The sequence below is a fragment of the Mus caroli genome, unplaced genomic scaffold, assembly GCF_978045245.1.
Source record: "Mus caroli unplaced genomic scaffold, Mus_caroli_1 scaffold_20, whole genome shotgun sequence".
In the NCBI taxonomy this organism is placed as follows: Eukaryota; Metazoa; Chordata; class Mammalia; order Rodentia; family Muridae; genus Mus; species Mus caroli.
Window position 1 is genome coordinate 8,037,708 of NW_028227275.1, and position 144,179 is coordinate 8,181,886.

General features: G+C 42.9%; 1 protein-coding gene, 1 non-coding gene and 1 pseudogene across 10 annotated transcripts; 2 read left to right on the forward strand and 1 right to left on the reverse strand.

The window, feature by feature from the left end:
• Positions 1-1,424: 1,424 nt before the first annotated feature.
• On the reverse strand, positions 1,425-104,996 carry Add3 (adducin 3). 9 transcript variants are annotated; one of them, XM_021151224.3, is made up of 17 exons: positions 102,356-102,665; positions 84,676-84,959; positions 83,092-83,242; positions 31,458-31,672; positions 22,005-22,143; positions 17,381-17,532; positions 16,313-16,393; positions 15,360-15,509; positions 14,805-14,948; positions 14,604-14,702; positions 13,544-13,726; positions 11,671-11,928; positions 9,994-10,113; positions 8,996-9,082; positions 5,833-5,956; positions 4,139-4,234; positions 1,425-3,532 (listed from the first exon to the last, which is right to left on the reverse strand). In XM_021151224.3, the coding sequence occupies exons 4-17, from the start codon at positions 31,650-31,652 to the stop codon at positions 3,240-3,242; spliced, it is 2,121 nt and encodes a 706-aa protein (XP_021006883.1). In that variant the 5' UTR covers positions 31,653-31,672; positions 83,092-83,242; positions 84,676-84,959; positions 102,356-102,665; the 3' UTR covers positions 1,425-3,239. The 9 variants fall into 9 exon arrangements, with proteins under 9 accessions (XP_021006883.1, XP_021006881.1, XP_021006882.1 ...); XM_021151222.3 differs by lacking the exons at positions 83,092-83,242; positions 84,676-84,959; positions 102,356-102,665 and adding an exon at positions 104,777-104,996; XM_021151223.3 differs by lacking the exons at positions 83,092-83,242; positions 84,676-84,959.
• Positions 84,450-84,556, forward strand: LOC115030035 (U6 spliceosomal RNA). The gene has a single exon (XR_003835627.1). It is a non-coding gene; the product is annotated as a U6 spliceosomal RNA (small nuclear RNA).
• Positions 104,997-110,170: 5,174 nt separating the features above from the next.
• LOC110285334 (large ribosomal subunit protein uL10 pseudogene) lies at positions 110,171-110,678 on the forward strand (annotated as a pseudogene).
• Positions 110,679-144,179: the final 33,501 nt, after the last annotated feature.

Consider the following 144,179-nt stretch of genomic DNA (forward strand, 5'->3'; position numbering starts at 1 on the left):
TGATACTGTCCTGGTGAGCTAACTGCTAAAACCACACCGCCGAGGAACACGCTCGTGAGAATACGTAACAAAAGAAACGTCCTCCCAAGTTCCTCACAACAAACATGGTCTCTACAGTCTAAGGAAAAGTACAAGAACTGGACACTGGATTGTTAGGTTAGTCACACCCCCTAGTGGCCACAAAGAAAACTGCTTTGTAAAATGTCAGTCTGGCCAAGATCATTTGCATACAAGTGTAGTATCTGAGTTTAAAAAATAGTTAAGCTAAGCTACACGCAGATGAGAACACCGGTAATGGTCTGGGCTGCTTTCTCAAAGCAGGCTTTTGGTCTGAAATACTGTTTTTCACCACTGAACTATTTACAAGCTGAGGAAACAAGACTCTCAACCTCATCTTCTCTCAAGTCCTTTGTTTTTGTAACAGGTAATCATAGCAAAAGCTCTGATTAACTACATGCTCCAGTTATTCTTACGTCTTCCTCTTGCACTCATTTTCTAGGACAAAGTAGAAAAAAATCAAAATAAATTATTCATGTGAGGGACCTGGTTGAAAACCTCTGAGGGTGTGGTTCTCTCAGAGCTGGGGTCTCACAGAGCTGGGGCCTGAGCTCCTAAGCCTCCATGCCTCCACCTCCGAGTGCTGAGACTAGCAGCCTTTGGATGAAGACATAGAACTCTCAGCTCCTCCTGTGCCATGCCTGCCTGGATACTGCCATGCTCCCACCTTGATGATAATGGACTGAACCTCTGAACCTGTAAGCCAGCCCCAATTAAATGTTGGTTTTTTTTTTTTATAAGACTTGCCTTGGTCATAGTGTCTGTTCACAGCAGTAAAACCCTAACTAAGACAGAAGTTGGTGTCTCTAGGGTGGGTAGGAAAAACCAGGACACAAATGATATTCATGTTATGGTGGCTGATATATAGGGAATACAAATGTCAGGAACTAGAGGGGAATGAAAAAAAAATCAAACCTTAATGGAAACGTGTGAGCTCTCTCTCTTCTGCTCTTTCCCTACACTGCTGTCTGTGGGATTTACTGTCTGAGCTTAGTACTCAGCTTATATCTTCCATCCTATCAGCATCCTTAGGCCACCATACCTAACCAAGACAAGAGAGTTATACACACAATGCATGCAAATACATGTAACTCATGATGCATATAGGAATATAAAAATATTTTAAGACACAGTTTACTATTGTAGCCTTGGCTGTTCTGGAACTCACAGAGTTCCATCTGCCTCTGCTTCCAGGGTACTGGGATTAAAGACATGTGTCACCAAGCCCATATAAATTGAAAAGAAAGCTTATCAAGACTCCTTAACTCAGAGGACAATTTTATCACTTCACTGTTTCACATTAAAGTTTGGCAGATCACAAAGTCTAACCTAGGAAACCACTCCTGAATGGAAACCTCATTATACCAAATGTATATATTTAAAATACCGTTTATTGTGATTTAACATTAATTAGCATAACATCTAAGAGCAATATCAGATAACTTTTATACATTTTCCACAGGACACTGAGTTCACTGGCTCATTCATTATGTCAAAGCAAATAAAGAGAAGCATTAGCGAAAAGGTGCAATCGTTTACTGTTGTGTTTAAAAAATATTTATGCACATTGCATTCATTTAGATATATATATTCTTTAAAAGTTATGGAAAAGAATAGTTCACAGGTAACTGTGTCTCCACACGTTGTAGTACAACACAGATGATGTAGGACATAAAAGAATCCTCAGATGCACACTTCAGCAACTCAAAGTTTCCACTACGAGATTAACAGGCTCCAGGAGTTAGTGAGATCTAAGAGGACCAGCATCAGTCACAGCGTCAGACAGAGCCAGCCCAGAGAGCACAGTGGCCAATGTCACGTCTGCGTGCCCAGTCACCCGCAGGGCGCGTTACTTCCACTCATGGAGTACTGGGGTCATCCATTTACATTGACCTGCGACATTACTTGGGGAAATGGAGAAAACTATATTAAATCTAGGTTTAAATTTGTATTTACAGTAGAAAGGAAGTTAAAACAAAATTTAAGTTTATAAAAATCAAGATTAAGTTTGCAAAAATCAAGATGTGGTAGTTTTCTCGCTGGTGGGATTAGACCTGCGGATTTATTCTAGTGCCGTCTTCTAAAAGGATGTACACTTTAACTCTTTTAAAATTCAAATGTCAACCAAGACATTGATTTTGGCAGGAAACAGGATTTTAGAAACTTGGGCCTTATTTTCAGTAAGTCAATCTCCATGTTCTTTCTCCTGTCGACACAGGACTCAGTCCTGTCCTGTCTCCTACTCTTCCCTTCCCCTCAGCCTCTTCATCCATCAGCAATACTAAGAGAAAAATACATTATATGGTTCAAATACGACTCCAGGCCTTGATCTGCCCTTCGGGTGCCATGCCCCTGGACTCCTGGATGGCACTCGGGCAGGCTTTACCCCTAACTGATTGGCTAACATGCACATGACACCTTATACTGAAGGTATACAAACGTTTTAACATACAAAAATTGTTTTTTTGCAAGAGTTAAACTAAATAACTCATATTATGTGTACAAAATCCCCTCTATGAAAAATAAGGGGTTTTTTAAACTAATAAAAAAGGAAGTTCTTCAAAAATTATAGTTTATTAAAATGACTTTTTGGCAAACAGTTACTTCAGGTAGGGGAATTTCATACTATGAGTAAAAACCCAAACAAATCTTTTCTTAAAACATTTTTAAAAAATGATGTGCCAATGTATACTAATGCTCTAGAGTCTTGTAGAAGCTTTTAAAACATTCCATTAATGCCCATGGAAACAGTGGGGACCCAAAGATACAGTCAATAACCACGATGATAAACTCATAGTCTGATTAGTGAGTGAAGCGGCTGGTGACAAGTAAACATTGTCTCCTGATCACTGGCAGCTCCTTCCCAGCAGATGTGCTGCAGAGGCCTAGGCACCAGGCAGCAGCTGCTAACGAGCAACAGTAACAACCCTCTGCCAGGGAGGGCAGAGTCAGACAATCCAGCCACTGCTGAAAAGCTCGGCTGTTTTTGGACATATAAAAAGAGATGAATTTGAAAGTTTTCAATAATATTTTTCTTTTAGTAAAACCTCTTTCCAGTTTTTTAAAGTCCAGTTTGCTACATACTCCCAATCTGATCTACCACCGTATATTAACGATTAACTAAAATATGGTATTTAAGTGTGCAATGCCACAATGTAATATACAAATTACAAAAGGACTACTTAGGCCTCAACTTTCTCCTTTTTTTTGTTCTTTTTGAGAAAAGAAGGCGTGCGGAATTTCTTCTTTTTCTTGGAGGGCGACTTTGAAGGTGAGCCATCAGGCGACAGGACCTCTTCAGTTCTTTCTGGGGACTTGATGGTGATCTCGATGTTCTCTATGGTCGTGCTTGTGGTTAGCCTGCTCACTCGCTGGGCAAGCTCATCTTCGACATCATGCATCTCGTCCTTGCCGTTCATGATCATGACAGGCGCGTCCATGGAGGTGAAGCTCTTGGAAAACAGCTCGTGGTTTTCTACAAAAGGAGAGGTTGGGAGGGGTACGGGGGGGGGGGTGTAGATTATTTACTCAGTCAACGTTTCTGTTTCATTTGCAAAACTGAGAAGTTTTAGCAATGTCTTGAGCCATGCATTGCTTTAATTTTAATGAGGATGGATTATTATTTTAATAACATGTATCTATTAGCATGAAGCTAATTTTCTTCAATGATACAAAGGGGAAGAGAAGACAAGTGTTAAACAGGGTCACAAACTGTAGACTGGTGGCCCGCCTTTCCATGGTAAATCAAGTCAGCATAAGCGAGGGTGACGGCAGATAGGTTTTCTTTAATCTGAGGGTCATTTGACATTTAAAACTGTACAGAACTTCATGCTACTTATTAGAAGGTACACGAGGGCAAGTCATTTTTAATTCCACAAATTCATAAAAACTATGGGTTGGCCCAAGCCAGGAGAGTGAGTTCCCAGCGAGTGAATGTAAACTGCAGTGAGTCAGAGCTGCCCCCATCCCTATGTGTGGGACCCTGACAGAGGGACTGTGAGCAAGTGTCCGATCCCGTCCACGGGACAAACGACAGGACTTACGAGGGGGCAGCTGTGGGGAGTTACATTACATTGAGTACCTTCTAATCTCTCAGGGATACTTTGCGGTGACTGAGTTTGAGACTGAATTTGTGAAACAGATGCAGCGTCGTCTGAGAGTGACCCCTGCTCAGCGTCTGTTGAATAAGATGCTCAGTTAAAAGCCATGCAAACAAAACAAGGAAGCTTACAGTTTCAGAGAGGTTAGTGCGTACATCCAATGCCCGCTCGCAAGCTCGTCAGCTGAGAACTGAGCATGCTTACCGCCACTCCACATGTCAGTCACTAGGATTCTGAGGGGCTGACGTGTTAAACTTCGGGCCATGAACAGTAACTTGTACACTGAGTTAAAAAAAGCATGGATATTGGCAGCCCAGACAGAGACCGAATGCGTTTAGCTTTTGCTAGTATAGGAAACCAAAATACAGCCAGATGAAAAAAGTGACTGACGAAGCCTCAGCAGGCTACAGGCTACAGGATCGAGGCAGAGGCTCCACCGAGACCTAGCGATTCCCGGTTAGTGATTCCGCTAGAGCAGTATTAGTGAGCTTATGCAGAGATGTAACAGGAAATATTTACAAAGTGTATTCGGAAGGCGACATCCAGACTATGGTATTTGTTACCTGGCATTGTCAGGCTTTCAAAAATAAGAGATTGAATAAGGACATTTTATAAAGTATGAAAGATGTTTTCTTCCATCTTATGTTAGAACAAACAAGGTAAATACGCCCCTTAGAACTATTTTCTGTAAGTGCATTAATGAGTAGGGCAACTTGATTTTGTGCTAAAGACACAAAAGCTGTCATTAGCCTTTAGCTACCAGGTAATACCATGGTATCTAACACAGACGACAATTCTTTCATTACTGACTGTTTTCCTTGGGTAGAAATGCTAGCTGTAGCTAAATGCGGATGCGCCAACGCAGAGGCTCCTACTGGATCAGAGCCTTCTAATCGTCTTCCTTGAATCCTTCTTGCCCAGACAGTTTTATACACAGTTCACTGTGTTTCAGCCCCAACGCCCTGCTAAGGTCAATGTTTAATTCTGGAGCAAAGTAGAGCTAGGACTCAAGTAGTAATGCTTCTTCCTAACAATCTATTATTATTATTATTGACAAGATCTCCTACTTAGCCTAGGCTACTCTTCAAAACTCTTCCTGGCTCAGCCTCGGGTGCGGGGATCCCAGGCAAACGCCTCCACAGTTGGTTCTTCATCATCAGTCCTTAATTGTCCTACTTATAAACTTACAAAGACTTGCAAAGTCAGAAACACTCCACTGCGTTAGAGCACCCATGTGTCCAGGAAAGTCACTTCAAATTCCCAGCAGTTTACATTAAATGTTGATTTAAAATGTTGTTTTGAAATGACTATACTGGCAACTTGAGACACCAGAACAAAGATTTCACAAAGCATTAATTAAAACCATGTATTGGAGAATCCATGACTACAAATCCACATACTATGCATGTTCAAAGCAAGACCTCTATTTCTTGTGTCTGGAAATTCTCTATTCTTATGGCCTTGGTGTTATACACTGTATGATAACACAGCCCATGTTCTGATTACATTCCGAGAAGAACAGATGCCTTCTGTCTGAACTGCAGAGTGGTTCTCTATGGAAAGGTCTAGAGCAGAGGAGCTAAGAGAGCGCAGAAGCCCTGCCTTCTGTCCTGCAGCTCCGGTGCTCTCTGCAGTCAGTACGCTGAGCCCAGACCCAGCCTCAGCATGAACTTACCGTCCAGGCCTTGCTGCTTTCTCTCGATTGTCTTCGTATACTCTTCAAGTTCTCCTTCCAGGAGGTGGCTGAATGGGTTAGGAGGAGCTGGTGGGCCCTGATCGTCATCGTCAAACTGCATGGTCTTACAGAGGAAAACCCAACACGGTAGACTTATTACCACGGACTCTACAGATCTTTACTTACTTGTTGCCTACACACACACACACACACACACACACACACGCACACACGCACACAATACACACATACGTGCACACATGCAGGCACATGCATACACACAAAGTACATACTCATATAAGTGTTTGTGATTACCCAACTTCAAGCAACTGTAAGAAATGACAACGCAACATGCTTTTTAACTTACAGATTATAAACAGAGCTACCATATGACCCAAGTATACAGCGCCTGGCTATATCTACCTGAAGCAGTCCAAGTCAGTATATAACTGAGTTCCATGGAGAAAGATGAGTGGTGAAAAAAATGTACAAATACACAAGTGAGCATTACTCAGCCACAAAGAAGAGAAAACAGCCTATAGCGGGAAGACGGTCCAGCTGGAGCCCACTGGGCAGTGAAAATGGTGGCTCAGCAAGGATACCTGTCAGCAGCTTTCTGTCCTCTGGGACGTCTAGAGAGTGAGAGCATCACGGAAACAGGAAGGGGCCGGGGAGGGGATAAGCAAGAGTAATGGCGGGGGCTGGGGAGGGGTGTAAATATGACCGCATGTGTGGAAAAGTTCCAGAGGAGCATTGGGATTGTACTCATGGTGTGAAATTTCCTCACCTGAAATAAGTTTTGCCAAAAAAGTTACCTTAATCAGCTATAATTTTTGAAAAGTACTATGGGTTTCAGAATTTCGTATTTTGAAGTACTCGCTCCGCCGAGGCCTGCGGTGGCTTGTGAAGCAAGGAGGTCTGGTCTAGTGACTCAGGATGACTTGGGGTCCTTTGTACTTCCAAGTGAATTTAGATTTTTTTCATTTTATTTATTTATTTTTTTAAAGATTTATTTTATGTATGTGACACTGTCGCTGTCTTCAGACACCTCAGAAGAGGGCGTCAGATCCCATTACAGATGGTTGTGAGCCATCATGTGGTTGCTGGGATTTGAACTCAGGACCATTAGAAGGGCAGTCAGTGCTCCTAATAGCTGGGCCATCTCTCCAGCCCACTTCCCAGTATGTTTTTCACAGCAGTGTCAGGCAGAACTCCAAGTCCTAGTTAAGGTCTTTGATACATTTTGCATTGATTTCTGTGCAGGGTGAGCAGTAGGGGCCTAGTTTTATCCCTCTACAAGTGGCTAAGCGGGTTCCCAGCCTTTTCTTGATGGATATCTTTGGTACTTTGTCATAAGTCCCATGGACATTGGTGTGTGGCTTATACTGGGCTCTCTACTGCACGGACTGATTTACAGGGAGGGCTTTGGCCAGCTTTTGTTACGATGGCTCTGCAGTGTAATTTGGAGTAAGGTACTGTAATACTTCTAACCCTTCCTTCCCCCTTCCCTCCCTCCCTCCCTTCCTCTTCTCCTCCCTTGCTCCCCTCCCCATCCTTCCCCCCCGCCCCCCGTCGTGTGTGTGTGTGTGTGTGTGTGTGAGACTACACTGAGTCTGTAGTTTGCTTTCAGTAATATAGCTACCTTCTGAAGCTGGATACTACGATCTCTTCTTCTCCTATAGCCTTTACTTCTTCCTTTGCTCACTGCTCACGGATGTCTTACCCCTGTCTTCAGTTTTTGTAACTAACACAGTACAGTGTTACTTACAGGTCTCCTATGCACTGTCTTTACTAGATTGCGGTAAGGAATGTCTATTCCCAGGGTTTTCAGAATTTGTGTTTGTTGGTTGGTTTTAGAGACAGGACTCTCAGTGCTGACCTGGCTGTGGCTTTGCTGGGAGACTGCTTCCTTCCGCTTTGGCCTTGACTCTTGTTAGTGAGCTGTTGAGTTACTTCTTAGCCCAATTTCATAGCCATGCATATATAGAAATTTACTAATTTATTCTAGATTATTCTTTCTTTTTTTTTCCCCGAGACAGGGTTTCTCTGTGTAGCCCTGGCTGTCCTGGAACTCACTCTGTAGACCAGGCTGGCCTCGAACTCAGAAATCCGCCTGCCTCTGCCTCCCGAGTGCTGGGATTAAAGGCGTGCGCCACCAGCGCCCGGCTAGATTTTCTAACTTACTAGAATATAAAGTTTCAGAGCACTCCCCAGTGATTTTCTGAGTTTCAGTGCCATACCTTTCAGCCCTACCGCATTACTTAGGTCTCCTTTCTTGTCTGTTTAGAATGGCCCACGTGTTGTCAGTCTCTGTGGATCTAGCTGTCTGTGCGTACATACAGTCTCCACTCTGACCTTTACTCTCTTCTCTTACTAAAGCTGGAGTTGGCGTATTATTCTCAGGTAAATCACTAAGGTTATTCATTTGCAGTCTCTTCTGTGCGTGGGTCTGAGGATCAAACAAAAGGTCTGGGGAGAACTATGGTAATGCATGCCTAAACACTATGCTAAGGCAAAAGAAAAGCCATTGCCAACTCAAGCCTGGGAGTTTGTGTAAAAAAGGAAAGAGATGTAATCACGGGACACTCACCTGGCTTAATAGTGAACACATAATAGCATAAACCCTGAAAGCTGATTTAGTAACAAGCAAACAAAACCCAGGTCTGCCCCACGTCCCAGGAGGCAGCGGGGAGCACTGCAAGTACTCTGTGACAGGCTGAACCCAGTGTCCACCCCTCAAAGGGCCACTGCTCTTCTGAGTTTTAAGATAAGCTTTACTCCATATTTAACAATCTCTGCGATCAGGAATTATAATTTATAGCTTCTTACAACAGAAATGGCAGTGCCTTTCCTCTGTAAGTGAGAAACAAATAATACCTGAGAGCTGACAAGTGAATCAAGGCTTAAAACTAATAAAGCAAGAGGCGGCAGGCACATTCCTTTAGGTGGGTGCCACGCTCTGCTGTCTGGTGTCCTCCATCCTGTAAGCTCGCCTGTGCCTCTGAAGACTGAGGATGAAATGTGACATCTAAGTTTTATGGTTCTTTTCAGTTTTTAAAAAACAGTTACTTACAGCAACTTCAGTAAGAATAAAAAGAAGGAAATGGAAAAGTCAAGTCTTTCTGTGGAGGGTGGAGCCCGAGATGCAGCGCTTCAGACTTACCGAAGGCGGCTTGTCCACAACGATCCCAGCCAGCAGCTGAGACTGCGGCCCTGCTGTCTTCAGATCATAGCGATTCTGTTCTCGGATCTGAAGGGAAAGAACAAGTTCTTGGGGTGACCATGAAGACGGTCGCTGCGCTCTTTTCCTAAAAGCTGCTGTCTTACATTCTCGAGTAAGAGTCTCTTTAATTTTCATCTCCATGAAGCCCTTTCCACCATCTGAACGCTAGCTGGCCCTAATCTCCACCCCTTGGCGTTCAGTGTCCTACTGTCCTACCTGTGCGAGAATTGTACTTCCCAGGAACAGGGACTTTAAAGCACAAACGTGCTGAGGATTTTCTCCTCACAGAGCCTGCTCACTAATGACAGCGCAGAGCTGAGGTTAAGCTGACATCAATGCACTTAACTCTTAGGTAGGCAAACTTCTAAGCTTGTGCCTAGAAGCCACCCCTGGTGATTTAACCACGGAACAGAGTAAAACTGTAGTGAGAATTTCTTAAAGCACTCAGTTACGTTATGTAATGTGAGTTTGTTTTCATACCAGGGGTGGGATATGGAACCACTGACTGTGACTGTCCTGTGCTCCTGAGGGGTGTGATTTTTGCCAGCTGCAGGTAGTTTAGAGTTCTGGGGACTCTTGAGAGGGTATAAATGCGAGAGCCCGAGATGGCCTGGGGCGGCTGCTGTAGCACCGTCCACCCTCCCCTGCTGCTGTCTCTGCTGCTGAGTTTGCTATTGATGGCTTGCTGGTTGGAGATATCCTGATGATGGAGACTGGACTTGCCCCAAGGACCTCAATGCCCCTAAGCAGCAGGAAGAAGTCTAAAGAGGTCTAGGCCCCCTCTCCCCTCTATCCTTTCTCTCCTCCCTAGTATTGGGGGTTTGGAAGGGATTGGGGTGAATAACGGTTGGAAGGGTGCTAGCTAACAGAACCCAATAAAGTAGCCCAAAAAGTCCCCTTCAAGAAGCATCTCCTAGGACCACAGAGCTGTGGCTTACCTTATTTCTCTTTTCTAGCACCTCAGTCGGGTTTGTGTTTAAAGGAACAAACTGATTGGGATCTTCAATTTTGATAGGTGTTCCACTACTAACTTTAGAGGGGTCTTCTGCTTTCATCCACTAAAGAATAAAGAATAAAATCATTTCTAGAGTGAAGCTTTGCATTAAAGAAGTATTAGACATTGGGTAGCTAGGCTGAATCTCATGGGGGCATCACTACTGCCCACTGTAGTTTACTAAGCAGTTTCTTGGTGGTTAACTCATATCTCATGCCAGTTAGAGCAGCTTCACAAAAACATTCACTTAAGATGAAGCAAAGGCCATCACAGTGCACATGAGTAATTAATTACACTTCTAATTAAAGCTCTCTCCTCCTGACAGATGCAAGCAGGATGTGGAGACTGCTTTAGACAGACAGACACATGGCTGTGATTGGCTGGCATCTGGAGTCTGTCTCCTGCAGTGAATCTCACAGGGCAACAACAGCCAGCAAGTCATGGAAACACTCACTCGAGAAACGTCTTCAAGGTGCACACCTTTTGGGTTTGGTTGACATTAGGACAAGGCTCGAAGCATGCGGTCCTAATGGAACTACGGGGTTTGAAGGACCTCTCATTCTACACTCTCCCCCTTAGAGGAGGCTCATGTAAGACCATGGTTGCTGAATGGCAAGCTCTGATTATTGAATAAATTCTAGGAAACTTATCAATTTAATTACGTATTTTTTCCTGAAGAACCTTATAGACAGGTAAAATAAATGTCTAAACATTTCCATGTTGAATTGATTGATTTATATGATAGTGTGAACTCATTTTAAGTAGCTAAGGAATGCTTGGTGGTGCTGGGCATTAGAGAACCAGCCTTTTATACAAGCACTCAGAGGCAAAGATGGGTAGGTTTCTGCAAGTTCCAGGACAGCCAGGGCTACACAGTGAGACCTTCTCACTTCTCCCAACCCTAAGTAACTTTGGTGGTATGTACTTCAAAACCAAACCAAATCTGAACTAAAAAATTCAAAACAGATAAAGTAACCCAATCTCTAGCTACAGGGTGATCACTAAAAATACCTCTATAACTATACTAACTTATGCAACTAAGGCACAACTTGGTGTTGGAAGGGTTCACGTTTGAATGTACAGAGCTACATCAGCCACACAGCAGTGCAACGCACTGGTTACCAAGAGGGTTCAAGAGAGCGCTGCCACTCAGACTATGCTCTTACCCTAAAACCCAGTCAGCCTCTTTTGATTTTCTATCTAAAAAGGGAGAAAAAAAAGTATCCACTCTGTATTAGAAGAAAGTGAGGGGCTGGAGAGATGGCTCAGCGGGTAAGAGCACTGACTGCTCTTCTGAAGGTCCTGAGTTCAAATCCCAGCAACCACATGGTGGCTCACAACCATCTGTAGTGAGATCTGATGCCCTCTTCTGGTGAATCTGAAGACAGCTACAGTGTACTTACATATAATAATAAATAAATCTTAAAAAAAAAAAAAAAAGTGAGATTATCCATGAGCAGGGTCTAGAACAGAGCCTTAAAGTGAATACCTGATAAACGACAGTGGCACTGAGTTTGCAGTGTCTCCTACTTTTCTAATAGCTCAGGCGTGGGACATTCAACTCGAGAGTAATTAGGTAAGTCATTTTGAGAAGGCAATGCTCTGCAGAATGGAGGCGTACCGTGATTTTCGTCCTGGGACTAGTTTCCCCGTTCCGAGACTCCTCTGGCACATTCACTTTCATGTAAGTGTTTGGTGAATTCAGCCATCTTGTTTTTTCACGCTGCTGTCTCTGTGCCATGAACTTGAGGGGAGAGAGTGGAGCACTATCATCTTCAAAGGAGAATGCAGTCACGGTTGCAGGGATCTCCACGTCACTCTTGTGCCTAGGCTTCTCTCGAACCAGAGGATGCCTGTATGCATAGCCTGTTCTGTAGCCCTGTGGGAGGCAAAGGCCACATTGAAGCAAGCAAGCCTGTACCAACAAAGCACTCGGTGCTATAGCATTAAGCAAATGATTCCAAAAGAGTCTCCAGATTGGAAAAAAAAAAGGGAAAATAAACTGCACATAGCCTCCATTTAACACTGGAGTTGAAATTAAGCCAATTTCAAGATATGACTGAAAGTGGCTGCAGCTGGCACTCCATCTTCTACCCAACTGTCTTGACTTCTACACAGGAGACTGGGGTTGAGAAAACAGAGCTGGAGTCTTTCTTCCTAGGATGGTAATCAATCTCAGATGACATCTTCCATGCCATGTGGCTAAGTGGTCAATACCCTATATCTAAGAAGCTAAATAAAAGCTACAAGCAAAAACTACCTATTAAGGAAACACAAGCAAAGGACCACACTCAAATGCACAGATCCATGAAAAACGCAAATGAAACCACATCTGTCAGGGTGTCTAGTGCCAGGCAGACCAGAGATGAGTCTAAGGGAAACAGGGGAAGAGACAAATGTTCCTGTGCACTGTTCTGGTGGGATTATAAATTAATACACCCATAATCAAAAGCAGTGCGGAGGATCCTCATCCTATTAAAATAATTAAATATAACTACGACATAATCTGGTAACCTCACGACTTCCTGGATATTGATGTGAAGGAGGTAAAATCAGTGGGCTGAGAGCTACTCGCACCTCCGTGTTTACTGCAGAATTAGTCACAATAAGATAGGGAATCAGCCTATGTGTCTATCAATGAAGGAATGCATAAAGACACTGTGGTTAGCTTTGGAAAAATATATATTTTTCGGTTGTGCAGATTTTAAAACTTTTGAGCTTTGTGCATGATGTCTCAATAAAACCTGCAAAACTATAGAAGGAAATGTAAGGAAAACATGGCATGTCCACAATGGAATACTATACAGCTTCCAAAAGAAGGAAATTCTGGCATTAGTGGCAATCCAGATGAACTTGGAGGACATTATGGTAACTGAGGTAAGTCAGGCATCAAACACCATATGGACATACATACATGTGTAATCTAAAACACTTGAATTCACAGATATGATTAAAGTGGTGGTTATCAGAGGACAGAGATAGGAAGAAATTGGTCCAAGAATACAACCTTCAAGTATGTAGGAGGATCCAATTCAAGAACACACTGTAGGGGCTGGAGAGATGGCTCAGTATTTTAGAGCGCTGGCTGCTCTTCCAGAGGACATGGGTTCAGTTCCAGCACCCACATGGCAGCTTGCAACTGTAGCTCCAGTGCCAAGGAATCCAATGGTCTCTTTTGGCTTCCACAGGCACCAAGCACACACACCACACATAATCATGCACGCAGGCAAAATACCCACACACATAAGGGCTTTGCATAAAGGAATACACTACATAATGTAGTGACAATAATTAACCCCAGAGTGTTCATGGGAGAAGGAAAACTATTGAGTATCTCATTTCTAACACTGATATCATCATACCACAGAGCCTTTGAGGGCTCCAACATGGGTCCTGGAAGTTAAAAGTAAGCCTTAAAACCAAAGGGAGATGAGATTTACTGTTCATGAATCCATAGATATGGAACTCAAAGTCTAGGTTCAAATTTCACCTACCAAGTTGTCCAGGGTCCTCATCAGCCCTTCAAACTCAATCTCGCCAACCTTCCACTTCTGATGGGAAGCCATATTTACACCGCCTCCTCCAGACATGGCGACACCGTGGGTGAATGCTTTATATTTCTGAAGATCCAGTATGAGCAGATTGTCTACTCCACCTGCCCCTGCCACTGCCTGCACCTGGAACCAGCAGGAAGGACAAACACACAGGTGTAAGGACAGCGACAGAGACCTTACTTTCCAAAAGTCACAGTTTGGCCAGGCTGCTGACAGATGGCTATCTTGTTAACGCTTTTTGTTGAAGGTGCTCTTTAGAAGGACTATGGAGATCCGCTCATATCTAAGGACATTTAAGGAGGACATGCTCTTTGTCTTTGCTAAGCTCCTTACAGCCCCTGTAGAAAAGGACCCTAACTGCAAAAGAGAAGTTGGTCAAGACAAGTCAGCAGACCGATAGCCTGGAAGCACACTCCTGAGGCTCTAACTACGGCCACGGCAGGAGGATGTCAAGTCTGAGGCCAGCACTGGCTACACAGAGACACCATCTCAAGTCAGAAACAGGTTTTCTCTTCCTTTGTTTCAGGCCTTGAAATAAAATTATTGTTATTTACTTCATGAGAATCGGCTTGATCTTAAGATGGATATTAGAGCCTTTGCATATACTCAGCATCTCTGAGGAAAAGTGTCGAATGTGTGATAACACAGAGTGCGAATGCTAACTGCATGAACTCATAAAACTTCCAGCTTTGGTCTTAGCTCTTTCTACAACATACCCAGCTCTTGATCTGTAGGGCCCCTGTCTCAGTCAGTCAGTGCCATAGCTAGAGAGGAAATGAAATGAGACTGTGGGTAAAAGCATGTTCCTCAGCTCTAAGACTGTGGGCCTGTGGACTTTATTTTCTTTTCCTTTTTTTACTTCAGGGATAACTGAGCTCACAAGCTTCGTCTATTAAAAGATAAAACAACAAGCCATTGGTCATCAGGACTTTGAAAATAAGCAAAACCCAACTAGTGGCAAATGTAGAGCAATAGGAAAGAGGGTCTGCCTGGCTCCTACCTGGATCTCACAGGCCATCTGTACATTAAAGATGTAATGGAAAGCCTCCTCAAGGGTCTCGCCAAGAGCCACCATGCCATGGTTCCTGAGGACCAGCACCTAGAAGAGAGGCCCAGGCAAGGCTTTAAATAACCACACGGCTCAGTGCTTTGCAAAGGCAGCAGCAACAAAGAAAGCCCCATGATACAGAGCAGTGCGTACCTTACAGCTCGGACCCAGCACTTTCTGAAGTTCAATTCTTTCTTCCTCCTCATCAAGCGACCCCTGGTAGTCATAGTAGGCGACATCTCCCAGGATGAGAGACTCTTGGGAAATTGGAAGGATCCCACACTTCATGGAGGACACCTATTGATTGGGCCCAAGATCCCACACTTAGTTTTTGTACACCACCATTGGTACCTGACTCTTCAGGCAGTCCAGGGAGCACTGCTGATACTGAGTGTGCGCCACTGTGGCCCACCTCCCACTCCATTTCCTTTGTCTGGAAAGAAGCGTGGTGGGGGTGGGGGGGGTAAGTTAAAGGGACACAACACAACTCAAATACTCAAACCTCAATGATCCAGTTATTAAAGTGCTTGGTTTTCTAATACACACTTAATTCTGCAGGTGCTCCCTAGAGTGGGAGTGCAAGTGAGTGCAAGAACCTCTCGCTTTCTGTTTATGCAGAGGCTCAGCAGGGTGTGGTGGGATGCACACCATGAAGCACGGGGTTGGGAAGATCAACAGGACTTTGTGTTTGGGACATGGCCGACTTACCGCTGCTGTGGCAAGGGTGTGGATGTGGATCACACACTTCACATCGGGGCGTGTTGAATAGATGGCAGCATGTGGGCTGAAGCCCGTGTGGTCGATTTTCAGATCAGTGCTCCCCTGGTCCACCACTTCTCCGATTATGTTGACTTTCACCTGGAAAAATCATAAAGATACATTTCACTGGTACATACGTATCAAATTTCATCTACACCCTACACCCGGGACTGGCAAATCTGCCCAGAGAGTGTTTTGGATGTTATGGTCCTCGGTTGCAACAACTGAACTCATCACAGAACCATGGCAGCCAGAAACACTTTGTAAAAGAAAAGGTGCAGTTTTGTTCCCAGATTGTATTTCTAAAACAAGTACTATGATAAAAAAAAAAAAAAAGAGTTGGCACTTAGTAGGCAACCCAGGTCCCAGGGCACTGAGACTGACTCAAGCTCTTCACCAGAGGCTTGGACCGGGCTAGCATCTGCTGCGACTGTTGGAGGTGCGCCACTTGCTGACACTGCAGCACCAGGACTCCTGGGGTGCTCCATGCCACTGCAGCCACTGGGCATGTAACCACGGAGAAAAGAAGACACAGGGCAGGGCCAGCCTCACACCAACTAGACTGTTTACATTCAACTGCAGACTCTATTTTGACCTTGTTTGGAAAAAATTTTTGTAAGTTGGACAATAGTCAAAAGTTTTTCTTTAAAATATAAGCAGAGCCAGGTGTGGTGGCACACACCTTTAATCCACACACACACTTGGCAGGCAGAAGCAGGTAGGATTCTGGGTTTGAGGTAGTAGGACTACCCAGTTGAGGCCTCGTCTCAAAAAAAAGAAAACAATATCAGGTAATTCCAAGTCAATTTATCAATGTCGTCGTCAGTCACCCTATTTTTTTTTGAACTCTAAAATTTTCCTTAAATACAAGAGTGCGCATAACACGGGGATGAGAACCATACCAAAGTGGAGGCTGTTGCTTCAGAAAAAGAGAGGCCTCTGGGAATTATTATAATGTGGTCTTGCTCCTTACTTATTCGTACCTGGAAGAGAGAAAAACCAAGGCTTAGAACACGGCACTTGCGTTTATAACCTAACTATGGCTAGGATTATGCTTCCAATGAACAGGGCTCTGGAAGGAAAACCCTCTGTGAGGGAATCAAGGTATGGATGAAATGGGGAACTGAGGAGCGGTGACACTGCGCACACCATTCCCATCCAGTATCTCAATGGCTTTTATTCCAAACAGTGCCATCCTGCCAAGTGTGGCCACATGAAAACACATGACAGAGAACTCAAGTGTATTTATTATTTATGGCTTTATTAGTTTACACAGCATTGTGGTATTTTTTTTAACACAAAGTTGGTTCTGTTCTTTCTCTCACTCTTCCTTCCCCAGCCTCTCTCTCCCTCAGGCCCCATCACCTTCAGTAGCCTCTCTTCTACTTGACAGACAAGACCCTGATGCTCTCTCATCTGCACTTCCTCCCTTCCAATGCTTGTCTGCATACAAATGAGGAACTGGGGCTGGCGAGATGGCTCAGTGGTTAAGAGTGCCGACTGCTCTTCCGAAGGTCCTGAGTTCAAATCCCAGCAACCACATGGTGGCTCACAACCATCTGTAACAAAATCTGATGCCCTCTCCTGGAGTATCTGAGGACAACTACAGTGTACTTACATATAATAAATAAATAAATCTTAAAAAAAAAAAGATTACAAGCACAGGGAGGGAGCCTGTGCCCTCTGCTCTCCCTGCCCAGTGCTTTCCAGTGCCACTGAGGCTGCTCAGCTATGCATCATGGGAAGGGGTGAGCACTCATGATCTCTTTCTGGGAAGTCCTACACTGGTCTTCGAAGGAGCATCACAGACAAGAGAGAGGGAAAGGGAAGCTGGGGAATTAGTCTTCTCCGTGGGGATGACGTTTCATTTATCATTACCTCTGAAAACTGGACTTTCCAGTAATGATGAGAGATCACTGTTGGCATCTAGTTAGAATTTCAGAAAAAGGAACCAAAAGTGAAGCGCTCACCGAGATGTACGTATTTGCCAGGTGTGCCCACCCAAACAAATCTGCAAGCCTGTAGAGGCTGGCAAGTTTGCAGCGAGTAAGCTTTTCTCCCTTCACATACGAGGATGTATCTGCACCAGGAAGGTCATTAATAGGTGTGACCATGCCAAGACCTAGATGGAAAAAAGAAATGCAAGAGATTTGACTCAAGTAATCCTTTAACCTAGCAATTAGATGCTTGCAGATAGCCCTATCCCGATGAATTCCAGATTTGTGACAACCATCGAAACTCATCAGCACACACTATGGTTTGTTAGTTCACTCTCCCTTCAGAGAAATGCAGTGAGGGTAAGAATAAGGGCTGCTGCCGTCACTAATGGCTTAGTGAGAGGCGCTTCCCCTCGGACCTGCGAGCGAGCGAGTGACTGCAAGTTACATCACTTGGAAAAGAAGGTGGGATGACCCCAGAGGTAAAATGCCACTAAGAAACACAGCTGTTTCTTAGAGTAATAATAAAAAAAATTGAAAGATAACTTCTTAATATCTATTTTGACATAGTCAAATGTAAAAGCATCTGAAATGGAAAAAATGCAAGCAAATAATTGTCTGGCTTCTGCCTTCCAGCTACCAAGTGCACCTGTTACTGAGTGAGCGAGCAGCTTCTGCTCTCCCTCCCTGCTGACCTTGGAGTGCTCCCTCCCTTATCATCTACTTCCCAGGTCCTCCCTCCTTTCTCCTTTTCCTTTCCTGAGCTTAGGCTTCTGTTTTACCCCTCCCTCCTTTACTTCTCTTCATGAACACTGGTGCTATTTTGTGCTAGAGAACATCTTCCCTGACCAGGTCCTCCTCCCCCATCCTGCTAGCTATTCATTTACAAAGATTTATTTATTACTATAGCTAAGTACACTGTAGCTGTCTTCAGATGCACCAGAAGAGGGCGTCAGATCTCATTACAGATGGTTGTGAGCCACCATGTGGTTGCCGGGATTTGAACTCAGGACCTACGGAAGAGCACTCAGTGCTCTTAACCACTGAGCCATCTCTCCAGCACCATCCTACTATTTATGAAGGCCCATGACAAAGTAACATACACAACTCAAGTCCACAGTGATTCTACTCTCACTTTTCTTGCTTTCTTCTCTTTATTCCTGTAATGTTGACATTACAATGTCTATAAGCTCAATTAGCAATCTTTACTCAGTATTATTTTTTTAATTTTATTTTTAAAAATCTATCTATCTATCTATCTATCTATCTATCTATCTATCTATCTATCTATCTATCTATCTATCTATCTATGTCTTACTATGTAGCCCTGGCTGGCCTGAACTTGTTATCTAGACCAGGCAAGCCTAGAACTCCTAGAGATCTGCCTAACTCTGCCTCCTGATTGCTGAGATTAAAAGTGTGCTCCAGTCTTTACTTTTGAACATCTCCTGGTCACCAGTGGTAACTTACCACGGTTCACCGTTTCCACATGGTCCTTACTTTCCAAACTTGGGTCTATGTCTTAACTCACTTGTAGATACTGCAGCAAATCTCTTCCACTTCTTGCTCCTGCCTGTGGCACTGCTTAAATTGTAAGAACTTTTAAAGAGAAACCCAATTGGTGGTGTGTGGTAGTACATTCCCATAGCCTGTGCACTTGGGAGGTGGAGAAAGCAAGATCACAAGTTCAAGGTCATCTTTGACTATCTAATGAGTTCAAGGCCAGCTTGAACATGAGATCAACATGAGATCCTGTCTCAAAAATAAAATAAATGGTAGGTTCAAAGTAAGAGATCATCAAAATTTGCAATATTGCAAACTACTCCAAAGAAACAGTTTCAATCATGTATAGGCCAAACAAAATACTTAAAAACAATTTTTCAGAGAAAGGGTTTCTCTGTGTAGCCCTAGCCATCCTGGAACTCACTCTGTAGACCAGGGTGGCCTTGAACTCAAAGATTTGCCTGCCTCTGCCTCCCAAGTACTGAGATTAAAGGCATGAGCCATTATGCCCAGCTAAAATACTTTAATTTTTAATAAATTTTTGTAGTCACCATTATTTTATTCTTCACTCTCTTTCTACTTCTTACATAACTTCTCTGTTTTCACATTGACACAAAAATCTTCCAAATGGATCCATTTGCACTTCCTGACTTCTAGTCACTCCTGGGACATGGGATATGGCTTTCCTGCTACCATGTTTTGTCACCTATAACCACAAACATGTTCCTGATGTGGAACTAGGATGCTCAGAGGGGAGAGTCTGCATTAATCCCTTCCCCATGTGGTGCAGTGGCCTGGGTAGCACTTCTCTGGGTCTGCCTGCCAAGACACTCTCCTAAGCACTTAATTGCATTTTCAATGGCTGTGGCATCTCAGCAACTCAAAGCAAACATGCCACAAGTTTCTTTCATTTCCCAAACCAAACTAGATCCTACACCCTGGTTCTTCCTAGTTTTCTTGTTAATTCTATGAAATCTTCAAGTTCATTCTTGCACAGAAAATCTAGTGCGCCTTTAAAAATCACTCCAGTTTAAAAATGTCTTCCCACTAAGGTAGCAACAAGATGCCAGCTTCCAAAGCAGGCTATGCTGACATCACATCACATTTAAATATCATGTGCCCTGCCTATGCTCTTATCTAATTCTTTTCTATTTGTCCCCTCAGAGAGCAAGCAGGCCATTATCTTTATTTCTGTTCCTTGAAGAGCCCAATCAAATCTCCACTTTTTTCCGACTTGGTTCCTTTACCAGGTTCCTGGACTTAGATATTTCCTCTCCATCTTAAGACACACACACCGTGCTTTTCAAGCATGAGCTGACACGGGATCTCCTTGGAGAGGTCATCAAAGATGACCTCATGTATGTACTACCCAGACACTCCAAGCACATCACCATACTGTAATTCTTGGCATGGCAATGCCCTATTGTCTGGTCACCTGCTTTATTTAGTGTAATTTCCTAACTCCAAGGGAAAGAGAATCTTGCCTGTGTACAAATGCCCACTGTAACAGAGTGCTTAAAATAGCTCTAGCTTTGAATTTTTGTTTCTGCTGGTAGACTGCTTCTCTGGAAGCTAGGTGACTCACGTGCCTGCACCCAGCATGTCTGGTCTGCCACTAAGCTCTCTAGGGTTCTCCTCCCTCATAGACCCACAACCACACAGCTGATGCAGGCACAGGCCTCTCTCTTTCAATGATCTGACTCAGTTTCCCTTCCTTTCCTGGCACTCATGCAGACCAGCAGCCACTAATCCTCTACACTCGGGTTTTCACTTTCTCTGCTGGCAGCTGCTTGGGTCTAACAGTGACGAGTCCTTTCAGTCGGATCTACTTCCTTTCCCTGGATTGCTACCTCAGGACCCTCAGGCCCAAGGCCATGGTGCCCTTGGGAGTTCTACAAACGCCCCACCTGGCACTCTCCTACTGTTGGGTCTCAAGTGTTTAGAAAAGACTTACGTTCAATAAAATATGACTTAGAAATGTCTATCAACAAAAGAAAGAGACAGCGGGGATACATAAAACAAAGAAAAGCCCCTTATCTCTTGAGTCTTCCGTGAGGCTGTCTGCTGGCCCTATGTGGCCTCTGCACCTGCCCGTCACTGCAAAGGCTCTGAATATGGTTACAGCTGAAACACTAGAACGTCCAGCCCATGGTCTTAGCACTTATAGGGAGTTCAGAGACACAAACTGCTGCTGTAGCAATGAGCTACACAATGAGTAAAACGCCTGGTCCTTTGTACGATGCTCTCAGTAGCAACTCCTTCCCAGTCTGACTACCTGGTCCTCTCCCTCCCTTCCTCAGTCTTCTTCACACAGCAAGCAACTCCAGCTCTCAGCATGAGGCCGTAGGAAAAGGGAACGGACAGTTTCTTGTGAATGGCTTTTAAACGTTTTCTTCTACAGTTCCTGTTATGGCTTGATTCTGAAATGTTCACTAAAGGATTATATGTTGAATGCGTGGTCTCCAGTTTGCGCCCTATCGTGAAGGCTGTACAACCTTTGGAAGTGGGGCTGCTGCTGAGAAGTAGGCCACCAGGGGCAGGCCCGCTCTCTGTCTGGTCCCTGTGCTCTCTCTCTCTCTCTCTCTCTCTCTCTCTCTCTCTCTCTCTCTCTCTGTGTGTGTGTGTGTGTGTGTTGTGTGAGGAACTGCCGTCTGCGACTTTCATCTCACAGGCAGAGCTGGGTTGCCTTTGCTGCTGTGGTGGACTGAATCCACTTGGAAACTGTGAGTCAAAAAAAAAAATCATAGATTACTACACTGGTCCTCCAGGGTTAATTAAACACATCCATCTGGGATAGTGACCATGCCTTACAGTATTTTAATAAGGCTTGAAAAGTCTCCTCAGTGGCTGGCTCATAGGCTCCTCTAAGTATCAGACGTCAGTAGCCTTTAAAAGGCACTGGGGATTGAGCCTATGGCCTTGTGAGTAGTACCAGCCACTGAACAACATCGCTAGACCTCTTGTGGCCTTCACTACTTTTCTCAGGCTGGCCTTGGCTTCATGACCCTTTGCCGTCACTGCTGAGTGCTGGTCCTGCAGGCGGTAGCACCAGACCTACTTATACGTTCTATAGCTGAACAGGAACAAGTCGCTAAGGAGCACAGTGCTCTGCAGCAGAGGAAATCAAGCATCCCAACAGGGAGAGCAAGCGTACTCAGGGAGGGTGAGGCAAAGCCCGAGAAGGAGCTGGTCACGATGTAATCTGCAATCTGCTGTAACGCTAACAAGCCGCTTGGGTTGTGGCCTTTCTTCATCTGTTCTTGGATGAGGCATTCCAGGTCTTCCCGAAAGGCCTGCAATACACAAAACAACCTCCTGAGCACAGCCATCTCACGTGGGTCAGGAGGCTACAACCTCGCCCTGTAGAAGGTACATTCTTTCTCCTAAGCCTCTTCTGAGGGTTTTACTGTGCTGCTTACAGTAAGATATAAAACATAAGATAATAGGGAGCAAGAAGCTCTTAAGGGAGAAAAGACATCAGTTGTTCTTAATCTCAAAGAAACTAAGATCTACAGTAGACAGGCACATCATCTTATTTATTTACCACACTAAAGGCTGGAAAGAAAATCTCCAGGCCTCCTCACTGAACTTTCTGTAATTATAGACCAAACGTGGACACACGGTAACCGGCCAGTCTCTTCAAAACCATTTTAAATGCTCAGTTTAAAGCAGCTATAATTCTTTGATTCAGTTAAAAAAAAGCACACTACCTATGATATATGTCACTTATAGATCAGCTCTGAGAGGGGGACATGGTCTGTTATTCAGTGCCATTCAAGAATATTTGAAGATAGTTTCCAACAAAAATAAACATAGGCAAGGAAGTCAAGCTAATGTGAAAAATAAACCCAGGTCAGAACCGGAATGAGGTGAAGCTATTAAGTGTACACTGTAAAGTTGTACAGATTTGCTAGAAATGGGTTAACGTTTATCTAATCTCCCAGGGAACACACATGATTCAGGAAAACCTGCTCAGCAGACTGACTAAAGAACAACTTGTTGCTTAACAGAGTTCTAAGCATTTGTTAAAGTGATCAGAAATTTCTGCTAACTGAGCCAATATTATCTTCACAAGGTTCTTCAAACTCACACAGGTAATAAATCTCAGGGGTAAGGACACAGACATAAGCTCTTTTTGTTGGTAAAAATGTTCTCACTTCTATATAACCCACAATATACCAAGCACCACCCTAAAGCTCTGGTTTATCTATGATGTCATGGGAGGGTGTAACAGTTTCTCTGACATCAAAGATGATGTCCCTTTTATGTCTAAATGGCTTCTATAGGTTACAAAGCAAGCAATTTTTTCATTGGATATTTTATTTATTTACATTCCAAATGTTATCCCCTTTCCCATTTTCCCCTCCACAACCCCCCTATCCCATCCCTGCTCCACCTGCTTCTATGAGGGTGCTCCCCCACCTACCCTCCCACTCCTGCCTCACTGCCCTAGCACTCCCCCCTACATTGGGGCATAGAGCCTTCACAGGACCAAGGGCCTCTCCTCCCATTGATGCCTGACAAGGCCATCCTCTGCTACATATGCAGCTGGAGCCATGGGTCCCTCCATGGGTACTCTTTGGTTGGTGGTTTAGTCCCTGGGAGCTCTGGGGTTCTGGTTGGTTGATATTGTTATTCATCCCATGGGGTTGCAAACCCCTTCAGCTCCTTCAGTCCTTCCCTAACTCCTCTCTTGGGGACCCCATGCTCAGTCTGATGGCTGCCTGTGAGCATCCACATCTGTATCTGTCAGGCTCTGGCAGAGCCTCTCAGGAGGCAGCTATATCAGGCTCCTGTCAGCAAGCACTTCTTGGCATCAGCAATAGTGTCTGGGTTTGGTGGCTGCATGTGGGATGGATCCCCGAGTGGGGCAGTATCTGGATGGAAGAAAGCTATTTTTAATGTAAATAACCATACTGGTAGCCTTTTCATACAGTTGACAAAACATCAAAAGATGATAATTCTTTTAAACCTAAGGATTTAATTTTTAATATATTTATATGTCAATTTTGTTTCATATGTTATTGGAAGGTTATTCAGATAATTACTTATGTCATAAAACAAGTATAGCAATTACTAGGATACAAACTGTTCCAGTTCGTTTTTAAAAAATTGTCAGTAAATGTTCTCAACTTTCAAATATTACAAGGGCCAGGCATGGTGATAAACACTTATAATTCCAGTACTTAAAAGGCTGAGGCAGGGGGATGTTGAGCTTGAGAACAGCCTGGGCTATGTATTAAATTCCAGGGAAGTCATCCAGGGTAACATAGCAAGACTCTAATAGATAATAAATAATATAATTATTGCATATTTATATTATCATATAATATATGATATATTAATTACATATAATATATAACATTATAGTTATAACCAGTAATAAATTGGTTTCTAATATGGAAACCAATAAACCAATCAACAAAATATTAAAAGCACTTTGTTTAAGATGAGTCATTAATTACATTCTTAAAACAATCAAATGTCAATAAAGTAATTCTTTGTAGTTGATTGACATGAACACATGAAAGATTCCTAAAATATGCAGTGACTTGCTCAAGCTTGCACAGCTAATAAGTAAAGGGAATAAAAATCTAGAGGTAGAATTTCCACTTGGGCAGAGGATCTTCTCCTAACTTTATCAGAGCGGGGATGTACTTCTGAAACCAAGTATAAGGCAGCAGGCCTGCTGGGACCAGCAACAGTGAGTGAGCCCTGGCACCGGAGCCCTTGGTTGGATGGGGATAAAGCAAACAAGGTTATTAGTGGGGTATGGTGATCCTAGCAGCCAGGTACATCAAAACCCAACGAGACACCAGCTTGTAAACAGGCAGCAAGCTTACACCACACCCTGGCGTCTAGAGCGGGAGAGCAAGCTAAGTCTCCAGTAACAACATAAACTGTGTCTTCCTCCTTACACACGAGCATAACAAAGAGGGACTGGAGAGTGTGGAGACTGTGACAGTCCAGAAACAGTACAATCAAGCCAGAATGCTATCAGGGTGACAGAGTCTTCCTTAAGGCCTTCAAAGAGCAGAGTATAGTCCAAGAAATTATGACTCTAATCTTCAAGGTATTGACACAAAAACATCCTGTGCCTCAATTTACCGACTTGTGTGCTGGCGTGTGTCCCACGCCTCCGCTGCATCTGTGTCTTTTCGCAGCACACGTGTAAAGCGGTTCCCTTGCTTACCAATGAGGAAACTGAATGCAAGCTAGGTGAGTTTCCTACTAAATGATGGATGGGGTAATTCTTGAACACTGATAGAAAACAACACTGCACACTGACGCATTATGTCGTACTTTAAAGATTTAAATAGCAGTAATGAAGGAAGTGCACAAAGGGCTGCCCTGTAACTCTCCTGGTTTTACTGCCTGCTCACACCCCCTAACACCCAGGTCTAACCTTCACCATCTGCTCATTACATTGTGCATGTCTGTCTGCCTGCTCACTCAGCTTTGTCAGATGGAAGCGCTGGCCCACCACTCCTCTTTCTGAGGATTCCTCCCTTTATCTGATACTTGTCTTTGTAACCTTCTTGGAGTCCCCTCCTAAACAGCCTAGTTGGGGGATCTCAGCATTTGCTCTCTTCTGTGTCCAGTCTGAACTCTAGCTTTCCTTCCATCTGTTCAGGGTGCCTGTCCTACAGCTGTACTGCTAAGCTGAACTCCTGAGGCTAACACACCAGGAGCGCTCATGGCTAGGCCGTGTGCCTTTCATTTTCTTGATGATCTCCATCTAGTCTATGTCAGTTACCATAAAACTAACTTTCCATTTTCTCAGGTAGAAAGACTCGACTTGAGCAAAGTATGGCAACATTCATTAACTGGGTTATTATTTAGAAAACGGTCTTGTCAGTTTGTTACTTAAATGGAGGCTTGATTTCTCCAGTGTAATAATTGCATAAAAATCTGTCTATCCTCCACTAGGATACAAATATTTCTCTTTAAAAATAAATTTCAACTTCATTGCATGTTATACATTTTAAAGAATTGAATGTTGCAACTTAAAATCCTACTTGAAAACTTAGTTTGGCTCCAAAGCTGACAGTTAAAACAGCTCCCTTAGCAAACACAAGTCTAAAGTAATATAGTATACAATGCTCAGATCAGAAATGCTGACAGAGCTGAGCTTATCTGAATCTTGCATCCTTTTATTTTCCTTTATTGTTGAGTAAAACTATAAAACTGAGTTTCATAAAATATGCATATAAAGAGGTAAGAGAGAAAGCTTGGTTTGTAAAGTGTCTGCCACGTAAATATTAAGACCTGAGTTCAATCCCATAACTTATGTAGAAGCTTAGTCCATGCCAGGGATGCTATAATAACATGAATTGTATGTAAGGCCTGCTCCACAGAAGGAAACACATGCCTAGAACTGTCAATCTGACCATGATTCCATGACCATGGAAGTCATAGGTCCCAGGGATGAACCTACTTCTATTATTTGCTAAATGAATATAATATCAAACTGTGCTATAAATATGTATCTCTCTACCTACAGATCAATAGAGTTTTCAGTCCTTATCAGAGAAATGTCTATGTGCAGTAGATGGCTGTTAATACAGAAACTCACACCTGGTCAAGGTACAGAAAATAAATGTCTGCCCAGTGCTCAGCCATAAGGGGACATCTTTATCACATCTCTTTCCCTAAGACTTAGGGAACATCAAGGGAGAGGACGGAGGGAGACTGAAGAGTCAGAGGCTGGAAAGAACTGGGTAGGGTACAGTGGTGTCTCTGGATGCACAGCAGTTGTGGGCACCTGCACAAGATCAGCCCTGTAAATATTCTAGCATGGGGGACAGCGGCCTAAAGGCCACTGTCCCTAGCTAAGGAGCAGCTGACAGCGCCGAGGGGAGGATGGGGTTCTTTTCTTTGGTGTGTGGCTCTTGGCAGATTGATTGTACTCCAGTGGGGAGATATATATATATATGTGTGTGTGTGTATGTGTGTATGGAGAGGGTATAAAATCAAGAAGAGGTAGAAGGAGGTATGTGGGATAATTATGATAAAGTTATTTTGTGGGTATGTGTAAAATTCTCAGAGAATTAGTAGAATATTAAAACAACAACAAAAACAGGTGGTGGCACATGCTTGTAATCCTACTGCAAGGAAATGGAGACAGGAGGAGCTCTGGGGTAGCTGGCTAGCCAGATTAGCCTACTTGGCCAGTTCTACGTCACCTCCTCCCCCCTCACACACATTCTACCTGCCAAAACCAGGTGGGGAGTGAGCACTGTCTGCAGCTGTCTTTGGCTTCTGTGTTCGTGTGCACATGAGCTCACACACACACACACACACACACACACACACACACACACACACACACGGGGACCTGCACACACACAAATACTTATAGACTCACTGACTGCACCTTTCTTTAGCTTCTGTGTACATGTGCACATGAACTCACACACACAGGGGCACGTGACACACACAAATGCATATATACTAAAAGAACAATTTGAAAAGAATCTGACCTGATGGAATTATTTTAGTTAATGCTATAAACAAACAATGAAACAAACACACAGGCAGATTTACCAGTACTGCCTACCTTAAGAGACTTAGGTAACATAATACTGATTCATGCTAAAGACATTAGATAAACTGACTCTAAGTATCCATTTCTGGATAATATACTTTATAAGAATTACTAGAGAGGAAAAGTGTGTGTGTGGCACAGACTTGCTTCCAAGGCACCCTACAATTATGTGATTAGATTTCTCCTAAAGGAAGATAGGAACATACAAACTTCCTTAGAATGTCTCCATTAAGAAATGTATTAACTTGGAAATAGATCACCACTGGTCTTGTTGAGGAAAAAAAAACCCCAAATCAAACTTTTTTCTGAATGGTCTTCCTCCTGCACTGACTTTACATGAAGGTGAGGTTAGAATAATAACTTTTCTTCAAGTTGGCATACGAATAAAGTTTATAAAGAATATTTGTGTGGTAATCTTCCTAAGGGACCAGAGGGCTGTGGTGACGCTGACCAATTACTCTCCTAAAGGCACACCATTAAGTTTCTTCTATGTTAGAAATAAGCTTCTGACACAAGGAATTTCCATGTTATTTGAAATTACTATTTACGTTGGGTGTTTGAGGTACACTACCTATACTTCAAATAAGAAAAACACCCCTGGAATTCCTAGAAAGAAATAATATTTTTCTTGAAAGTCAAAACAAGACAAATTCTATTTTTTTCCCTATACCCACAACATTTAGACCAAGTCTTTGTTTTTTTACTTCAGGTGAAAGAATAAAGACTATGTTTTGCATATTTCCATATTTGCATATGCAAAAATCAAATATTTACATTTGCATATTCCCACAGTGCCTCATCTCCCTGGGTTGGGCAGCATTAGCTTAAGCAGCAAATGTGAAGATGTAAAACAAGAAGAGGCCTGGGAGTGGAACCTGTCCCTGCTTGGAAGGCTGCAGTAACTACAGTGCAATGGAAGGACACCTGGGTTAAAATTCCAAGCCCACCATTTAACCAAGCTGAAAACATTCAGCCAATTATTTAATGTCTCCTATTTTCAATTTATTCATGTGTACAGTAGGGATGTCAACGTTTCTTTGAGTTGTTTGGAGGATCCGAGACTGCTCTACATTTGTATCGGGTACCTGACGCACAGTACAAGTTTAATTAACAGTGTATTTTGTTTTTATTAGTTTCCCTGATTTGCTTTCTCCTCAAATGACATGATTTTAAATTTTAATAATCTGTTACTTATAAACATAGATTAGTAATGACTTTGCTTTACGGTTTTACTGATTATAAATTTGTCTAATAAAGTAGATTTCAATATTTGTAGGTGACCAATGAAAAATTAAAAAAAAATTATAGAGACAGAAACACTGCAAAATTGTACAAAAAGGAACAAGGTTAGTACCAGCACTTGGGAGGTGGAGACAGGAGGGAAGAACACACACACACACACACACACACACACCCTCTCAAGCAGCCTTACAGAAAGGAATGTGTGACAGGGCACTACGGTCTTTTGCAGAGCTACAGAAGTGACTCATTTTGGCCCAGGTCAAAACCCCAGATGACAGCAGCCTGGGTAGGAGTCTGAGCTGCCAGTTTATACGAAAGTAGAAGCTTTGCCCCGAGCATTCAGCTAAACTGCTTCTCAATCCCTGCCTTTCAGAAACAGTGAGGTAATAAGAGCGGTGTGAGCTGTGGGAGCTGTTGCGCTGGTTTGCTCTCTGGCAAGAGGGAGCTATTAGAGGCCGATGTGTCACTTCCTTTAGTGGAAAGTCTCTGCCCCTTTAAAAGCAGTGGCTGTCAGCCTCCCCTGCTGTCTCCCCACAGCACAGTTCCTTTCCTCAAGGTGACTCCCAGTCATAAAACTATTTTTGCTGCTTCGTAACAGTAATTTTGGTACTGTTATGAATCATAATGTTAATATTATATACAGGATATCTGATATATGATACCCAAAGAGGTCGCAACCATAGGTTGAAAACTGCTACTTTAAAGGAGAGGTGAAAACTGCTGTCACAAGTCATGGTGGAATACAAACTTTATAAATGTTCTTCCAAATTTTCATGAACAAAATTTACAATTTATTAGGTAAAGCTCTAAGAGGGAAACATTCTAATTTTATTTATTTATTTTTAAATTTTAGCCTTTTCATTCTTTTCTGAACAAAAACTGATTATTCTTTTGAGCAGATAAATGCCTGTTCTTTGCCATTATTTAGGTTCTCTAGGACATAAATAAAATTAATTCTTTTAATTTGTTAAAAATGGAAATATGCCTGGCAGAGGTAGTGCATACCTTTAATCCTGGCACTTAAGAGGCAGGGGTAGGTGAATCTCTGATTTCAAGGTCACTTGGTCTACAGTGAGTTCCAAGATAGCCAGGGCTACACAGAGAAAGCTTGTCACCAAAACAAAACAAAAAAAAACCCCAAAACCAAAAAATAGATGAAAAGGAAATATATATATGTATATATATATATGAGTGTGTGTGTGTGTTTTATTATATATATATATAATAAAAATAAAATATTCTCAAAGCTATGATGTCTTTAATGGAAGAATACTAGAAACTGAAGAACCTGGCATATAAATTTAGCCAGCACTTTTTCCATTTTCCCTGACTGGTCCTCTGGGGCATTTACCCTTATTCTACAATTCTGAGCAGAGTGTGCTCTGCGTTTCACTCTTTTCAGTGTAGCTCACAGCCATGGGGAATCGTTTGGGTGGTAAGTTAGCTCACAGCCATGGGGAATCGTTTGGGTGGTAAGTTAGCTCACAGCCATGGGGAATCGTTTGGGTGGTAAGTTAGCTCATAGCCATGGGTTCTTTAGGCTTGAGTATGGTGGCAAGGCCCGGCGCATGTGCTCCGTCGTCATCATCACTCTGGTTTGTGTCTGCTCTATTTGAAAGGCGTCTTTTAAACTGGCACTGCACTTAGGAAATCCTTTAAAACTCGCACTGTTTTGTAACGTGTCTTTCAATGCTTTCATCAAGGCCACTGGTAAGGGAAAATTACTCGGAATGGAATTCCCCTTTGGCATTGGACTCAACTCCTGTGATTAAATTCACAAGGGCACATAACAAAATGATTTACCAGGCCACATTGGGCAGCCTGGATGGCCTGTGCTTATTTTAGCAGCTAAACTGGAAACCTAATATAATCCTAATCTAGATACCATGTGCCTAAGAGTGCTAACTCTCTGCCTTAGGAGTCAGCCCTGAGATCTTCATCATGTGTGCGTGAACTTATAAATCCATTTTGCTTCTCAGATCCAGTGATTCTCTCACTTCCCATCACTTTATGTGACTGTGAAATCCCACTAAAGCACTGGCTCTCAATCTGTAGGTTGACTCTTTGGGTTCACAGGGGCTGTCTAAGATTACTGGAAAACATAGGTACTTACATTATGATTCATAACAGTAGCAAAATCACAGTTATGAAGAAGCAACAAAATTAATTTTATGGTTGGGGGTCACCACAACATAAAGAACTGCATGAAAGCGTCACAGCATTCGGTAAGGTGAGAACCCCTGCACTAAAGCATTGGAAGAAATGTAACAAGTTACCTCACTATGATTTAAGTCAACTACTGTGCTGACAGAATCTTCTGCTACTGTTAGCCTAGCTGATGTGCAGTGTGTTCATATGTATGTGCCTGCATGAGTTAAGAAAAGGCTACCAAAGCACAGACTTCTCAGCATCCTGAAGTCTTTCTATTCTCTTATGGATGACGAAGGTAAAGTGCCCAAAGGGACACAGAACTACGGACATCAACACACCTAGCTTGTTGGCTGACTTGAGTGTGCTTGCCTCTCTACTCAGATAATGTCTTATCAAACTGTCTTCCCAAACTCTCAGTAGAACCATCAGTCCTGCTTTAGATAAAATTATACCCAGAAAACATACAAAGAGAATGTACACTGCTGAAATGGCCATGTGCTGCTGTTAGAGTTCCGGACATGCATGCGTTTGAGCGAGAGTCTGCTCCTCCTGTAAGCACAAGCGCACTGTGTCCCCAGCCCTTCCTTACTGCAGGCTTCCAACTGCTCCCTTACGTCACAGCAAGGGCCCCAAGGAGGAAGAAGGGCTGATAGCTCTGCAACTCACAGGACTCTGCAGGATCTGAGTGACTCGCTTCCTCTGCTCCATCATATTGAAGTCCTGTCGTAGATCAGGAGACATGTTCCTCTCTCGAAGGTATTCCGGATCACTTTCATTGATTCGGTCAAAATACCTCTCTTTGTGAGGCATGCTGGGAGGAGGAGGAGTGGTAACCACAGTTGGGCTGGCGTCGGAACTCATGTCTCAAGTTGTCTTCCTCTCTACAAAGTGAGCACAGACAGGCGGACACTTACTACAACACCTTGGTGAATTCACTCTACAGGAGCCAAGTAGAACTTTTAAACTCTAGGAAACAAACTTTCTTTTAAAAGCAGCTTCGGGACTGGAGATATGGCCCAGTGGTTGAGAACACTGGCTGCTCTTGTACAGAAGCTGGGTTCAGTTCTTAGAACCCACACGGAGGCTCACAACTGTCTGTTACTTCGGTGCCAGAGGAGCCAACACCCTCTTTGGTCTCTGCACCAGGCACAGATGTGGTGCATACATGCAGGCAAAACACCCATATACATAAAATTAAAGTGAAATCTAAAAGAAGAAGAAGAAATGAAAAGGCAGCATCATGGAGAAAGGTCGCTTGCTGGAGCCCAAGGGTTGGCGAGAACTGCCCTAGTGCACTCATGGCCCTGGGCGTGACTCCCAGCACTTAAAAAATTTAAGAAGGCAGCTTCTCCAAACATACTAGAAAAGTTTTTTATGTAGAAAAACATTTCTTAACAACTACAAAAGAAAATAAAACTTATCTTAGATTATAATGCTGTTAGAAATTACTATTTTCAGAGCTAATGAAAATTCATGTCTAAATACTGAATTTTTTAAACAAAATATATAATGTTACTTATTTTAAATTAACTTAAGGGACTGGAGAAATAGCGCGGTGATTAAGAACAGGTATTGCTCTTGCAGAGGACTCAGGTGTGGCTCCCAGGACCCAGCTCAAATAGCTCATAACTATCTCTAACAAGAGCTCCAGGGGTCCAAAGACCCACAGAACACAAGCCCTGTCCAATACATGCCCATACATGCGCTCGCGCGCACACGCACACACAAATACACAGTTAAAAACAAAATTAAATATTTAAAAATAAAACTAATTTAACTTAAAATGTAGTCTAAGGTCAACTCATTTGGATTTGAGGAGGAAAACAAATTTTTATAATTTGACCAAGACCCTGGTAAAATTCAGGAAAAAAAAAAAGACATCGTCACGTAGTTGAGACATCTTCTTTGTCCTATTTTGATTTTAAGCCTATAGATGTGCATCTTCATTTGCTCTACTGTCTCCCCAGGGAAACTGTCTTATGCTACACCTGGAGGCCAGGAGCAGGGGAGTTGACAGGTCTTCATATGAGGAAGAGGAAACAACTAAGCATCCGACTCCAGGCAGGGTAGAGAGCAGGGATATCACCCACACCTGTGTGTGGTACAGGCCCAACCATGGGGAAAGATGCCATCTGTCCCGTGTCATCTGTGGGCCCTTCCAAGCTGACCAATATTTAGCAACTTAGGGGATAACAGATTGGCCTAGGCCTCCTCCTCTTCCTCGTGTTATTGGTGTGCTTGTTTTCTTGGTCAAACTGAGTTTTTAAAGGAAGCAGTGATCAAAGCACCCGGGGTAAATAAAGCACTGAGCACTGGCGGTGAGGTGCATGGCGGGCCTCCCCTGAGGCAGGCTGTATGTCAGACCAAACTTTGACCCCATCCAAGGATCTTCCCATTCCTTAGCAGGCATAACTTCCTGGTGTATGAAAGACACAGGACTAGGTTTTTCAAATGATCCAATAATTTCCCAAGAGAGTGTCAAAACTGACAGTTGCGAGACTAACTACATCACTCAGACAGCCGCACTTCATCTCCACAGAAGTCGAGGAGAGCGCCTGCCTCAGAAGTCACATGAACAGCGGACATTGTCCCTGATAGTGAGGATAGCACTGAGCTAGGCACAGGACGCTGTTTAAACACTAGGGACAATCTCTCTCCGTCTCAGTGAGAAGCCTCGCTGGGTCTCATGAACAGCGGACATTGTCCCTGATAGTGAGGATAGCACTGAGCTGGGCCCAGGACGCTGTTTAAACACTAGGGACAATCTCTCTCCGTCTCAGACGAGAAGCCTCGCTGGGTCTCAGCTGTGCTCTCTGGCCTCTTACAGACAGTGGCTACCACCAGGAAGCAACTGTCTATTCTGACAGTGCTGACTGAATTACAATTCCCAAAGTCAACAACGCTGCTGCCTTTCACCACAGAAAGGCACTTAGCACTGTGGTTTGCGTAGAATATCAAAACAAACAAACAAACAAAAAAACCAAAAAACCAGCTGGTTGCAGTGCTTACCTGGTGCATGATTCAGTTTACATAAAATCCCTCAAATGGCAACATGGCTGAAGTGGAGAACAGAGCAGAGTTGATGTGTGAGAGAGGGCAGTAAGCTCAGGACAGAGTTAGGATACAATATATGCTTTAAGTGAACACGAGCAAAACCAAGAAAACCCTGAAGAGCGTGAGTGTCAACTGAGCGGGTGCTGTGACTCAGCTTTAGGTAAGCATCTTAACTGAGAACATCATACATGCATAAGATGTTCTCCCACCAAGTCCATGCCTTTCTCTCCTTTCCAGTGGTCCCCTCTCACGGGCCACAACCCTGTAGAAAACGGACTCTCCCTTTCAGTAGCTAGGGCTGAGACTTAGTGACAACCTCCTTCACTCATGCTGGGAGTGTAAGTGGCTTCATCTTACCCATGTGAGCTATATGTGCCCAGAAAGCACTGCTTCTCTATAGTCATCCTCTGCTTCTGGCGCTTAAATTCTTCCTGACCCCTCTTGTGCAATGATCCCTAAGCCCTGGGAGGGGTATATGTTATAGATGCACCACTGAGGGCTGAGCACTCTACAGTGTCTTACTCCTCCCACTGGCTGTGGGTTTCAGTGCCAACTGCCATCATCTACTACAAAACTTAGCTTCTCTGATGAGGGCTCTGAGATATATTATCCCATGGGAATAAAGACACAAATGTAGAGGATTCTGTTAGGAGGATATATTTCTACATCCATTTGACAGGAAAATGGCAATAGGTTCTTCCTTTAGCATACATGACCAACCCAGCCACGGTTTCTTCACCCTGCCTATGATACCAGGCATGAGTTTATAAGCTGAGGGCGTTAAATGCATTCAGAAAGTGGCCAATGTTCCCATAATAGATGTGTTGACAGGTAAGACAGCACTGTAGCTCTCAGGGCTCACATCTTGGTGTGAGTGATGCCTTTTCTTCTCTGGTAGCATGCATAGCATCTTCTAGCACTAAGAAAGCTAGCCAGTCGGGATAACACTTCTAAGTTGGTACCAGTCTGATTTCTCCAAGTTCTATGAATCAAATAAGTTATGTTTTCAGTAATAGGGTCTTAAAAAAAAAGATATATTTATTTTGTATATGTAAGTACACTGTAGCTGTCTTCAGACACCCCAGAAGAGGGCATCAGATCTCATTATGGATGGTTGTGAGCCACCATGTGGTTGCTGGGATTTGAACTCAGGATCATTCGCAAGAGCAGTTGGTGCTCTTAACCGCTGAGCCATCTCTCCAGCCCAGTAATAGGGTCTTATCATCAAGTTTTATGGGGTTACCAAGACGATGGCAACAGCCCCTAATGTTTTTAGAATCTACTGAACCAACAACTCAAAGAGATGTAACCCATTCCTAGTACAGGGCTAAAACTTAGCCTACAGTGCCTGAGAGAGGCACTTCCTTCCCCCCACTGTTATAGGGTACTTACTATTATAAGTGAATTACAGAGGCAGATGTCTATGTTTTTAGGAAGCTTCTACAATAGTAGATATGCCTTGTTCCATGGGCTGTTTTCAAAGATCTCTAGTGTTCTCTCTGTAGACTCCCTCCTTATCTTGTCTTCCCATCCCCCATCCCATTTAAGTTTTGTAAGATGACATTAATGGGGAAACTAGATGAAGGGTACACAGCATCCCTGCTGTTCTTATAACTGCACGTGCAGCTCTAATTGCCTGAATTTTTAATTTTAAAGTTTAATCCTAATAAAATTAATATTCTGTAAGAGTAGAAAAAAATACTTCCCATTTCCAGTGATGCAAGTTTATGATCAACCCTGCAGAGGGTAAAGCTTATACTATCCCTATCTTCAGACATTTTCAGTACCAGAAAGCATTCTGAAACAGTGTAACCAATGTAACTAAATTGCACCTGAATAAAAATGCATGGATTATAATACCTGGAATACGGTACCACAAATCCTTCTCGTGGTGATTCAAGGAGTTGTGGGATGTACAATGTGGTGATAAGAGCAGCTTTCCTAAGCTAACCAAAGTTAAGACGAAGCCCTCTGGGACACGAAATGAAATGTAGTATTTGGGAAAATAGGCATTTATTTAGTAGCTAGTGTTTAGATCTTAGTACCAGTCAAGAGACACGCCAAAAGCCGCACAGGGGAGATCCTAACCTCAGCGTGAGCTTGAGAGGAGCCTGCTCGGCAGGCAGGCAGAGCAGTTTAAGTAGGACTGCTCTCCGTGAGACCTTTCACAGAGCTAAATGCCATGGAAGAAATGGGCTAGGAATTTCAGCCAACTCTTAGCCTAAAACACTTTGAAATGAATTCTGAAAGTTTCTATGTGTTCTTTCCAATCAAGAAGCAGCCTACCTACTACAGAGCACTGGACTACAGACAAAGAGACTCTCCTGTTTGTGCCAGCCACGGGGCTGAGGAACGCAAATAGATAATTTTTAGCTCCACGGTACCTTCTTTTTAAAACTGACCACACCTTTTAAAAATACCATACACATCTATCCAGGCATGCTTTTAGTACCTACCAGTAACGCACACCTGAACTTAAAAACAGTATAAAAACTAGTGTAAACCGTGCAAACTAGTATCATATCTTTGAACAGAGCTCTGTCAGCTGAAAAAGTATAACTCTTAAGATAAAATGCAAAGCCTTCTGGTTAACACTATAAACTTGTCAGCCCTGTGGGTTTTCCTCTGGTACAGTCTTTGACTGTTCAGATTAGAAATAAAGACACTAGGAATGTGGTCAGTGAAATGACTCCATGGCAAAGACACCTTATCTTGACAAAGAACTCCTGAGATTTGACCTCTGACCTCCATGCACACAAACACGAGTCTAATGAAAGATTTAAAAAGGGATTATTAAGGGGATGGGGATTTAGCTCAGTGGTGGAGCACCTGCCTAGCAGCACAGGGCTCTGGGGTTGACCCATAGCTCTGGGGCTGGTGCTGGGGTGAGGACATTGAGAGCAAATAAAACTCTACTTTAAAAAGACTCATGCCAAGTATCCACATAGAACCAATGCAGCATGAATGTTAACAGAATAGGATATGACACAGAAGTGATATTCTAAAATGGTGGCTTTCAGATCCTTTGAAAAATAGTAATCTATAATAAAAAAACCCATTTTCTGCTGTATTCACATAAAAATATTAGGGTATATAATGAAATAAGTTAACGACCTGATATTTTGATGGTCATTCTGATATTTTCTATGTCAATGTCTTTCTCCCTGCTTCTTAAAGAGATACTAACGACACTGATTACTGGTTTAGTAGTGCGTTGTGCCATAGGTTTCAATGTGCTGCTCTAGAAATGCTAAGTTACAGTCAGTTAAGAAACGGAAAAGAAAGATCTATGTAATGTGTGTGCAGTTAAGTTGCACAGAAGACTGAGGAGTGTGGGCGAGATAGAAAAGAAAGATGCAACTTCACCTTTCCCTGTGTGTGTGTGGTCAGGTTCATGAGTGCATGGGTGTGTGCTGCTGCATACACATGTGTGCATGTGGAGGTTAGAGGTTAACATGAGCTGGATTCTATGACTGAATCACTGGGCTTGCTGGCCACCAGCCTAGCTCCAGATTCATTAAAGGTCCCTGCCTCCAGAGAGTAAGAGAGTGAAAGAACAGGCCATTCAATAGCCTTCTCTGGCTTCTGCATAAACACATATATACATACACATAGGTCCGTAGATGGCACACACACCATCCCCAGCCACAAAACAAACATGAAAATGGAGTATGGCCATTCTACAACAGGCTAAATCTTGAAACACTATGAAAGGTAAAAGAAGCCAGTTGTTATCACAGACCACACACTTACACGAAATATTTAGAGCAGGCAGGCCTGCAGAGGCAGAATCCGGATTATTGGTTGTTTAAGATTGGGAGAAAACAAGGGGTAGCTTCTAGTAAGATTCTTTTATATAAAAAAAATGATGAAATGTTAAAATAACTATAATGATAACCATACAATTCTGTGACTACATGAAAAACCATGCTGGGGTACAGCTTAGCTGGCAGTGTTTGCCTAGGATGCATAAAACCCTGGGCTGATAGCCAGCATCATATAAACCAAGAGTGGTGGTACAAGCCTATAATCCTAGGACTTGGGAGGTGAAGGCAGGAGGGTCAAAAGTTCAAGGTCATCCTTGGCTACCTAGCAAGTTCCAGGTTAGGCTGGGCTACCTAAGAGCCTGCTTCAAAACAACAAAGAATCCACCAATCATACACATCGAATAGGAAAAGTATATGATGTATAATTTATATCCCTATAAAATTATTACCTTAAAAATCTCATTAGAGAAGTTCCTGACCATCTTGCAGAGCTGGAGTGGGGCCTGTGGGTACAGTCACCACAACAGTAGGCACTGGCTGCAGCTAGAACTCCTGATTAACCTGCTCATTGGACACCTACACTATAAACAATTTAAACAAAACAACTGCTCAGAAAACACCTTTCCAAACTTCAAACTCTTGGTAGTTTTAACTGTTTTCCAGTAAGGACAAATGCTGTGCTTTCAAGCTTTCAAGTCTCAGCCTGCTGTCCCACACTTGGAATAATAACCAAACACATCAAGACTTCAAAGCAGCCCTTGGTTAAGAAACAAGTGCTGTTTATTATGTTAGCTCTTCTGACGGTTCCTATGGAACATGAGGATATTTGAAGTTGTAGAAAACAGCTTAGACCCCACACAAACTGTGACAAGCCATATCCTTAGCTGACTTTAGGTCTGAGTTGCTTTCATCTGCTAGACACAATTTTATATACAATTGACACAGCAGTCAGTAGATTGGAGAAAACGATCAGAACATGTGGTTAAGGAAAATGGAGACAAATAAACCTGGCATCAAATAGTACATAGGGTGCTCACTTTCTCCATCCCCCAGAGAGGAAAAATTAATTATCTGACAACACACTACACCTTATTGCTATAGTGGCTGTTGTTATGACGCCAGGTCTCTTGGACTGTGTTGGATTTAAAGATCACATTTTGCAGATGATACCAAAATCAAGGTGGTGATTTTTTTAAAGTACAATGCTCAAGGTTATCATACATTGGTACAAAATCATAGCAATGCTATTTATGGGCACCACGTGTCACTTTCATGTTACTCCATCCTCTAAATTTACTTCTTCAATGAAATGTAAGTGAAAAGGGCTATCACACCGTGCTTGTTTATACTAATAAATGCTATTGGCACATGAATAATGTTAAAAGGAAGGGCTACAGTGCAGTAGTTCATGAATGGCCTTATCATTCTATCAATTTAGTATGTACAAACAGATGTAGAAATGAGGTAATTATGTAATGGTTTGATCTAAATACTGAAAGTGCTGAGTATTAAAGATATGGAAGTACCCATTAACATTTTATTATGCCGTTTCACTTAAAGTCTTTAAAAAATTAGAAGCAAAAAATCAACTAGAGAATTAGCCCAAATTTGTTTTTTCCAGATTGCATGACAAGTGAAGAGGTATTAACATGAGATGTGCTTACACATCATACACAGCCAGCAAGAGCGTGCTCAGTCCTCCTGGAGCAGGCTCTCCCGCCACACCCTGCACTTCCTCATAGCCACACACCTTATATATGTTAATATATTACTTGCTAATCTGTTACTGTTCAATAAAGCATGTGAACAAGCTTTCCACGGACAGACACTATTAGGAGATGGGGGATTAAGGAGTGCAATGCAGCAACTATAAACGGTGTCATAAAGGACGGAAGTATATGCCGTATAATTCTGAATTCTAAGCAAAAAGAAAAAAGTATTTGGGGTGAGGAGCCTTTAGAGGAGAGGTGCAGAGCACCACACAAACGCTGCTGAGTGCTCTGGAAGTTGTAGGTGTCAACTGCATACATGGCTGCTATGTATCATTTATAGGCTATCAGCAAAATGTGAGATTTTCATTTTACCTCTAAAACTCAGTAAGCATTAGTTTGAAAGCTTGAAGCTTTACCATCAAACAAGCTGGGAAAAGACTACGTTAGGATCTAAAGCGTTAAGTACAGCACAGCAAATACACAAGGCCGGGACACTGAGAAAGCCGGGCGGGCAGGCAGGCGACAGACATTCCTAGTGCTCAGGAGACAGACAGAGGAAGGTGGGGAGCGTAAAGCCAGCCTGGTTTACAAGAGGAACAATAACAACCAACCCACCAAACAAACACTCAAAAATAAAGAAAAAGGAAAAGAAATAGAGGAAAAATTGGCTTATAATGGATCTGGTGTGGTGGCTCATGCCTGTATTTCCAGCACTTGAGTTCAAGGGCAGCTTAGGTCACAAGTTCCAGACACGCCTGACCTATAGTGCCCGACTGTGTCAAATGAGGAAAGTCAGGGAAGAGATTACATGGCTCAAAGACCAGATGAGCAAGGTGGAACAGAGAGAGAACTGGTGACATGAGTGTGGCCTCACAGGTTAGTTCTGTCTCTGCGTCTCCTAGATCCAGGAAACAATCCAGAACATGACCTCCACGAGAAGTGAGGGTTTATGAAGTAAGCACTCGTTGCAGATCCAGGGTTCAGGAAAGACTCAGCGCTCACAGGATAGTCTCTAGCAATCCCTCAGATAGTTGGCTCATTCCCACTCGGTCCTCCTGGGGACAAGGACCGGCTCCCCCATCCATCGTGAGCTTAAGTCTACCTCATTCTTTGTACAGGACTGAGCTTCAAAAGAATCAAAACTACTTGCTTTTGACACTTTCTTCAGTTACGTTTGAGGTCAAGTTCATTTCTAAGTATTACGGCACATCACCCATACTCAGAAAAAAATTTAAGTGAATATTAAAAATACAAGTGATACAGAAAACCTCCCCAAATTCCCATTTTCTATTTATTAAGCTAAAAATATTTTGGTTATTTGTTTTGTGTGTGTTTTTGTTTTGTTTGTTTGTTGTTTTGTTTTGGCCATGAACGTTCAGGCTTCCTGCCTTCATCTCCCAAATTCTTGTATTATAGGTATACTGAAAAAAATTTCCAATTCTCTTCAATCTGAAGAAATACATCCTACAAGGCACATTATTAAAAATGAGTTGCGTTTGTAAAGGAAACTTTTACCCCAAAGTCTACAGAACTGAGCTGTTGCCATATACCACACTTCTGAGTCTCTTCCTAGGGGGGAATCACTGTGACCAGTGGGGATAGGAGAGGCCTGCAGATGGGGAAATGAAACAAAGTGCCTTACTTCAAATACAGGCAGCCAACCATTGCACTGAGCACAGGGTCCCCAATGAAGGAGTTAGAGAAAGGGCTGAAGGAGCTGAAGGGGTTTGCAACTCCATAGGAAGAACAACAATATCAACCAACCAGACCCCCAGAGCTCCCAGGGTCTAAACCATCAACCAAAGAGTACACATGGAGCGACCCATGACTCCAGACTTATATGTAGAGAGGATGCCCTTGTTGGGCATCAATGGGAGGAGAGGTCCTTGGTCCTGTGATTGCTCGATAGATGCCCCAGCGTAGGGGAATTCCAGGGCAGGGAGGCAGGAGTTGGGTAGGTGGGTGGGCTAACACCCTCATAGAAGCAGGAGAACAGAGGATGGGATAAGGGGTTTCAGGGGTGGGGGACCGGGAAAGGGGATAACATTTGAAATGTAAATAAAGAAAATATCCAATTTTTAAAAAAAGGCGGGGGGGGGGGGGAGGAAGGGGCTGGAGCGATGGTTCAGCAGTCTGGCACATAATACACCTGCAGAGGACCTGAGTTCTAGCTCCAGCACCCACTGGGAGGCTCACAACTTCCTCTTCATTCCAGCATCAGGGAACCTCTGGCCTCTGCAGGCACTTACGCTCACATATGCACAAGCACACATGTACACAGACAATGAAAATATTAGAAATAACTCAAAACAAAAGTGAAGTAAAATACACACAAACATTTAACAAAGACTTTGCTCTATTTTAGGGATTTCAGCTGGAGATTTGGCTTTCTTTACCACAGCTGTAAAATCCTGCTGGGTAAAAAAAAAGTCAACAGATTTTTACTACAAAGGGGTCTGATTTGAACGAGATCTTCCAGCCTTTGTAACTGGGCTGGTAAGAAGGCCCACAGAATCACAACCTGATCTGCTTTCTTCTTGGAAATTTCGTGCTGAGCCAGAGATGTGTGACACATTAAATCCAGAAAACAGTGCCTAGAAATTACTTTGCAGTATTCTCTGGTCATAACCAGCCAGATAGAAGCCTGACGATGGCTTTAAGGGAGGTCCATAAAAGAGATTCTTAATTGGCCCCAGAAATTTGTTTCACAAAAGTACTTTTTCAAAATCTTTATTTGCCAAAATTCAATACTTTAGATGTCAACTCTCCACCTTATGACTTATTTGTGTGTGTGTATGTGTGCATGTGTGCATGTGTGTGCCTAGGTGCGCCTGTAGAAGTCAGACGACAAGGAGGCCTCTCCTCTATGATAGGCTCTATGATCTCACTCAGGTTGACAGCTTTGTTTAACAAACCTTTTATTTGCTGAGTCATCTTGCCAGGCCTAAAGCTGAAGTTTGATATCCTTAGGAAATAGGCAATTCCCAGCTTAGAATGGTTTGGACTCACATTTTAGAAACCACATGACATGGTGAGAACAATATATATGCACCATAAACTCTACTTTAAATTTTGATCTTTTGTATGGGCCTAACACAGTAGGATGGTCTCTGCTTTTCTCAAATTAACTAAAATCTTTACTAAGGAACTTCTGATATCAGAAAGTAAACCAGTGTCCGCTAAGCACAGAGGAGTGGCACTGTGGCCACCATAGAGAATATTTCTCTCTTCTTAAAGCATCTCTTCCTCCTCTCACTCTTGCCCCCCCACCCCTCTCTCGTGCCCCACCTCTCTCCTCACTCTCCACCTCTCTCCGCGTGGTTATGGCTGGCCTCTACTCTACTTCTCTCCTCTCTCCCTCTCTCTGGCTCTACTACCCTCTTAACTCCCCTCCCCATGCCCTGAATAAACTCCATTCTATACTAAAAAAAAAAACAAAAAAAAAACTTCCTCTATGTATGTTCATGTGTATGGACGCTTATATGTACGTCTGTGCACCTCATGCATGCAGCAAGGCCTGAGGCCATCCTAAGGGCATCAGGTCCCCTGAGGCCAAAATTATAGATAGTTGTGAGTTGCCAGGTAGGTCCTGGAACCAAGAGCAGTAAGTGCTCTAAGCACAGAGCCATCACTCTATCCTGGGGTTATTTTCTCTTGCCAGTCAACCACAAACACAGTCAGTACTCTACACTGTAACAAGCTGCTATAAAGCTATTGTGTGTGTGTATGTACATACACACACATACGATATACTATAAATGCTGCAGTATACTATGTAGTGTTTGCTAGGTTAGGCTTATGAAATAAATTCTCGGCTTAGGAAGGATGTACAGGAAGCAACCCCATCACAAGTTAAGGAGCATCTATACTGAGTTGGATTATCAACTGCTCCAAGCTCTGTTGTGTCTTGGGAACCTCTGAACATGATCTTATTTCTAGTGAGAGGAAGATGAAAGATTTGGACAGAGGAGATACACTCCAACAAAATACAGGTGATGAGAGAGACAATGGGCTGCAAGCCTAGGAACACCAACTACACATGGGTGGTATCCTCTAGAAGCCAGAAAGGAGGCATGGCCCCATTTTCCCCAGAACCTCTAGAAGGAACCAGTTGGAGACATCTTTAGATTGTAGCCTCCAGAACTCTCAGAGTATAATAAAATGTGGTTGCTTCCCGCTATCTAGTTGTGTACTGTGTTATGGTAGCACTAGCAAAGTATGCCATTCCAATGGAATTTCCATGCTAATACCTATTTAGGGAACATTTTGCTATCCTAACAGTGTGGAGAACACAATTCTGAAGAATCAAAACTTGGCGAAACTAATGAAGAACATGAAAGCAGTAATTCAAACAAACATCTGATACAAAGACAATGCATTTAGCACCGTGCTGTGACCTCTGCTATGTATGGTAGACTGGAGAGTTTGAGGAAAATGAAGCAGAACAAAAATGTCTTTATAAAACCCCATGAAGATGATTCAACAAGAATTCCAATCATAAATACAAGCTGCAGCAGGTGTTTCTTCTACCAGAGCTGAGATGTTAAAGCAGGTACCAAATCATAAAACCATAGTGTGATGAAATGCCCTTCTGACTTAAGCAAGGGTGGGTTTCAAATGCCACGTGTTCAGTAGACATTCTTGCTTTGTATGCATGCATGCATCTCTGCCCTTCTCTTACAGAAGAAACTACTTAAACCAAATCTATAGCTTCAGCAGCATCCTGACATTGGTTCCTTGCAGTTATGAGAACCTGTGAGAAGCTGGCTCAGTGCTGCTGAGTGTCAAGTCCATGTTGCTATTGGAATCCACACTGATATCTGACTTTGATTATTAAGAAATAGACAAAAACCTTGCCGAGTTACCAATTTTGAAGACCTCTAATCATTCCTGGGTGATCTAAATCCCTTTATTTTTCTATTGGGTAATTTCAAATACTCAAATGCAGAACCCTCCCATTGCTTCTCTCTGTGAACTTCTACCAATTACCACCCTTTGCCAAAATTACCTTGTCCCTGTGTTCTGCCTATATGGCAGGGCGTGACAAATCCCTCATTCTCACTGGGCACAGAACTGGGCTCTTTCTAATTGCCTTTTGTTGAGAACCTGCCTTCTTCTTAAGGGTTTGTTTACCTGGATTCTTTCTTTTCCAGCCACTTTGCTCTATTTTAGTCTTCTGTTTTCACCAAACCACACTGGAATAAAAATATAGTGAGAGGGGAATGTTTTCAAACTACCCAACTTTTCTTGAGCGCCTATGCTATGACTATTTAATTGCTTTAAGGAAGGAGTTTGCTTTCATCACTGACTCTCATAATAGCCCTGAGATGTAAGTACTGTTACCTCAACTTGTTGATAAGGAGGAGTCTTAGCTACCTCTCTATTGCCATGTGAAGAAACACTGGGGCCGACCTGGGGCAGGGGAGCAGGTGAGCAAGCATGGTGCTGGAGCAGTAGCCGAGAGCTTACATCGGATCCATTAAGCATTAGGCAGAGAGTTGGCCAACTGGAATAGTAATGGCTTATTAACCTCAAAGCCCACTCAGGTGAAACACCTCCTCCAACAAGGCTACATCTCTTAATCCTTCTCAAACAGTTCTACCAAAGGTCTTGGGACAGAGAAACATGGACAGACAGGGACTATGAGGACTAACCATTCAGATTTATGAGCCTCCAGGAGCCATTCTTATTCAAACTACCACAGGAAGAACAAAGGCATCAGAGACAAAACACTACTTATCCATAGCCACACTCTTTTGTTTGGCTCTAGAACCAGAATTCTCTTCACCTCCACTCTCATTTCCAATTTTGAGTTATTTTAGACTTAAAGTTGTTAAGATTTTTTGGCAAAACTTTTCAACTTCTTTCTTATTCCAGACTCAAATCAAAGTTCCCACTCTTAAATGTGAACTCTTGTGCAAAATATATATTTTCATGGACCAGTTATCTTCAAAATGAAGTTTATCTGAACACCCAAAGAATGAAGGTTTGGCACTTGGAAATTTTCATCCGATCAGGAATAAACAAACATCCCTGGTTATCTGCAAAATTCAATGATCCACAAAACGGAATCTAGACAATAATTAAAGTATTTAACTTCAAAAAGGAAAGGGCTTTTCCAGATCTTGGCACCTGAATTACACATGCCCCATCATTTTACAGAACGGTGTCCGACCTGCACTGCGGTATACATCTGCTGATTCTTCTAAAGAGATCTAGGTTCTGTCTGATACAGAAATAGGATTTAGCTTGGAAAGCAGACCAGCTGACAAGAGTGGGAAATGTGAGCAGTGTGTCTTGCTTTCTGACCTGTGCCATTCACCTTCCAGATGACTGTTTGTCCTGGCACACACAGATAGTGACGGAGGCAGCCCAAATTGCCAAGCTGTCTGAGAACTTACTTTTTAATAGAAATAGGAAAATCAAAGAGGATTTTAGAAGTCCAATATCAAACTCATGGCGAAGAGATATTATCAAACCAACTCATCATTTAATTCATGGAAGTTTATTTAACAAGCAACAATAGAGATGACGACTTTAGAAAATGAAGAATCTATAAAGACACTGAGAAACAAACACTAATTTATGAGGACTAGTAATTCTCACAAGAAATACTGTCTTTCCTGCCCCTCCCGCATTAGAGTGAGTGATAAGGCTAAAAGAATATGAGGTGTTACTGTTCTGTTTTCGTCCATCATTTCTCTATTAATAAACAAGTCTCGAGAGATAGAGCCTACCTTGCCCAAATCCCTCTACTTAATCTTACTCTTTTTATTGTGAAGACACACAGAATGTAGACTACAGATCACTTGCATGCATATATATATATATATATATATCTTTATATATATAAAGATTTGGCTTGCTATACTAGTTTTGGAAACTAGTGGGCAATAAATAGCCTTTGAAAAGGTCATGTATACCTTACGTTCCAGTTCAAAGGAATTACTAAGTATGCAGTCAGCGTTAAAAACAGGAAAAATTGGAGGCTTTGTTTTCATAACAATTTGAAGCAACTTACAATATTTTAGAACTGGGGCTACTTTCATGTTAACTCACTAGAGAGTAAACTTTAAGGCCCAGTTTTGTGCCACTCATGTCTGAAGGATCCACTTCGATTGCTAGCTATCTTTACATTCTGCTTGAAGCAGCACTCTTGCCTTTCTGTGGCTCACAAAGACTGGCCTCACAGTGTAGTTCTATAGTGTCTATTTAGCTGGACTTACAGTCCACATCAAGTACGTTACTGTCAAAGAAAAAGCCATCTTCATGGCTTAGTGATTTAAGTAGTTTTCCAGAGTTTGGTGACCATGTTGTGTCTACTTTAGATGTCAAGGAATAGTGCTATACTCTTGTGAAAAGGCTGCCGAGTTTAATCTAAATATCTAAACGGCGATGTGAACACTAACGCTGCAGGGTTCTTGGCCGCTACTGAGAAGCACGAGCCAGTTGTTACAATTTTTTCCCCAGAATACTATTTCCCTAGATCCTCCCACTAAGGTAGAAAAACATCTTGGAGTCCCATCTGTAAAACAAAACAAAACAAAACAACAAACTTAGAAGGCAAGGGATGTAGCTCAGTCACAGAACCCAAGCCTGGTGCACCCCCGCCCCCACCCCAGGGCACAGTCCTCAGCATAAGAAACAGGTAGGGTGGCACACATGCTTGGAAGCCCAGCACTTGGGAGGCAGAGCTAGAATCACAAGTCTGAGGCCATTCTTGGCACTGTGTGTTCCAGGCCAACCCGGGCTGCATGAAACTGTCTCAAACAAAACCAAGCACACACACAAAATATTAGGAGTCATGGTAGCAGTGTTGGTATGATCTAAAATAACATGCAGGCTCTGAAAAATGGCTTTAAGAGACTTCGAAGGCCTATCACTCTTAGGTTTGGTGGGAAGTGGCTTTTCTCCCAACATTTAGACTTTTAGATTGTTCTCCCCTCTTATCTGTATTACTTGGGTGTCAGTCTCTGTCTTGAGATCATATCCAAAGCCAACTCATTTCTCCCCATCAAAAATTAGCCTTCCTCTACTCCACTGTTCCTAAAGTACTTTGTCTCGTCTGTAGAGAAACTGGACCAGCAACTTCTTTATTATGCACTGAAAAGTTACTCAATAGGGCCACTGACCCATAATATTGCACGCTCTCTACCTAAGAATAAACTAAGACAGATTTACAGCAAACTTTAAGATTGATCAAATTGACCATGTGCCCGTGGTGGTTGAGGTAATAAATACTGTGACTCACATTTGAAATTAATTAATTTGACTACAAAGTAATTAAAGTGAAGCATGTAGTTGTGAAAAGAGCAATTTTTAATTTTAAAAAGCTATACTTATTACATATGCTGAGGCCAGAAACAAACAATACTATAAAAATATCACCTTTTGGACTGGTGAGATGGCTCAGCAGTTAAGAGCACTGACTGCTCTTCTGAAGGTCCTGAGTTCAAATCCCAGCAACCACATGGTGGCTCACAACCATCCATAATGAGATCTGACACTCTCTTCTGGAGTGTCTGAAGACAGCTACAATACTTACATATAATAAATAATTTTTTTAAAAAAATCATTTTTTAAAGAGGAAGATGGCTGAGTGTGTGAAGTGCCCCAGTACAAGCACAAGGACCTGAGTTTGGGCCGCCAGCCTACAAAGAGGCCATGAGACACACAGCTGTGACCAAACCACTGCAGTGGGGGAGGTGTATGGACAGGCAGGCGACTGTGTTAGTGGTCAGCCAGCCTCCTCCATCAGTGAGCTCCAAGTTCACTGAGAGACCCTGCCTCAAAGAGTAAGGTGGACAGTGATATGGGAAGATACCTAATGCTGAACTCTAGCCTACATTTACGCACATGCACACGCATACACACACACACACACACACACACGTTTAATTGTAAATTTGTGAAACTGGAAGCAATAGCACTTATGAGGGTATGCCATTTCAAAACAGAACTGAATCTGAGGCTTTCCCCTGCTTTCATGATGTGTGTGGAAATTCGAACCAGGCTTTGAGCGATAGTCTTCACACCACAAAGACGGATTTGAAGTGATGCACTCTTGAGGTTCCACAGAGGCAGGAGCAGACTGAGCCCGCTCAGGTCCCTCCTGATGCTTCCAGCCTTCTCTGCTTCGTTCTTGGTACCTGTCAGACTCTTCTTATGTTCAGCAGTTATTGATGGTCCGATGTACTCTGAAGCTCAGCCAAAGCTTTTTTTAGAAAAATACTCAAAACAAAGCAAATATTGGCTTAGTCATGACACTTGTTGTTCTAAAATGTTAATAGCCTATTGTTCACTGTGGTTGTCTCAACAAGATAATACATTGAAAATCAGCATTTCCTGATAGGAAGTGAATTCCCACTGTCACAGGACTGCAGGCAAACACTGGGCTTCCAGGGAGACCTGCGTCAGACCCGAGCAGCGATGCGAGCAGCGATGATGCGTCCGTTTCTGTTCCCCTACCCTCTCTCCTTTCCTTCCTCCTCTTCTTTATCCCTCTCCTTTAAAATGGATTTCTGCTTCAGCTCAAACCGTTATCTATTTGTCCATTTTGCTGTCTGTGAATTGTTTTCCTGAAACAGCTTCAAATGTTTAAGCAAAGTTTGTTCAACATCCTGTAGACAGCAGCATCCTGTATATTCACAACCATGGGGAACTTCCTCCATTGAAAATGTCACAATAGATGAACTGACGAAGAAGCTATCAGAGAGTCCTCAAAACACAGCGCCAGCATTTCCAAGCCTTGATTTCATAGAAGCATTGCTTAAAGGAATCATGTCTGAAGCACAAGAATGGCAGCAAGCCTTCCTATCTGACAGATATTTTAATTGGGAAAACAGCTTTAACTGATTAGTTCAAGGACCACAACACTGTTTAATTCATCGAGAGGTTGATTAATAAAGACAGCAGATCCACGGACACAACAGTGCTGACAGTAACTGACACTGCTCCAATGGCCTTCTTTTAAAACACTGAAAACGAACTGTTCTCATGTATTTTCACAAATTCAAAGTTTAACTAAAGCTCTTTGCTAATGTCCACAAGCCAGCTGATAATAGACAACAGAGAAATAAGAGTCAGGTGTGGTACCACACACCTATGATACGCATCTGTGAGACTGAAATAGGAGGGTTATGAGGTGTCAGGCAGGCAGACCTGGTCTACGCAGTGAGGACCCATCTCAAAACAAAAACGAAGAAAGAGGACTAGTCAGGAGATTGCAGGGTACTCATACGTAGGACAGTAATACAGCTGTACTTATATGCTGCTCAGTAAAAATAGTAGTTACTTACCATTACTTGGATAAACAGCAGACTCACTTATTTAAGGCAGACCAGGCTTTCTGCAGAGAAGCCAGTGTAACAAGCACACAATAGAGAGCCCCCAACTTCCAGGCCTTCAGAGATGTCTGACCATGCAGCAGTGACTGCAGATGCAGTTCTCGCTGCTGTTTGCTTCTCTGTCCAACTCAAGCATGAGATGACAACTGAAGCAGGCACCACTGACTGTCTTATGTGTGACACAGCAGAACTCCCAGACCTTGTTACCTTTTAACTCTTGTGTTGTGGCAGGATGACCTTGTACAGGTCACTTCCCAGCCTGCTTTCTCAGCACTAAAGCAGAAAACTGATGGTGTCAAGTAGTGCCGATTTCAGCATTCAAGAGGCAAGGGGAGAGTGAGAGGGCTAAAGTGTGAACGGATTTTCAACAAAATGCCTGAAGCCAACTCGTAAAGTTACAAGTCCCACTGTTCATTTGCCAGCGCACACAGAGCATGCTGTGCGTTGTGCAGTGGAGGCCAGCGGATAACCTGTAGGAGGGTGTGGCCTCCCTTCCCCCAGCCTGGAACCTGCTTGCTCAAGGGTGGAGCTACCTGCTCATTCGTCCTGCCACGCCTACTGCTGGAACCTACCTTTGCTGCCTGGAGGCACACACGTGTTCGTCCTGCTACTGGACCCTGAGTTACTTGGCGGGAAGCTGGGTTCCCTCCCCCTTCCTTTATAACTGAGTGTCTGAAAATAGTAAAATTGAGCCTTGATCAGAACGTTTGTTGTCTTGGCTCCATTCTTTCTTTCGCCCCGTCTAGATTCCTCTCTTTTCAGTTCGAATTTCTCTTCCCATTACGTGGGTCCTGGAAACTGAACTCAGGCTATCATTGGGCTTTGCTGCAAATGCCTTCTAAGACACCATACTGGCCCTTGGAGACCTCCCCCCCCCAAAAAAAAGAAGTCCTAGGATTATCTCCTAAAGGTTGGACTCACTGAAATTATCAAGACCCACTTAAAGCAAATATCATTCACAATTTTCTCTCAATGTTTGACCAAAAGATGTGGCATTACTTCTGGGATGGGCTTTACATTGTTGAAAAAGAACCATCAGAAAAGAATGCTTCTGTAACATATGGAAAAATAGCCACTGCTCCCTCTACAGTCTTGCACTTTTAGGTAGCTTAGGCCATATTCAGGTAAAGTACAGACCATATGATTGATATACATATATATAAATGATGTTAAATTTCAATAACAGAAATCATATAATTTGGGTCCTTTAAGTTAAATCATCAGTACAACAGAAGACTACATACATACTGATGTCAGAGGAGGATTAAAATTCATCTATCCAGCCTCTCAACTTACAAGTGATAAAAAAGGATAAAAAGAAGCGACTTGGGACCCTAATTCCATAATCTCACAGTCAACCAGTTACCAGGCTTCAAATCGAGCATTCTTCCACTATTGTGCTGAGAACTCTCTCCTGCGGAGCAGTTCGTATCCTCTCATGCGTGGCTGGGTACGAGGCCTACTCATCGATGTCGAATCAGGTGAGGAAGGTAGGTGAGGGATCTGCTTCATGAAGCACTGTCATTCTTCACTACAGCGCACAGGCTCTGTCTCAAAACAAAAAGCACTTCCAACAGAGGGAATCTATGGAAGCAATCTAGAATGGTCCAGATACCATCAAAACAAGAACGACTGGTCAAGAGCCCATCTGAGCATACACTGAAGTACAACACAGCATTCATTAGACAGCCTCTCACCAAGTAGGAGCTAAACACATAATATGTATGTATGGCTCATTTGACACGGAATTTAAAAAGTCATCTAACTCCTTGGGAATGAGGTTGGTTCAGGGGACTAGTAATAAAGAAACTGTCAAATATGCTTTTATATTTCTTCATATTTTTACAAATTTGAGCAATATAAACAAATCCAAGGTGCTCTTTGACAATAATAGAACAGCAGTAGCAACAACAACAACAAGGTGTACCGGACCAGAGCAGAGGGGAACTGAAAGCCCAGGCAGCAACTTCTTGGTGAGGAAGATGAAGGAACTCCCCCAGCGCAGGCCTAGCCACACTTGCCCATCATAGCTACTTCTCTAGAGAAGACCTTCCAACCTTCCCATGTCGGAGTGTGTGTGTGTGTGTGTCAGTTCTCCTGAACAAGGTATGGCACGAATGAGGAGAAATATGTCCAGTATTCCTACAGCAAACAGGAAAGGTCTGGGGATAGGTATATATAGGGCCTGGTAAAAATAGCTACGCTATTCTCTTTTTAAATTATATAATTTTAAGAAAAATAAGAGTGTTAGTAGATATTAACTATTGATTTTTAAATAAAAGTCCCAAATAAAAACACATTTTAAAATAATCTAATTTCACAGTTAACAATAAACTGGCTATCAGGCTCGGCTTTGGCACAGCTGTGGAAGCTGAAGTCCAATGCTCTTCCCCACAGGTAAAACACAGCATAGTGGGTCAGCAGACTCAACACTTTTCACAATGAGACAGAAAATACTAGATTGTTTTCTATATTACAGGAAAAGTTTATTACCAAGATAAAGTGATACATATGTGGGTTGGGTCTCAATACAAAATATATTGGAGGAAAGTTTAAAAGATACTTAGTCAAGTCTATACAAACAGCAACTGCAGGCTGAGTCCAGAAGGTATTCAAGGAAGGCGCACAGTTACACCAGACAAGCCGGCTGCATTTCTACTTGGAATCCATTTCCTGGGTGAGCTGATATATAGCATCCCAGATACTAGAACACAAATGTCTTTAAGTTCCTGAAAGCTACATCTAATGCAGGGCTTTAGTAATCTTGTCATTTTTAAGAATGAACCTAAATTGTGAGCTAAATAATCTTTGCTCAGTTCTAATACATTCTCTATTGATGTTTCTGGTTTTTCATTACAAAGAGATTTAGAGCCCTCTAACCTGGGAAGTATCTAGGACTGCTAACCCGGACTCCTAATTTCACAGGTGAAGAACATAATGTCCAACATAAGCTCATCTCTTGACTGCCTTCTCAGTGACAGCAGGCTTACTTTATTCTTCCCTTCTGGCCAAGTTAGAAGACAGTTAACTTACAAACAAGTGACAGAGGAAGCTGAAGCAAGGTGTTGGCAGGAAGTTTAAGAACAAAAAAGATGACACAATGTCACACCAAAAGCTCTACAGAAATCTGCCGGTTTCAACATCTGAATATGATTTTGACTGGGGCAGGCTGTTAAACTTGCTTGCACTGAATGGGTGTGTCTACCCCTGAAAGGACATAGTGAACAATAACACAGAGACACATCACAAACCCCAGCCTCTCTCGACATGCCCACTTCGGTCAGTACATAATTGAACACTTTATAGGCATTGAAAATCCAGCTACAAACAAAACCCAGACTTCTGAGAAGAGAGGGTGAAAAAAAATTGCTCAACACAGACCTCACTGAACAATAATTCTCCTACAGTTCAACTCACCATTCACATCACAAATTCTAGAGAGAACACAGAGGCACGGAACCGACAGAACTGCCCAGGCATGGAACAGAACTCTGGGCTGCAGCCTGCCCCTCAACTCTTCCAACAAATACCCAACAGCACCAGGACAAAGCATCATTATGACAGAAAGAAAGGCCCTTTAGAGGCTGCCTTTTTTTAATTCAATGAACCCACTCTTACACACAAAGTTCATGTCACGATGTCTCGAAATGCAGTACTGCCCAATTATGCTGTAAAAGTGACTAATAAATTCAGTACAAAACCCTTCTGTTAACACTTTAATGTTAGACACTTGCACACTTGGTATAGAGTACTAGTATTTTCCTTCCTTTAAATAGTCAATGATAACCACAAAGAGTTGAAAGCCAGACCAAGTAGATCGATAGCATGAGAAAAAGCAGACAAATGACCTAAAATGATGAGCTGAGTGAGAAGCCACAGCTTACTTCCCAAGACAAGTACAGCGTGCTGCTGGTGACTGGCACAGGGTTAGCCAACCTCCTCAGCTTTGCCACCTAGCTAGGAGCTCTTGGTAATAGAATACACAAGCCACTACTTACAAAACCCCCGATGCCGCTGCACATTTCTGAAACTTGTTTCTGTGTGGCAATTCTGATGCAACGCTGCCCTAAAAATGATCTTTGTTTTAAGCAGCAAGATATGCACACAATGTGGTTAGTGCAAGGGTGGAGCCCACTCTAGGGGAAACAACACACCCAGACAGATTTCAGTCAGAGCAAACTGCACATTAATATTGCCACAGCATTTTCCAGGGCCCCAGAGTCAAAATTCATTGGTTAATTCTTCTCAAAGAGACAGGAAAAGTCCATGTCTGCAGATCAGCTTTCCTGCCCCGTGGCATCAGCGACAGGCCCATTTCTTGCTGAGAAGAGATAGACTCATTAGGCAGCCCTTGCCGCTCAACCCACACACGGCTGGGTGGAAGTCAACTACTGTCAAGGAAGTCCAACCATGCCAGCTTCTAAGTTTAGCAACAGCAGTTTTTAACATATCTCAAGGTGTCAGAAACATCGCTGGCTCTAGAATATTACTTTAGGGGGCTTGAACATAACACAAACTATTTTTTCCTCCTTACCAATCCTCTACTTTTAGCAACATCAAAACAATAAAAGCATTACATTTCCAATTAACAAGAGTTGTCTTCAAAACAAGGATGTCAGACTGAGTAGATGGCTCCCTAGGTAGGGTCACTTGCTGCTAAAACTCTGATGACTTTAGTATAATTCCCAGAACACACACAGTGGACTTCTACAAGTTGTCATCAGACCTCCATACATGAGCCCATGTATGCAAACACACACACACACACACACACACACATGAAAAAAGAAAAAAAGAAAAATTAGAAAGGCTTCACAACTCTCCTGAAATAAACTCAATGTGATCCCTAATCTGGTGTGTTTTTGACCTACCAGATACTGATATTTCATCCCTACAGAGGTGCCATGTTCTAGAGTTCTCTTCCAAATGGATGTTGTCAGAAATGTCTGTCTGCTATGGCTCTGAAGACCTCAGGCAAACCCAGATCCACTAAATGCCACACACAAAATGACATGGAAGGATAATTTAGTGTCTGCTTCCTGCCACACGATCTACAGTACAACATGTAGCATCAGCCTTATCGACCCACTCCACCCCTGCACACCTGAGAAACCTCTGCAGCTCACAAATGTCTTTTGTCCCCAGAATTAAATACCCTGAATCATGGAAAGTTAAAAAGATTCTTGGTTTAATTTTTATCTTAATATTTATTTGGTTGGTTGGTTTTTGAAACAAGGTGTCTACGAGTAACCTGGACTACCCTGGAACTCATTCTCTAGACAGGATGGTCTTGAACTCAGAGATGCACCTGACACTGCCTCCTGGGTTCTGGGCTTAAAGGTGTGGGTTACCAGAAAGCTTATAAATTTTGTTTTTTAAAAATATATAAAGGAAAAAGGATGTGATTTATGGACTTTCTTTGGTATGTCATTGAATGTGTACATAAAAGAGAAAATAATTTTGTTGATGATCACTAAAATAAATCATACTTCAAAATTTTTCACAATAATCTACTAACAAATTTTAGAAGAATTTTAGTTTAAAATTTTATTATATGACTTTTTTCAAATAAGATTTTCTATAGAATACAAATATAAGTACTATATAAAATCTTTTAAAATAATTTTCAGTATTACATTTATTTTTAAACAATAACTATTTAGTTTTGAACAAATACCACTTTCTGCACACATGCATTCAGAGGTTCAAGTTAGTTTTTTATTCTATAATCATACAATTAAATAAGTTTCTCTGATTAAAATATCCAAGCATGTTTTTTTATGTTGCCATGAATTATTTACATATAATGTAAAACAAACAACAGAAAAGGTTTTGAGAGAAACCCAGGAAAATGTTTAATGAACAATGTCTTATTACTGTCCACAACGGTTATACCCTCATATTGGAAGGACAAATCACGACGCAATACTGGACATCTTACTATTCTGAGAGGTGGCCTGGAACCCTCTCTTTAAGGACGTGATGGAGGGGATATTCACTGCCTTAGCCTTTCTGGGATTATGAGGTCACCCCGAAATGAAACGGTAACCATGCCAACCTCCTTTCACAGTGCAGGCCCCTGGTTAGTTACTGCCCACCATCTGTGTAATCGTGAGTCGCTTGCTACCAACCTCTGTCCCTTATCACAGCACCCAGGACTGCACAGCCCAAAGGTGCCAGCTTTTCTTACTTACAGGAGAATCTTCTCTTAATACTTTTGGATTCACACTGTTGGAAATGTTTGTTTTCAAGTCAAATTCACTTTCACAGCTGCAAAGGAAATGACAGGAGAAGAAAAAAGCAGCCAATATATATCAGCAATTAATTCCATCCACAGCTGCCCAGCTGTTTGTGCGTGGAAAATCAGTCTGTTTCCTTTTGGGGCTTTCAACGACTGAAAACTGATACTGACCATCCAGAGACATGAGCTGCCTGTGACGTGTCGGGAATGTGCCTAAGGTCACAGTCAGGAGACAAAATGAAATCCAGACTCTGTTTTCTTGGGGCTTGTCATTATTATTTCATAGTTTTAAAAACTCAAAAGTACCCCAATCACAGAGAGGAGAAATACATTTTAAAAATTCTCATTTCTGAGTGTTACCCTTCCAACAGAGAGGAAAATCTGGCAATGGCATCATATTTAGTAACAAGAATAGACACACTGATTTATTGGCATAGACAAGGTGTGACATTCTTCGGAACCCACATGGCCCATAGTTAAATAAGGTTAATACTTACTTGCATACACACACACACACACAGACACACACACACAGACAGACACACACACACAGACACACACACACAGACACACACACAGACACAGACACACACACACAGACACAGATACGCACACACAGACACACACACGCACAGACACGCACAGACACACACACACAGACACAGACACACACACGCACAGACACACACACACACACAGTCACACACAGACACACTGGAAACGTTCAATGTAAAAGCTCTCAGGAAATGGTACTTATACCACAATCACGCAGTGAAGCAAGTTTTTCTAGTTAGTTCAGACATTATTTGACATGCACATATGTCTGTCATTTCAAAGATTAACATATTTACAGATCCAATCTTCTAGGGTAATGGTCAAGGAGTGGGACTTTCTTTCCTTCCGCTCATCAGCTTTGTGGATTTTAGTGAAAGCATCTTGAATGCCAGAGGGCTTAACAACCACAGTGTGGGATCATATAACTCAAAAGGGAGCCTACCCTCAGGGTTGGAGAGATGGCTCAGTGTGTAAGAGGACTGACTGGTCTTTCAGAGGACCTGGGTTCAATTCCCAGCACCCACATGGCAGTCCACAGCTGTCTGTAACTCCAAGACCTGACGCTCACACAGCCACACATGCAGGCAACCAGTAAGACACATAAGACAAAAATTAGAAAGGAAAGGAGCCTGTGCCCTCTCTCTGCCCTTCAGCTCTCACTTTATCTTAAATGTTTGTCATTTCAATCTTGTAACAGACCATTGCTATATTATATTTTCATGTATAAAATAAATTAATTTTCAGTAGATAAAATGGCTATGACTAGTTATTATGAAAGTGAAAAGAAAAAGAGGCATAACAACTAAAATATATTTTAGTTTTATTGTTGTTTTTGCTTTTTATTTGTTTTTGGTTTTGTTTTTACTGAAATGAGAAACCCACTCTCTCTGACTGAATCTTAATCCTAAGGGCGCTCACCTTTCTGTTCTGTTTCCCAATCAAGGTCAGCTGCCTAAGAGTTCAGCTACTCCTAACCCTGGTACAGGCTCAAACATAATATAGATGGGGTATTCATTTTGCCCCTTCACCCTGACCAGGGTCTGGTACCAGAATTCAAGCGAGCATAATAAACACATTGCCTCAACTCAAGTCCTGAAGCCTGGAGCTTTGTTTGTTAAATGAATGCACTTTAAATATGTGGTAGACTGAAAATAGAATACACTATCAAAAATGGGCCTTTTTCCTTCCCGGTAAATGTCATCTAGTTGAAAACATACAGGGAGAAAGAGTTATCTTTGCTCATGTGACACTACCTCTAGAAGTATGGTATAACCATTAGCGAAAACCTTTGTCTGGCAAGGTCCAGCTCTGTGGGACACTCAGCCTAGCTTAAAATACCCAGGGGAAGGAACTTCCCCACCTACACGATGGCTACGGAGAGCTGGCTCTGTGTAAGCTGCTTATCAGACTAAACTAAAGACAGGTTATGGGCTGGACTAACATTAACAAGACTCTTCATGAAGGCCTTTGATAGGAAATTTAAAAATGTGTTTCCAGTAATTAGCTTACTATAATTTTTAATTTTATATCTATTATTTTGTTTTTATGTGTATGTGCTTGTACGTGTGTACGTACACATGTGTGCAGTTGCCTGTGGAGGACAGGTCTCTAAATCTCCTGAGCTTGAGTTACAAATGGTTGCTGTCAGCAGACTGGAACAGCCCAGTCTGGTTGCTGGGAACCGAGCTGAGGTCCTCTGGAAGAGCAGGGCATGCTCTTAACTGTTGAGCCATCTCTCTAGTCCCTTGTATCTTAATTATATCTTTGCTATTTCATTGTAAAAACTAACTAAGGTGGAACACTCAGTGAGAAGGCAAGGTGCCAGCAGAAGATGAGACGTCAGAAGACAGCAGGGTGTAGTGACAGGCCTGGCACAGAAATGAGCACACAGGATGTCATCAGAGGAGTGCCACCAAAACAAGGGAGCCTGTCGTGTGCCTCACATACAACCCTACAGCAGAGACTGGAACCAGAGAGGTTAAGCAAGCAGGGGTGTGCCACCAGTGGAATTGGATAAAAAAATCAGGCTGTGGGTAGGTGAGAAGTTTCTGTGGTGGAGGGCTTGCTGTCCAGCCTCATGACTTGAGTTTGATTCCTTGGGCCCCAGGGCAGAAGCAGAGAACCAACTTCTACAGTTACTCTCTGATCTCTGAAACCACCCCATAAAACCTGTAGTAATAGTAATAATAATAATATAGTAATAAATCATAGGCCATTTTTACAATAGGCCTATTTTATATTTAGACTCCCCATTAAAGAAAGCTCAGTTTGGGGGACAAATTGTACAAGAGATTTAGCTGAGGGAGTAAAATTCAAAAGGTACCCTAAGCCAACGTCTGATAGCGGTGAGCTCCAGGCAGGGGTCAGCTTCACAGAGCCATCTGCTGTCAGTGGCTCCAGTCAGAGATGCTTCTGAACGGTGGGGGTGGGGGTGAGGGTGGGGCTCAGGAGAAACTTTGACTTTTCTCAGGGTTTCTGTTTCTCAAGAGGGGCGATACCACAAGGCAACCCTTGGTAACTTAGAAGACAAGTTACCCCTCTGAGCTTGTGAGTTAAAACTCCTGTCTGACAAAACCTCTGCCACATCCTCTAATTTCCCATCTGGGGAAGACAAAGGTTTTACTTACTCATCCTGGGAAGATGGGTTGCAAAGGAAAGCAGCCACTCTACAGTGAAAAGCCTCAAGCCTCACCGCCCTCTGCTCACCTCCAGCATGGCACTCCTTACGTCTATTCACGCCTCTCCACTCACTGGCATATCTGATGCTGAGCAACTTAAAGGCAGGGCCACTTATCACAAATGCTATGGATGCTACTGATGCCCTTTGCTCGGCAATGCTTTGGTAGACTACTAATTGTTAAAAGAGAGAATCCAGGATTCAAAAGCAGGCAGGACATAATGGTGATGAACACCTTTAATCAGGCACTTAGGAGGCAGAGGCAGGTGGATTTTGTGAGTTAGACAGCCTGAGCTACACAATAAAATCCTGTCTCAAAACAGAACAAACACAAACCACTCGGAGGCTTTAAAATGTAGCAATTCTAAAAGAGGAAGTTAGGGATGGATGAAAGATGATCAATGTTTAAAACAGGCCCTTTTCCTGGACCATAACAAAACAAGCCTACCAAGGTAGACAGCTATATTTTGCAAATTATTAATTGTAGAGATTAGCTGTCATCCCCATTTTCAGACAAAAGTTAAACTAGTAAGATTGTATTAATATCGCCCAGGTTGCCAAACCTGAGGTGCAACAACAAAGCAGGCTTTGGCTCTTTGAAAGCAATGATGACAAAGACTACAGAGGAAAAGAAGACAGGCCCGGCTGGAGAGAGAGCTCAGCAGGTAAGCTGCTCCTCCAGCAGCAGCCTCAAGTTCAGGTCCATACCCAAGCTACACGTACCTGGAACTCCAGCTCCAGAGAGCCCAAGGCCTTCTTCTGGCCTCTGCATGCGTGCAAGCACACATTTTTTTTTTTTTTTTAAAGACAAGAAATAAAAGAGAAGAGCAAATAAATTATATACTGTTAAAAAATACCCCAAGATCATAGGTCTAGCGGCTTATTTACTTGTGAGGCTGAGTTAGAAGTGTTTTTAAGTTCCAGTATTAAGAGACTTGCATGGCACGTACAAAGTCCTACATTAATTTCTGCTGCACAAAATAAGTGAATTTATGAATAAAGTAAACAAAATACAGAGCCTGGGATGTAGCTTAGTGAGAGAGTACTGGTCCAGGCTTTCTCAGGTTCGGAGTGGGATTCACTATCATTTTTGAGCTGGAGGGTCTCACCCCGTAGTCCTGACTGATGTCCAAGTCTCTATGGGACCCAGACTTCAATGACTTCTTTATCCTTCTGCTTAAGTCTCCCAGGTGATGAGATAACAGACAAAACAGAACCACAAAAACAAATGCACCTGGCCGGCCGTGAACAAGAGACCTGCCCTGCGCCTTTCTGTGGGACTCTGCTCAACCTTCTGTGAGGCACACTGCGAAAGTTCCAATACTGACAACTCACCAAGCAGCGCCCTCCTTCCGTGCTGTCCTCAGGTGCTGACCTGTGCTCTTCCCGAGAGGACAGAGAGAGCTTAGACACTTTCTCACATCTCCACCCTCATTCTGCAGCCCATGCATAATTCTGACTTTAGCTAAAAATATCCTGAGGTGTTTTCCCATTCTATAGCTGGTAGCTTTGTCAGCTACTGGGCAAACTGGCAGCACGAGCGGAAAACAAAACAAAACAACAATGTTTTATAAACACAGCCCTGATGCGAGTTTTGTCTCTGGGCATTACTAAAGTATCGACTTGCTCTATGGTAAATCTACATTTACTTACCAAGCGCTCACTTTGACATGATGTTTAACACTTATGTGTAAAGTCCAACTTGGTAAATCAATTCACCAATAAGATACTGTTTCTACATTCTGCTTGAATTCATTTATTCTGCTAACAACAATTTATTGCACACCTACTATGCACCACAGTCTCATGGCAGAGACTGAAACAAAAACAAAAACAAAACAAAAGGAGAGTGTTCTTGACCCTAAAATATTATCAACTTAGTGTATACGAGGAGAAGGTAACTTCCGAGACAGCAGTAATTGTGTATTGTTGTGGTACCAAGCATGGATCAGAGATTCAGAGAAAACACCCAGCAGGAAAGGTCCCAGGATCCTATCTATGTTGGAACTTGATTTAAAAAGCATATAGGCTATGAGAGGGGGAGGGAAAAGACATGCAAAGACAATATACTTCTTAAAGTTGTATCTTATATATAGCATTACTTTACACTAAAATATGTGCTATTGCAATCGGTGCTAAAGAAATTGTCACTGGTTAACAGTGTATCGTGGTTTGTAAAATTTCACTTACAAGGAGCCCACACTGGATTAGCAACTTGCACAATTCTGTGTCATATGCTTATATTGTTACTTTAACCTTTGACCTACATGCTAAGGAAAGAAATCCAGGAGCCATTTACACACTTTTTGAGAACAATTCCTGTTTTTACCCTGGGCTAAACAATGACATACAAATAATTCAGTCAATGAATTACTTATTGCTAGGTAACTAATAAATTAAGCTGGCCAAACTGTAGTCTGCCACACTGTCGGCACTTCACGGGGCACAGGAAGGCTGCAGGTTGATCCCAAGTTCAGGAGACTGAGGCACACTCAATGCAGGAAAGCAGATAAGTCAACAGGCTGAAGGCCTTACAGGTATAAAGCCTAAGAGGCTACATTTTATAGGAAGGGCTGAAGAGAAGGGGAAAGATGCTGACAGAACACCTAAGCAATTCACTTTTGTGGACTGGGAAAAACAACATCTGGAGTGGGCTGGGAATGTAGCTGAGTGTCAGGCACAGCCCTAGGAAGGCCTTCATTTGACACTGAGCTCTGGAAATAAAAGGGGTGAGGGCTAAAAGGATGAAAAGAACTCTCTTGCAAAATTGAAAGGAATTATGTCAAATTCCTGATGATTAAATATTTTGACCAAGTTACTTGTGAGATGAACATTTAATATCTACGTTCACACAGAGAATATGCGTGCTCCCCATTTTAATGAAGTTAAAGAACATAATGATCATTTGCAGCATAGCACCATGAGAAAAAATGATTTAAAATAACTAAATCATGTCTCTAACAAGAGAGAAACTAAGGTGGAGTTATTGATATTATGTGAATTCTTCAGAGGTTTTGCCAGGTTCTTTTCAATATAACCTCCCCTGCATTTAACCATATAATCCCGGGGCAGAGCCAAGTCTGGAGCCCAAACAGTTTGCACAGGCAAAAGTCATTCATAACTGATTCACATTTGTGAGTTCACACCTAAAATGTACGCTCTAACAAGGGGGGAAACTTGCCTTTTGAAATATTCACACAGAAAAGTTTAATCCTGGGCAGAAATTTCTCGACGACACACACGTATCTTTAAGACATCGTGTAAGTAACTTCCTCAGAATACACAGAAGAAAAACCAAGCCACAAGACCAACTGCTTCTGGGGCGGTACACAAACTGGGTGGTATAAGAAAGGCAGAGAGAGGGTGGTGATCACCAGCGTGGTAGCAGGAGATAAGAAGATGGAGTGTGGTGGGCCACACCCACAGGAGCTGGGCGGCTGACTTCAAGGGGTGGGACCCTGAGCAAGTGAACAATTTTGGTTTTGTTTAGCTGAAAGGTTGCACAATCCTACAAGTAGAGAGGAAAAGAGAAGGGGAGTTTTTAGAATAGAACAAGTTGATTGTATATCACTTTAAAAGTATGTGAAAAATGAACAACTGAATCACAGAACTAGGATAAAGGGAGTCAAAGCAGATATAACAGCATTTTTAGCATTTCATAAAGGCAGCATGTATGTCTCACAGAGGAAAATGAAAAACTGAGACCTTAGAGACAAGTAAAAGTCTATGTTAATTCAGGACATTATTATTTCATGAAAATAAAACTTTTACTCCCATGAACTATGCCATTCTCGAAGCAACAAAGCCCAAATACATCATACTGAAAATAATTTGGGGGTATCTAGGTAAGCACAACTTTTTGGTTCTGATTTTAAATTTGGCAGCTTATAGAAACAGCAAGTCTCAATGGCTAGGCATGTAAAATATATCTCAAGATAAGGAGAACTTGGCTTTGCCGGGTTCCAAGCTGCCAAGTCGTTAATCTGCACCGACTCTCTCGACTCCTTTAAACTGATTCACATAGCTTCAATACAGCACGTGACAAAACAGAGGGTGGGTAGAGAAGGCCCAAGCTACCGTTGGAGTTGGTTTTAAACGTGAAGCTCCATGGTAAAGGGTTCTACTTAGTATATCTGAGGTCACGTGCCTGACAAGAGGAACACACACACACACACACACACACACACAGCATCCCCAACCAACCAACCTGTGAATGGAAAGCAGAAGCGGCTCTCGCACTAACATTCTGCTCAGACTAAAAACAAAAAGTGTCGCTGATGCTGGAAAGCACTCTGACCTCCTCCGGTGTCAAGTCCGGCAGCAGTGCTTTTTGTTTGGTTTGGTTTGGTTTGGTTTGGTGAGGAGGGCTGGAAACGGAACCCAGGCAAGTGCTCCACCTCTGAACACAATCAGGCTCTGAAAGTAAGTCTGACTCTAGAGTCATTTCCAGAAATCCTAGACATTTAATTGCATCCCAATATAAACTGCCTAATCTGTAGAGAAGGATAAGGGCTCAGGCACAGCCAGGAACTGGGAGCTGTATCCTTCTAACTGACAAATGGAGGAGGGAATGCAAAAATTCTTTCTTTCTTCATGTGTGCTTTAGATCATTTTTTATGTTAACATTTTTTATGTTTTATGCATACTTGTGCTTTGTCACTCTGAGTTCTGAAGTTGACAGGGTTCTAGCTATGGGAATTCTTAAGCCATCTATCTATTTGTTATTAATTACCAATTTTCATTACTGAGGATGGCAGAAGGCTGCCCCTGATAGGGTTAGAACCAGTCTGTTTTGAGCACAGCACTCTTCTAGAAAGGAGACTGCTTCCCTTTTGCAGGGTATGTCAGATTGCCATGAGCTGTCTGAGACAATAGATCCTTCTCCTGGCCTAGACTTTTGGACCACCTAGTCTGTAAATTCCAGATAGAAAGCTTAAAAAGTCCTTGTGGAAGACAGAAGACCTATTCCAGGGTCTTAGAAAAGCTCCACCATTTTCCACTCGCTGTTCTCGGGAAGACAAGGAGCAGAAGGCTTGTTCATTTGGGTTTAAAGTGTTTAAAGGGTTCTGTTTTGAACAGTTTTGCTATTCTAACTCAAGGTGGCCTCAAAACTGGCTTCCTGTCTCAGCCATGCCCCATCCGCAGAGCAGACAGTATGTACTACCATGCCTGCCTCTGTTTTGATTGTTTGCCTGTTTTAACATTTCCTTTGTCCCTGTGCTAGTAGACACACGTTTGTCAGACGTGGTCTCATTCATTAAATCAGGCCTACCTGGGACTTGAGATGCTGCTGCCTCAGCTTGCCTGGGTCTTTGTCATTGTTAACTAGTGATATGACTCTTCATGACTCCAACTTCCTGTTGGAAGTTGGAAACAAAACCCCATCGTCCTCTCCAAGAACTGCAAACAACACAAGATCAAACAGGATATGAAACGGAGAGAGTAACTCCAAAAGAACTAACAGAGGGGATGAGGGAGAAGCCAGAGTCAAGGATAACATGGCTGGGAACAAATCAGAAGCTCAGAGGCACATCTTACCTACAAGAAACTGACACACTTGTAGCAGACTTCAAAATAAGACTAAAGAGGAATAACAAAAATTCCAAATTCTGTGAGAATTAAATGTCAGATTAGAACTATATTCAACAAAACAATCTGGTGAATGGAGAAGAAAGTCACAGTGAGGAAGAGCTGAGGTCAAGAGCAAATAGACTGCTAAATACACAATGTTAAGAATAATACATAAGGGCTGGTGAGATGATGGCTTAGCAGTTAAGGCCACTGGCTGCTCTTCTAGAGGACCTGGGTACATTTCCCAGCACACACATGGCAGCTCACAACTTCAGTTCTAGGGAATCTAAGACCCTCTTCTGTCCTCTCTGGGTACCAGGCACAAATGTGATACAGATATACAATATAGGCAAAATATCCATACACACACACATGCAAAACAAAACAAAATGACAAAAAAAAAAAAAAACCAGAAATAATCTAGGCATGGAGGTCCATGTATGTAGTAGCCTAACCTAAAGCATCCATGTACTTCTGAGACTTAGTTTTAAAATTTTATTCTAAGACTTAGTTTTAAAATTTTATTCTAAGACTTAGTTTTAAAATTTTATTCTAAGACTGAAATGGTGGCACATACCTTTAATCCCTGCACTTAGGAGACAGAGATAGGCAGATCTCTGAGTTCAAAGGTAGCCTAGTCTACATAGTGAGTTCTAGGACAGCCATGGTTACATAGTAAGACCCTGTATTTTGAGAGAGAAAGAGAGAGAGACAGAGAGAAAGAAAGATACACACAGAGAGATATACAGAGAGACAGAGAAAGAGGGATACACACAGAGAAATATACAGACAGAGAGAGAGAGAGAGAGAGAAAGAGATACATGCATACCTCAGAGGAAGAGGCAGGTGGATCTCTGAATTTGAGGCTAACCTGGTCTGCAGAGCAAGTTCCAAGATAGACAAGGCAACACAGAGAAACATTTTCTTGAAAAAGAAAAAAGAAAATTCAGTAGAGATGGTTCAGAAGTTAAGAGCACTGGCTGCTCTTTCTTATAGAGGACCCAGATTCCGTTCTCAGCATCCACTTGGTAGCTCACGACTCTCTACAACTCCAGTTCCAGGGATTCTGACGCCCTCTCTGGCCTCCACTGGAACTTCATCCATATGGTACTCAGATACACATGCAGGGAAACCACGCATATGCTTTAAAATATGATATATAAATTAATTTTTAAAGCCAGCCATGGAATGAATATTTAATTTCAGCACCCAGGAGGCAGAAGCAGGTGGATTTCTGAGATCCAGGCCAGCTTGGAATTAAATGTGAGAATTAAATGTCAAATTAGAACTACATATCAGTTCCAGGACAGCCAGGACTATACAGAGAAAAGTAAAACCAATACGCACACACACATTCAAGTTTAACAACACACAAACCCCATTTGTAATTCAGTGTGTGCCTACAACCTACTATTTAGCTGTTGTTCATACTAACATCTGTCTGGGCACAAATCCAGCCCTTGCTCCATGAAGCACTGGAATAAACTTTAATGTATTAGGAAATCAGAAAAGCTAACTGACCAGGGAAGCAAACACATTTTCACACCACGCACAGGACACAGCTGCGACCCGTCAAGCGTACAGGCCTCTCTTTAGCCAACAGCGAGCGAGTTTCCAGGACTTTCTCCTCACTGGGCAGGAAGCAGCATCCGAACGCACAACTGTTCCCAAGCCCCAGCTCTACTGACCTCACTTCCTACTTCCGCACACTCACCCTCTGACCTGGGCCTTCACGGTCCGCCCACACGGGCCTCTTTGATGAACTATCAGCAAGTCTCTAAATGACAATTTTTAAGAAGTCCACAGGTAGCCTCTAGTTACCATGTTCTCACATAGAGACCCCCAAGGGTCTGGTGTGTTTGCTGTGCTATTAGAATAAACAGGCTATAGCAAGCACGGCCAAGTAGCTTTAGCTCCTCCATGCATCCTTGTACACACAATACATAGTCTGCCTCTTCTCAAAGTTGTTTTCGTGGCAAGAGTCTAACTTAGAAATCTGAATTCTCCTTTTGCCCTTCACAGACCTTGACGTGACTCACAGACAAGGGGCTTGATCTAGATGCCAGGCAATGGAGTTAAAATGGAATTAAAATGCTTTGTAACTCACATGTCCTACAACAGTAAATTCAAAGAAAAGTCAGTGAAGCAAAGAAACACTGACACAGTGTTCTAGGCACCAGAGCAACATGTGCAAAAGGCGCTCACGCTGGGCCAGCGATAACTGACAGTGATATAGACGCGTACTCCCCAGCGCCACTTTAGAAGGAATTTAGGATACTAGAAACAATCTGCTTGTGTATAAAGACCCTAAGTGCATGGGCAGGAGTGTGATTACACATACAAACAAAGGAAACAGTCATGTGCACAAGCAGGCATGCTTACAAGACAGAGTTGTGGACATTTTTAAGGGAAATGCCTTAAAAATACTTGTAAATACGTCTTTCTTCTTTCAGTGTCTTTTTCCCAACTCTCTTTTTACCTCAGAGTGCAGCAGACCACTACTGCACGAGTCCTTGCAGGACTCACCAGTGTGAATCTGATACACAAACAGCTAGCTCTGAAACAGGAAGTCGCCGATTCACAGACAACACGCCAGCAAGAAGGAGCAGCAGCACGGGGAAGGAGCGGCAGCATGGGATACATGGCAGGGGGAAAAGGCTGTTCCAAGATCATCCCCTTTCACAGCAAGTGCCAGAACTGCTGGGACATTTCCTTTTCATATAAAAGTGATAACTTCTTAATTCATAGCAAGGTGGAAATGACAAAAAAAAAAAAAAAAAGACACTGTATATAAAGTTTCCTGAAGGAGGAGACAGCACAGACTTGAACAGTCTCTTCAGGAGGCAAAAGAACTAAATGCAGGTCACCTCAGTGGGAGGATCATTTCATCTCAAGCACAAATACGCTTAAAGGGAGCGACACCAGTAATTCTACATTATTATAATCATGCAAGGTTTCTATGTATTTTTAAAGTCTTTGATAATTTCATCCATGCACATAATATACCTTTAATCACACACAATCCCTACTCCCACCTCCCTCCTACTCCCTTCAGCTTTTTTTAAACATGAAACACTATCTTTTTTACATTTTATTTAAGTGTATGGGTGTTTTACCTTCATGTGTGGCAGTGTACCATGTATGTGCCTGTTGCCCATGCAGGCTAGAAGAGGACTCTACAAGCAGTTTTAAGCTACCATGTGGGTGCTGAGAACTGAGTCCAGATCATCTGAAAGAGGAGGCCAGTGTGCTCTGAGATGATGTGTCTTTCCAGCCCAAATCTATACCTTTTAAAATTGATTATATGGGTTCAAATTTTCTACACATGCACACATACATTTCATCAATACTTTAGCTTCAGTTTAGATTCTTTTAAAACTATTTAAATTATTCATTTTAGCGAGTATACTTATATTTTCTATTGAACGCCAGTAATACCCTCTTGTGTTGGTGGCATCCTGAGGAACGAGCCCTCTGCCTTCACAGGGCTCAGAAACAAGTTTGTTTTCTTTCATGTGATCACTGTGTGTGACTCATCAGAGCAACATCCAAACTTTAATGAAAATGCAGATAACAATCTTAAAAGCAAAAGTTCCACTGCTGCAGCCACCATTAAAACGAAAACCTTGGGGTGAACACAGATTGCAGCTTCATTTTTAACCTATTTTTATTTTTTGGTTTTTCAAGATAAGGTTTCTCTCTGTAGCCCTGGTTGTCCTGGAACTCACTCTGTAGACCAGGCTGGCCTCAAATTCATAGATCTACTCGCCTCTGCCTTCCAAGTGCTAAGACTAAATACTTGTGTCTGTATTTTAAGCTTCTGGCTATGCCACAGAAAACCCATGCTGAGTCCCAGAGCACAGTGCCCAATTTTAGGAAACACATAATTAAAACATCCTCTCCATTCTCCTCATCTCAGTACACAAAAGGAAAGAGGTTCATTGATACAGGACAGTGTTCTGAGTGTTAGTGAGTCACTTGCTAGTCACAACAGCAACTGTCCTTCCTCGATGCGGAGGCTCATACACATCCTCTGTGGAGGGCCAGGAAGCTCACCCTTTCTGCAGTCTATGTGCAACTGCCATTCTCAAAGGGATGGCAGAATAGTCATCTTGGGATGTGTTAGCACACATGAAGTACATAAGGGTACTTCCATAATAAAATTAGGCCATAACCAGTTTTTAAAATTCTGTTCATTACAATTACTTTTTTATGTAATAGTAACTTTTATCTGCCCGTATACAATTGTCTCCAAGGCTTAATGCCTGTTTGCTAACCTGAGCTGTCCAGGAAGCTTCTGGACTCTGTACCACCTTATCTAGACCTCCAGTGTTTTCAGACGCTGAGACTTGCTGCTGAATGACCTCACCCTTTCTAGTTCTTTCTGAGCGCTGGGTTGCTCTTGTTCTCTTTCCACCCTGTTCTGGTAACTCTCCCAGGACCGCCCGACATCCGCCCTCTGTGCACTGCTCTCTTAAGTAGCTTCCAGTCCCTCTCCTGTAGAGTCGGGCATCTCACGACTCTGCTTCTGATTCATCACTTTGTCTGCCCCTCAGACATTGCTTCCAACCACAAGTGCTTCCTTCTACAAACTGACTTTACCTTTATGGTTTGGCATTAAAGGTGTGTACCAAGGGTGTGTCTGTATTCCAGCCAGAGAGATTAAAGGAGTATATTAAGGGCTGAGCCATACCACAACAAGAAACAGGTTTGGTTTTTTTTTTTTTTTTTTTTCAGTAAACAACACAATCTCAGCATTTGTGGTGTGAGCAAATATCCTGCAACACTTTTAGCCTTCGGTAGGAATAAAAGAATCAAACACAAATCAAACTGTTTTTGTTATAATGGGAGGAAGGCCAGCAAAAATAGGGGGTTAGCAACCAAAAGATTTCAGTCTACTCCCCAGGGCCCAAAGGGTAGAGAGAGACTTCAAGTTGTGCTCCACACATGCACAGTGGCATACAGCACCCAAATATATTCATGGGCACATGCAATGCAAACACAACTGTAAATTTTAAGTCTTTTTAAGTTGTTAGGAATCTTTCAGTCCCGAAGTAAATAGTATTAATAATATTAAAATTAAAGGGTACAAAACCAAAAATAAAGTATTTTATAAGGCAAAATTATCTCTTAAATTCTATATTTCCATAAATGTTTAAAAAGGTATTTAAACTTATATTATTTTATTTTATTTGTGTGGGTGTTTTGCCTAGATGTATGTCTGTGTACCACATACATGCCTGATTCAACCAGAGCCAAAAAAGGAGGTTCAGATCTCCTGAACTGGAGTTACAGACAGACATAAGTTACCATGTGGGTGCTGGGAAATGAACCCAGGTTCTTTGAAAGAGCAGCCAGGGCTCTTCAGAGTATCTCATTTAAATAAAACTATCTAATTTATATAAATCTAAATGCCGCTGTGTCAGGCAAGCCTGACGTCATTCAAGTTTTTATATACCATCACCCCAAAGCAAATTTTAATCATTTGGTATTCTTATAGCAAATACAAACAGAAATTCTTATTCACATTTTTTAAAACAATACCCTACCCCACCCCCCAAAAATGAAAGAAAAAATAAAAACCCAAACCAACCAGGTAGTACACTGTGCAGTCTACAACTTAAGTGGACATTTTATCTGAAGTCTGTCTGTGCAGAACGAGCTCATTCGTCAGCGTTTACAGTGCATGGCTAATTACAGCATTATCAACTTGGCTATAACACACCTTTGTACATACACCTTGGCCAGTGGTTTACATATATTTCTAAAATGTAAGTCAAATTCCTATAAATGTAATTGATGAAGCAGGTGTTAGGAGTGTTAACTGACTCTGATAAATACGGACAAACTGCTGTATGTGGCAGTCAAACACCAAAACAGACACATTAGAATGAAAGCTTCATTTTAACATCTGTTCTGGGCCATTTCACTCACTCTTACTTTAGGCACATTGAAGAGAACAATAATCTCAGTACAGTTATGGTTGGAATAAGAACAGCTCCCATAGGTTCATATGCTGAATGCTGCTCGGTCATCACGAGTCGCCTCACTTGGGAAGGACTAGGAGGTGTAACCTTTCCGGATAGGTGTGGTTTTGCCAAGGAAAGTGAGTCACTGGGGGTGGTATTTGAAGTCTCAAAAGCCCAAGCCAAGCCCAGTGGCCTCTCTCTTCCTACTGCCTGAGGATCCAAATGCAGAACTCTCAGCTACTTGACCAGCACCATGCCTGCCTGCCACCATGCTCCTTTGTCATAATGATAATAATAGATCATTATTATGATAATAATAACAATGGACTAAACCTCTTAAACTATAAGCAAGCCCAATTAAATCTTTCTTTTATTAAATTTGCCATGGTCATGGTGTCTTTTTACAACAACGGGACACTGACAAGGCCCACAGAATAAAATAACAATTTTAGTATTTGAACTTTATACATAAAAACAGTAGGGTCTGAGAGCATATGCACTATAGTCTACTGGAGTGTTTCTAGAAATGCAGATATAAAATTAACCTAACACCTAAATGACCTTGTAGGATCCAGATAGACTATTCTATAGTAATAACCATATGCTATACAAAAATAATCACTGAAAAGTGCAAAGCTACTTCATTATCATCTATCACAAAAGGGAATGGATCTGCACTGTAAGCAAGCAGAAACCAGAAAGTGTATCAAGACCATCATCTTAATTATTGAAATGTAAAAACTGTAGAAGAATCACTACGGTAAATTGCTGGGTTATTCTTCCCTCTTCTGCTATGATCTTAATGCTCTCAGCCATCTGGTTTATATTTACTATACATGTATAACAATCAAGTCACAAAGTCTATTTCAAAACCGTCTTTTGCAACAAATAAAATCGTAAAGTTTTAAAAGAAGTAGATTTATCTATATTTAAGGTTTTGTTTTCAATTTTTAAAAAATATTTTATTATTATTTTATGTGTGTGAGTGTTTTTGCTTACATGTATAACAATGCTCTACATGTGTTTCTGCTACCTTCAGAGGCTAGAAGCAGGCACTAGATGCCCTGAAACTAGAGTCACAAGTGGTTGTGAGCCACCATATGGGTGATGAAAATCAAGCCCTCATCATCTGGAAAAGCAGCCAGAGTTCTGATCCTCATCTCTCCAGTGCCATGTTTTCAATTTTTTGAGACAAGGTCTTGCTATATAGGCCAGGGCACCTCTGAACTCATGATATTTCTATCTTAGCCTCCCAAGTGCTGAGAGTAAAGGTTTGCAACTACTGGTGGGAATTAGGAATCTCTTCATATAGGGTCCACAGGAACCCCAAAATTCCATGGATAAACTTCAGAAATTCAACTTGAAAGCTTTCAAAGAGAGGAGGAAAATTACCCATGAATTAATTGTTTCTGGGGAGCGTCCATAGCTTTCATCAGTTCTCAAAGGGGCTCTGTGGTCACGAGTGAGCTGGAGAACCTAGGCACAGAAAGATGGTATGCCCTGAGTAAGTGACCATGGAGTGCTGGGCCCTGACAAGAGACAACTGCAAGAATAATATAGAAGAGGGAGCAGAAAGAATGAAAAACCCACAGGACGGGAGATGTCTTCCATCAGACATGAGACAGCTGTTGCACTCAGGAGCTCGCTGTGTGATAATATGCTCAAGACTGAATATCATGAATGGGGCAGGGCCCAGTTCGATCCACCCTTCCCCAAAGGACTGCATTAATTTGCAGTTAATGGTGGCTAGCGGAATAGGTGTCATTTTCTTCCTGGTGTAGGCACTGATAAGCTGTCTATGTTCTAGTAATCCCCTCCTCAAGCTTGTGCCCACAATTCTAAGCAGACTCAGCGGGTCACACACACAAAAGGAAGGCATAAAAGGAGGGAGACTTGGGAGGATGGGTTTTATCTGGAGGGGATGGCTGAGAGGTTCATGGTGTGCAGTTTTATACACATGCATAAAACTGTTAAACAACTTGGAAGGGTTTCTCTGTGGAACAGAGCCCTGGCTGTCCTGAACTTGCTTTGTAGACCAGGCTGGCCTCAAATGCCACTTGTCCCTGCCTATGGAGTGATGGGATCAAAGGCGTGCAATACCATGTCCAACTGTCAAAGACTTTTAAACGCTCACCTGACTATGATGTCACTAGTCCGGGCCTTGCAGATGGGCAGGATCAGGGCTCAGGAACTCCCTGCTGACCAAGTACTTACTTGTGAGTACCTGCTTTTTGAAGTACATAAAACAGCTCCACGGTTCTTTGGTAGAACAACACACTCACTTGCTGCTATTCTTATATACAGATGCACAGCAGCGGGAACGGCCCACAGTTAATGAGGGCATCTGTGGGAATGCGCCATGTATCGTGACTTCCAATATTAAATTAGGCCTGCAGAAGATGCCTTCAGAATCCCCGGCTTCCACTCCCTACCACCACGCCACAGACAAGAAACCGGGCTTAGGGACAGACTTCACTTCTGCAACTCAGTCAGGGCTGAAGATGAAATGGGTGTAGTCTGCGCTGTGGCCATTAAGATGATTTTCTTCAGTGTTACGTGTCAGAGTTCCAGCCTTTGTGTCACTCTGCACTCACCTGGACAGCCGTATTTGTCAGCATAACCTCTGCCACCACCACTTCTCCTGCCAAGGTCTGACAGGTCTGTACTTCTGCCTGCCTGCTTTAAGTTCCTATGCCTGCCCCAGTATCTTGACCTTTATGCTAAACAACTGAATTCTTACTGCTGCCCACTGACTGGAGGTGGGAGGGGAGACAAGGAGGCAAGGGGATGAGGATGGGGGAGAGAAGGACAAGTCTGAATGACTGCCCATGACCTCTTTCTCCAGGCCAGAACCTCTTTAACTTGACCTCCCCCTTTCCTTTTCTCCTCCCCTTCTCCTCCCACGGTCTCCTGACTTTACCATTTTTCCTCTTGAGCTACTTTTCCCTTACCCATTCCTGACTTATTTCATGCCTTAATTCTTTCTCTCTGGAAGACTATAGTGATCTTTTTACCTTGACCATTAAACCTCTCCAGCTACTCTCAATACCACTGCCAAAGTAAGATAATAAAAACACAAACCTGACCATATTACTCCACTTCCTATAAATCTTTCAATGCCTTCCCACTTCACATAGAATATAGTCCAAAGAACACAGCATATAAATGTTTCAGTGACATAATCTTTATTATAAATCTACTATCTGATTTATATTGTAATAGGACAGTGCATAGTTAGTATGGAATTAAGTAGTCCTTACACTAGGTGGTAATCATAAAAATGTACTGTACAATTACACATAAAGTCGCAGATTCCACTATATGGATGCTGTGCGATCCTGACACTGTCCAGTTGTTCACTGATGTTTCAAGTAAACTAACCACTAAATGACCTTTTTTAAAAAAAATTAAAAACCTAAACATTATTTTTACTCTACATTCGTTTTATAAATCAGAATACTGAAGTTAAAGGAGGGCAACCCATCCTTGCTTAGCTATCAGTGAAGCTAGGAATGGGAAGGAAGCCATTCATGGTTGTAGGGAAAGTACCCCACCTATACATTGTTTTTATTAGATACTAAATGACCTTTTTATCTTGACAAGCTTTACAACATCAAGCTGAAAGTGGAGATGCACCCCTTTAATCCCAATAACTCAGGAAGTTGAGGCAGACAGATTTGTGTGACTTCTAGGCTATCCTGGTCTACATAGCAAGCTCCAAGTCAGCTGGAGATGCATTCTAAGACAAACAAAAGAACAGGCTACACAATCTGTCTTCACTAGGTTGGGAAGAAAACCCCTTCACATTTCCCACTAAGTACTCTATACATTTTTACCACCTCACTCATGCAAAACCATGCAAAAAACATGTCTAACATGCTTTATTTTTTTAAATGACAGAATGTGGAAATCTGTAGAAAAAAAAATGAACTTCCCTAATGACTTGCTTAAAGGCACTATATTGATCATGCTCTTCATTTCTGTGACTAAATACTTGACAAAGTGACTGAAGGGCGGCGAAAGGGCTCAGCTGGGCTCAGCTGGAGGTGTGTCGTGTGGGAAAGGCATGGCTACAGAGCATGAGCCAACCGGTCACTCATGTCCAGAGTCATGAACAGGAAAGACAAAACGGTGCTAGATCACTTTCTTATTTTACTTAGTCTAAGGCCCATGTCCCTAAGATGATGCTGACCAGCAAGGTATTCCCTCCTCAGCTCAATCCTTCTAGACACAACTGCACAGACACACTCAGAGGATGTCTTCATGGTGGTTAGATCAGCCATCACTGACACCATCAATATTTGAAGTCAGGAAGTTCTATGGTGGCCCCAGCGTTCCACTCTCTATACTCACAGTCTTTTCACACGTCACCGTCAAGGACAGCACATGATGGACGTGTGCAAGACTGGGCTATTAAAGGAAAACCACGTGGATCTCATCCTCTCTGCATCCCTTCAATTGCTCCAGGAAAGACAGAAGCTGCGTCTTAAGGACTCTCTGGACAGCAGACGGAATGAAACCTGACTCTGCTTTACCAACTTAAAACAACCAGCTAAAACTGGATTAACGATTCTGAGACGGGAACTATGAAACTACTGAAAGAAAGCATAAGAAAGAAAGCATAAGAAAGCCAACAAGCAGGAGGGGGAGGGGAAGACCCGAAAACACAGGAGCAAAAGCAAAAATAAGAACACTAAAAAGCTCTGGCACAAAGAAACAAGTCATTTCCCAGCATGGGGGTGGGGGGTGAGAAACTTATTATGTGACAAGACTTGAATAGGCAGAATCCATAAAGACAAATAATTTGGCTTTAAAGGGGGTGGAGAGTGTGTACCAGACAGTTCTCGAGACCTGTGAGAGAGAGTGTGTGTGTGTGTGTGTGTGTGTGTGTATGTGTGTGTGCATGTGTGTGTAAGCTAACTCCCTTATAGCCTACAATTCCCTTAAAGCATGGACTGCTGATGGGTGGAGTTGGAGATTCAGATGGGAGGCACCTTAATGAAGACGCAGCACCTTAGGGTGCAGAGTGAAATGATGGACACACTGATCACCTAAGGGACACCACCATAACTATAGAAAGCCCTGACATCTCAGGAAGAAAGGCTCCTGCCCTCCACATTCTACTCAGTGTCTGAGGGCTTAGTCCTAATGCTGCCTTGCATTAAAACACCAGTTTTAGTTATTCAGCATATGTAAGCCAAGGCCACATACAGTTTTCTAAATACAATGAAAATGAGACACCATCTCAGTATTTGGTGTGGTGGATAATCTTTTCTGGTAGGAAGCTGGTTATAAACCACACATCTCAACAGCTGACAGACAGAGAGGCATGTTTTTAACCTACTTACTTTATACGCTGGTTTACCCTTAGCTTATCTATACTTAGGATTTTCTATTACTCACAAAATGACACAAGTTTCAACCTTGAAATGATTCAGGATCCAAATTTAGCTGTTAAAACCAACGGACCAACAACAACAACAATAAAAACCCTTCATATATCACCCTTAAGGAATTCATGGAAAGCAAAATTCGTAAAATCTTTGATGTATATACATACTCAGGATAGAGACTCTATATAATGTGCTTTGGTGTGTATATGTAATTTGAACATCCTTTAGAGTCCATTGTCTAGAAAGAACTTCAAACCCTCACTCAATGTAATTGATTATAAAGCAGTATTTTGGAACACTGAAATCTTTAATTTTCCTTTCAATTCAAAATACAACAATCTTAACACAGAATTTTTCCTGTCTAAAGGGAATAAATGTAGGACAAAGATTAGAGCAGAGCCTGAAGGAAGGGCCATCCAGAGACTGCCCCACCTAGGAATCCATCCCATATACCGTCACCAAACCCAGACAGTATTGTGGATGCCAACAAGTGCTTGCTGACAGGAGCCTGGTATGGCTGTCCTCTGAGAGGCTCTGCAAGAGCCTGACCAACACAGATGTGGATGCTTGCAGTCAACCATCGGACTGAGCATGGGACCCCAATGGAAGAGTTAGGGGAAGGACTGAAGGAGTTGAAGAGGTTCGCAACCCTTTAGGAAGAACAACAGTATCAACCAATCAGACGCCCCCCCCCAGGCCCCCCAGAGCTAGGGACTAAACCACTAACCAAGGAGCACCTATGGAGGGACCTATGGCTCCAGCTGCTTATGTAGCAGAGGACTGCCTTATCTGTTATTAGTGGGAGGTGATGCCCTTGGTTCTGTGGAGGCTAGATGCCCCAAAGTAGGGAAATGCTAGGGCAGTGAGGCAGGAGTGAGTGGGTGTGTGGGAAGCATGGGGAGGGGTCAGAATAGGGGGTTTGTGGAGGGGAAACTGGGAAGGGAGGTAACACTTGAAATGCAAATAAACACAATAACCAACAAAAAACAATCAGTCTAGTTTAAATAGCATTACCATACCTTCATGTAATCATTAAAATTAAAATAGTTATATTTTTATCCTATGATATATAATTTTGTGAAGTAGCTTGTTAAGAAAATTACATGATCAGAAGTAAATGTTATACTTCAGCTAAAGGAAAACTTTATTTATAAAAAGCATCGAAATACATCCAAATGAGGATATATTATACACAATATATAGTAGTTCAAGGCATTCTCTGTAGAATCTACATTTCACAGAAAATAACTTAATATTTGTATGTAAAATGGCCTCAGAAATGCTGATGTAACTAACAACTACATCTTCTGTATGAACTTTCAAGGAAAAGAGTAATCACAAAAACAACCCCTGAAACCCGGAAACCTGGAAGCTGAACAGCCTGTTTCTCCAACACATGTCCAGAAATGAGAGCTCCACTATGGAGACTGGTTTTGGGGGTGGAGGGATGTTGATTTTTGTGCTGTAGTCACTGAAGAAAACACCACCCGTGAACGAGCACACATCTCAGTCTGCGCTATGCTAAGGTGCATTGTGAACCTTTCAAAGAAGGTGCAAGAAAGCAGTTTTCCCACCATGCTTGGAAGTACTCTGCTGAGAAACCTCTACACTAAGGAGGCACACACAGAACAAGCGGTGGGAGATGGTCCTCTGGGAATCACATGGAACCATGGCAGTGCACTCCCGCCCTCTGCAGAGCTCACCTCACGGGGTCGAGTCTACAGCGGCGAAGCCCTCATCTGGGATCTGTTTCACCTGTACCAAGTGGCATCCAGTACTTAACTACCTGCTTCCCTTAAAGAACACGACTACAACTTTCCCTACGCAGAAACACAGCTCCTTGTCCTATGCACTAGGCTTACGCCGTCGGCACTTCAGCACTGGTCTTGTTCACAGAGTCATCCATTACCCTAGGAACTCAAAGTGGACATTAAAAATCAACCGAGGGCAGCTCATGAATTTGTTTCCATGGGTTTTTCTGTAAAGCTTCTAACAGTAAGAATACAACATGAGCATGAAGTATTTCTGCTAGATATTTCATGTCTGTGCTGTGTAGTTTTAATATAGCAGTTGAAAATTTTTAATTATAAACCAACTAATTTTAAAGCAATTGCACTGCACGAACACTGCTTCCACTATGACTCCATTCTCCGGAACGGAGCACATCTGACCTGCCAGCTGGATGGAGCCCAAGTAAATTTTAGACCGCACTTGGCAAAATACCCCTTAGACACAAAGCATTTTACATAAAATACACACTACAAATGCATTCCGAGACTGTCCTGAAAACCAAACAATTGTATCATACACAAATGCATTTATACCTCCTTTAAATGTGCAGTTTCAACTAGATGAGCAGTTTAAATAATACTCCAGTCTGTGCACTCTGCATACATCCATTCTGTTATTAGCCTGTTGGCATCTAACACTGGATTAGGAAAGCCTGCCATCTGGTAGTTATAGCAACCCTTCACTAACTTGGTTAGAAGCTGAAGATCATGAGTCACCCAGAAATGCAAACCAAGCTTATTACTATGAATAAATCCCAATCTTTTCTTCCAAATTAGCCATTCACCAGAGCTTTTCACTTGGAACACCACCATGCACACAAACATTATATAATTGGCCTACAAAAGCAAATCAATTTTACAGGGGTTAAAGGGACGGGTGACTGAATTAGGAAAGTCACTGAGTTCACACTCCCCTCCCCCACCCACACGGAGGCCACTGCCTCGTTCTGAAGCCTAGGGATGAGTGCCACGTTAGTCCCAGTTACTTTGGCTGCTCAGTTAGCCCTCACTTCTCTTAACCATAACATGGATGCTCTATGGTGCATATTCCTTTCCTCTTGATGAAATTTCAGGTAGATGATACTTCAGATAAATAATAAACAATATAAAAACAACAACATATGTAGCATACGAGCATGAACAACACGCATTTAAACCTGCCATGGCATTTAAACCTGCCATGATCTCAGTCATGAAGGCGAGGCAGACTAGGCAAGACAATTACAGAAGCTGATCAGCTCAGACCCTACAACTCCCTACAGGTACCCAGGTAGGATACTGGGAGACTTAGGAAAACGGGATCCCCATCACCTAGTCGGAAATACACTTCTATACTTCATACTTCCTGCACTCTGTGCTCCCCACCCCACCTCTCTTCAAACTCACTTTGAAACCCATGTAGGCCACATTTCCTCAATCCTCCTTCCTCACCTGGCAAGCGCTGACACTACAGATGCACAGCACTCGTCCTGGCCATGCTCTGCTCTTTAAACATGCCCCTCTCCAGCCCTGCGCTACTTCTCAATATTTCTCTTCCTCCCTGTGTTTTTCCAAAGTCAGTAACGGGTACTTGAACCTGAGTGAGAACAGCAGTTGGGAGCAAAGGCAGCATCCAGCCCTGCACAGCGCGCAGATCAGTCACAGGCAGTCTAACTTAGCAGCTAACATGCCAGCACTCTGACATTTCCACTTGCTCAGTCTCAGTGCAGCAATGTCAAGGACATCGCCATTAAGACATGGCCTAGGATTAATGCAAGGCTTATCCACTCTGAACACTTATTCCACCCCTTTGTTTTACTTCAACACTGTCTGTAAAGAAGGCTGGCTTGCTGGCTGGCTTGCTTGCTTCCTCTCTCTCTCTCTCTCTCTCTCTCTCTCTCTCTCTCTCTCTCTCTCTCTCTGGCTGGCTTGCTTGCTTCCTCTCTCTCTCTCTCTCTCTCTCTCTCTCTCTCTCTCTCTTCTTTTTTTTTTGAGGTAGCTTCTCATTTTTCTTTCTTTTTTTTTATTAAATATTTTCTTCATTTACATTTCAAATGCTATCCCCAAAGTCCCCTATACCCTTCCTGCCCCACCCCCCTGCTCCCCAACCCACCCACTCCCGCTTCCTAGCCCTGGCATTCCCCTGTACTGGGGCATATGACCTTGTAAGACCAAGGGCCTCTCCTCCCATTGATGGCTGACTAGGCCATCTTCTGTTACATATGCAGCTGGAGACATGAGCTCTGGGGGTACTGGTTAGTTCATATTGTTGTTCCTCCTATAGGGTTGCAGACCCCTTTTTGGTTACTTTCTCTAGCTCCTTCATTGGGGACCCTGTGTTCCATTCAATAGATGACTGTGAGCATCCACTTCTGTATTTGCCAGGCACTGGCATAGCCTCACAAGAGACAGCTATATCAGGGTTCTGTCAGCAAAATCTTTCTGGCATATGCAATAGTGTCTGCGTTTGGTGGTTGTATATGGGATGAATCTTATATGGTTGATCTCTGAAGCTTAAGATGTGATATTCCTGGCACTTAGAAGAGACTCTTCCTGTGTCTTTTCCTGAAAGCGTCTGAAGAGCTTTCGGTGATGTTTCAACTTGAGAAGGCCACTCTTTCCCAAGCTTCTGATGTTCCACACTGCTCAAAAGGCTGCCAGTAACCTCAAGTCTCTCTTGAAAACATCCGACTGTAGTGTTCTCACCACAAAAAGTAAGCCGATAGCTGGGTGGTGGGAGACAAGGCAAGTGAATCTCTGTGAGTTCAAGGCCAGCCTGGTCTACAGAGTTAGTTCCAGGTCAGCCAGGGTTATACAGTGAGACCCCATCTCAAGAAATAAAATAAAATAAATTTTGTTTTAAAAAGTGTGTAAAATAGGTAAGGCACATGTAAATAGTTTATCTGCTCTCTAATACTATTTTAAAACATGTTATACATGGTAACATAATTTTCCTCAATTAAATTTTTAAAAAGAGAACTTCATTAATGTCTGAGGTACTCACCAGGTACCCAGTGGGGTAGCAGGTAGCCTGGAGGAAAGCAATACAAGGATCCTAAGCGGCAAGGAACTTTGGGCAAGGGGCTCCTTTACCTACTACACGGTGCTTCATACCAGAGCACAGAGAAAATTAAAATATAATGTGTTTTGGTTTTTGGTGATAGTGTTTGTTGCAGCAATATGAACCAAGACAGTAGCTATAAATTTATCTTTGTCACCTGTTTTCAAGAAGGCTGGACAAGACTCAGCAAACACCCATCAGAATGGAACAACCACTTCCTGTTTCTAACCTTACCTTGAGAAAACTACAGAACAGAGGCAGTAACAGCAAGTTAAACCCCTCCAAAACAGAAATAGCACTTGTTACGCAAGCCAGCCAAGCATGTCGGCTGAAGTTCTTGAAGCTAGAGAAACTGAGGAAGCCTTTCCCAGATTTCTGCCAGCTCCCGCCTGTAAGGAGCACAGCATGAACCCTCTCCTTTATGGTAGCACTGTTCGACAGAAGTATGATGTCACGTTTTCTAGTAGGCATATCAATAGTCAACAGAAGACCTGCTGTGGAAGGTGATGTGTGCTTACAACACTTGGGAGATTGGAGTATCATCATAAGCTCAAGGCTAATTAATCTGTAATATAGAGTCCTATTTTTTTGTTTGTTTGTTTTTTGTTTTTTGTTTTCTGAGACAGGGTTTCTCTGTATAGCCCTGGCTGTCCTGGAACTCACTTTGTAGACCAGGCTGGCCTCGAACTCAGAAATCCGCCTGCCTCTGCCTCCTGAGTGCTGGGACTAAAGGTGTGCGCCACCACAACCGGCTCTATAGAGTCCCATTTTTAAAGAAAAAAAAATTGCTTAGTTTACATGAGGTTCAGGGTGCAATGTGTGATGAATGTGCAGGTGAGGCAGACTCGAGGATGTCTGTCCTCAATGGCTTATCTGCCTTACTTATTTAATTATCTGTGAGGCAGAGTCTCTCACTGAACCCAGAACTTACTGCTTTGCTTAGGCTGGCTGGTTGATGAGACCCTGGGAACTGACTGACTGTTTGTCTGTCTGTCTGACTCTACCACTGCACTCCCTTCCCCAGGACTCTGGTTACAAGTCCACAATCTAATTTTAATATATTTTGTTTAATGAAACACTGAAAGTTCACATCTATGTATAATCAATATTAAAAACTGAGAATTTTATATCCTTTTTCTATAATTAGTCTTTAAAATCTACTGTGTACATAACATTTCAGGTGGCAACGGTCACATGTATGTGGCTACTGGATGCATTTTGACAATGGAGTGCTGTAATTTGGCAGCATGCAAGTGCCTACTCCAAGGGCTCTCTCTTCTACTTAATACGTTTTGGTTAGACCAGCTTCTAGCAATTTATAATCATTTCACAGCCCTCTTTATGGTACCAAAAGACTCTATTACCTTGAGTACTGCAATCAAACATCAGTATATCAAAAATTGATTCAGTCAGCAATGATAAACACACACAAACATCACACACACACACACACACACAGCATTGACAACAGTTGCTGGAGCTTAGAAACTGATGAAGGGATATTGACCAATCATGTCAATCAACAGCATTTTTGATTGCTCATGAGTGGAACACATTCCAGTCAGGTTTACCCTATATTCTACAATTCTAAAAGAACATTTTTAGAAAGACCACCTCCTTAAGGAACTTCACTGAAATAATGTTTAGAAAATGAAGGACAATTAACTATAGGAAACCTTCATCTGTGAAGTTCAGTGACACCCCACACATTTGGATGTTCTGCCTTCAGCTAAGTTTGTTAACATCCAACCAAACCTTAAACAGCTTTGCATCAGTAAAGAAAACCCTGCCTATATGGCTTGCTTTCCTTCAAGAATGTGTTCCAAGTGTGTAAAGTATAACCAGATGGTGTTGGCAAACAATTGGATCTTCAAACACGACTGATGGCCAATACCAGAGATGAGGTCTATCGACACGCTGGGGAGGGAAAAGTTCTGAAGAGTTCACAGCTAATTCCACAATCATCCATTTGGAATTCTCTACACTTGCCCACATTTCAATATTCTGGATTTTTAAATAAATTTCCCAAAGCGCATAGCAAATCATAAATGTAAGTAGCTGGAAACATCGTCCCACATAGCTTCAGAACACACCACACAGCCAATGTCATAAAAGTCAACCTTCTATCTCAGAGTGTAGCTGACCTTAAAGGTTGAATAAAAATAAAACACTACATTAAGGTTACCTCAAGTCAAGTGGCTGCTTTTCTTGCTTTCGAGTTTTCCTCTGTCCTAATTACTGCACAAGCTTATAACCATCACAGCAATCGTGTACGCCATGGACAGTTCTCTATGAACCGTTCTGAAGGAACAGAATGCAATGCACGTGTATCCTAGCTAAGAAAAAAAGAAAGAAGAGTTTTGAAAACTGATATTTTTGTCTTCAAAACTTGAAGCAAATTTAGAAACAAACAGATGTTATTGCTTAATGGGATAAATGCACTGAAATTAAGTTAAAATCAGTTTCTTACTATATGTAAGGTAGAGTATGAACAATTTTACATAATTTCTTTCTAAACCTGCTTTTTATAGTTCTGACTATTATTAAGCCAGGTGTGGTGATACACACCTTTAATTCCAACACTCGAAAAACAGTGGCAGGCAAAGCTCTGTAAGTTCATATAGTAGTAAACTCCAGGCCAGCCGAAGCTACTCACTGAGAGCCTGTATCTATCAAACAAAGACACCCCAATAATCCCCAAGGCTTACTTTGTTCGTCTGATCACTGACATGCAATCAATTTAGGAATGGGCCAGTCTTGGTAAATACCCTACCCTCACTTCATGCTTGCTGCCTCCTCCTTCTTTCTCACTAGGAATTATGTATAGCAAGCAGGAAAGATTCAGTCAATACGTATTTATTGATCAACTATGCACTGATACTATACTTATGACATACTTTATTTAATGTCATGTCACATCACCTTTAAAGCAAGGTGAGACATTTTCTTTATCCCTGTTCTCCATCTGAAGATGATGGAAAGGCTCACAGATATCTTGCCAAATGCCAGCAGCAATGGAAATCAGGTCTAAAGTCAACAGCTGTCTTTTAGACAGACATGACAGCTCACGCCTGTATCCTAACACCCAGGAAGCTGAAGGAGGCCCTGAGCTGCAGAGTGAGACCCTATCTGAAAACATGGGTGCCAGGGTCTATACTTCGGTGATTGTGCCTACAGAGAAAGCCCTTCACAGTCTGAGACGTCTCAAAGTAGATTTTTAATAACTAAAATTATTTCTGATAAATAAGCCTAACTACAGAACTATATTTTAAAAACACCACCATTTCTAACACGACAGCTTTCGTTCTTTATTGTGCTTTATGCAATAGCTCACTTAGTGGAAAATAATGGAAAATTGGGGTCAAAGTTCTATAATCTATTTTACTCAAACAAATGATCTAAACCTTTTCCTTTGCTTTGAGAAGGGCAAGTGTTTCTCATTTAAATATCTTCCTTGAAAAAAAAAAAGTCAAGGCAGCCAAATCATCCAGTTTGAATTTTCAATATAATGTTCCTAAACATGTCAGAAACATTTACCATATACATCACTTGGTTCAGTGGTGAGCATACTAAATTGAAACAATACACAGAAGATCAGCATGGCTTTTTGTTAAGAAAACAAGAAAGTTCATGACATATTCCAGATTTTAAAAAACAAAACAACTCCAATTTGATGAAAGATTTAAAAACTGAAGAGAACACTAAGTGCTATTTCCTGAATGAACAAAAGAGAGAAAAAAGCCAACCCCAAGCACCCGAAGACTCTCACCTGTACAAAGCCTGTTCTGAGAAGGCCAAGTGCAGTTTTAGATGAATTTCGCAGGACTGCCGCAAGGGATTCCCTGAGATAAAGCAGAGAGCCCTGGACTGCAAAGTGGGAGCCTGGGGAGCGCTGGACCCCAGCAGTGAGTTAGCACTGCAGGGCCTCACAGCCTCGTGTCCCTTCTTAATCTGAGGCCTCTGTCAGAAACAGAGGAAGAGGCTTGGGATTCCAGACTTTCTCTTTCTTCCCTTTCTCCACCTCTGAAAGTTTCAGAATTCCTGCTTCTGTCACTATAAAATCCAAGTAAAAGGTAAAACATTAGCCGACCAGAAATACCCTGGAGGCAGACATAACTGGCCAGCACTTCTAAAGATTCCCTGCCCCTACCAAAGCATCTGCCCAGCTTGCATGCAGGGCCCCCTCCAATCATGAAGATATGACTCCTCCAAGGTCCCCAATGACGGAGCCAGAGAAATGCCCAGGGAGCTGAAGGGGACTGAAGCCCCATAGGAGGAACATCAATATGAACTAACCAGTACCCCCAGAGCTCCCTGGGACTAAAGCACCAATCAAAGAAAACACATGGTGGGACTTGTGGCTCTAGCTATATTTGTAGCAGAGGATGGCCTAGTCAGTCATCAATGGGAGGAGAGGCCCTTGGTCCTGTGAAGGTTCTATGCCCCAGTATAGGGGAATGCCAGGACCAGGAATGGGAGTGAGTAGGTTGGGGAGCAGGGGGAAGGAGGAGGGGATAAGGGATTTTCGGAGGGGAAACTAGGAAAGGGGATAACATTTGAAATGTAAATAAAATATCTAATAAAAAAAATAAAGCAATGGCCAGAGGTCCACGCCCCATCTTAATTTCCCAGAATCTTGAAGATGTAAACCTATTTATTGCTGCAAAACATAGACCTTGGTCTTAAATCATTTTTTGGAATCAGTGAATACAGGTTAGTATTTAGAGAATGCAAAGTAACTCCAGGAAACTCTTGCTTCCTTAAGAGGAAGGGAAGGCAGGAGGGACAGGGAACTTCCCCAGAGACAGGAGGGCTGGGGTATCACACCCTGACCTCCCCAGGCTGTTCTGAGACTAAATTTAGCTTTACTCTTTATGTGGCAATATACTGGACAGGTATAGGCAGGAAAAGTCTTGTTTCAGAAACCCTAAAATAAACAGTTCTAGAAAAATGTACAAGGGATATTTGAGCCATTTAATGATAAAATAACAATTTTCCATGTTTAACTCTGTGCCTTATAGACTTTGTCCTATTTCTTACTCAAAAATAATTTTAAATACTTCAAAATGATATTTTACAAAAATCTGGTTAAAATACTAAGTCTAATATAAACTTAAATAAATCTTAGTTTTGAAATGCTTGGGGTACCTTTTATACTTCTGATTTATTTTCATTATATTTTATGCTCATGCAACATCTTACATTTTATGAAGAATGTTTTTGGATAAACAAGTTATGTTAAACTTTTTTTCAGATTTATTTTACATATGTGAGTATTTTGCCTGCAAGTAAATTTATGCACCACATGTATGCCTATAGAGGCCAGAAGAAGGCATCAGATCCCTTGGAACCGCAGTAACAGATGGTTTTGAGGGCCACGTGGGTACCAGGAATTGAACTTAGGCCTTCTGCGAGTGTTCTTGACCACTACTGAGCCATCTCTTGAGTACCCCTTCCCAAACATTATTTAATATTTAAAACTTTTAGTTATGCTGTGGTGGTGCACACCTTTAAACCCAGCAGAGGCAGGCAGATCTCTGTGAGTTTGAGGCCAGTCTGGTCTACAGGGCAAGTTCCAGGACAGCCAGGACTACACACAGAGAAACCCTGTCTTGAGAAACCAAAAAACTTTCAAACACTAAAGCAAGTTTTAAAAATAATTTACAAGTTAGTTTTGTGAATTCAGTAGTTTTTATCAGAGTTGTAAAATCAGTGCCCCATCACACATGTTTTCTACATGTCTTATTATATATAAAGATAAATACCAATGCCCAACCATACCTATAACGGAACTATCAGAAGCATCAGAGGAGCCAAATCTTATGCTAATCATTTCACTGTGCAGATTATGAAGTTCTGCTGGATTCCAGCCTCCATTTAATTTACAAAACAAGTGTGAGCCTGCAGGTGATTATTGACGGCCATACTTAGCTTCTTCCATAATCCGGCCTTTGTCAGCTTCTCAAGTAACCCACATTCATTAGGTTACTCTGAAGCTTCCAGGAGGAACCACTAACTGTAATCAAAGAAACTCTATAAATGGCACAATGACTTCCTACAGTTCAGACGTGATAGACGTGGTATTGCAACACCCAATGCAACTTGATTATTTCCTTTTTGTTACTTCACTTCACCAAAGTTTAAAGCAAAGTACAAGAGCATAACATGGGGATGCAATTTCCCTTGGAAACAAGATTAGTCCTTGGCCAAAATTCTTACTCGTCTGTCTCTAAACACATAGATGAAAGCAATCTCAAAGACTGTCGGGAAGAATAGCTGACGAGCAGTCAAACAGATTAATAAAGAGTCGCGTTGCTAAAGTGTGTCTTGGAAGAGCGAAGACTGCGAAGACTTGCTAAGCCTTCTGATTTCCAGTAGGCCAGCTGCTGTCAGGCGATAGTGGGAAAAATGGAGTAAAATCCTTAGCGTCCATCACAGGGATCTTCAGCAAGGTGCACGAATATTCCCTCAAATCTCCTATTCCAATGTGTCATCGTCCGTGAGGGCCTCTGTTACACCACAGAAGAGATGTTTATACAGTTTTATTCCTCATACCTCTGGAAGTTTTGAGAAATCTGTATCCAGAAGTTGAAAGATTTGGTGTTTGGTGAGGGCCAGATTTTTTTTGTTCATGGCCGACTAACTGCTACATCCCACACAGGAGGGGTAAGGGGGTTCCCTGGGTCCCTTTTGTAAGGCAGTAGTCCCACTCTTGTGACCCTCGCCCAAAAGTCCATCAAAACAATCCCCTATCTAAGATACTTTCAATTTGGGTTGGGGAGAAGCTGGACAACTTAGCACTTCCTGTCCTGTCCCTTGCTCTGGCTCAGGCTCACCTGCTTATCTCTGAAAGTCCCAAGCCTGACTCTGCCAGCACTCACACCCTTCACTACCATGGCATTTTCAATGGCAAGCCTCTGACACACCCGATTATGGCTTTCATCAACTAAAACAGGTGCCACAGAATAAAATCTAAATGTCTTGAAATACTCCCCAAGGTCATACAAAAGTGCCCTGGACCTCACAGTTCCTACTTCTCCTCTCCTGCCACACCCTCCCCAATGGCTTTGGGATTCCATTACCATGGCTGATAATTCACCTTCCTCCTTAGTAGCTAAAACCAAATGGATCCACTAGGTCCAAACCAAGTACCACACCCTCCCTGACGGGTTTCCTCTCTTCCTCTCTTCCTTTTTCTCTTCTTCTCTCTTCTCTCTCTCTCTCTCTCTCTCTCTCTCTCTCTCTCTCTCTCCTCTCTCTCTCTCTCCTCTCTCTTCTCTCTCTTCTCTCTCTCTCTTCTCTCTCTTCTCTCTCTTCTCTCTCTCTTCTCTCTCTTCTCTCTCTTTCTCTCTCTCTCTCTTCTCTCTCTCTCTCTCTCTTCTCTCTCTCTCTCTCTTTCTCTCTCTTCTCTCTCTCTGTTTTTTTGAGACAGAGTTTCTCTGTGTAGCCCTGGCTGTCCTGGAACTCACTCTGTAGACCAGGCTGGCCTTGAACTCAGAGATCCACCTGCCTCTGCCTCCCGAGTGCTGGGATTAAAGCTCCACTGCCTAACTCAACAGGATAAACATCCCCTGTGCCTGTCACCCCTGCCTTCTTTCCTTTTAGATGTGACACTGTGGGGATAGCCCTGGGGTGAGTTATAGTTGATGGTCTATTCTCCTGTGAGGGCTGCAACAAGGAATGAGTCAGCACTCTAGTGATTTCCTGTAAGCCTTCTTCCCACCTTAAATTGCAAAATAAAGGCTAGAGGGCGGCGGGCGACTGGGACGGAAGAGAGGAAGGTGGAACTGAAGGTTTTGGGAGAGAGGAGCAGGAGGTGAGAAAAAGCAAGCAGAGCAGAAGCCCCTGGCCTGGAGAAACCGCAGGTTCTAAGGGGTCTCTTCTATGGGGAAGATGGTAGTGTAGTGGTAGATCTGCCCACTCTAGGCGCTCAGCATGTATTCATATTAACTGAGTTGTGTTTTCATTGCCAGGGCTTTATTTGGGTTGGAGATTTACCGCAACAACACAGCAGGCCTGGAACTCACTATGTAGCCAGGTAGCCTGTAACTTGTAGCAGTCCCCTGCCTCAGCATCCCAAGTACTGGAATGACAGGTGTAAAACATCATGCCAGGATGCACTTTACACTCAGTATGGAGTTGGAGTCATAGCCATCAAATAAATGATCCCTCTTTTCTAGAAAATTTCATTGTAATAAGGAAAGATTTTTTTCTAAAATAAATTTAGGGAGTTAATTTTATGCTATATAAATTGTATCTTGGCAAAAAACAAAGAACATTAGATGGCATACATCTGTAATCTCGGTATTACTGGGTGGGGGGCAGTGAGATCCTAACTCCATTGGTAGAGTACTCGCCATTCATAGTGAGTCCCTAGGTTCAGCCCCCAGCACCACATAGAACTGTGTGGTGGCGCACCCCTCACCCCTTTAATCTAGAGGCAGGAGAATAAGAAACTCAAGGCCATCCCCAGCTAAATAATAAGTTGGAGGCCGACCTGGGCTATATGACATACTAAAAGAACCAAAAATAGTAGTGGTGATTGTAATAGTAACAGCAGTAATAAAAACTGAAACGTTAAGGTAGATGGTATATGACAATTAAAGCCCCCTTTCATGTGCCTCCTAAGCAGGCCGTCTTCAATGGTAATATATTTCGGTAGTTAATTATTATATTGTAAGTTCAGTGCTCCCATATTCTTTAATTATAGGTATGGAAACACAGCTCGCCATTCTTGACTTAAGACCTCACCAACTTATTTATAAGCTGGCTCTGCTCCCTGCAGCCCAAAGACTGATAATCATACACAAAGCCTTCTCTTGCTTATCTGGGCCACCCTCTAGGAAACTCTCCAGGTGTTGAAGAGACGCACTCATGACGTCCCAAGGCCACCTCTTGGTTACTCTCTGCATGAACTACGCACCTTAACCTCTTGACGCAAGGCAAGCTGAGCCAGGCCAGGTGTGGTAACTTTTGCTTCATTTAACATGCTCCTGGGACAGCAGTGCTGTCTCATAAATAAGTCACATCAATAGCTTGTTTCTTATGAAGAGATAAATACACACAATACATATTTCCCTGATACTTTCTTATAACCTAAGGTATAATCCCTGTAGCATTAAGTCTATTCTTTCAAACTACTTCAGTGGCTTTTTAAATCGTCACAACACCGTAGCCCTCACCACTCACTACACTTCCCAAACCACCTCACTGTCTGAAAGGAAACCTCCCTCTGCAGCAGCTGCAGCCACTGCTCAGCTCTTCTGTCTCTACACGCGTCTGCTAAATCATCCTGAAAGTGACAGACAGCATGCATCCTTCCGTGCCTGCTTCTTTACTAGCGTAAGTCTGTCTGTCTGCCTGTCTGTCTCACCACCTCACTCTATCTTAAGACATGCTCAGTTGCCACCTTTTTGGCTATTATGCATAATGCTTCTATGTGTGGAAACATGTTTGTGTTCTCTTGAATATATAGCTGTCAGAATCATTGGGTGATAATGATAACTGCTACTATTTTTAACCATGTTAACTGAGAAACAGCCAGGTTACTCCATTTACAGTCACATTCTTAAACTACACTAACGTTGATTTCTGTTTTTACATTTTAATTAAAAGTAAGTTATTTTACAAAAAGGATTTCTTTGGGTACTAAGTGTCATTAGAAGTTATAATACATGTATGGTTCGAGTAAGATAAATTAAAAGCTTTGAAAGCATTAAGGATGTATAATAATATTTCAAGCCCTAATAGCAAAATTTTTCATCTGATCATTAAAGGGATTGTGTATACCTTCCTTTAAAAAAAAAAAAACTGAAAGAAGAAAACCCTGATTTCAACTCAGCCCTGATTTCCACTCAGGGCGGCTTCCAAGCTGCTGATGCAACGCACCTCAGACTGCCATCTCCCTTTCTCCAAACGTGTGCAGACTTTTGCTTGGGACTGAAAGTTTAGGATCAAGCTTCGTTCTATCTCACTGACAGCCCACAAACCAGTTATAAAATCCTGTTGGCCCAGACTCCAGCCCAGTGTCCCCTCTTGTACTGATGTACTGATGACCCCTCACCTAGGTCACTGACTGAGCCTCTTAGGCAGTCTCCCTGCAGCCACTCTCAAAACACAGCCCAAAGCATCCTTAAAGAAATACATGTCAGTGTATGGTATGGTTGTATAGCAACGTGTTCTTGTGGGATTCCTAACCGTGGGAGCGGGGGCTGATTCTGACTCTTTTGCCTGCCTTCGGGACCCTGTTCCTCCTACTGAGTTGCCTCATCCAGCCTTGGTGTAAGAATACGTGCCTGGTCTTACTGCGCTTGCTATGCTGTGTTTGGTTGAAGTCCCTGGAAGGCCTGTTCCTTTCTGAGGGGAGGTGAGGGAGGATGGATCCAGGAGAGAGGGGTGGTGGAGGGAGGAGACTAGGGGGAGGGAAGGGAGAGGCAAGAGCAATCCAGATGAAATAAATGTGAAAGAAAAATTAATAGGAAGGAAAGAAATACATGTCAGACTGCCATATCTCTGCTCAACACCACCCTGGGCTTCCTGTTTCCTCTTCTCCCATTCTGTTTCATCCTCAGCTATGTGGGCACACAGGGCTCTGGGCTTGTTTCCTCTGCCTGCCATGGTTTTTCTCATATGCCCATAGAGAATCCTTTCCCGTCTCACCTCTTTGTTCACAGGCCACCTGTGACTTCATATACTTAGTGAGGTCTCATCCTGTCATTCTATTTAAACTGGCATCTATCCCCCAGAGGTGTTTATCTTCTTTCCTGTTCTCCATTTGTGCATGACATGGCATGTAATATATTCATCTATTTATTTGTATTTATTCTCTCACACATCAACTCCGTTAGATCAGAAGGGTTTGTGAGCTTTGCTTATTGAGTCCTCAGTGCTTACAACAGAGCCAGCACACTAACTGCACAATAAACATTTGCTGAATGAAGAAAGCAACAAATGGGAGGAAGAACTATCAAGCTGCTCAAAAACGGAAATCTAAACAGAGGCCACAGAAACATTTACGAGGAAATAACCGTCCTAACTAAGCACAATACAATCAGGATGAGAGCTGAAATCACCACTTCTGGAAAAATACACTACAATGTTTGTGCAGTTTGCTTTAGGAAAGCTGCCCTCCTGGCTTGCCTCATTGTTATTGGAAAGGACCTACTGCTGCCAAAGCCCTCAGCTTCTGAAGAACTCAAACTCCAGAGGTAACAAAGCTCCTACGGCGATGCTACCTCTTAGCTGACACCCAGACACACAGACACCCAGACACACAGACAAGGACGTGCATGGCATGTGCCTTCTGTGAGACCCATTCCCATGAGCTCCACACCACACCATCACAGGTGTCTGGGCTACCTTGCAACCAAACCACGTGCTAGTGAGAATCATGTTCTTTGCACTGACGAACAACGTCTCGGGAGCCTTAAGAGGATGAACCACAACTCTCCATATTTTAACACACAAGGACACCAAGTACGATGCCTTCGACAGGCAGACAAGGAGTAAACTGTCAGCATGGCCAAGTCAATAAGAAAAAGAAGAGACTGTGAGCCACTCCCTAAGATATCCTCCATCATGCTGTAGAAAAAATCATGGACAGAATCTCTCTCCCATAGTCTTTCTGCCCTTCCTAACTAGTAAAATCCTAACATCCCTTTAGGCCTACTCGTATCCCTCTTTCTAAATACTCCCTTTCTCTGGACTCCTTTCTGTGCCAGTCATCTGGCATTCACTGCATAGTGGCAATTAACATCTTTGTACTGTTTCTGTACTTGCTGCTGATTTTTCTATGTCTAACAGCAGCGCAAGAGCCCCAAGGCAGCACACTCTTCAGAATCTTTGGGTTCTGCAGAAACTGTAGGACACAGTGCCTGCCATTCCCTTACCATGAAAGCAAAAAGTCAGAAGCTCTCAAATGATGACTGTTGCTGAACTACACTGTTAGAAGCTTTTCATTAGGAGCTGGAGAAATGACTCAGTGGTTAAAAGTGTGTACTGATCTTGCAGACGACCCAGGTTCAGTTCCCAGCACCCACATAGGACAGCTCAAAACTGCCTCTAACTCCAGCTCCAGAGGATCTGATACCCACTTCTGGCATCAATAGGTACTACACAGACACGCGCAAATCCACATACACATAGACGAGCACACACACACACATACACACTTTTTTTAAAAAGAAGCTTTTAGTGATATCAAAACAGTGACCTCTAGCTTCCTAAATTAATAAGGATATCTATTATGGGTAAATTATATACCATAAACAAGGATAGCACACAAGAGTAAGCAAGTCATTTGTCCATTTGTTTTGTTTTTTGAGACAGGGTCCTACATTGTAGCCCTGCCTAGCCAGGAAACTCTGGATGTAGACCAGGGTATTCTCGAACTGGTCACAATTTTTCCTGTTTCAAAATCTCAACTACCCAAGTGCTGGTTTTCCAGGTGTGAGCTACCACACACACAATTATGAATCTCTTAATTAAATGGCTCCATGAATTCAATCAAATATTACTACAGATGATGTATATCACATTCCGTGGTGTACAGAGAATACTTGGTGTGCACATGATGTTGAGGTTTCCCTCAGGATCTCAGATTGGCATGTAGTTGAATTTTATTATGCTATGGACATGAGTTATAATGGCCCTACAGCAAGTCCTACCACTTAAAAATATTTAGGAGTAAAAAAAATAAGGAGCTGGAAGGATGGCTCGGCATTTAAGAGAACATACTGTTGCTGCAGAAGACCCCAACTCAACTCCCAGTATCCACATCAGGCAACTGCCTGTCTCACAGCTGCCTTTAACTCTAGTTCTGGGAGGATCTGATGCCTGCCTCTGGCCTCCTCGGACATCTGTGTTCACACAGACAGATGGACAGACGGACACGCACACTCGCAAACCCTAACAATTAAAATGAATGATATATAAAAATAATGACCCCTCTCTTTCTATTCTCCACCATAACTGAGCCCAGCAGAGACCTGTAAGGTTAACTCACCCATCCCTCCCGGGAAGTCATATGTTAGGAACAATGGCTATAGCATGGGAAACAACTTACTTTATGGCCAAATACACTCTTTCTCTTGGCTTAAACTAATAAACAAAAAGAACAAACAAACAATAGAGAAAAACCAAATATTGAGTACTTAAAAAATTCTATGTCACATGCTGGGTTCGAGGCCAGCCTGGTCTACAAAGTGAGTTCCAGGACAGCCAGGGCTATACAGAGAAACCCTGTCTCAAAGAAAACCAACAACAACAAAAAATCTATGTCATGAATCCTTCCTTATTCTAGTGGAATTTCAATCCTGTTTACCCACCTGCTCACCCATCTAAAAGAAAATAATTTCCAATGAAGACAGAAATATTCCAATCTTGGTTCAAATGTTCTGTGCAGTCACCAACAAGGACACGTGTAAACCTATGAAAATCCCTGCATGGTGTTTAGAAATAACTGAGTCATTAAAATAAACTCTTGCCTGTATGCTCATCAGAAAGTTTCACTAAACCAGATAAATATAATACTTTAACACGATGCTGGCAGTTTTTAAGGGCTAATAAGAATGGCTAGCTGGAAATGTAATTGAGGAAAATATGTAATAAAAAATATTAAAAAAAAAAGAACTATTTAGTCCCAAATATTTGAGAAAAACACAAAATCATGTGGGCCTAGAGCATTTTGAAATTGTTCCTTTTCTTTGGAGGCATCCAGAAACAGGTTGTCGTCTCATCATAAAAATAAAATTCTCCCCTTATGTTGTAAAAAAAAAAAAAAAAAAAGAATGGCTAGCTAATTAGTTACATAACGAATGTAGACCAGTCAAGGGCATTATTACAGTAACAATTAGTTACATAATGAATGTAGCCTTATAGGAACAATCTCAAAGGTTCTTTTCAGTTCCTACTGCCAGGTTTCTTCTCATCTGGCTATGACAGGTTTGTTCCAGGCGGCCTCTACTGACCTCAACCATCTTTGCTAACTCCACTGTATCTACTCCTGCTACTACAGTTTTAGGAAGACAGGGAAACAAAACCAAACACCTTCAAGATAGCTAGGATACATTAAAACAAAAAACAAAAAACAACCCACTATGAATCAGTGTGTCCACTCACTGAGACAAAGAAAATGGCACAGGGAGGAAAGACTTCATTCCTGTTTGCTGAAGCCATCAATAACCAGACCTGGGAATAAAAATACCTCAAAAAATATTTTTGTTTACCACCTAGTTTATTAATTTCATCATGGCTAGACTTTTTTAGTATCAATTCAACAACTAAAGGTTTCTTCTTTCCCAAGCATTCCAACAGGCAGTGAATTAGTTCTTATTGTGCAGTCAGGCCTCCTGCTGGGAAACATAATTAAACTTAAGCAGGCAACAATTCCACTTGGTACTAAGAGCCTTTCAAATCCTCCAAATGAGTCAAGGCCTGATTCTCCAGAAACTGCCTGAGTCTTGCAAGAAAAACTTAAGACACTGTTCAACTTGATGCCGGCCATTCAGTAGATGGCACTCTACTCTTTGGGGGCAAATTCCACGAGCTCTAGGAAGCATTACTGTGACATTCAGGTGTGATAGATGCAGAGCAGGGATCCCTTCTTCAAAGTACTTAACTGATAATCAAATTCCTCCAGGTCTGCGTTCATCAAAGCAGAGGACTCAAACCAGAAACCTTAAAATAACCCAAGGGTACTTACTCTCCTGATCTGTGAAAAGCCTGGTCTGCCTCTAAAGAGCCCAGAGAAGTTGAGATTATTATAGACATCAAATGCAACCAGTAACTCAGCTGACGCCAAGTAATCCATTTCTCAGAGCCTTTACTATGGCAAGCAAGAATAATTTTCTTATTCAGGCATAAACTGTCCCCCCCACCCCCCACCCCATGGCACTTACTGATAACCATGCCAGTATTCACATGGCTGGTGACTATGTCCTTGTCTTTGATGCCTTTTGCATTAGGGTAACTAATGGCTGCAGAGTATTTAGAGAACTATGATTTCATCGCTATCAACATGAAGACAGGGAACCCACTACTTTCAACACTAATTGAAAATAAGCTGGAGGGGCTTCAGGGGCTGGAGAAAGAGAACTCTTAAAAGCACTGGTGCTCTTCCAGAGGGTCCAGAGTCGATTCTCAGCACCCACATGGCAGCTCACAACTGTCTGTAACTCCACTTCCAGGGGATCTGACATCCTCCCACAGATATGCATGCAGGCAAAACACCAATGTACATAAAAGAAATCATTATTTTTAAAGAAAGAAAGTTTTGGTATCCACTTAAATAGATCAAACATTCTGATACAAAACCGCTGCAGATCTAGCTTTACAAAACAAAGACGTGTTTAAAGCAATGAGGATTTCTCGTATTTACTTTAATGAAGAATGCTGGCGCTGGAGAGTTGGCTCAGTGATGAAGAGCCTTGTAAAGGCTTTGGGTTTAATTCCCAGCACCCACATGAGGGCTCACCACTTCCTAGGGTGCCAGATGTGGTGCACAGATGTGTCACTCATATACATAAAATAATAAAAATAAATCTAAGGACCACTAAAATAATAATAAAAAATAATGGCTCCTGAGGCTAGGATGGCTCAGTAGGCAAAGCTGCCACAGAGCATGAGGGTCTGAGTTCAATCTCCAGTCCCCACAGGAAAAGTGTCCTGGCGGGTGGGGGGGAGGGCATACTTATAACTCCAGGCCCAGAAGAGGGAGAGAGGATATCCTTGGGGCTCACAGGTATATGAACCATGCTGTGTATACAGAAGTGGGTGTGTACACACACAGACACACACACACACACACAATGGTTTCCAGCCATCAGATGATGAGTGAGGTTTTCACACTTTTGTTTTCAGAAATCTTTCTGTGAGATTTAAAAAGCAAGCTAACTGTGAAAAATGGAAGGAACTCCTTCTAGTGTCATCTCCTCCCAAAAACTAATTTTCAGCAATGACACAGGAATCAACCTGAAAAAAGAGTCACCTTTCCCAGGAGAGAGAATATTATCCTGACCATAAGCAAACGGCAAGGTAGGGTGACACACTAGTCTAATGCTTCAGAAAAGGAAGGGTGTGTGGCAAAAAAGCAGTGTACTGACATCACCGCCATCTCTTTCCCTTTCCACCAGTATCTGTCCCAGTCCCACAAGCAGCAGTGAAGTCCCAGGCATCAAGGTCCGATGCCCAATCACAGCCCAATGCCTTTCCCAGCCACCTCCTCAGCTATTACAAGACTGACCCTACAGTCTTTTCCAATTAGAAAGTGAAAATACAAGAGCAGCTAACAGTTGTTGGGCTCATTTCTAAAGAATTAAAAGTAGTGTTTTCAAAGTTCCATAGTGTGGGGGAACCCTATGGCATACCAAGCAAACTATGTTCCCCATCATTCCTACAGAACAAAACACGAGAACGCCGTGTGGAAGAGAAAGAAAGAAATGTTATCCTTGCACAGAATGGGTGAACCTACCGTGGGAGAATGCCACACTAATATTGATGACAATGATGACAAAGACATAACCCAAATCCCCACAATCTCAGAAACTTCAGAATTCTAGCTTATTAGCAGGTGGCCAGCCTCCGTGAGGGCGAGCCTTTGAGAGTGGAGCTGACTGGGCTGACTCAGATCTGGGTGGCCCTTTCCATTTTCACTTGAGGACAGTTCTTCTTGGTGAGAGACAGGAAATAAAATATCACAAACTAAATTTCAAGGGGATGGCTAAAACAATAAAATAATGAGCTAATGCATAGTCCTCAGAGGTAAGTTCTGTTTGTAATTCAATGCTTGATATCTAGCTGCCTTAATGCATAATGTGAGCATTAAAAATTATTATACAGGGGCTAAGGAGATCACTGAGTTAAGTGTTTGCCATCAAGTCTAAGAACCTGAGTTTGTTCCTTAGCACCCAAGTAAAAAGCCCACAGGATGATGCAGTGGGTAAAGGTGCCTGCTCCAAGCCTGGCACCTGGAGATTGATCCCCAGAACCCACGTGATGGAAGGCGAGAACTAACACCCCCAAGCTGATTGCCACGTTATACCCCATGACACGATGCACATGACCGCACAACTACATACAAATATGTATAATTTTAAAAAACTAAAAAGTAAATTAAAAAAGAAAAAGCCAAGAATGGTGCCATTTGCCTGAAATCCCAGAGCTGGCAAGGTGGTGAGGGTGCCTGGGCTTGTTGGCCAGCCAGCTTAACCTAAAGGCGAGCAGCCTCAAGTTCCAGCCAGAGATGGTCACAGAACAAGATGAGGCCAGGGATGGTAGGTAGCACAGACCTTTACAGCCAGCACTTAAGAGACAAAGGACTGCCTAATCTCTAATTCTGAGGTCAGCCTAATCTATTTAGGAAGTTCTAGCCAGGGCTATACAGTGAGACTTGTCTCAAAACAAACAAGTAAGCAAACAAAGAAAAAACAAATAAAACAAGGTAGATAGCTTCTGAGAAATGATATCCAAGGTTGATCTCTCATCTCCACATGCATGTATGTGCACCCAAACTCTCAGAAACAGAGCACGTGGGCACACTTGAACACATACATGCACACAAAAGTAAAATAAATTGTCAACACACACATATGTTGTGTATGTGTGTGTATATATATATGATACATATCATATACACATATGACATTATATATATACATATGTAACATGTTATATATACATATGACATATATATACACATATATATGTATGTGTATACACACACACCATATATATGCACACAATTGAGACACTGGTACATTTCTCAAATATATTTTTACCTGTAGCTGGTTATGAGAAAAATCAGGTATGTCCACTGCCCTTTCAAAAAAAACAAAACAGACTTTATAACCTGATATCCAAGCTATTGCCTTGTATGAGGAACCATCCCTCCTAACTGTCAGCTAATGTGTTTCCTGCACACCAGCATCTTCATTTCCAGTTTCAGAGACTATGAAACCCAGACTTCAAAGTCCACTTTCTATCACTAAGTCTTCACACTTCAGCTAAGCTTTAACCAAAGCCGACCTTGAAGAAGATGTACAAGTATAAGGTAATGCTGTGGGTCCTCTTGAGTGGCTCAGTTTACACCTAGCCCCTATCTGAGGCTATGCTGAGCCTATGCATTTCTATTTTAGCACAGTTAGACTAATTAGTTTAGACTAATCTATGTCACCCTTTCAAGATGCAAACTGTCAAACACTGTTTTTAAAGTCAAAGATTAGGGCTTGGAGGAGTGCTTGCCTAATAAGCACAGCCCTTGGGTATGAATTTCAGCACCACACAAAACTGGGTGTGGTGTCAACCTCAGCTACAGAGTGGACTTGAGGCCGGCCAGGGCTACATGAGGTGGTGTCCATGTTATACTTTTGGTTGAGTATGGTCATTTGAAACTCTCAGACAAGTCTAAAAGCCAGCATCATTCCTCCAGGCTCCTAGGATGTTCTTCTGTGCGTGTAGTAGCGTCGTAGACGATGACAGGGGCTCTCTCATTGAGATGTAACAAGACTCAGAGTCTTAAATATGAAATAAACAAAATAAACTATGAAACTTTTTTTGCTTAATACGTTTTAATTTTTGGTACTTAGTAAACATTTAATGAACAAAAACCAGGCAAATACATTAATTTTACCTAAAAATAACAGAATCCCAAATAGACATACACATACAAACACACACGCATGCCCCTATAATTCACCATCTCTAAAGATAATAATCACTAGGATCTTTCCTAGTCTACAAAGATACATTTCAAGACTCGAGTAAAAGTCTGAAATCACTAGTATACTTAGTCTATGGGTATTTTTGATAATATTTTATTTAGAAATTAGGTATCACAGGAATACAACAACCAAGAAAACATGCAAGATACTGTTATGAAGTTACTTAAAACTTAAGAATTGCTTATTTCAGGCAGAGGCAGGCGGATTTCTGAGTTCGAGGCCAGCCTGGTCTACAAAGTAAGTGCCAGGACAGCCAGGGCTACACAGAGAAACCCTGTCTCAAAAAACCAAAAAAAAAAAAAAAAAGAATTGCTTATTTCTGGACTTTTCCATTTAATTTTTTTTTTTCATGTGTATTTGACCAGCAGCCACTAAAATTCTGAAAATAAGACTGCAAACAACCATAGATTATTCTATATGCATCTAGTAGGTAACAAACCTCCTCCTTCCACATCATAGTCAGGGTATTCTAGAGAAGAGTTAACACGAGCAACCATTACAGTAAATCTGAACCTGTCTTGGCTTTCAGAAGCCAAGGGAATTAAACCAATGACAAAACCCCAAAGATCTCCTAACAATTGCAGCTATAAACATTTGGCATGGACCCCAAGTTCAGAGGAGAGCACATTAATGAGAGAGACATGAAATAAAGTAAGCATTCATTTTGAATCTCTGTTACCTGATTTGATCTGTGATTGTTCAGCAACTGTCAAATTGGACTTGAATAATTTCACATAAGCTTATGTTTAGAAGGAAAAGACAGCACTGCTTAGACATGTTAAGTTTTCTTATTATTTTATTCTACACAGCTAATTTTTCCAACTGAATGAACTAGCTAGTACTAAATATTAATTATAACAAAAATGTTTAAAGTGAGAAACAGCTTAGCAACTTGTACATGTCTTTCAGACAGACCTCTTCCTTTATCTAATGTAGTTATTTTAGCATTTCTCCCTAACTTTACATTGCACGCAGTTATGAGAAAGGGGCATGTCAGCTATCTATAATAATTCCAAGCATAGCTTTGAGGAGCTCCTAATTTATAACTAATCTCCTTGCTATCATATAACTTGCTATCAACCATAGTGCTGAAGCAAGTTATAAAAAGCACTGCACATCACTGAACAAAAAAATCACATTCATTACAGAAAAATATAATTGATAAAAAGATAAGCAAGAGTAAAGTGTACAGTATTAACTTCTCAGTCATCTTTAACCACTGACTACATATTATATTCTGAAAGTCATGTAAAATCTTTTCAGGGGTCATGCAATCACCCGTCATCTTCCAAAACTACCAAACACTTTCTAATATCCCATAATATCCCATATGCACAAGTGCTTCACTGTAATAACATCTCTTAACCAAGTATCTACAGAGCTCCTTAAGTTATGTTTAGCATCCTAGATAGGTAATAAATTGCTGGGGGGGGTCCTTTAAAGCAACTATTACCAACATGCTGACACTCCTGGGTCAATTTAATGAGGTGGGGGAAGTGTAGAAAAATGTCCGGCCACTACTCATAACTACAGTTAATCTGATCAATTTTAGGGAAAAAAAGTTACCCTGCAAGTTAAGTCCGACACAAAGGAGATTTAGCTATGACATCTTCCAGACGTGCTCGAAAAGAAACAATTCTATCAATGAGTCAGCCTTGTACCTTAAATACACAGGTCATTCTACTGGCCAAGTCACTTCACTTTAAAAGCACATATTACACTGTATACTCTTACTAGAAGTCTGCTAAAACCCAAATCAGTACATACATATTCAGCACACTGAGGATGGAGTCCACTCTAAGAATGGCAATCATTTCATACTGCTAACTCTAAAATTTCTATAATTTCATAATTCACTGTAAAGAACTCACACATGTCTATGTAGCTCATCCCAAGCCCCAGAGTCTTATCAATTCCTTCCTGAGCCTTGCTCCTAATCCTCACTCAAAGCCTCTTGGCTGAGCTAAATCCCACAGCACTCTAGCAAAGTCAATTCCAAGAGCACATGTGCCAAGGATATTTAGTGGTTTTCCTTACACTCCCACTTTAAACGGGCATCTACTTGCAATTAAATCTGTGCAACAAAAAAAAAAAGTTCACCTGAGGCCATTCTTGTCATTTTAATAGAGGCCTGGTTTAATAGTGGCTTTGCCTCAGCTATTACATACCTCCAAAGAGGTTGGAAGTGCCCCAAACACCAGCAAACCAAATCTGCTGCCAACTGGGCTGTCACCCCGCAAAGAAGAATAAAGTATCAGGAATGCTTGAAAGGTTATAGAGTGTGTGTGTGTGTGTGTGTGTGTGCGCGCGCCCGCGCGCACTTTTAGTGTGTGTGTGTGTGCTGGGGAGGGTCACACTGATTAGATAAAGTGGTTGAACAATTTCAACTTGTGACTGAAGTTTCTTAAACCACGAGGGGGTATAAAAAAAAGAAAAGAAAAGAAAAGAAAACAACAAATCAACACGGTCGTCTTCCACCTTCTCCAAGCGCGGGAACCTCCCACCGTCCCCGCGAGCACCTTCGGGGTCAGCAAGGCTCCCCGCAGAACAGGATTTTGCGATCCCACGCCCTCGCCCACTCTGCGGCGCCGCACCCCGACTCCTCGGCCCCGTGGGGCTCGCGCTCCCGCCCTGGGCACGGTTCACCTGAGGCCGCGCGGCCAGCCAGTCCGAAGCCCCACTCGGCGTGGGAAGCGCGGCGGGACCCCGGGCCCTCCGCTCCCGCAGGATTACCTCGCAGCGCAGCGGGCTTTGTGCCCCCTCCTTCGCCACCGCCGGGCTGCAGCGGCCGCCCGGTCCGCCGCAGCCGCCTCTTCCCGTCGCTCGCTCGGTTCCCGAGGAGAGGGCCGGGAAGGGAGGGGGCGTGGAGACGCAGGACCTGGACGCCGAGCCCCCACTCCGGCAGCGGGAAGTGGCGACTCCTGGTCGCCGACGCGTGTAGCTCTCGCTGCTTCAAAACATCATTTAAAGCCCTTTCCTCTCCCTCCAGCCCCTCGCCCGCACGACCGTTACCGGCGGGCGCCTCGCGCTCTGGCGGGACCAGCCGAACTACCCACGAACGCCCTCTGGCCCGCCCCTTGGGCCCCGCCTCCACAGAGCCCAGGACTCCGCCCCCTACAGGCTTAGTCCCGCTTAGCACCCCGAAGGCCCCGCCCCACAGGCCCGAACGCCTTGGCCCCGCCTACTATAGGCCCCGCCTCAGGGCTCTTGATTCCGCCCTCTACAGGCTTGACCCTTCTAGCACCCCAGCTTCAAGGCCCCGCCCCATGGCCCGAGAGCTCTGGCCCCGCCTCTTATAGGCCACGCCCCCGTAGCCTTCACTCCGCCCAGTACGGGCTGGGCCCTCTTAGCTCAAGAGCGTGCCCCTGGCTCCGCCCTTCGTCGGCCCAGCGTTTTTTTTTTTTTTTTTTTTTTTTTGCTCCGCTCCTAATAGGCCACGCCCCCAACAGGCTCTCGCAGGTCCAGGCCCCGCCTCTGCTGCCCCTTGAGCTCTCTGGCCCCGCCCCTCGAGGCCCCCCTTGGAGCTGCAAGCTCCGTATCCGTGCAGCTGCGGCAGTGGGGGCCTACGTGCTCCGCAAGCGGAGGGCCTGTTGCAGGGCGCCTGCCTGGCGCCTCTGCAAGGTCTTCCTCCCTCCGTGCAGCTCCGATCCGCTGCCGGAGAAGGAAACGACCCCGAGAGAAACCCGATTGAGAGTGGGAGGGTGACGCCACGGAAACATCTGCCTCCCCAGTCCCAACGTGCTTCCCCCACCCAGTGAATCTCAGCTGAGCCGTAGCTTTCAGATTGAGCTTCTGCGGCCCACTGAGGCCGCTGGGCTTTTTGGGGGAGAGGCCACAATAGTTGGACTTCGGCTCGGCTCCCACAGGAGGGGGCCTCGATTTTCTTCTCAGCACATTTACGTTTGGGGGAGCCTCCCGCCTTCACTCACTCCCACAGAGGGTCGGGGCAAGGGCCTTTATATTCATTTGGACCAGCCCAAACTCTGCACTCTTACTTTGGCTAATTGCCTCTTAAACCTTCTGAGAGCTGACCTCTTGGGAGATGAAAAGTCTTGGCTCCGCCAGCAGCCTTCAAAATCGGTCTAAAGCCAGGCAAACTTTGCAACACTCATTTGCAGAGTCGGGGATCCCTCCACAGGTGACACTGGGCTGCCCACCCCCGCCTCCCAGGCGGGTTTCTCACCCCAACCTATTCTCGAAATAGACCTCCAGGCACACGCTCGCTGTTCTCCTCCGCCACCCACGACTTGCACACCGCTCCGGCACACATGCCCTCTCCACTGCACGAATTCACCCTCAAGCACACTCCTCCCAACGCCATTCTACTGATTCATGGTCCCTGGGGTTAACCCCACCCTAACACACACAGCAAACTTCATTTCCCCACCCTTATCTCCTGTCCTTTCCAAGGCACTGGCGACAGGCCACTTCATTTCCTTCCTCATCTGCAGGCTCTCTTCCCCCTCAAATACTTCGCGCCAGCCTCCTCATCTTCATCCCCTTTCCCAAAAAAAAAAAAAAAAAAAAAAAAAAAAAAAAAAAAAATGTGCTAATTAAAATGTAGTTTCCTCTTCCCACATACGAAGTGTGGCAAATGAATAGCGTTCTTGGCAAACGCTGCAATTCATTTATCCTCCTTTTCCCTCTCCACTGGACTAAAGCTATAGAAATTTTAGTCTGCCACTATCACCCATTTGCTTTTTTTAAAAAAGAGAGAGACCATGTCTTCTTATTTTTAAACACTCAACATTCGTGGGGGAAGTCTTGCTAAGCCTTAAGGAGAAAAACGGCATCTAGGAAGCGCTCAACCCATCATTTTATTTGCCATTTAAAAATATCTGCAGTGTTTGAGAGCGAGATTGGGAGTGGCTGTGTTTTCTGCATTTAAAAAGAAAAAGAAAAATGCTCTGCATGCATTAGGTTAGCCTTTTTTACGCATAGCAAAAGAGAAGAAAAAGTACTGTAGCATCACATATCATATAATAGTCTCCACTACCCCGAACGTGTGTGTGCCAGACAGAACTGTAGACCCCAACCCACCTCCAAAGGACTGCAGATTCACATAACGTTTTAAGCATGGCTGATGAGGAGTGCATTTCGCCACCATTGCCTTTCCCACGCGTTATGAACAAAATGGGAAAGAGATGTGCTTACCTGCAGGCGATCCGAAGCAGCTTTGCCAGCAGGGGAGCCGACGTGTGTCCGTCTTCCCCGGCTTAGGTGTGGATTCTGCAGTGCTGCACGGGAACCCACTGCAGCCGCGGAGCAGCGGCGGCGGCGGTGGCGGCTGCTGCTTCTCCCAATGCTGAGTTGTAAAGTGTGTGACTTAGAGACTCCACGGTTGCCGTGAGGCGCTGGCTTAGAAGAGAGGAGGCGGAATCTCTCTTAAAGGAATGGGTTTGGTTTTTCCTCTCCACTGTTGCTTCATCAGATGTAAAGGGCGGGGGGGGGGGGGGTGGGAGGGGAGAGGAAGATCAGGAATTTTTTTTTTTTAGACTGAGCAAAACAGTACAGCTGTGGGAGGTCAAGGTTAAAATTAACTGGGTGAAGGGAGCGAGTCAATGAGAAATGCTAGAAGCACTAATTTTAAAGAGCCCTCTCTCTACTCCTAATATTGGGGTTAATTGCCAAAATAAAGCGGTGTGCCTTGAAATGAATCAGCCACGTGTGCTAATCTTTCATTTCCAACCACTATACTAAATAACCACAGAAAGAGAGACTATTTAGTATTTACTACAAGTACGAAAGGATTAATTACATAAACCTCATGTGAGTGCTAACACCTAAAATATAGCTGAAGCTTCTAATATATGTTTATATTTACATTTATATATTTACACATATACTTATATTGTATATTATATCTATAATTATATATCATTAATTATATATACATAATCTGTGAGGTATTTGTAGTTTTGTTTTTTTTTTTTTTTGAGACAGGGTCTTGCCATGTAGCCTTGGCTGGCCTAGAAATGGCTATGTAGAGCAGGCTGTCCTCGAACTCACAGAAATCTGCCTGCCTCCGCTTCCCAATTTCTATGAGTACAGGTGTGCACCACTATACCCAGTTCTAATATATATTTTTGATACTAGCACTTAGTATCAGAAAATATATTATTGATAGATTTCAGTGTTGATGTCTATGTTATAAAATCTATTATATCCAGAATAAAATATATCTAAATTAATTTTAGAAAATTATAACCAAGTATACTGGTCTATGGAGTGAAAATTTGCAAATTAGAAAAATTAGGAAATCCAAGTGGTTTTGTTTATTTTAAATGCTTCTAAATCTACTATTTAGATTATTAGAATGTGCCCTGCCCATCAGAAGCCCACACTATAGCCTCAAATTTTATTTTTAATATTCTTTCATTTAAGCATTGATTATCGATTACCCTTCTCATTATATTGAGTGTGAGGCATGGTCGCCAAATAAGAACAGATAAAACCAGAAAATATTCTGCCATTGTTTTTCTTCCCATGGCTTTAGCTAATGACCTGCATGGTATTGAATAAGTAGCTAACAACATTTGGCCCTTAGGTCTCAGTGTTGTAAAATGTGGGATTTGGGCTGAAATTTCTACGGAAGAGAATGCTAAAAGAGCCATTCCCAATCCCGAATAAAGATGACTTTGTGGCACGCCTGTCTTTTTGTTGTCTAAGTAAGTGCACTGAGTCCCACTTTAAATTACCTTTCCTTAAAGTGTGAGTTGGCCAAAGCTCTCAAGCTGGGAAGGAGGCTGCTGGTAGAGTGCTTGAGTGGCAGGCACAACATCCTGGGCTTGATCCCCAGGCCTGGGGGGATGGGTAGTAAATTTTCATTCTCAATGTGATTGGGGTTGATTTGCTATCCTGAAATTACTTTTTGCTAGTTACATAGTTATTTTGTAAAGTGAATAGGCAATCTCGCCTGAGTTAGAATTGTATGCCCACCTGTGACCAATTTTTCTGTAGCACAGCCCTTCTGTTACAGGACCTGGGTGATGGAGCACTGTCATACGTGTTGTGTTACTGCTGGTCGTTCTTTGTGTTTCTGTGTGATCGGAATCAGGATGAATGAAATCGAGTGAAGGAGCACTGACTTTAGGTGCGCATGCTCCCACCGAACGCTCTGCTCATCCCTGAGTCTTGCTAGATCGTCCTCCTGCCTCAGCATCCAGGGGAGCTGGACGTCATAGGAGACTACCACTTCACCCTGCTGACATGCTAACTGTACCTGGCTTTTATTTAAAAGCTGGAGCATCATCCGGTGAGTTAGAACAGACGGTAGAGCTCACCTGTCGTCTTCAGAGGTGGGAAGCATGGAAATCCATTATGGGCAGAGCTGGAGTTAATGATGAATGCCCATTCTTCAGGTGAAGGCAAGGCAAGTAAATAAAACGCTGGAAATTGGACACTTTTCATTCATTCACTTTGGGGGCTTAACAAGACTTGTCAACAGAAACAAAGTAGTTGCAGTCAGCACCATTGTCTGTGTGCACCTAGGATACCCTAAAGAAATGTACGAACTAGTACTTAAAACATAGTATCTGCACAAATTTTGCCTTCCAGGTTTGAACATGTTTGTACCAGAAAGAGAAAGAAATTGTCAAGAGGGATGTTAAAAAGATAAAACAATAAAAAAAGCCAACAAGGGGTTAAAAACCCCAACCTCCCATTAGCAAACTCATGTTTATCTTATAGAATCTTCCAGGTGTTGTTATCTCCTTGGGAACACTGATGCCTTTGGTCTGCATCCTGCCACAAGGAAAAGATTTTTTTTTTTGAGCCATGGAAATGAAAACATTATAAGCATTATATAAATGTACTTCTGGCCTTTAGAGATGCTGAAGGCTTTGGGTAGAAGACTAGCATATTTTCTCCAGTCTTGAACCAGTATTCCTGGTGGAGAATCTGGCCCCAATCTAAGCCCAGCCCCCTATGTTTCAAGGAAGCATTAGTGTTGTAATATACTTTATGTTAGATGACATTACGACTTTGGCGCTCTGTGTACCTAGCAAGAGAGTTTCTGTCACATTGATACAACAACAACATTCTTCTTACCAGGACAGAACTGAAGGGAATTTATTTTTCCCAGTTTCTCCCATCATCTGTTTTTGTTTATACTACTTTTCTGCCTGGAAGTCTTTTCATCTATGAGTTGGTAGTGAACAATGAATAAAACAGTGATTATCTGCATAATTCAAAGCATACACAAAACCCCAAATTAAATACTTTTCTTTGTATCTTCCCAAAAATGCTCAACATTTCCTATAGAAAGGTACTTAATAGATTCTTAAAAAATAAAAATGAATGCACAATTTAGTGACTGAATTGCCCCTCAAATGCCCTGCAACTGATCACAGAGTGTTTTTGTTTGTGTTTTAATTTGCATTGTCTGAAAGAACTGAGTCTATTCTCTGTTCCCCTTTCCTGACACAGTCATGATCTAAGAGACACGGCTTTCTTTCTACAGAGTGTTTAAGCATGCCTGATTTGTATTCTCCAATTAAATTGTAGCCACAAACTTCCACATGAGCTCTGGGCAGATCAAGCTGTGACAGAGACGCTTTCTGCCAAGAAAACATAGGCCTACGTTTCCAAATCTTGGTGTTCTGGTTTTGTGACACCAACTGGTTATACGACCTCAATCAAGTTTCTTGCTATCCTAAGCCTCAGGTGAGCCAAGTGGTGGAGGTGGCTTGAAGAACTAACTGCTTTATAGGCTTGTTGTGAAGTTCAAATGAAATATATACATGTGGAAGTGCTTTGAACTTCTCAAAGCACTATAAAAATATAAGGTGTTATTATAGGAAGATGCATTTTAAATCAATTATCCAGTTTTAAGAGACTTTCCCTAAATGACCGGTTCTACCACTTACTGCCTCAGAAAGAAAATGGCACCCTCTCAAACACCCACATACACACATGAACACATACATGCAAACACATGCATACATGCACACACACAGAGACACAAATGAATATGCACACATGCACACGCATATACACACATGCACACACACTCACCCAGGAACATGCACACACATACACATATGCGCACACACACACACACACACACACGCATGAGCGCACACACAACCCTGCTGTTTCCAATTTAACAATCTCTCAGCTTTGGGGATGCTCCCCTGGGTGGGGAAATACGATCTGCAGTTGAATATGAAATGTTAAACATGTATAGAGAGCTCTCTACATAGCCCAGTCATCCAAATTTTTTTTTTAAAGTACTCAGACAGAAAGGTAAACTTAATGAAGCCTAGCAAGCTTCCCATACTATACGGCGTCATGTGTGCAGTCAGAGGGTAAAAAGAGCCATTCCCCTGCAACTTGATCACACTGCGTACATTCTGATCACCCCTTGATGCCAAACCTGTCTGGAGAGTAATTGGGGAGCAAGGCAGGAAGGACTAACAAGGAGTTCATGCTAATGAGTTTTCTATCCCCCAGGGAGACGTAATCAGGGCACAATACTCAAGGATCCCTTGGCATGTTTTATTAGCACTATGCGACCTATATGGTTGATTTCAAATGACCTACCTTAGCTAATCTGGCAGACAACTGCTTAAGTAATCGGGCTTGATAAATCCCTGAGGATTAGTGAGCTATCACTCTCAAGGTCCTCGTCTTATCTTTTTAAAGTATTTGTATTTACCATTTGGTGGGTTAAAATCATCATGACCGACTAAGCAAGCAAGCAAACAACCTCTACAAATAAGAATCACCCATGGAGAGGCCACTCAGAGATAGCACATAGAAACTCACGTGAACTCAATTTAAGAGTCGTCAGATCCAATCCTGTGCCGGCCACAACCCCTCCTCCTCCCACGAAAATGATTTTGGAATAGGAGGAAGATAGAAAGCTCTGGTGGGGGCTACTCTGGCCACCCACAGGCTCTGATCATCGAGGGGAGTGTGAAGGGAACATGAGGGTGACGTGATCTGATTGAAGGTGCCTGGGTAGGTGCTGTTAATTGTCTTAAATATATATATATTTAAAATAATTATGTGTTTGCATTCATTTGCCAGCTTCTTTGTTCATAAACTGATACATTTTTCATTTTTATTTTTATATATACACACATATATGCTTACATATACACACATATATACACACATATATACATATATGTACACACACATATATACATACAAACACACACATATATATGTATACATACATATATGTACACACACACATCTTGCAGCAAACATTTTGAATAAACAGCATCATTGTTTAGAACAGTATCTCAGCCTATGAGGTGAACCTATGGGTCAAATGACCCTTTCACAGGGGTCACATATCAAATATCCTGCATATCAGATATTTACGTTATGGTTCATAACAGGAAAATTATAGTTATGGAGTGGCAACAGAGTTGATTTTACAGTTGGGGGTCACTGCAATATGAACTCTATTAAAGGGTCACAGCGTTAGGAAGGTCAAGAACAATAGGTTTAAAAAGAAAGAGACCTCAGACATTCTTGTGAGAGTGACATCATTTTAAATGTTGTGTGGCAGTTGCTGGTACACTCACCACTGTGATGCCCAGGGAAGATGACTTGGAAACCCAAGGACTTCCATAAGATTGTCCAACTTCTGACAAAACGGCTTTTTGTGAGGACAGGCGATGTAGGCCTCCAGTAAATACAACAGACCTGCATGTCCCCTGGAAGGGAGGCTATGGCGTTAATGGGCAAGAACACCAGGATGTGCAAGGCCATTCCAGGGCATCTGGGATGCAAGCTGAATCTGGAGAAACTATTGCCATATATGCAGGGCGTGTGGGCTTCACCAAGGAGGACCTAACTGAGATCAAGAGCTTGCTACTGGCCAATCAGGTGCATCTGGGGCTAAGGCTATTGCCTTGCGTGAAGTCACTGTGCCAAGCCAGAACACTGGTCTGGAGCCCAAGAAGACCTCCTTCTTCCAGGTTTTGAGCCTCACCACTGAACTCTTCAGAGGCACATCTGACATCCTGATGATGTGCAGAGAATAAGGCTATGGATAAAGGGGTGTCAGTGCAACCTCATCATGAAAGATGCTGAATGATCTGCCCGCTTCTTTGGGCGGATCGTCCAGCAGGTGTTTGGCAACAGAGGGCTTGAGATCATAGAGAAAAGTGTATTCTCAGTTTCTTTGATGTGTGTGTCTGTCTGTCTGTCCATCCATACTACATAGGCAAAGAGTACATGTGGGTCCTGACTTTGCCTGTGGAGTCTGAGTCCACCTTCCCACTTACTGAAAAGCTCAAAGATGTCCGTCTGCATTTGTGGCTGCCACCACTGTAACAACTGGCATCACTGCTGCCTTTGCTGCTGCTGCTGCTGCTCAGGCTCTAGCTAAGGTTGAAGCCAAGGAAGAGACAGAGGAATCAGATGAAGATGTAGGTAGGATTTAGATTTAGTGTCTGAGTCCTCAAAACAACCCACTCTGCCATTTTGATTTAGGAAACATGTAAAGACCTCACTTCCCTTTAAGAAAAAGAAAGAAAGATGAAAAAGTCATCAGCTTATGTACAGAGAAGCTGGCAAGTGAATGCAAATGAGGCAACTGTTGTGTAAAACCTAAAATACACACATTGTACAGAAATCTTCTCATCATATGGTCATAATGTGTCAGCTGTTAATCTTCAATACGTCTGTGAATGTGAGCCCATCTTGACAGCCCAGTCTATTTCATTGTTTTTGGTTGGGGTTTTTTTTTTTTTTTTTTGGTTTTTTGAGTTTGGTTGTTTTTTTTGTGTACGAGTGCACACATGTTGCTATATGCATGCGGATGTCAGAGGACAATTTTGCTTCTCTCTTTCTACTATGTGGCTCCCAGAGATTGACCTCGGGCCTCCAGGCTTATCAAATGGGGCCTTTAACTTCTCTTGCCAGCCCATGACGGGTGTGCATAGGATGGGATCAGACATCACCTACAATGGAATCACTCAAAGTGTTTTCTAAAATACTGATCCCTAGGCTCTACCTCAACTACGCTGAATTAGAACTTTCAACCTTTGGGCTGTAGAATGAATCACCCCAGAGGAGTCTCTGCATACACTGAGGCCCTAGAGAATCTATGCTTCGTGTAGGGTGTCTTGGAGAGATGACTGAGTAAAACTCACACCCCCGACACTGTTCATCAATTTCTCCATTAGGTGAAAGGAATCCAGAAAGGGACTAATCTGGCCCTACCTTTATTATTCTGGAAACTTGTCCAAGATACTGCCCCTCTCTGAGTCCTGGTACCCTCGCCCTTAAGATGACACCCGCTTGATGGGTGAGTTGAATTAACTCAATTCACTAATGGAGTTTAAAGATTCGATTTATGGAGAGCTCCTTCCTGTTCTGATGTCGGACACGAACTGTAACTGGAGTGGGTGTGTCTGTTCCCTTCTCCCATGGCCAGAAGAAGAGTTTTGTCTGCATTCTCTTTGTTTCCTATCCCTGCTGTTTATACTTTGTGAATAAACATAAGCTAGTAATGGAAGGAGAGCTAACATTTTTGAGCTTCTTTGTAAGGTTTATTTTATGTATATGGGTATTTAGGCTGCGTGTAGGTCTGTGACCCACGTGCGTGCCTGGTGCCTGCAGAAGCCAGAAGAGGATATCAGGTCCTCTTGGAACTGGAGTCAAAGACAGTTGTTAGTAGTCGTGTAAAAGCTGGGACCCAAGCCTGAGTTCTCTGGAGATGCTCTTTGTAGCTGTACCATCTCTCTAGCACATATTCTGGGTTTTCAAGCTATGCCAGTCCTGGGCTAGGGATGTTGAGAGAGCAACTACTTAGCATGCACCAGGCCCTGAGGTTCAGTCTCCATCTCTTAACAAAGTAAAGCGCGCCAGTACCGAGTGTTTGCTGTGCTCAATTTCATGCTCCAAATGAGCGTTAAAGCTCTCTACGAGTGGCTTTGTCTGTAGCTGAAGAAACTGAGGTAAGAGCCTTATTGTTACCTCTGCAACGATCCCTGGGCCTCAAAGCAAATAGTTAGCAGAGCCGGGCTTCAGACCCAGGTGTTCTAACTCCAGAACCCACTGTCCACCATGCTGCATGTTCTGTGTGTCCTTTAAGCACCTAGAGTCCAACAAAGAAGCCCGTCTCTTCGGAGAATGAAACTGCAAAAGTGTAGTTTATAAACATGCCAGAAACGCTGACAAGTTAGTGCCATAACTCCCTTCTTTATGCGTTTCTGACTTGAGAGGGGAGTGCAGAAGATTCCACCCTGGGACTCACGCGTGCTAAGCACGTGTTTGACCACTGGGCTTTGCCTTCAAACTCCTGGATTTCCTAATTTTAGAAGATGATACTAGTCATCTGTAACACAGCTTAACACACAGTAGGTGCTCACACACACGTTTGGAATGAGCGGGAGGCAGAGCTTGAACCCAGCACACTACTTCATCGCCAAGTGTACCAATCCCATGCTTTTAAACAAAACTTGCAGAGCAACCGATCTGGTTTTTCAAATCTGACATAATCCAAGTCTCTAAGTCTCAGAGCCTTAACACATAATTACAAATAGGTCTTGAGTCCTCATTATGAGCAATATACTCATCTGGCACATACAGCCTGTCTGGTTGGGAAATAAAACCAAATGTATGAAGGAACCCTGGTTGCAGAACCACCCCATCCGAGATAACAAGCGTGAAGTTTCTAGCAAGCGATAAACTCGTAGTAAAGTGCTGTCACATTATACATAAGGTCTTCTATTAATAATTATTATAATCCAGCTATAGTTTTGTTAACAACAAGAGGAAATAATAACTGCTGTAGCCACCACATAATGAGTGATTCTGTGGTGGTCACTGGGCTGGGTGTTCTGTGTTTGTTTTAATCATGCTAACAACTCCGCGAAGTCAGTATCACGAATCCTCTTGTTCCCATGAGAAAACCGAGGCCCCAGGAAGATAAATAGCATCCCCCACACTCATACCAGTCTTGAAACATACAAATGGAATCAAAGAGAAAGAAACTGGGCCTGGTGGCACAGGCCTGTCACCTCATCTACCCTAGTTGCTCAGGCAAGAAGCTGGCAAGTTCAAGGCCATCCTGAAGTACAGAGTGAGTTCCAGGCCACCCGGCACAGCTCTGTGAACTTCTGTCCCCAAATAAAATACCTTAAAGTGGGTAAATAAAACAGTTTAATGGTAGAGCACTTGCTTGCATGCACAGGCCCTAAGGTCAACCCCCGAGGGTCTGCAGAGAGGGGACAACTGTGTTAGAGAAAACAGGTCTCTGTGTAGGAAGAGTAGCCAGGGTGATATGAACACTTGCAATCTACAATAAGAGAGAAAGTTTTTGAAACAAGTCCTTCCTGGGAGCAGTAATACCCTGACCTAAATTTTCACTAAAATGCAAATGTCTGGTTCGATAATGGTCTTTTGATGGTGGAGAAAGTAGAGCACAAGGGTGCATATACACTCTGTAGGTCAGTAGGTCAAGTCCCCCCAGAATTATGCTCGGGGATGCATGCATGGGGAATGCATGACTCAGGTATCTGCACTGAAGAGAGATGGGAAAAGAGGGGCCAAGGAGCGAGGTCTGTAGAACTGCAAGAAATCTGCTTGTCTTGCGTATAGACTTAGCGAAGAGCAAAGTGGGGATTATGTACTCTATAACCCATAACCCTGCCCTTGATGTTAGCCAAAAGGCCCAGAAGCATTGGCCATAGAATCCCAAAGAGGCTTCCTTTACTGACAGCTTAAGTTGCCCATCTCCAGGACTTTCTGTTAATCAACTCCAGCATCTCCACTCCCCAAGGTGACAGTATCGGTTGACTTGCTGTGACATGCCAGCTCCTTTTCTGGTCCTAGGGACAGAGCAGTGGACAAAATAAAGATCTCTTCACTCGTTGGAACCTTTGTATGTTTGTTGAGAAAGCACAGATGTTGGAGCGGAAATAGCATTAAAAGGGAGGAGCCTTACAGATACAGGCATGATGGGATGAAATGCACTTCTGGATGGTGAATGTGGTGGGCCGGCTCCGCTCTTGTTAGTGTGAGATGAGACCCAAATGGTCTGTGGTCAGGAAGCTGGAGGGACAAGTTAGTTCAGAGTTCATCAAGCTGAATCAGCTTGGCGTGCTGGAGGAGAGAGGGAGGAAGGGAGGGAGGGAGGGCAGGGTGGCCGCGCACTGTGATGAAGGCGAGCGAGGCTGCTGCCATGAGACTGCTCAAGGGCTGGATCATGTCAACTTGGTAGATCCCACGAGGGATATGCTTGACCCCAGAAGGCTTCAGGCCAAGCAAGAGTCTCATTTCTATTTGAAATCTTAGTCTGGCTGCTGTCCAGAGAATAAAGGCCACATAGATATGGCTGGACATCGTAAAGCCAGTTAGGAAGCAATTGAAGTCACAAGCACAAGAGGAACTGGGGTCTGGTCGTAGGGGTAGCTGTGACTAAGAGCAGAGGTAAATGGTCTGGCATTGCTGTTGGAGGCAGAGCTCACGTGGCTTGCGGATGTCATGGGCAGGATGGCTGAGAGAGAGAAGAGGCATGGGAGATGGAGGCTCCAGGAGTTTGACATGAGTTCCTTCAAGAAATGGTGGCACCAAGATCTGATATGGAGAAGATGTGAGAGGTAAAGGTTTGACAAGAAAAAGTGAACATTCTCTTAGGATTGCAATTTCCCTCCTCTCTCTTCCTGAGAACTTATTCCATCCTATAATTATCCTGCTGCTTTTTAAACACTATTTATAAGTCATTTCCTCCCCTTAAATCTCGAAGAGCAGGCGCTTAGTTTATCTTGTTTCTTGTTGTAGCCTTCGAGTCTACAGCACTGGAAGGAGCTCAGCAAACACTTGGAAATTCTTTTTAATCTGGGTCAGTAGTTTTCAAAGCTAAGTGACATCAAAATCTGGTCAGCTTACTTAATATTTAAAAACAGCCCTTACCTCAATCTATCCCTCTAAAACTCTGCTTTTATGAGTCTGGGGCTGCGCTTAGAACACTGCAGGACCAGCACTTTACCTAACTGTGAACTGCAAGCTAGCCCAGTAGCTTAGTTATGTCGCTGTTCACAAAATGTTTACCTCAGAAACCACATTTCAGTGGCATCCCAAAATACTTGAATTCTTAGTGATCTCTATCACCCTAATTCTGAAGACCCCTGAGGTGGAAAGATCATGAGTTCAAGGCCAACCTAATTGTGTGTGTGTGTGTGTGTGTGTGTGTGTGTGTGTGTGAATGCAGATACAACACATTGATTAAAGCTCTTGAGAAGGAAAACCCAGTGAAAGAATCCTGCAGTCTATTCTATGTCATTCGACTTATATAAGGTCCTTGGAGACCAGAATAAGGTCATTTTGTAGGGGCTGACATATGAAGTAAATTGGTTGCCTAGCGGTTGGAACATCCAAAATGACCTTGTGTATTCAGGTCTGTGAAATTCCCTTGGTAGCTGCAGCAAGTGCATTTTTGTTTGCACAGCATCTGTTCCTTTTCTGGGAAGAGTGCCCTAAGATCCTTCCAGGAGCCCCTTTTTTTACTCCATTGCTGTGACACTGGCATCCTGCCCTTTTCTGTGATGGGTCCTAAGCTGGACCGACCCGATGTTCCCTCCCTGGCATGTGTATCTGGAGGAGAGTGATACAAAGACGTAAGATCAGAGTTCTGCTCAGGGGAGGTCCCTGAAGAGAACGTGATTAGATAAGACTTCAAAGCTCTCCCAGAACTCACTTGGCACCCTGTCTTTCCCAGGCCAGATTATGCAGTGTTTGACTCGGGATAAGCAGTTGAGTCTTCCTCTTGCGGTAAATTCCTGTCTTCGTTATGTTAAAGTGGCCTCTCTTGCTTGTCCTATAAGCTATGACCCAGTGATGTCAATCTTGCAATTGGCAATTAGCGATCGAGATTTCACAAGTCCTTCCTGGGAACTGGCACACCTTAAGTTTCACCCAAGTGTAAATGTCCGAGAGCAAAGCCTGAACAGGCGGAGACCGACAGCCCTGTGGACTGTCATCCCACAGCTCTATGGACTGACAGCAGTCACACCACGAAAGAAGGAAGGAAAAGAAAGGCTGGGTGCAGTCCTTGGAACCCATTTCACAATGCCCTTTGTTTACACATCAGATAGAAAACTCCCTGGAGACTCTCAACACTTACAGTTTCTATGCAGCTGTCTCAACTATGGAGTCCCTCTCTACCTTTGGATTCTGTGTTCAGGGGCAGGCTCATCCAAAGCAGGCCATAACCTAAGACATCAATTTGTGAGCATGAGAACTCGGAGTGTCAAATTTAGTTCTCATTTCCTTCAGTGGCCCCCAAGGGAAAATAGAACATCCTGCCCTTTTAATCGTTTGGTTACAGCTTTGTCATTTGGTGGCCTCCTCCCCATATCTTCATAAGGACCTGTAACTTGAAGACTCTAAGAAATTAATAACTGTAACAAGAGAATGAGGCAACGTTTCTCGCCGTCTCCCTCACCGTGATGGCTGAAATAGGATGCTGAGCAAAGCCAGCGTTCGGAGTGTCTGCCACACCCAGGGAGAGATAACAAGTGTGTTACAGTTTAACAGGAGTAATAAAAAGGACAGCTAATCACTCGCAGATTGCTCGCCACATTTGCAGAGATCGACTGTGAAAGCCACTCTAATGAACTTTTTATGTTATGTTTTTCAGGAGTGGTTGCTATTTGTGAAAACCAAACATAACTATAACATCCAGATATAAAACTAGACGGATTCTGCCTGGCCAGTTGTCTCATTTCAGATGCAAACAGCAGGAGGTCGTCGTTCTTATCGTTAAAACACGGAGTACTGTTACTAGCCTTTGCTGGGGACTTGCCTTGTCTGGGAGCCATGTTAAGCTTATTTTATTACTCATTTAACCCTTAGCTTTCTGTCCGGCATTACCTTATTATACCTACTTAGAAACAATGGAACAGGGTGGGGGTTGGGGGGTGGGGTGAGGGTCGGGATAAGTAATTTGCCAGAGATCAAAGAGCCAGGGAGTAGCAGATGTTGGATTGTGAATCCCTGCTACAAAGTGGCCCCCAAATCCTGAATCTCAACCCCTTTTATCTCACCTTACGCCCGGCTTGACTTGGACTTTGAGTGAGTCAGAACCTGGCCTTTCCATCTGTCTGTCCTTGATGTTCTCTCTGACTATTTAAAACTACATTAAAACAAAAGTCTCCCTGAACCAGGTAGTCAACTAAGTGGACTTTCTGGGGTTCAGATTGCTTGGATGTTAATTGTTAACTGAGCTGCACGGCTGTAACGGCCTTTACAGCAGTGTACTCACCCGGGCTTTACACTAAGTTAAATAGTAAGAATTTAAGTAGCTAATCTAAGTCAAGCCTCCAGACTCAAGAACCAGGCCCTCCCTCAGTTTTCAAATCCAGTTTATCTTTTGCTACAGAGATTTCGGGATGAGGGAATGGGTGCATTTTTTTTTCTTCAAATGGTGGGTTCTTTTTCTTTCTTTTATTTTATTTTATTTTTTCCCCCTGAGAGGTGGTTTAATTTCTCTGTCAGGAAAATACCTCTGAAACCAGAGGAGCCTCTCATATGGGGTGTACTTGGGATGGAATAAAGGGTGGTACCCACAGCAAGCAAACTTTCAAACACACAGGGCCACTTCAGCCAAAGGGTGGATCTTCTGAGCCAGTCCTCTTGAAGTCTGTCCATGTCACAACATGCTGCAACCCGATGGTGATTACTTCCTCCCTCCCTCTCTCCCTCCCTCCCTCCCTCCCTCCCTCCCTCCCTCTTTTCTTCCTTTCTCTCTCTTCTCTTCCTTTCCCTCTTCTCTTCTCTTCTCTTCTCTTCTCTTCTCTTCTCTTCTCTTCTCTTCTCTTCTCTTCTCTTCTCTTCTCCTCTCCTCTCCTCTCCTCTCCTCTCCTCTCCTCTCCTCTCCTCTCCTCTCCTCTCCTCTCCTCTCCTCTCCTCTCCTCTCCTCTCCTCTCCTCCTCTCTCTCTTTCTTTCTTTCTTTCTTTCTTTCTTTCTTTCTTTCTTTCTTTCTTTCTTTCTTTCTGGTATTTTGAGACAGAGTTTCTCTGTGTAGCCCTGGGTGCCCTGGAACTCACTCTGTAGACCAGGCTGGCCTTGAACTCACAGAGATCTGCCCGCCTCTGTAAGGCATAGGCTGACCCTGTCCACTCGCCCCCACCCCTCCAACCAGAGTGTTGGGTTTTCTTAAAGGCCTTTCTTAGTCTTATCTCCAAGGGCCTGGTGGAATTGCCCCACCCTGAGTGCCCCACAGGAGATCAGCAGAATTCTTACAGGGTATGCCTCCAGTTGGGCTCTGCTTCTGTATCTCCTGGGAACTCTCCAGCTCTCCTCTTTTCCTAGGCCACAGCCTTAAGTTTATCAAGACTTTGGTTATTGTGATGGGTTGGAATCCAGAACACTGAAAAGGAAGGATGATACAAGATGGTCTTGTCTCAGATCCTCTCTTGTGTTTTTATTTCTGTGAAAGACAGAAGCAGAAGAAAAGTGTACAGCCCAGGACAGCCAGCATCTGTTACAAATAAACTAATGAAGGAGCCAGCATCTTTATACTTATGTGTGTATATAGATGTGTGGTTACATACATGTTAAAAAATGTGCCTGTAAATTTGGAGGCTTGGGTCTGCTAGTGGATAGTTGAGTAGACAAGTCACCAAAGTTCTGTGCCAGTTTTCTGTGAGCTTGAGAAAAATCTCTTCGATATTCTGTATGTCTCTTTCTTTCTGTATAAAATAGATATGGAAGGAAGAGGGTGTGAAAGTTCATTGATCCAGTATCAACTACAGAATTTCATCTCTATGTTATTTTCTTAACTTGCCCCATTTTTAGGGTGTTTTGTTTTGTTTTGGTTTTGGTTTTGGTTTGGTTATTGTTGTTTTACATAAGATCTCATGAAAACCAGATTGGTCTTGGACTCCAAGTTAGCTGAAGATGACCTTGAACTTCTGATCCACTTCCCAAGCTCTGGGATTACACGCACCACCATATCTTGTTTTATGATGTGCTGGGAATAGAACTCAGGCCTTATCTGCATGCCGGGCAAGTGTTCTACCAACTGGGCTGTGTCCTTAGCACCTCGTTTACAGTGTGCTCTGACAGGGGACCTGTTTACCACTTTCCCACAGGGAAAAAAAATCACTTATCTCTGTATGCCCCTGTGACTGAGCCAAGCTCTGCCTCAATCTGCATATCCAGTTGCATGAAGGTCTGAGAGGATTACTTGGGTGGTAAAACAGACAATGCAGTTACAGGAAAGAAAATCGGGTGAACTTGAGTCAACTCCAGCCCTTCATGGGCTGCAGAACCTTGAGTGAATGGCTTGAGATTTCTGAGCCTATCTCCTTGTCTGTCAAAGAGAAATTACAGACTATGCAGAAATTTTGTTGGGAAGATTAGAAATAATCTCTATAAAAAATGGCTTGACATAAGGGTGCTTAATAAATTTATGAAGAAGATTCTTTTTCTTAGCAATACCACAAAATCAATGTTTATGAAGCTTGAAATGTATGGCATGGTTTCAGATATTTTGTTTTGTTTTATTAAGACGGAGTCTCACTATGTCGTTCTGGCTGTCCTGGAACTCACTATTATATAGACCAGGCTGGCCTCGAACTCACAGAGATCTGCCTGTCTCTGCCTCCAAAGTGGTGGGATTAACGGCGTGTACCACCACACAGGTGTTTCAGGTTCTTGCTTCAGCTGTTTCTTCTGCAATTTAACAACCTTTCCCTTGCGCCAGTCTTAAACAAATAATCACTTCCTATACATCTCCTAGTGTTCCCCCTTCCCTTTCAGTCCACGGGCTACTTTTGTTTGTGCAATTGAAACAGGTCTGTTGAGAACTTGAATTTGAGCTTAGTGAAGTTGTGTGCATGTAGGCATTGGCCAAGGACAAAGCATGAGTAGTGGAGGCGCTGGTCCATTTCTTACTTGGGGCATTCGAGGATTTTAAGTTTTCCTGCAAATACATAATGCCCCCCTGGAATAAAAGATAGTTTGAGCAGAAGCTAAAATATCCCTTGAGGGAAAAAGACGTCAAATTTTCTGGAGAAGGATTTTGTAAGTGTGGGAGTATGATACTCCAGAACTGTGGATCTCAGTCAGTTGAAATGTCATGGAAAAGGTCCTTAGGAACCAAGTTTCAAAATGGCTGCTCTGGAATTTGTCCACAACTCCTGACCATCCAAACAGGGCTTTCTGACCTAGTAAACCCGCGTAAAAGGAGCTATGATGCAGAGATACAAACATGAGTGTCTTAGTTTGGGTTTTATTGCTGTGAAGATACACCATGACTACTGCAACAATAAAATGGAAAACATTTAATTTGGGGCTGACGTCATGACAGGACTCATAGGCAGACAAGGTGCTGGAGTAGCTGAGAGTCCTACATCTTGATCCGAAGGGAGCTGGAGACTGTGCCACACTGAGCATAGCTTGAGCACAGGAGACCTCAAGCCCAGCCCCCCAGTGACACACTTCCTTCAACAAGGCCACACCTACTCCAACAAAGCCATTCTTAATAGTGTCACTGCCCTTGGGCCAAGCATTCAGACACACCAGTCTATGGGGACCTTACCTATGCAAACCACCACAATGATGATTTTCACAAAACAGTCACAAGGCTGTTTGTTGCCTTGTGGTTTCCAAGAGCAAACTAAAGAAATAATATGAAGCTTTCAGACAGAGGACCGTAAATAGCAGCTAGGATGGACTCCACAAAGGGAACTCCACATACTAGTACTAAAGCGTGGTGATGCTCTGTGGAATGTCCATGACATATTGGCAAGGAAAAAAGGAAATGGGCCAGGAAGATTCTGCATGTGCCTCCCTGATGGAATCTGCTTGCTTGTATGGGCTTACAGGCACAGATGGATCCAGGTGTATGGGGGATGCATTTATAAAAGTGTTGGAGCCGGGGCGTGGTGGCGCATGCCTTTAATCCCAGCACTCGGGAGGCAGAGGTAGGCGGATTTCTGAGTTCGAGGCCAGCCTGGTCTACAGTGTGAGTTCCAGGACAGCCAAGGCTACACAGAGAAACCCTGCCTCGAAAAACCAAAAAAATAAAAAATAAAAAAAAAATAAAAGTGTTGGAAACTAATCTGGAGAATGATGCTAATGGATGGTAAAGGTAATTTTCTTCCTGTTTTAATTGTTTTGGTTTGGTTTGGTTTTGGTTTTTTAGACAGGGTCCCTCTACCTAATCCTGGCTGTCCTGGAACTCGCTGTGTAGACCTTGAACTCACAGAACTCCACCTGCCTCTGCTTCCCAAGTGCTGGTATTAAAGGCGTGCGCCACCATGCCTGGCTTCCCTTTTCCACCCCTACTTTAGATATTTATATATTTAAATACGTTTAAATGTGAATAGACTTTGTATAAATTTTTAAATCGATGAGAATAACTAAATTCAGAGATATGTTTAAACATTTGGTTATCTTATCCTCTCTTAAATGTTAGGAGAATTTCCTTGAAGAATACCTTTAATCTTTCCCACATTCAATGAATTAATTACCCGAGGGGGTGCATGCTTGTGCTGCAACTTGAGCTTGGAGTCCAGAGAACAACTTGCTGCAGGAGTTGGATCTTTCTTTCTCTCTCTCTCTCTCTCTCTCTCTCTCTCTCTCTCTCTCTCTCTCTCTCTCTCTCTCTCTCTCTCTCCACCACGTGGATTCCAGAGACCGAACTCAGGTCACCAAGCTTGGCAAAGGCAGGCGCCCCTACCCGCTGAGCCATCTTACTGGCCTGAGAAAACCTTTTTAAAAGAGAACAGACTCAATCTATTTCCTTTGAATAAGAAGAATCTCAGATCTGAAAACCAGTCTGGTTTAGCCCTCTGTCAAAACAACCCACTATCCAAGCCTGTGGGAGAAGAGATTTATCTGGAATTCCTGAGCCCCAGGGCTCCTCCCTACCTCTGCGCTGCTCCCTCTGCATCTCAAATAAAATAAAATAAAATGTCAAGACTGGAATATGACTCTTATGAGTTGTCCTTACAGGAGGAAAGATTGGGCATCAGATAATTTCCCACAAACAGCTTGTATGCAACCTGAGGCTAAGCACTGGTTCCTCTGTGGCCCAGGAGTTACCCATTTCAGCCTGACACTGTGGACACATGTCATCTAACACGATGCTTGCTCGGCTGGTTAAAGAGCAGTAGATAGTGAGTACCTGGGTGTAACCTTTTTCAAAGGGGAAAACTGCCTTACACAAAGAAACATCCTTCAATGACCACAGCGGGTCACTAACTCCAGCCACCTGCTTCTTGAAATTTGTTTTGTTAGTCGTAGAATACAGTTTGTTAAATTCACTCATTTGTTCCTTCGTGTGTACATTAATTGCTTCCTTCATTCAACTGTTAGCAGTAAGGCATGGAAGTTAGCAGTCTGTTAAAGGTTAAGGAATCAGAAATGTGTGTGCTTGAATTTCTAGGCAAACATTTACTGTCTACAAGATCTTGACAAGTTACATAACCTACCCAAGTCTCTGAAACCTCATCAACTGCTGACAGTGTTCAACAACTTGTAAAGAAGATTTAAGACAGTGTTTAAGATTCGCTATTTAAAGTAATTAGGTTACTTCTCCCCAGCACTTGGAAGATAGAGGCAGGCAGACATTTATGAGTTCAAGGCCAGCCAGAGATGGTGAGATCTTGTCTAAAACAAGCAAGCAAGCAAGCAAGCAAGCAAGCAAGCAAGCAAGCAAGCAAGCAAGCAAGCAAGCAAGCGAGCGAGCAAGCGAGCAAGCGAGCGAGCGAGCAAACAAACTTGCTGGCCTTTAACACAGCATTTGGGAGGCAGAGGTAAGAGAAATCTGAGTTCCAGGTCAGCTTAGTCTACACAGAGAGTTGCAGAAAAGCCAGAACTACGTAGAGAGATCCTGTCATTCATAAAGATCTCACAGTATTTGGCACATCTGACAAGCTCAATAAAACTATTGTCATTTATGAGTTTATCACTTAAAAATATTTATGTAGTGAGTGAGGCTCAGCCACTGAAGCACTTGCTGCATAAGCATGAAGACTTAAGTTTGAGCCCCAGAATCCAAGTAAAAAAGCCAGGCCCATTCAGATGCATGCCTGTAATCTCAGGGCTAGAGTGGCCTATGAGGAGGATCACTGAGGCTCACTGGCCAGCCTGCTTGGCAAGCCTGAGGCCAGTGAGTAAAGGCTGGATGGTACCCGAGGAACAACACTGAAGGCTATATTTTGGACTCCATGTGTGTGCATATGTATGCACATGTGCATCGTGTACACAGGAATAAGTGTGCAAACACATACACAAAGTTTTTGAGCACATACGTATGAACTGTTGCAGAGTTGGGGGTTGTATATCAAATTTGATGCCGAATTTGGAATTTTAGTAGTGTGGTGGTTTGAATAAGAAGAGCCTCCATAGGCTCATATGTTTGAAAACTTGGTCCCCACTTGGTGGAACCATTTGGGAAGGATTAGAAGGCATGGCCTATTGGAGGAGGTGTATCATTAGGGGTGGGCTTTGAGGTTTCAAAAGACTCCTGTGATTCCCAGCCCCTCCTCCTGCCTCGTGTTATGGATCAACAGCTCTCAGCTGTTCTTTCACACCAGTGTGAAGACTCTAACCATTTGAAACCATAAGCTAAATTAAATAGTTTTTCTTTTATGAGTTGCCCTGGTCATGGCATTTTATCATAGTAACAGAAAAATAAGTCAGATAAATTGTTTAGGCTAGATTAAGCCTTTAAGAAGCTTAAATGTAGATCGAATTTCCCAATGTAATAGAATTATGGGACTTCTTGAACTTGGATGAAGGAGGGAGAAGATGATTATTTCTCAGTAACCTCTGTCTAGGGAGGAATAGGCCCAGAATCCCAGCACTTTGAAGGCGAATGGAGAAGGATGAGCTGAGGCCAGCCTGGGTTATATAGAAAGACCCTATCCAAAAAAGTGGGATTGGGAGGGCTCTGAATGTCATCCTAGCACTCAAGACACCAGGGAAGGTCTCTTGACCTTGGTGAGTTTGAGGCCATCCTTAGCTACATAGTAACAGCCTGTCTCAAAAACTAAAACAACCCAAACCACAATGAAGCAAACAAAGAAAGCAACAAGATAAAACCCTCTGTAATTAAAATGTAAGCTTCCATCAATTATGATTGTATTCAATACATCACAAAAGTGTTCCAGTGACTATGACGCCATAACTAATAGGAATCATAAATACTTCCCTAGCAAGTTGTAGCTTGGCTGGAATTTTGAAATTTCACTTCTGCACATTATTATTTTGAAATACACATTTATTTTTAGACCCACTGCTATGCCTAGGAATTTGATTCATAGAGAAGCTCAGACCCAGCAGTATCTCAAATCTTGCCTTTTATTTTGAAAACTAAATTTAAGACTTTGATGACACAGTGCACATTATTTTAGGCATCCAGAGATCCTTTTGGAATAAGTCTGGACATGTGCTACATGCATGCGGTCGTTCATAACAGCCCTATTCACCAAGGCAGAAGCAGAAAACAACGGGAATGAAGAGATCAGCAGAGCTGGGTCGATACAATGAAACTGTCACTCAGAGATGAGACTGAATAGACAATTGCTACATTCACAAACATGGGTGAATCTCAACCCGAAGCTTGAACAAAGAAACTAGACTGGGAAGGGAGCACACTCCAGAACCCAGCTGATAACATGTTTAAGAGCAGACCTTTACACATCGTTCCTGGGGTTAGAAACCAAGGTGTTTTCCTTTTCAAAACAAGTTTATTTATTTACTTTTAGGATGAATATTTTACCTGGATGTATGAGATTGTGCCTCTTGGGTGCCTAGTGCTTAGAGAGGTCTGAAGAGGGGTTCAGATCCCCTATAAATGGAACTAGAGAGGTTATGGGCTGTCATGTGGGGCTGGGAACTGAACCCAGGTTCTCTGCAAAGATCAGCTAGCGTGTTATACAATAGATTGGTTTTTACAGGGCTTTGTGTCTTATTTAATATCTATTCTTCTTTTTAAATTAACTTACTTATTTTTGGTTAGGCATCTTCTCTCAACTGTGCAAGCAAACAAAGCATGATTTGTTGTATTTAGTTATGGATTGTTGCCATGTAAGTCTGAAGAAGGTGAGGGGCGTGTCCAATCTACATGTCAGAAAAACCAATCTCAAAGCTTTAAGGAGTGTGGAGGGAAAGAAAGACTCAGGAAGAGAGAAATCATCTATGTGGAAGAACATGAGGGCCTGGATACATAAGAGGTTGACAAATCAGCTCTAGAGAAGCAACCCGAAACATATGTTCAGTCTTCAGCAGCTTTCTAACACAAAGAGCTGTGTGAACACACAGACTCTCTAGGCTGCTTGACTGACCACAACAGTAGTTTGAGTGCTGCCCAAGATTTAAATGAAACAAAGTTCCAAACCTCTAAGAGTCTATTGTCATAGACAGAGCGGGTGAAACAGGCCAAGAAGCCAGTGCAATATGGACAAATGAAGTCCACCCCCCCACCCCCAACCCCCACCCCCAACCCCCACCCCCCGGGACTGTGGTGGCTTCAAATGTTATTGGAAAGGTTTTGTAGTTATTTTTCCCAAGAGTTTCTTGAGTGGTAAAGTTTCAATATGAAATTTAGGGCAGCAAAAAGTAAGATAAAACTCGGATGGAGGAGACAGTAGGGGTTAGGGAGAATTTTAGGAAGAAAGAGGAAGTAAGTTGGGTGTGTAACACGCCCACGTGAAAGCGGAAGTGAGAGTTCAGGTCAAGTTTACCCTCATTTCTCAGATGAAAATATTAGCATCTCTGACACTGATCCAGAGCAAAGGACAGCCATGGGACTAAAAGTGGCACATCTTCTTGGCACATCCGTTTTCCCCTGGGAGGAGCAGGGAGAGCGATGCCATTTATCTGAAAGCAATTGATGTGGTCGGGAGTCGAATGCCAACTGTATGCGAGGCCTCATGAGTAAACGCAAGACTTCCGTTCATTTCCAGCCAAATGCTCTGCTCTTCTGCTCCAAGTGTCTCCCTTACACAGGTGAAAGGAGAGAGAGGCACAGAGAGTCATGAATTGCCTCTCCATCACTCCTATGCTGCCAGACCGCCACGCTCTTCTTAGGTTGTGTGCTGTTACTGTTTCAACACCATGTCCTTGGGAATGACCTTAGAGTGGAATCTGTGGAGTCCTCTCCTGTTCAGTACTGAAAACTCTGAAACAGACAATGTGCATCTTTTTAAAAAATCAGAGAACCAGAGTCCCTTCAGCCACTGTTAAACCCTGCCGGTTAGAGCTCTATAAATATTTGTTGACCTGGAATGGTATCTTTGCCAAATCTTTGCAAAAACTAAAATAGACGTTAGGGAACCGGATATGAACGAGAGGAAAAAAAAAGGGGGGGGGGGATGAGTGTGTGTGAACTGTTGTTTTGTTTGAGCCATGGACAACTCTGAAGTAGACTAAATTATATCCATTTTATAGAGGAGGAAACTAAGGTTGCCACTTTTTTTTTTTTTTTTGAGATAGGGTCTCGCCAGAAGGTCTGGTTTCACCCTGAAGCCCTTCTTGGCCTGGAACTCACTCTGGAGACCAGGCTGGCTTCAAACTCAGAGATCCACTTGCCTCTGCTGCCTGAGTGCTGGGACTAAAAGCCTGTGCCATCATGCCTGGCCTCAAAAGAACTTTTTTGAAGTAACACAATTATTAGTTGTCGGAGTACAGTTGCAGCCCCATCCTTGTTGGCTACAAAGGTCCATGGAAAGTATCTGAGGACATTGAAAATGCATATTTAGGTCTGGAGAGATGGCTCAGTGGCTAAGAACACTGGCTGCTCTTCTAGTAGACCTGGGTGATTCTCAGTACCTACATGGCAGTTCACAACTGTTCTGTCACTCCACTTTCAGGGGATCTGACACCCTCCTACAGACACACATGCCAACAAAACCACCAATGTACCTAAAATAAGAAACATAAATAAAATCAATCAAAAATTGCATGACTTGGTAGTTCTAGGAGTTTTTAATGTTATAGACACATTCAAATAAATGCTCAGAAATACAAATATAGGGACATTAATTTTAGTGCTGAGTGCTACAGTTGTAAACTGGACTCTGTAAACATTCCTTGTAAACTGCCTAAATAAAATAGAAACCGTGGCAAAGAAAGAGATGCACACACACACACACACACACACACACACACACACACCCCTAATAGAGAAAGATTTCCAGGGTATATTGTGAATTGGAGAAAAGAAAGATATAAAACAATGTGTATTCTTAAATTAATCTTTGAAAAACTATATGTAAACCATATATGCAGGATTATCTCTGTACCAAAACTTCTGGAGAGTCAGGCATGCTGGCTCATGGCTATATCCTAGGACTTTGGGAGTGTGATGGTTTGTGAGAGAATGGTCCTCCCAGACTCATATATTTGGTAGAATTATTTGGGAAGGATCAGGAGGTGTGTTTTTGCTGGAGGTTGCTGGGGATGGGCTTTGAGGTTTCAATGCCATTCCTGATAGGCCTCAGCCTTAGTCACTATTCTATTGCTGTGAAGGGACACCATGACTGTGTGACTATTATAAGTGAAAGCATTTAACTGGGGGCTTGCTCAAAGCTTCAAAGGTTTTGTCCATTATCATCACGGCAGAAATCATGGTGGCATGCATGCAGTCTCTGATTCAGTAGCTGAGAGCTATATCCTAATCTTTAGGTTGATAAAGAGACTCTAGGCTTGGCATAGGCTTTTGAAACCTCAAAGCCTACTTCCTCTGACACACTTCTTCCAAACAAGGCTATTTTTCCTAAATCCTTCTAATCTTTTCAAATACTGCTTCTCCCCTGGTGGCTAAGCATTCAAATACATGAGTCTATGGAGATCATTTTTCAAACAGTTTTGGGCCCGATGCTTTCTAACTCTCTCTCTGTCTCTGTCTCTGTCTCTGTCTCTCTCTCTCTCTGTCTGTCTCTGTCTCTGTCTGTCTCACTCTGCCTTGTGCTTATGTAAGTCTCAAGTAATGCTTCAGGTACTGCTCCAGTACTATGCCTGTTTGTTTCTGCCATGCTCCCTGCTGTGGTGGTCATGGGCTGTATAACCTCTGAAACTGTAAGCAAGTCCTGATTCTTTTCTAAGTCACATTGGTCATGGAGTCTTTTCACAGCAATAGAAGAATAACTAAGGCAGGGAGGCTGAGGCAGAAGGATCATCACAAGTTCAAAGCTAGCCTGGATAGAATACTAGGCCAGCTTGGGCTACAGAATAGGATACTATCTCAAAAGCAAAACAAAATACAAACAAACAAAACCACACACACACACACACAATTTGAAGCCTACTTTCAGACAATTCATAAAGTAAATACATGAAAAGACGGAGACTTTTTCCTTGCCTTCTGAATCAGAGGCGCCTCCCCAGGACTGAGCTGGTAAAAGTGGAATCTAGTTTTCCAGAAGTTTTGTTTTGTTGTTATTGATATCTGGAACATGATAGCAGGCCTCTGTAATTGAGGGTGACTTCTTTTCCTTCTGATTATGTCTCCAAGATTCTGGGATTACAGATGTGCACTGCCATATGCCTGGTTTATTCACACACATGTGCATGTGTGTGTTTGCAGATACACATGTCTATGCACAGGAGTATAGAGGTCTTAAGTGTTTTCCTCTTTCTTTCTTTCTTTCTTTCTTTCTTTCTTTCTTTCTTTCTTTCTTTCTTTCTTTCTTTCTTTGTTTCTTTGTTTGTTTCTTCTTTCTTTCTTTCTTTCTTTTGTTTTTTAATTTTTAATATTTTTTATTACATATTTTCCTCAATTACATTTCCAATGCCATCCCAAAAGTCCCCCATAGCACCCCCCACTTCCCTACCCACCCATTCCCATTCTTTTGGCCCTGGCGTTCCCCTGTACTGGGGCATATAAAGTTTGCAAGTCCAATGGGCCTCTCTTTCCATTGATGGCCGACTAGGTCATCTTTCGATACATATGCAGCTAGAGACAAGAGCTCCGGGGTACTGGTTAGTTCATCATGTTGTTCCAACTATACGGTTGCAGATCCCTTTAGCTCCTTGGGTATTTTCTCTAGCTTCTCCATTGGGAGCCCTGTGATACATCCAATAGCTGACTGTGAGCATCCACTCCTGTGTTTGCTAGGCCCCGGCATTGTCTCACAAGAGACAGCTATATTTGGGTCCTTTCAGCAAAATCTTGCTAGTGTATGCAATGGTGTCAGCGTTTAGAAGCTGATTATGGGATGGATCCCTGGATACTGCAGTCTCTAGATGGTTCTTTCTTTCTTTCTTTCTTTCTTTCTTTCTTTCTTTCTTTCTTTCTTTCTTTCTTTCTTTCTTTCTTCCTTCCTTCCTTCCTTCCTTCCTTCCTTCCTTCCTCCCTCCCTCCCTCCCTCCCTCCCCCCTATCTCCCTCCCTCCCTCCTCCCTCCCTCCCTCCCTTCCTTTGTTTTTTTTTTTTTGAGACAGGGTCTCTCACTGATTAGCTAGACTGGCTCGTTTGAGAGCACCTGTGGTGCTCCTGCCTCTGCCTCTGAAGGCAGGGCTACAGGTGGACTTCACAAAGTCCACCCTTCTTGCATAGGTGCTGGGGATCTTACCTCAGGTATTCATGCTTGCACAGAAAGCGCTTCTCCCACGGAGCTACCTCCATGGTCCCCACCAAAATACATTTTAAAATAGTAGATATTTATTACTTTGTAACAAAAGCAGACATACTGATTTAATTACATAAAATAAAGTCCAGGCATATCATGATACACTGTGACACATTTGATGAGAGCTGTAAGGCACAGGGAAAGTTTGAAGCAAAGAAATGGGGACGGGGAGGGGAGAGCAAGAGCCAGGCATTGTGGCGTCCTGCCTGCAATCTCAGCACTTAGATGGTCGAGGCAGGAGGATCAGAAGTTCAAGACCACCCTTCTTGGCTCTTTGTCTCCCCACCGCATATACTCAAAGTAGGGCAAGAGGCAAGAGGACCAAGTAAAGGGTGAGGGGTGGTATGGATGAAAGTCTTAGGTTTTGTTTGGTTTGGGGCTTGAACAGTAGAAGTGCACTGGTCTCATGATTCTGAACACTTCATTTCCAAGATGTCAGCAGGCCTGGTTTTCTTCTCCAGACTATGAGAAGAGTAGGTTCTGTCCTTCCCCCACTGACTCCTGAGAACCCGTAGGTAAATCTTTGGTGTTCCCTGCTCTGTAGATCTCTGACTTTGTGTCACATGATATCCTTCCTATGTAGTTAAATCTAAATACCACCTTTTATAAGGACATGAGTCATACTGAATTGGAGACTGTCTGTCACCATCTGACCTACTTTTAATTAATTATATTTGCAATGTCTCTGTTTCCAAAAGGTCACAAATAATAAAACAGGGGTCAGAAGTTCTACATAGGAATCTCATATAAATAATCTCATAAAAATTCTTTTGTGAACTATGTCCCAAGCAAGGTCTTTAATGTCAAGAATTTTGGTTGGTTCATTTGGAGACAATAAAAAAAAAAAATTGTAAACTCAATAGACTAATTTCTGGCCTTGGTTAAACTTATAACTCATACAAAGGAATTCTGGTAATATTTTTAAATATTTATATAAACTATATAAATACATAATATTTATATACAATTAATAATATTTGAAGGACTCATGCAGCTATCTTTTAAATTTTTTTCTCTTTATTTTATGTGTATGGGTGTCTTGCCTGCACATATGTCTCTGTTCCATGTGTCAGGTCCCCTGGGACTAGAGTTACAGATGGTTGTCAGAATCAAACCTGGGTCCTCTGGAAGAACAGCCTGTGCTATTACTCACTGAACCATCTCGTCAGCTTCTAGAACAGCCATCTTTATCTGGTAGGAGGTCAACATGGCCCCAGGGGAACCGGAGGAGCTGGGTTTGTTTGTTCTTTCAGTCACTGTCATTGTCCATTTTTTAATTGTTGCTTTCCTTTTTTTGTTTGTTTTGTTGAGACAGGGTTTCTCTGTGTATCCCTGGCTGACCTGAAACTCTCTCTGTAGACCAGGCTGGCCTTGAACTCACAGAGATTCCCCTGCCTCTCCCTCCCGAGTGCTGGAATTAAAGGTATATGTTGCCATGACCACCATCATCACCACCACCTGTCTTTCTTGGCTAATTTAAGCTCATGCTTATAGCAGACTTCATGTCCTGAGGTGAACCTTTGTGACTGTGGCTAGTGATGAGACTAAGGGGACATGTTAACCAAAGGAAAGCAAAGTGCAGAGCAGTGTCCTCTCAGATTACATGTAAGTCACTTAAAAGAGCCGTATAGGCTGGGCCATAGCTCTGTGGTAGAGTGTTTGCCTAGCATATACGAGGCCCTGGGTTAAATTCTTAATACTGCACAAATAAAGTAATTACACCTGTGTAAAAACCATATAGGATGGAGACATCCCGCTGACCAAGTTCCTCTGAGAACTGGCTGAGGTGGGGACAGGAGACCCAGATCTGGGTTCTGGATCCATCAGGGGGCTAGGGGTGGTGGTGGCTGTTGGGTCTCACAGCTCAGACCTTGCCCCATTGAGTTTTATTTATTTAAACAGTAGTTGGATGCTTGGCACATGAACTGTAATAGGAAAGCCCTCACCCTGTCAGTTTTCTTAACTTACAAGTGCAATATCTTACCCAAGGCCTTGTAAAGGCCACTTGTAGGGGTGGTCACCATCCTATAGTTTCAGGGCATTTTCCGGTCCCAGGAACCAGTGTTGGCAGTTGAACCTTCTAGACTGACAAGGCCTTGGGGGGGATGCTGCAGAAATCTTGCACTCCCCCTTCCCTGGGTGCCCAAGAGATCTGGGAAAGCCTAGCACCCTCCGGCCACACAGAAACAAGTGCTGAGGCAAATAAAAGTCCTGTGATATTCTCATCAAAAAAACAAAACAAAACAAAAAACAAACAAACAAAAAAAAACCATATAGGACTTAGTGTCTATGTATCACTTTGTCTCTGTCCCTTGTTCTTATTTCTTAAAGATTAAATAATAATTACCACTGGGCATAGTGGCCCATGCCTTTAATCTCAGGACTTGGGAGGCAGAGGCAGGAAGATCTCTGTGAGTTTGAGGCTAGTCTGGTCTACATAGCGAGTTGCAGGACAGCCAAAGCTAATGGTGAGATGCTGTCTTGAAACAACAACAACAACCAGTTGGGTTGGAGAGATGGATCAGAGGCTAAGAGGATCCGCTGCACATTCATGAGGTCAGAGGTTCAAATCCCAGGCACCACACAACAAGCTGGGCATCCCCCAAATGCCTGTTACTCCAGCTATAAGGGGTCTGACACCCTTTACTGGACTCTATGTGCACACAGGCACATACAAGCACACACATACATACACATAACACTTACACTCACAGAGACAGACACACACACACAGAAATGAAACAAATCTTTTCTAAAAATTACCTATGATAATGTATACATACTATCAATCTGTTGCCATATATCTTTCTAGATATGTAATTCAGTGTTATCAATTACATTCATGCTTTTCTTCTAATGAAACCAAAAACTTACACATTTTAAACAATTCTCCATTTCCACCTCTCCCATCCCTTGCTGACATTCATTCTGACTTCCGCGTCTATGAACCTGACTACTTGTGTCACCTCATTAAGTGGAATCACCCAGCATTCGTCTTCTTGTTTGAGACTTAGTTTACTTAGCTTAGTATCTTTGAGGTTCATTCTACTGGAGACTGAATATTTCATTCTGAGTACTTTTCTTTCTATAGTTGCTACACTAACATTTGGTATTTTTTGTTTGACACGTATGGGTGTTCGCCTGCATACATGTGTGTGCACCACCTACGTGCCTATTGTTGGCAGATGCCAGAAGATGGTGTCAGATCCCCTGGAACGGGAGTTACTGATGGCTGTGAGCTGACACGTGGTGCTGGAAGTCAGGTTCTCTGCGAGTGTTCTTAGGTGCCGAGCCATCTTTCTGGACCCCATCTGCTACACTTTTGTTGACACAGTCATTCAATGAAACTGTATTAGGTTCCTTCTATCTCTTGGCTGTAGCAAAGAATACTGTTAGTGAGCATGTGTACGCCAATACAAAACCCTGCTTTCAACCCATTTAGTTAAGTCCCCAGAACTGCTGAATCATAGGGTAGTTTTTGTATGGTTTCAACCTTTTGAAACTCCACTGACCTCTTCCAGGGCTTCTCAATTGTGCTATTATATTCAGTTAGAAAGACAGAAAGCAAGATACTCAGTCCATAAATCTCACAAACCCCAGGGAAGTAAGCTTGTTGTTGGTATAACCAAGGGGCTTAACGGACTATGTGACACCCAAAGCAAGTGTAGGAACCGGCTTCAGGCAGTTTTCCTGAGCAGAGGAGTAAGAAAAGCAATTACTGGCTAAATGGCACAGGAAGGAACTAAGGATTTTCTACTGGGAAATATTTATCTGTTTAGAGTTGCGAGTTGTGGGGAGTTGTGGGGAGTGTCCTCGTTAGCAAACAGCGGGCCAGTTCCAGGAGAACTTGGAAGAATTGCCATGGTGATGGGGAGTGACCCATTTTTAAAGTGTAAGGCCTATTGTGAGTGGAACTTTAAAAGATTCTTCCAGCAGAGCTTGGCTTTCATTTTTGTCTTGGACATCAGATATGAAATAAAATGGCATTGTTATTGTATCTGCACTCCTCCCTAAGATGCCTGGTGCACCAGGGAGGACCCTTCGTTGCCTTCAGAACCCGCTCTTGGCTCGACCACCTTCCTAGCTGTGTGACTGAAGAGGCACTTAACCCCTTCAGGCTCAGAGGAGACTCAGAGTCCCCAAGGTTTCTTCACTTGTGGGTGACTTTTCTATGATTGTTTTGACCTCTTTTCCTTTAGCGTTCGTTTTCTCTGAAACTTGGCTGTCCAGCAAGCTCACCTAATAGGGCCCACTGGAGAACTGACCAAAAAGATGCCAATGGGCAAACGCATTAGCAAGGTCACGTGCCGACGGAGCTCCCTCCACTGCTTAGCTTAGACTTACAACGCAAGGTGGTAAGCTGATCCCAGTCTCTGTCTGAGCAGCCGACTGCCTGACATCCTGGCAGATGGATGTCTCTCTCCATTTATTTTTTTAAAAGATTTATTTATTTTATGTATATGAGTACACTGCAGCTGTACAGATGGTTGTGAGCCATCATGTGGTTGCTGGGAATTGAACTTAGGACCTCTGCTTGCTCTGGCCCAAAGATTTATTTATTATTATATGTAAGTACACTGTACCTGCCTTCAGACACACCAGAAGAGAGGGTCAGATCTCATTACGGATGGTTGTGAGCCACCATATGGTTGCTGGGATTTGAACTCAGGACCTTTGGAAGAGCAGTCAGTGCTCGTAATGGCTGAGCCATCTCTCTAGCCCCTCTCCGTTTATTTTTACTTCATCATTTTTTTCCTCCTTTACCTCTCATCCCATTTCCAGTGGTTCTACTCGATGGTATAAATAACCCACCATATTGTATTCTAATGAAAACCCAATGATAATGTTGAATCTCCATTTTGACACACAGGGAAACTGAGGCTTAGAAAGGGTAGAATTCAGACCCAATTAGATACAGGATTCACACTCTGAAATAGGATGCCCACATTAAGAAAACATATCTGTGAGTCTTGGTGACACTGACCTGCAATCCTCAATGTTCAGGGGGTTGAGGCAGGAGGATTGCAAGTTCCAGGTCAGCCTAGGGAACTTAGTGAGACGTCTCAAAGTAAAAAAGTAAAAAGAGAGCTAACAGATTGGTGGAATGGCTCAGTGGACAAGAACACTGGCTGCTCTTTCAGAGGTCCTGAGTTCAACTCCCAGCAACCACCTGGTGACTCACAGCCATCTCTAAAGGGATCTGATGTCCTTTTCAGGCATGTAGGTATACATGCAGACAGAGCACTCCTACATTAAAAATAAAGTAAAAAAATATATCAGATGAAAAAGAGGGCTAGGGCTAGAACTCAATGATAGTAGGGGTCTTGTTTAGTATGAGAAGGGCCCCGAGTTCAATCCCTGATAAGAGAAAAAAGTTTTTGAAGATACAACTGGTACTGGTCTATAAGACCTTCTGAATTGTCTATGAAACACCTCCCTTAACTATCCAAGGAAATGTTAGCAATCTATTTCGGAGGCACTTCCCCTCTGTTTATCCTTCGCAGGACTTGAATCCATTTTGAAAAACCAGGATCATTGGGTTTTCCTCTCCTCTGCTACATTCCCCCTGCCGAACAGAGCTGCAGTTGTCAGCTTCTGCCTCGTCGCTACCGCTCGTCGGTGACATAACTGGAATGATATTAAGCAGCGTTTCCTCTCTGCCGACAGAACACCTTTCTGTTCATATTTGTTCTTTCAGCCTCTCAGTTACAAGCGGAAGACTGTCGGTGGACAGGGTGTGCTCCTGACATCACATTTCTGCCCTGGATTCTAGTGCAGGGACTCAGAATGCGGTAGTCTGGGCCTGGGTTAAGGGAAATCCATACAGATTGACAGCTGGCTAACGCGACTGCTGTTCCTGGTGTCTCAGCACAACTCTAACGGGAATAGGACCTTGTTAGTGCTGGCTGTATAATTTTTGTGAATCCTGGTGCTAGGGACGAGTAATCCTTCAGCAAGATGCAGATAGAAGAAGCTAAGCGCTTGGTCATCTAAGAAGGTTCTTTCCAAGAACCCCGATGTCCCTCAACAGAAGAAAGGATACAGAAAATGTGGTACATTTATACAATGGAGTACTACTCAGCTATTAAAAACAACGAATTTATGAAATTCTTAGGCAAGTGGATGGATCTGGAGGATATCATCCTGAGTGAGGTAACCCAATCACAAAAGAACACACATGATATGCACTCACTGATAAGTGGATTTTAACCCAGAGATTTAGAATACGCAAGATACAATTTGCAAAACACATGAAACTCAAGAAGAAGGAAGATCAAAGTGTGGATACTTCATTCCTTCTTAGAATGGGGAACAAAATATCCATGGAAGGAGTTACAGAGACAAAGTTCGAAGCAGAGCCTGAAGGAACAACCATCCAGAGACTGCCCTACTTGGGGATCCACCCCATAAACAACCACCAAACCCAGACACTATAGCAGATGCCAGCAAGAGCCTGCTGACAGGAGCCTGATATAGCTGTCTCCTGCGAGGCTCTGCCAGTGCCTGGCAAATACAGAAGTGGATGCTCACAGTCATCCATTGAACAGAACACAAGATCCCCAATGAAGGAGCCAGAGAAATACCCAGGGAGCTGAAGGGGACTGAAGCCCCATAGGAGGAACATCAATATGAACTAACCAGTACCCCCAGAGCTCCTTGGATCTATACCACCAATCAAAGAAATCACATGGTGGAACTTGTGGCTCTAGCTGTATATGTAGCAGAGGATGACCTGGTCGGTCATCAATGGGAGGAGAGGCCCTAAATCCTGTGAAGGTTCTATGACCCAGTATAGGGGAATGCTAGGACCAGGAATGGGAGTGGGTGGGTTGGGAAGCAGGGGGAGGAAGGAGGGGATAGGGGATTTTTGGAGGGGAAACTAGGAAAGGGGATAACATTTGAAATGTAAATAAAGAAAATATCTAATAAAAAAGATCCTGAGGGTGAATATATATATTAGGAGGGTCTTGATCATAATGAGAAGGATCAAAGTGAAAATTAATAATGATCATGGCGATTATCACACTGATGCTAATAATATGAAGAACGTCAGTTGGGTGGGAAGATGATTCAACTGGGAACTGTTGTGCAAGCATGAGGTTGTGAGTTCAAATCCCCAGGGCCTACATAAAAAGCCAGCTGAGGTTGAACACCTATAACCCCAGAGCTGTGGGGAGATGGAGGCAGGAGGATCTCTGGGGCTTGCTGTCTGCCAGCTTCCATCTAGGTTTCATGAGAAACTCTATTCCAAGGGTATAAGGTGGAGAATGTTAGGGCAGAACACCTGATGTCCTCCGGTGGCCTCCACACACAGGCTCACACCCCTACATACATACGACGTAGACATATGTCCCACACATACCCCACACCCAAGCATATGCACATACATTAAAAAATAATGTTGGTCTGTACTGAATGTTTATCCATGTGCCAGACTCTTGATTATTTTATATAGGCATTATCTTATTTAATCACAACAACTTCAGATAATTACTACCATGGTACTATTTCTATGTTATCATAAACATTTAGATAGATTATTTCCATCAATAGACTATAATAATCTATAACTATAGATGATAATCTAATCAAGGTATTTTCATGGACAGTTTATAGTGAAGGGAAATTGAGAGCGAGATGTTAAGGGACTTACTTGTATATACATAATCAGCAATGATTTGTTATGTTTGATTAATTTTTTTTTGTTATGCTGGGAATTGAACTCAGGGTCTTATGCATGCAGGACAATGTTCTACCACTGAGCTACGTTCGTACCTCTGGTCTATGCTTTTAACACAACATCAGTTAGTGTGCTTTGAGCCCAGGGAACAACGCTCAGTTGGAAAAAATGGATCTGAAGGAGTGTGGAGAGCGACGGTCCTTCCCAGTTCTTGTGTAATGGTTCAGATCTTAAGCCAAGCAAACAAAGAGAAAGGAGCATTTTTAGGGTGGTCCCTATGGATGGAGCCCAGCACAGGAGATAGCAGCAAAACGGCCTAAAAAGTCATATGATGGTCACACCCTGTCCTTGGTGTCTCCTCAAGATCTTCCTAACTTTAAGGCAATGATATTGCATAATTTGCATATAACAGCCAGAGATAATTTCCTGCTTAAAACAATTAGTCATGTTTTAGATTGGATCCGTTTGGCAGAGTAAGAGTCTCCTCTAAGTGAGCAATTTGTTCTGTTAGTGCAAAGACATCCTTGTGAGTAATGAATTAAATGCTTTTCCAAAGATAGGGACCCCTTGCCCTACCTGGTCTTGCTCCAAACTCACGCACCCTCAGCACAGAGCTCCCCCTGAGCTCCGCTGCAGTGTACCAGTGCGATTTTTTTTATGAAGTGTCTTTTATTTTGTCCTTTGTTACTCTGTAATAAATGAGTCATCGATTTTCAGAAAAAAAATTTAAACGCAATCCAGAACATTTTTCTTTTCTTTTTGTTATTTGCTTTGCACAGACACTCAAAAGCCAAAAGCTGGTGAGAGCTAAGCTCCTCGCCTTTCTCCGTTAAGATCCCTGTAGTTCCTTCGAAGAGCCTGAGCCAGGAACACAGCCAAGGTGCTGACCCACCGGCAAGGCTTCAGTTACCACTCTTCCCAAAAGACTGCCCAGCAATTATTTTTTAAGACATTCTGGGAAGGCTTGAAAACGATAATGACAGAGGAACTTTAGGGACAATCCCATTCTCTTTGTAATTTATGAAATGCTTTGGGGACCTTTCCATGTGAATTGAAGCAAGAAAATTGACTGGAGGCTCCATAAAACCGTGGTTGGGTCCACTCACTACCCGCAGGGCCGGTCACTCGATGCCAAACTGTTTCCTGACATCCAGGAGTGGCCAAAAGAGACCAAGGGTAAGAGTTGAGAGTTCATTAGGGTTTTCACAGAAGCATTCCAATAAACCAAAGAACAAACAACCTGTGTTAAGAACAGGAGGAAAAAAATGGGGTGGAGGCGGGGTGGGCTTGTAGTGCTGGTTGGTTAGAGCGCCCCCATGTGTCTGGACACCTCAGTATCACATCGTGAGTCCACCGGCAAAGATCACTTCCTTTTCTCTGAACACCAATCCATTGTTACCCAGTAGCCTGCTCCGCCTCCTTCACGTTTAACTTTAGAAGCACACACGAAGCTCCTTCTTTGTTTTTAAATTGATTGATTGATTGATTGTGTATGTGTGAGTGTGTGTACCTTTGGAGCCCCCACATCAAGCTTGCAGGAGTGGATTCTCTCCTTCCACCATGCGGGTCTCAGGGACGGAACCTCAGACTTGGCAGCAAGCGCCTTTTCTCTCTGAACCATCGGCCCAAGTTCCGCGTCTTCCAATGGTGGCTGTTAGCTTGAACTTCAGGAGTTGATCATATTTAATAAGAAGCTGAAAACATAAAATATCTCATGTTCTAAAGTGTCTTGGTAGGCAGGCTCAATAAATGCTTGCTTATTGAAATTTCAGTGTCTTGTTCAAATTGGAAATAGCTCAGATGCCTCCTACCAATCAATGAATTAATAAACAGATCATTGCCAGCCAAGGGCTCAGGGTCAAAGGAAACAGGACTGACTACGTAGAAAGCTTTCCAAGGACCTGCAAGAGTTCTGTATCTTATCCAATGACCAGAACCTGACTATAAATAGTACTCAAAACTCATAAAATCAGTATGATAATAAGTAAAAACCCTCCTTGAAAACTCATGGAAGGGCTAGAGAGATGACTCAGTGGTCAAGAGTATTGGCTGCTTTTTGCTGAGGACATGGGTTTGATTCCCACACGCCATTTCACAATTGTCCATAACTCTGGTTTAATGGGACCCAACCCCGTCTTATAGCCTCCTTGAACACCAGGAATGCATGTGATACAAGACATGCATACGAGCAAAATATTTATACACATATAATAAAAACAAATCACTTAAAAATTGTGGGATTTGTATATTTTTAAAAGGTGAGGTTTACTAATATAAACATAACTCAATAAGCTTTGTAAGACGTTTTCAAACTCGTGAAGACATAACCCTTCCTTCCAGGTCACCTTCTTGGCCTCCTTCTCACCTCCCATCTGAAACAGACACCCAGTGAACTCTGGGAGAGTCTGCAAGATCAGCTCAATACGAGGCCCCAGGGGAAGGGGGCGTGGCCGACTGCATTCCAAACAGCCGGCTCCGCCTCTGCCCTTCTGGGACAGGGACACAGAGCCTCTGTGGTATTTGGACACTGAAAAGGAACAACATCAAAGTTCCAGGGCGGTTCTAACCCTTCCTCTTGTCAGCGTGAGCCGAGCAATGGGATCTGGACCCTGCAATTCATGCTATCTGTGTGCAAGACTGGAAGTAGCCCTCCCGGCCAGGCCGGTTAAGAAACTTATGGACTGACTCACTGCCCCGGGCCTGAACCTGAGGATGGATTCTGGCAACAGCTTATTTCTCACAGCTCTTACCATGTTCCTTGTGCTTCATGCTAGTGACCTACAAACAGCGATCCAGGCCAGGGATCCTTAGACTTCCAGGGCTCAAGAGTCACCTGAGGAGCATATTTCTAAATGTCTGTCCCCAGGGCCATTTGAACCTTGAGATTCTAGTAGTAGTGATCTAGGTACACTTCAGGTACACGTTTTGAGAAACGACGGCCTGGGCTAGGACGATAACTTAGTGCAGTACTCGCCATGCAAACATAAAGACTTGAGTTCAGATCCCTCGTATGTGTGTATCATCTGGGATAAGCACTTGGTATTGGATAGCACACTGGTGCGCTCTTCTGTGGAAGGCTATTAGTTGCCTGTAGTTTTTTGTATAGACGAGGCCTACTGAGATGCCGCCATCCCAGTCCAGTTAGCATGTCCAATGGTGGTGTCCTTCTTCAGCTCATATTGAGGCAGTCAGAACAGATTGTATGTATATAGTTAGGAATATATAGGAGAGGCAGAGGCAGAGGCAGAGGCAGAGGCAGAGGCAGAGGCAGAGGCAGAGGCAGAGGCAGAGGCAGAGGCAGAGGCAGAGGCAGAGGCAGAGGCAGAGGCAGAGGCAGAGGCAGAGGCAGAGGCAGAGGCAGAGGCAGAGGCAGAGGCAGAGGCAGGAGGTGGTCTGTGAGTTCCTGACCAAGCTGGTCCACAGAATAAGTTCCAGTGAGACCCTGTCCATCTTAAAGAAACAAACACACAAACAAACAAGCAAACACCAGGAACAGCATCAGTCGCTTGAAATTCTGCTATGGGGAGATGGAGCTAGGACCCTGAGGACTTGCTGGCCGGTCATTCCACCAGAATCAGTCAGGTTTAGTGAGACATCTTGTCTCAGATAATAAGATGGAAAAAAAAAATGGTTGAGGAAGACACCTGGCATCAAACTCTGGCCTCCATGAGGGTGTATACACATCACAGGTAGAATAAACAAACTAAGGACAAGAGATTGTCATTCTATTCATTGGAAGCATCCGACTCACCAAGTGGTTAAGTAGCACAGTGACTAAGAGTGGGCCTTCCAGGTTCAACGCTCACCTCCACCTCTTCTCCTGGAGGTCTTAGCTCACATAACCGCTCCACAGTGCATTCATTCCAGGAAGTAAGATCAAGTGAACTAACCCTTACAGAGCTCTTACAGTAAGTGCCTGTGAGTGTTAGATAAATATCTTTATCATTCTGTCTGGATCAATAAAGACTGAAGGGAATATTGCAAACCACAAACTTCAAAGAGCTTTTCATTTAAAGCTTAGACATCTCCTAAAACGTAGAACGGTGGAGAGAAATATAACTGCTTTATATATGCCAGCCTCCCTGCATTCCAAGTTGCCTGGTTCCATTTACATGTTAAGATAAAACTGAATATATATATATGTGTGTGTGTGTGTGTGTGTGTGTGCTGAGCTTAATTGTACCCCATTTTGAGTGATTAATGAGCCTATAACAACTCACATATATAAGCCAGATCATCTTTATAAGCTATCCTTAATCTTTGGTGATTCTTAAACAAAACTGCAAACCAGAATCACATGTACAGCCATTGGGAAGCACACCCTGGCTTAGTAAGAGATTAGGGTGAGGCCAGAGGATCTAAATTTGTTTGAAGTTCCCTCTGTGCCTTGGCTGTACACTGTAGGAAGAGAAGTGCCCCTTCAGATAAAAGCCAGTATCGCTTACCTGTTTAAAAGATGTGGAAAACCAGTTGGGCATAGTGCATGTTTGTAGTCCCAGCTCTTTAGGGGACTGGGGTAGAAAAGTTGGTCTAGGACAGTTGTTTTGAGATCAGCCTGTGAAACATATTGGAACTGTGTCTTCAAAACAAAACAAAACAACAACAACAACAACAACAACAACACACACACACATACAAACTCTTTTTTTTTAAAGATTTATTTATTTATTATAAGTAAGTACACTGTAGCTGTCTTCAGACACTCCAGAAGAGGGCCCCAGATCTTGTTACAGATGGTTGTGAGCCACCATGTGGCTGCTGGGATTTGAACTCTGGACCTTCGGAAGAGCAGTCGGGTGCTCTTACCCGCTGAGCCATCTCACCAGCCCCACATACAAACTCTTAAGAATCAGAGACCAAACAACTTGGCCAAATTCATTTAGCAGATCATTTGCAGAGGCAGGAGTTGGAATTTTTATTGGTACACTTAGGAAAAAAGAAAAAAAAAGAAAACCCAAAAACCAACCAAATTGTTTTCTGCACAGAACACACACAGATTTCTTGTCACCATTCCTTAATGATACAGTATGCTCAGCTAATTATATTGGATTAGGTAAATAGGCAATCCAAAGATGTTTTAAAATGTGTGGAAGATGCAAACATTAGTTCATACGCAAACATTACACAATTGTATGCACAGGGCTTGAGTTCCTGCAGACCTTGGTACTGGAGGGCACCCCTTGCTGATAGCAAGGGACAACTGTGATTGCAAGGGCACTAGCCTCTCCATTGCAGTTTATATAGTGTAAATTACATGTACAGGCCAAGATAAATACTGTGGATTTCTTCCTCCGTATTTGTTGATGAAATAATAGTGTGACTGAATAGCTAGGAACGTCAGATTGGAACTGCTGGTTTGGGACTCTGAATTCTTCTCAGAGTCTACCCTCTGTCTTTCTGTCCACATGTTGTTGTTGACTGATTATTGCCATCAAGTCCCTGGGAGTATAAGGAGTTTCTTCTGTAGAGCCTAGATCAGACCCCTGTGGGGTCGTGTATTTGAGGGCTTGTCCTGAGGGCAACAGGACCTTTAAGGATCATGGTGTCATCATGAACAAATCTAAGATAAACTGGCACACACATCTGGGAAAATGAGGCTCCCATTAGACCACGAATCTATGAATGTTATCCTGTAAGCCAGCTTACAGATGACTGAGACATGAATAAGATGAATAAGGGCATTTTAGAGGCTCTAGGGCAGTGACATTTAGACAACCTGTGGGCTGAAATTCTTGTGGATTCCTTTTTTAGTCCTAAAATATGTGTAACCTATAAAGTCCCTTAGGATCCATTTTCCTTAATGTGGTATCGGAGAAGAAAATCTGACAAATTAAAGTCCACCATGGATGGATGGGGCGGGGCAGTGCCTAGGGCTCACACAATTATTCTACTGAACTTGAGCCAGAGAGGCACATTAGGGCGGTATCGTGTCACAGGCAAGATGGCCTGGAAGCCTGGAATTCCTGCCCGAGGGCCCTCACACTCCACCAGCCTTCTACTCCTAAAGCAGGACCCCGTTGTTTAGTTACTGTGTGGCACCCACCCACTGGCCTCTTCCCATTCAGGTTCCCTGCTGGTCATTTTCCCAATATCTCTGGGGTTTTCAAAAATAGTGTTTCTTTTTCTGTTTAAAGCTCTCTTTTAATCAGATAGCTCCTGCTGGCATGAGATGTCTGAGGTATTCCTTTCAGCAGATTCCGGCCTATGTTGCATTACCTTGGCAACAAGATTTAGAGGCAGAGCCCTGGCCTTGAGCTTGTCAAAGTCTCCAACGAGGAGGGCTCAGCACATCTCACTCTCCAGCACATCAAGTTGTCAT

Excerpts from the sequence above, each read along its gene's own strand:
- Add3 (XM_021151222.3), bottom strand. The coding sequence starts at position 31,652 with ATGAGTTCCGACGCCAGCCCAACTGTGGTTACCACTCCTCCTCCTCCC. Across the intron at positions 14,949-15,359 it reads ACACCCTTGCCACAGCAGCG|GTGTCCTCCATGAAGTGTGG; the intron begins GTAAGTCGGCCA and ends CCCAATCAATAG. Across the intron at positions 4,235-5,832 it reads AAAGCAGCAAGGCCTGGACG|ACGCTGAGCAGGGGTCACTC; the intron begins GTAAGTTCATGC and ends CTTATTCAACAG.